This window comes from Erpetoichthys calabaricus, chromosome 11 (assembly GCF_900747795.2).
Source record: "Erpetoichthys calabaricus chromosome 11, fErpCal1.3, whole genome shotgun sequence".
Lineage (NCBI taxonomy): Eukaryota > Metazoa > Chordata > Cladistia > Polypteriformes > Polypteridae > Erpetoichthys > Erpetoichthys calabaricus.
The window spans coordinates 53,430,451-53,555,170 of NC_041404.2; the positions used below are offsets into that span (position 1 = coordinate 53,430,451).

At 41.8% G+C, this 124,720-nt stretch overlaps 1 protein-coding gene across 2 annotated transcripts; it reads left to right on the top strand.

Moving 5' to 3' along the window:
• The first annotated feature begins 15,743 nt into the window (after window positions 1–15,743).
• Window positions 15,744–107,671, top strand: lonrf1 (LON peptidase N-terminal domain and ring finger 1). 2 transcript variants are annotated; one of them, XR_007936306.1, is made up of 13 exons: window positions 15,744–16,420; window positions 34,632–34,750; window positions 39,336–39,458; window positions 41,553–41,717; window positions 43,763–43,829; window positions 49,260–49,350; window positions 59,378–59,492; window positions 72,049–72,170; window positions 74,819–74,977; window positions 80,050–80,212; window positions 89,661–89,810; window positions 100,216–101,304; window positions 102,927–107,671. XR_007936306.1 is itself a non-coding variant. In XM_028813091.2 (12 exons), exons 1-12 carry the CDS (start codon window positions 16,114–16,116, stop codon window positions 100,363–100,365), a joined length of 1,731 nt encoding a protein of 576 aa, XP_028668924.1. In that variant the 5' UTR covers window positions 15,744–16,113; the 3' UTR covers window positions 100,366–101,995. The 2 variants fall into 2 exon arrangements, 1 of the variants encoding a protein (XP_028668924.1); XM_028813091.2 differs by lacking the exon at window positions 102,927–107,671 and having other exon boundaries at window positions 100,216–101,995.
• Window positions 107,672–124,720: the final 17,049 nt, after the last annotated feature.

Below are 124,720 nucleotides of genomic sequence, written 5' to 3' on the forward strand. Positions count from 1 at the left end.
AATGCACACGTTTAATTGCACATGTGTTAATATGTATGGTTACACAGTGAAGAACGTGATTTACCTTTGTTCCCGCGTTTGATAAAAGGCGAGCTTTTAAGCCTGAGAAATCACCCCGTAAATGCACACGTTTAATTGCACGTGTTAATATGTATGCTTACACAGTATTAAAAGACACTCAAAAATTAACGTCATTTACCATCAGCCACGGTGCCTTCAGTGGTGAGAAGCAGATCATAGAATGATTGAAAATAGTTTTGCATTTACCTTTTTAGTAAAAGGCGAGCTTTTAAGCCTGAGAAATCACCCCGTAAATGCACACATTTAATTGCACATGTGTTAATATGTATGGTTACACAGTATTAAAAGACAGTCAAAAATTAACATCATTTACCTTCGTTCCCGCGTTTGACTCGTGCTTTAAATCTCTTCCTTGTTTTTAGTTCACGTGATTACGTAGGAGGCGTGATGACGCGATACGTGACTCCGCCTCCTCCATTAGAGTATATGGACAAAAAATATGTTCCAGTTATGACTATTACGTGTAGAATTTCGAAATGAAACCTGCCTAACTTTTGTAAGTAAAGCTGTAAGGAATGAGCCTGCCAAATTTCAGCCTTCCACCTACACGGGAAGTTCGAGAATTAGTGATGAGTCAGTCAGTCAGTCAGTCAGTCAGTCAGTGAGGGCTTTGCCTTTTATTAATATGTATAGATAACCAGTGAGAATATGCAAAACATCAATCCATTCATTCTGTATCCTGCTGTTCAAGACCCCATTGCCTAATTTGCTGTATTTCTTTACTTCCATTTGACTTTTGTTAACCTGAAATCCTTTTACTGAAATTACTTAAACCGTAACTGGGTTATGCAGAGGAAATGGGTTTCTCTGTGTGAGTGGACTGGAGGGGGAGACAGAGACCAATCCTGGGTGGAACACCAGTCCATTATAAGGGTTTACAGGGTCATTCATGTCACGTGCGTAAAGTGCAAGGAAATTCTTGTGACATGAAATAAAATCAGCACTCTGTGGTGGCGAAGTTGGTGAGTAGAAGAACCGCATCGTCTTCCTAGCCTGAAACATCTCAAAGCACAATTTAGGAAATGGGTAACAGTAATAATCATACTCATCATCATAATAATTCTTATGGATGGGGGCTGATTTGACTTGAATTTAGTTCTGTAAAATTTGACTTGTTTGTATGGAATGTTATTTGCTTTTAATAAATTCAAAAAAGTGCTAAAAAAATTATTATTATTATTATTATTATTAATATAATAATAATTCTCATGGGTGGGGGTTGATTTGACTGTAACTTAGTTCTGTAAAATTTGAATTGTTTGTATGGAATGTTATTTGCTTTTAATAAATTCAAAAAAGTGCTAAAAAATTATTATTATTATTAATATAATAATGTCATGGGTGGTGGTTGATTTGACTTAAACTTAATTCTGTAAAATTTGACTTGTTTGTATGGAATGTTATTTGCGTTTAATAAATTCATTAAAATGCTATAAATAAATAAATAAATAAATAATAATAATTCTTATGGATGGGGGCTGATTTGTCTTGAATTTAGTTCTGTAAAATTTTGACTTGTTTGTATGGAATGTTATTTGCTTTTAATAAATTCAATAAAATGGTAAATAATAATAATAATTAATAATTCTCATAGGTGGTGGTTGATTTGACTGTAACTTAGTTCTGTAAAATTTGAATTGTTTGTATGGAATGTTATTTGCTTTTAATAAATTCAAAAAAGTGCTAAAAAAATTATTATTATTATTAATATAATAATGTCATGGGTGGTGGTTGATTTGACTTAAACTTAATTCTGTAAAATTTGACTTGTTTGTATGGAATGTTATTTGCATTTAATAAATTCAATAAAATGCTATAAATAAATAAATAAATAAATAAATAATAATTCTTATGGATGGGGGCTGATTTGTCTTGAATTTAGTTCTGTAAAATTTTGACTTGTTTGTATGGAATGTTATTTGCTTTTAATAAATTCAATAAAATGGTAAATAATAATAATAATTAATAATTCTCATAGGTGGGGGTTGATTTGACTGGAACTTAGTTCTGTAAAATTTGAATTGTTTGTATGGAATGTTATTTGCTTTTAATAAATTCAATAACATGCTAAAAAAAAAAAAAATAATAATCATCATTCTTATGGATGGGGGCTGATTTGACTGGAACTTAGTTCTGTAAAATTTGAATTGTTTGTATGGAATGTTATTTGCTTTTAATAAATTCAATAAAATGCTATAAATAAATAAATAAATAAATAAATAATAATAATTCTTATGGATGGGGGCTGATTTGTCTTGAATTTAGTTCTGTAAAATTTTGACTTGTTTGTATGGAATATTATTTGCTTTTAATAAATTCAATAAAATGGTAAATAATAATAATAATTAATAATTCTCATAGGTGGGGGTTGATTTGACTGGAACTTAGTTCTGTAAAATTTGAATTGTTTGTATGGAATGTTATTTGCTTTTAATAAATTCAATAAAATGCTATAAATAAATAAATAAATAAATAATAATTCTTATGGATGGGGGCTGATTTGTCTTGAATTTAGTTCTGTAAAATTTTGACTTGTTTGTATGGAATGTTATTTGCTTTTAATAAATTCAATTAAATGGTTAAAAAAATTATTATTATTATTACATTTTATTTATACAGCACCTTTCCAATTAGCAAGTGTGCATGACTTTAGGATGTGGGATTAAATAAGAACATTTGGGGCAAACCCACGTAGACAGTCACGGTTGTCCGTCAATCCGATAAGGACACTGTCCATCCATTTGTCCCTTTCTGTCACTCTGAACACTGGTGGGAGAGCAGCCCAATTTGAGAAAGGCAGACCTGTGTGCACGACAGTAAAAATAATTGCCCCCTTGGGCACAGTAGGTTGGCATTGATGTCTTGCCGCTCTCTTTTCCACTCATTAATGGGTCCTATGTTGTTCAAAGTGATGGCGGTCTGTCTATTCAGTATGGAACCAGCCTTGATAGAATGCCTCAAGTGGTCCTTCCCGGCTAGGACCATCTCAATGTATGGACCACCATGGGCACTGGCCGGGGACCCCAGGATCATAGGGGGGCCCACGATGTTTCTGACGCCTAAGTATGCTTTCTAAACAAGGGAACCCCAGTGAACCACTTTTCCCGGGGGCCTATGATGCTGTTAAGATGGCCCTGCCTTCCAGGGTTTCTTCTGGCTGTCTGGAGGTCTGGATCATTTAGAGAATTCACCATTTAGGGGGCAGCCGACTCTCGGGTAACGTGCCCAGTCCAGTGTAAGACACAGCTGAGCAGCATGGACTCAATGCTAGTTGATGAGCAGCGTTCCATAGTTTTAGTTTGTGGGATCCTGTTCCTCAAAGTGATGCCCAGGGTCTTCTGGAGGCAGCAGATGCAGATTTACTTGACACAAGGAGAACATGTAGACACCACAAAGAGAGTCACCAGGCTGGGGATTGATATTATGGTTGTTATGCTGTTATGGTTCAGATGATATTTTTTTCCCTGTTTTATAGATCCTTCAGACCCCTTCGCCTTTAACACATTTTGTTATGTTGCAGCCCTTTGCTAAAATCATTTCATTTCATTTTTTACCCCACGCCAAGCAACTCTCAATGTCCCATACTGACAAAGTAAAAGCAGAATTTTCAAAATATCTGCAAATTTACTATAAATAAAAAAAAAAAAAACGTAAAACCTCACATTGATATACAGTAAGTATTTAGACCCTTTAGTCAGCACTTTGTTGAAGCCCCTCTGGCACTCTGGCAGTGACTCCAGTGCAGAGTCTTCTTGAGTCTGACACGACAAGCTTCACCCACCTGGATTTGGGGATTTCTGGCAATTCTTCTCTGCAGATCCTCATAAGCTCTGTCCAGTTGGACGGTGCCAATTTAGCATCGCCAATACACCCAACGTGCATATCTTTGAACGGTGGCAGGAAACCGGACCACCTGCAGGACACCCATGCAGTCTCTGCGCAGGGAGGACAGAGGACTTGAACCCTGGTTTTCTTACTGAGAGGCAACCAGATAAAAAGAAAAGCATTTAACAGAAGCGTTTAAGTAATGTGCCAGGGTGTGTTATTAATTCAAAGTATTTTTATTATAAACAGAGTCACACTTTGCAATCTATGCCTCGTTACACAATGGCCTGCCTGAAGGAGACACACCCGTGCTGAAGTAATTGTTTCGTAACGGCCTGCTGTTGTCAAAATAGGCTCTCTTTCTTTCTTTCTCTCTTTCTTTCTTTCTTTCTTTCTTTTGCAGGCAATTTAGGTGACTAATTCATCACCTTAAATTACGATTGTAGAATCCATCTTGTTTTTGTTTGTCTTGTTGTGGCATTTCTTGTGAGCCTCATGTTTGCTGGAGTTGAATCTTTTTAATTATTTTAAATTTTTACATTTTCCTTTTGGGGTGGCGCAGTGGGTAGCGCTGCTGCCTCGCAGTTGGGAGACCTGGGGACCTATATTCGCTTCCCAGGTCCTCCCTGCATGGAGTTTGCATGTTCTCCCCGTGTCTGCATGGTTTTCCTCCCACAGTCCAAAGACATGCAGGTTAGGTGGGTTGGCGATTCTAAATTGGCCTTGGTGTGTGGGTGTGCTTGTGTGTGTCCTGTGGTGGGTTGGCACCCTGCCCGGGATTGGTTCCTGCCTTGTGCCCTGTGTTGGCTGGGATTGGCTCCAGCAGATCCCCGTGACCCTCTGTTCGGATTCAGCAGGTTGGAAAATGGATGGATGGATTTTCCTTTTGGGCGGCACAGTGGTAGCGCTGTTGCCTCACAGTTAGGAGACCTGAGTTCGCTTCCCTGGTCCTCCCTGTGTGGAGTTTGCATGTTCTCCCCATACAGTATCTGCTTGGGTTTCCTCCCACAGTCCATCGGCGGTCCTAAATTGTCCCTAGTGTGTGTTTGGTGTGTGTGTGTGTGTGTGTGTGTGTGTGCCCTGTGGTGGGCTGGCGCTCTGCCCGGGGATTTGTTCCTGTCTTGTGCCCTGTGCTGGCTGGGATTGGCTCCAGCAGACCCCCATGACCCTGTGTTAGCATATAGCGGGTTGGGAAATGACTGACTGACTTATAAAGGGAGATTCTAATGGGACGGGCTCCGAGTTATGATGTGTTTACTCACTTAATAATGAAGCGATAGAAATGAAATAAATACACTGGATACCTTGATAGACATGTAAATGATCCAATCACATTCGGTATTGGAAATGGTCGCCTTCTTCTTGCAAACTCCATATTGCTCCATATTGGCAAAGGGGTATCCGCAGGCATTGTAGGGGGTGATGGCAGTAATTTCCTCTTCAGTGTTTCACAGTAATTGTTCCATTGTACGAGGTTTGTTCTTTTACGCTTTTCCTTTTGGCGCTACCCAAGGCAGCGTTTCTCAACCTTCAAGTATGTGAGGGATGGCCGGCCATTTACCCCGGCCAATACCCGCAGGCCGCTAGATGGAGTCATCCCTGTATCATGGAAGTGCCCCGAAGACCAGCAGGGAATTATGGACAATGGAGTTTTTATTCCCAACCCTGCTGGACACTGTGGGGCCCAAAAGAGGACGCTGCAGGGAGGCTCAAGGACTCTTACATGCCCTATAACCCGGAAGTGCGTCATGATCACATGACAAGAAGAAACAACGTGCTTCCGGGTTGAGGAAAAGGACTTTTACCCTGACCCGGAAGTCATAAGGACTTGTGGGATTGTTGGACAGGAACACCTCCGGGTCAGGGGGTATAAAAGGACGATGGGAAATCTCAGACGTTGAGCTGAGTTGGGAGGCAGGGTGGCTAAGCATCTGGGAGTGGAGGATTGAGTATTGTGATTATTGTATTGATTGGTTATTGAGTATAGTGGAGTGGTGGTGCTTTGTGCACATTATTATTATAATAAATTCAATATTTGGATTTTACCTGGTGTCTGACGTGTGGTCTGAGAGTTCAAGGGGTCACGGAGACCGTAAACTGTCACAAGTATTTGCGACTTGAGTTTTCATAACAGTTTTAATCGCGCCCCCCTAACGTTTTTTTGAAAGGAGCCCACTAATACCAATTTGTTCTTTTTTAATTAATGATATATCACAGATGCATATTTTATTATACCTACTTAACTTTTATCGACATTTATCTAACTCTATATTTATTTTTCTAGTATCAAAATGTAGTTTAAGTTAATTTGTTTTGGTTTCAATAGATGTATTTTTCATATTTTCGATTCTTGTTTTCTTTTTTTCACATCTTCACGCCCCCCCCTTTTTGTTACTTCGTGCCCCCCTAGGGGGGCCCGCCCCACAGTTTGAGAACCACTGACCCAAAGGAAGAAATCCAGAGGTGACAGGTCTGGGGACCGAGGTGGCCATAATCCCTTTGAAACGACCCGGCTGCCAAAAAACGATTCTGTAGCTGCGTTTACTCAAAATGACCAAAGTTCTGCAGCTTTAGTTTGCTTCGTGGGATTCTGGCAATAACCAGATGATTCCACACACGAAACGTTTTTAAAAGCTTTAGTAAAATTTCAAAGTAAAACAGTTCACACCAAAATAGAGAAAAACGTGATATTGCAAAGAAAAGAAAAAGTTATTGTTCAAGAAAGTTCTGTTTAAAGCTTATATATCTTATTTGTTTCTTTAAGTTTTCCAATACAGTTGAACCACTTCTAAGTGGTCAGAAAGCTGTCCCATTTAAAAACTGTAAAGGGATCTTTCAGTCCCCTGCTAGCAATGGGACTAATCCAGACACACCACCTCCTCCCGACTCGGGCTCCTCGATTGGAGTGCAGTGGCCCCTTTTATTTTATTTAATTATTTATTCATTATTTATTTATTTATTTTATTTAAGCCACAGGGGACTGTACTTTCTCCGGTCCTGTTCAGCCTATATACATTAGACTTCCAATACAACTCAGAGTCCTGCCACGTGCAAAAGTTCGCTGACAACACTGCTATCGTGGGCTGCATCAGGAGTGGGCAGGAGGAGGAGTATAGGGACCTAATCAAGGACTTTGTTAAATGGTGCGACTCAAACCAGCTACAACTGAACACCAGCAAAACCAAGGAGCTGGTGGTGGATTTTAGGAGGCCCAGGCCCTCATGGACCCTGTGATCATCAGAGGTGACTGTGTGCAGAGGGTGCAGACCTATAAATACCTGGGAGTGCAGCTGGATGATAAATTAGACTGGACTGCCAATACTGATGCTCTGTGCAAGAAAGGACAGAGCTGGCTATACTTCCTTAGAAGGCTGGCATCCTTCAACATCTGCAATAAGATGCTGCAGATGTTCTATCAGACGGTTGTGGCGAGCGCCCTCTTCTACGCGGTGGTGTGCTGGGGAGGCAGCATTAAGAAGAAAGACACCTCACGCCTGGACAAACTGGTGAGGAAGGCAGGCTCTATTGTTGGCATGGAGCTGGACAGTTTGACATCTGTGGCAGAGCGACGGGTGCTCAGCAGGCTCCTGTCAATCATGGAGAATCCACTGCATCCACTAAACAGGATCATCTCCAGACAGAAGAGCAGCTTCAGCGACAGACTGCTGTCCACTGTCCTGCTCCACTGACAGACTGAGGAGATCGTTCCTCCACCAAACTATGCGACTCTTCAATTCCACCCGGGGGGGGGGGGGGGGGGGGGGGGGGGGCAAAACGTTAACATTTAACATTATACAAAGTTATTGTCTGTTTTTTTACCTGCATTATTATCAATCTTTAAATTAATATTGTTTATCGTATCAGTATGCTGCTGCTGGAGAATGTGAATTTCCCCTTGGGATTAATAAAGTATCTATCTATCTATCTATCTATTTTGCTCCTGGGACTGCTTCAGGTGGCTCACTAGCATTACCTGGAATCACTCCCTGGGTGTGATGTAAGTTGCTAGGCACTGGTGGCCTCCGCACACGGAACCCAACAGGACTGCACCAAACTCCAACTCCCAGCATGCCCTGCGGGAACTCGTGGTGCCACAGCCACCCAGGAGTACTGCCCTCTAGCGTCCCCAGGGGAGGTAGCATTGTATTGTATTGTATTGTATTTGCCCCCTTTTTTTGACACCCACTGCACACCCAACCCACCTAGAAAGGGGTATCTCTTTGAACTGCTCTTCCCAAGGTTTCTTCCATTTTTTCCCTTTTTTTGGGAGTTTTTCCTTGTCTCCTTAGAGAGTCAAGGCTGGGGCGGGGGGGCTATCAAAAGGCAGGGCCTGTTAAAGCCCATTGCGGCTCTCCTTGTGTGATTTTGGGCTATACAAACATAAATTATATTGTATTGTATTCTGTGGTGGGCTGGCACCCTGCCTGGGGTTTGTTTCCTGCCTTGCACCCTGTGTTGGCTGGGATTAGCTCCAGCCGACCCCCGTGACCCTGTAGTTAGGATATAGCGGGTTGGATAATGGATGGATGGATGGATAGATGTATTGTATTGTAGTGCCATGCAGATGCTCTCTTCCCCCAGTCCTTCCATCCAGCCGGGACAATTGTCATGTCGTTAGTGTATAGAGACAGGGAGCCAACTACGTGGTAGGTGCACGGAAAAAGGAAGGGGGACTGGGGGCGGCCCTTGAGCGTTTCTGCCGTGAAATAAATCCTCTGTTAACGGAAATAAGGAATGAAATGCCCAAAAGGAGAGGTCAGTTCCGAAAGTTCCTTATGGCATAATGGTGAGAACCGCCAAAAAGAAGACGTTATTTTTGAAAGTTCGTTACGGGGCACAGCACGAAATGAAACATACTTAACGTTTGTAAGTACAGTGTAAAGGATGAGCATGAGAAATTTGGGCTTCCTACGTATATTGGAAGTCGCAAAATAGTGAGGAGGGGTTTCCCCTCTCTATATATACAGTTTAGGGGGTACACCCATTTCCCCCCCCCTTGGGTATTGCAATAGGACATGAACCATACCTAATTTTTGTAAGTACACTGCAAGGAATGAGCACGCGAAATTTCAGCTTCCCACGTTTATGGAAAGTGTGAGAATTAGTGATGAGTCAGTGAGGGCTTTGCCTTTTACATGTAGAGATACTGTCACACACGTGCGCATGGGAAGCAGTTGAAGGGTTCAACAGAAGGTAATTCCATGCCAAACGAGGGGGTGGCAGAGGGCACTAATCATTTTTCCTTTGTCCCTGCAGACCAAACACGGGAAATTCCACTTAAACGCAATGACGTAACTTCCGGTTCCGGGCCCGACAACATCACTTCCGGTTCCTGCCCAGATGACGTCTTTTCCCCTGTCCGACTATATTCCTTCTGCCGGTCAGTTCTGTTTTGGACTCGTGTGTGTAAAAGTCTTATTGCTTATTTTGGCGTTTTCCAGACAAACTTCAAGTATACGGGGTGGCTGCCCCGAACCTTTTTGTGGTGTCAAGGTGTTTCATTCTACAATACGATGTCAAACTGCTAAACTATAATGAAGAAAAATAAAGCAGGTGCAATCTGGTGCAACATACAGAAGATATTCTGCCACGCGCTCTTCTTTATCACTCAATTAAACTGTCATTTTCGTTGCTTTTGAAAAATTACTGTCATTCAACGACACTTGTATTATTTGGAAAAACAATGGGACGTGTCTCGTGTTAAGAATAAAGCACTTTTACGTGCCATAACACAGGGACGTGCCCACTAGTTATTCTATTTGTTTAAATTCCTTTATTATTTAACCAGCAAGCCCGTGATTCTCGAAAGAATCGCAAATCCAAGAATGGCAATGACCTCATGGAGGGTGGGTGCGTCCTGGGAAATGTCATTTAATTAAATAAACATATTTGTACTAAAGCGGTTTCTTTTTGGAGTTGTGACTCATGTGGTGGTGGTGTTTCAGAAGCACGTTGTAGGCGCCTTGTTTCCATCAGGACGTAAATGCATGACAATATTGCGGTGAAACGGAGGCCCACCGTCATCACTTTGAAACACAATTGTCACTTCGTTAACGATGGGAACATTGTATCGTCTCGGATCCTGTTTTGTCCTTTATTAGCACTAACCTGCTTTGTAAGATGAGGCCGACTACTTGTGTACTGGACCCCATCCCCACCACACTACTTAAATCCTGCCTTCATGCCATAATCCCGACTGTTACAACAATAATAAACTCATCCCTTGACACTGGCTCTGTGCCGCTCACTTTTAAAATTGCTTCTGTAACCCCAATGTTAAAAAAGTCTGGCCTTGTTGCTGACAATCTTAACAATTTCCGGCCTATTTCCCACTTACCCTTCCGGTCAAAAGTTGAGCGTGTTGTAGCTTCCCAACTCACCAATTACCTAACCTCTAATAATTTGATGGAACCCTTTCAGTCTGGTTTCAGGGCGCGGCACAGTGGACAAACCAGCATATTAATTCTGTTAGACCTCAGTGCAGCATTTGACACTGTCAGACATGACATCCTACTGTCCAGAATGGAGAACATGCTGGGTATCTCTGGCACTGCCCTCCAGTGGTTCAAGTCCTATCTGACTGATAGGCAAGAGTTTGTTAGTCTTGGCAACAGCAGATCCAGCTCAGCGCCAGTCACACAAGGAGTCCCTCAGGGCTCTGTCCTCGGTCCTCTGCTTTTCTGTATTTATATGCTTCCCCTTGGCCATATTAGCCGTAGTTATGGATTGGGTTATCATTTTTATGCAGATGATACTCAGCTCTACTTCAATGATAAAAGTGGAACTTCATCAGAGCTTTCTCAGCTCACAACCTGCCTTAGTGAAATTAAAACCTGGATGGAGCAGAACTCTTTAAAATTAAATTGCAATAAAACTGAACTCCTGCAAATTGGGACTAAAATGCAACTTAATAAAATGAGCTCCTTCCCAGTCCATCTTGGCGGTGATCTCATCAGACCTGCCTCTACTGTAAAAAATCTTGGTGTCATTTTTGATTCCTCCCTCACTTATTCCGCCCACATAAATCACATTAAGAAACTTTCTTACTTTCACCTCCGTAACATATCCCGTGTTCGCTCCTTCCTCTCCTTCTCTAATGCTGAGAAACTTGTCCATGCTTTTATCACATCCCGCATCGATTATTGTAATTCCCTACTGGCAGGTGCCCCTTCTAATCTTATATCACAGCTCCAGCTTATTCAAAACTCAGCTGCAAGAGTCCTTACTCGAACCAGCAGCAGCGAGCACATCACACCCATCCTGCTCCGTCTTCACTGGCTCCCTGTGTCGTACAGAATCGAATATAAAATCCTACTAATAACCTACAAAGCTTTAAATAACCTCACACCAAACTACATCAGTGACCTTCTCCATCACTATGTGCCTGCCCGCCCACTAAGGTCCTCTGTTTCTGGTAATCTTGTTGTGCCCCTCACTAATCTACACTCCATGGGTGACAGCAGGGCCTTCAGCTGTATAGCGCCCAGACTCTGGAGTGACCTACCAAAATTAATCAGGTCAGCTGACTCCATGAATTCTTTTAAAAAACAACTCAAAACTCATCTGTTCAGGAAGGCTTTTAGCTCTACTTGACTTTATTACCCTTCTCTCAGTTTACTTCTCTGTCAAGATGCCAATGTAACCTGTGTGTGTGTGTGTGCGAGAACATCAATTATGTTGTCTGTTTCTTTCAGAATTTACTGTCTTAATCTTCTTTATTTATTTATCTGGTTTGTACAATGCTATATACTGTATATTCTGCCGTTCTTTATTATATTCTGTAAGTGCCTTGAGCATGGGAAAGGCGCTATATAAATAAAATGTATTATTATTATTAAGGCAATTGTAGGTGGTGCCACACCGTCCGCCTCTGCTTTTGTATTGGCCTCTCTTTTAACCTCATGTAGCATTTTCCTAGAGTTTGCTAATGGGTGATTGTTTATGACTTCAGCCACGTTTCTCATTATTAGCTCTGTGGTCGATATACTGCGTCATCCAGATGTAACACGTACATTTGGGCACATTTGCGGTGGTGATTTGGCTCAGGGTGCACTGTTCCAATCCGATGCAATATTTGTCAAGACACGTGAAAGCAGTATGGGCCATTGCCAGGGGGGAAGCCGCTGCGTGATGAAATATCATGGAGGGTGGGTGCGTCCTGGGACAGTTCATTTCGACGCACTTCTGTTATTGTTTTTCTTCATGCAGTCTCGTTTTTCTTTGTTTATGGCTATGTCGTCGTATATGCGGTGGTGTGGGCGGTCGTGTCCGGACGGCTGTACAACCTGGCGTGCACGCTTTACCTCAGGTTTAGTTCACAGGTCGTAGGCATGGTAAAGTTTCCATTTAATTCAATAATCCCATTTGAACTAAAGCAGTTTCTTTGTGTGGGCACCTTCGTTCATTGTTTTTATCCATGTTTTTGGGCGCCACCTACTGACTCTGGGAAGCCGCCGCGTTGGGATTCCGTACTGTAATGCTGTAATGTGATTCACATATGCGCTTAATCGTTTCGTTTTTGTTTTCTCCGTGGCTGTGTCGTTAGCTATGGGCTCGGATTTGTATTTCCGTTAGTTGAGCTGTTTCGTTTTTGAGCTGTGACTCCTTTGCCTGGGAGCTGTTTCGTGGGCGTCATTTGTCGAGCGGGTGTGTTTTCTGTGGCTGTGTCGTTAGCTATGGGCGGGCTCGTTGCAGTGCGGCAGTGCGCGTGCGCTTCGATGCGCCCTGCGTCCATAACCTTCGGTTAGTAATATGGATTATAAAGGCAGCATGCGTCCCTTGTTTATGTCTAATTTTATGAAATTTCAAAAAGGACACCTGTTTATATTTTGTCACAAACAGCAGCCAACATTTAAAGATTTATGGGGTCATTATTGTCACAAGTACAGAGGATATAAAGTGTGCAGAAAGTGAAGGGGTCTGAATACTTTCTTTATCTATGGGGACTCCTTTATATACCAACAGCAATGGGCCTGCATAGCGCCTCACGAGGACTGGGATTGCCAAGTCGGAGGTTTTTCTTTTTAATTTTTTACATTTTTAGTCAGTTTGGTGTGTGTTCAGACCATAGTGTGTGCATACTGTATATATTTATCTATCTGTTGTCACGCACGTGCATTTGAGGATCACAGTCCCAGATCATTTGAGTCATGTAATGCCACGATGGGACGAGAAGGGGCGCTTCTCCTAACCATGTCATCTCCTTCACAATCCAGAGGAGACGCCCACTAAAGGAAACTGGCTCCGCCCCTTCTGGCCTAGGCTCCATAAAACCAGAATGCACCAGAAAGAGATGAAGTCAATGACAGAACTCCTTAAAATCGAAAAGCAGAGAACACGTTAGAACCAACAAGAACTCATTTTCCTGTTTTGAATTTGAATCTGTCTTATTGCTCCAGGTGCTTCTTTTATGTATTTAGTTTAAAAAGGGAATTAAACAGGGATGACTGGGTTGGCACCCCAATATTTACTTTGCAGTTTGACATCCGACGGGCACTGAGCAGACTCCTGTCAATAATGGAGAATCCACTGCATCCACTAAACAGTATCATCTCCAGACAGAGGAGCAGCTTCAGCGACAGACTGCTGTCACCGTCCTGCTCCACTGACAGACTGAGGAGATCATTCCTCCACCACACTATGCAACTCTTCAATTCCACCCGGGGGGTAAACGTTAACATTATACAAAGTTATTGTCTGTTTTTTTACCTGCATTATTATCAATCTTTAAATTAATATTGTTTATCGTATCAGTATGCTGCTGCTGGAGTATGTGAATTTCCCCTTGGGATTAATAAAGTCTCTATCTATCTATCTATCTATCTATCACATAGTGCCTTTTCATATACAGTGCATCTGGAAAGTATTCACAGCGCGTCACTTTTTCCACATTTTGTTATGTTACAGCCTTTTTCCAAAATGGATTAAATTCATTTTTTTCCTCAGAATTCTACACACAACACCCTATAATGACAGCATGAAAAAAGTTTACTTGAGGTTTTTGCAAATTTATTAAAAATAAAAAAATTGAGAAAGCACATGTCCATAAGTATTCACAGCCTTTGCCATGAAGTTCAAACTTGAGCTCGGGTGCATCCTGTTTCCCCTGATCATCCTTGAGATGTTTCTGCAGCTTCATTGGAGTCCACCTGTGGTAAATTCAGTTGACTGGACATGATTTGGAAAGGCACACACCTGTCTATATAAGGTCCCACAGTTGACAGTTCATGTCAGAGCACAAACCAAGCATGAAGTCAAAGGGATTGTCTGTAGACCTCCGAGACAGGATTGTCTCGAGGCACAAATCTGGGGAAGGTTACAGAAAAATTTCTGCTGCTTTGAAGGTCCTAATGAGCACAGTGGCCTCCATCATCCATAAGTGGAAGAAGTTCGAAACCACCAGGACTCTTCCTAGAGCTGGCCGGCCATCTAAACTGAGCGATCGGTGGAGAAGGGCCTTAGTCAGGAAGGTGACCAAGAACCCGATGGTCACTCTGTCAGAGCTCCAGAGGTCCTCTGTGGAGAGAGGAGAACCTTCCAGAAGGACAACCATCTCTGCAGCAATGCACCAATCAGGCCTGTATGGTAGAGTGGCCAGACGGAAGCCACTCCTTAGTAAAAGGCACATGGCAGCCCGCCTGGAGTTTGCCAAAAGGCACCTGAAGGACTCTCAGATCATGAGAAAGAAAATTCTCTGGTCTGATGAGACAAAGATTGAACTCTTTGATGTGAATGTCAGGCGTCACATTTGGGGGAAACCAGGCACCGCTCATCACCAGGCCAATACCATCCCTACAGTGAAGCATGGTGGTGGCAGCATCATGCTGTGGGGATGTTTTTCAGCGGCAGGGACTGGGAGACTAGTCAGGATAAAGGGAAAGATGACTGCAGCAATGTACAGAGACATCCTGGATGAAAACCTGCTCCAAAGCGCTCTTGACCTCAGACTGGGGTGACGGTTCATCTTTCAGCAGGACAACGACCCTAAGCACACAGCCAAGATATCAAAGGAGTGGCTTCAGGACAACTCTGTGAATGTCCTGGAGTGGCCCAGCCAGAGCCCAGACTTGAATCCGATTGAACATCTCTGGAGAGATCTTAAAATGGCTGTGCACCGACGCTTCCCATCCAACTTGATGGAGCTTGAGAGGTGCTGCAAAGAGGAATGGGCGAAACTGGCCAAGGATAGGTGTGCCAAGCTTGTGGCATCATATTCAACAAGACTTGAGGTTGGAATTGCTGCCAAAGGTGCATCGACAAAGTATTGAGCAAAGGCTGTGAATACTTATTTACATGGGATTTCTCGGTTTTTTTATTTTTAAGAAATTTGCAAAAACCTCAAGTAAACTTTTTTCACGTTGTCATTGTGGGGTGTTGTGTGTAGAATTCTGAGGAAAAAAATGAATTTAATTCATTTTGGAATAAGGCTGTAACATAACAAAATGTGGAAAAAGTGATGTGCTGTGAATACTTTCCGGATGCACTGTATATCTATCTATTATACAATGTCTAATAAATATATGTAAATGCTCGTCTTCCTCCTGTTGCATAAGTGTACCCAGCTGATTCCCTTGCTTTAAATTACTCAGATACCGCCATCTACACAAACATTTTCCAGGCTTCCAGTGTTGCTCGGTTATGAAACGAAATACGAGAGGCTTGGTTAACATTAGGACGGGAGAAATCGGTTTTTGGCCAATCATCGTGAAGCTTTCTTAACATAAGGGCGGGAGATTTATTTCTAACCAATGAAAAGACGGTTCCTATCGTCACATGCTAATTTTACATTTATATAACCTCGCTAAAAGGAGGGGGCGGGGCTATGTGGAGTGTGCCTTTTGTTTGAACATCGAGATGGACTTTTAACGATAGAGGCAGGTGATCGGTACAAGCGGGCGCTATATATATCTATATATATATATAGATATATATGAAACTATGCAATTACGAGAATGACAATAAACTGTATGTAGACGGAGGTTTGTAAACAGAAGAAGTCTGTAAGGGGCTTATTCGAAAACGAGTTGAAGAAAGGAGAAAAAAAAGTTACATGCTCATTTTCATTTCACCTTTCAGACCTACGATTCTTGGTGTAACTTTTTAGATATTACACTTTGGAGCAAAAAAAAAAGCTGACCGCGAACGTGCGATGATAACTTAGATATTTTTATTTTCAAATAGTTTGCTGGCCATACGAAGGACATAAAGATGGAACTGCTCCTGTGTCCCGCTTGTCGGTTCCGTTTGGGCGAGCCCGTAACGGTGTGCTGCGGTCACACTTTCTGTAAGCGCTGCACGGATAAGACGCTCCGGTCCAGGTGTCCAGTCTGCGCTGAGACCCTGACGTGGTGGGACGTGAGAAGCCCAAAAAACTGCGTGGTGCTCAGCGACATCCTGGAGAAATGTAGTCCAGAAGGACCTGACCTAAAAGAGAACAAGTGCCGAGCTGGGGACTGCCTGCAAAGGGGGGATTTTCAGAACACCCTGCTGTATACAGATAAAGGCTTGCGGCAAGGTAAGCTGACATTGGCATGGGTGGGGGGTACTTGTGTAACTAAAAGGTGTTACAGCACATTGGTATTAAAGAGATCTAGCAAGGGTCTGTTTGTTATGAGTAATCTGAGGAGAATGGGGGGTCCCTTGGTTATGCTAATGCTTATATGACACACATGCATTATTTTGTTAGTTATGAAAGAAAGAAATACTGGGTGAACACCACTAATGATATGTTTTATAGTGCGGTTTCTGTATTACTTACACAGGACAGTGTTATCTGGGACAGCCTTCCAATAATAATAATAATAATAATAATATACTGCGGTGGGCTGGTGCCCTGCCCATGGTTTGTCTCCTGCCTTGCACCCTGTGTTGGCTGGGATTGGCTCCAGCAGACCCCCATGACCCTGTAGTTAGGATATAGCGGGTTGGATAATGAATGTATGGATGGATAATAATATAGCATTTATTTATATAGCACCTTTTCCAAACTCAGATTTATAACAATTCAAAATGAACAACAAGGCACGTCCAAATAATATCCACATTAAACACTAACAAATATACTTGTATAACACTGTACACCTATCTGTGACACTAAGTAACAAAGGTATATCAATATCAGCATAAAACACTATGTAGAGATAAATAATAATAATAATAATAGTACATCTGCGGTGGGTTGGCACCCTGCCTAGGATTGTTTCCTGCCTTGTGCCCTGTGTTGGCTGGGATTGGCTCCATCAGACCCCCGTGACCCTGTGTTCGGATTCAGCGGGTTGGAAACTGGATGGATGGATGGATGGATAATAGTACATTTTATTTATACAAGGTGCTTTTCTAAGAATTCAAGGACATCCAACAAACAATACATAAAAAAAAACACATTATAAACAACTTAAAACATCAGAAAACACAAAAAATATAAAAAATAAAACCAAACAAAGCCAATGTAATCATAGAGAAAAAGCCATTTTGAACAGATGTATTTTAAGTTTACATTTGAAGGATGAGAATGATTCGATATTTCTAAGCTCAGTAGGTAGTGAGTTCCAGAACGGCTGAATGCTCCGCTCCCCATGGTGGTTAGACGGGCGAGATGGACGGTCAAGTGGATGGAGGAAGAGGATCTGAGGTTACGGGAGGGAATGGTAACATGAAGAAGGTCAGACAGATATGAATGCCCTTAAATGTTAATAGAAGAATTTTAAAATCAATTCAAAACTTAATCAGGAGCCAATGAAGCTGCTGCAAGACCGGAGTAATATGGTGAATAGATGGGGTTCGAGTAATGATGTGAGCAGCAGAATTCTGGACCAGCTGAAGCTTATGGAGAGATTTATTAGAGAGGCCAAAGAGGAGCGAATTGCAGTAGTTCAGACGAGAAGTAACAAGACTGTGAACAAGAGTGGCAGTGGTATGAGGAGTGATGAAGGGGCGGATGTGATTAACATTACGTAGGTGGAAGTAAGCAGACTGGGTGACGTTATTAATGTGAGGTTGGAAAGATAAAGTACTGTCGAGGATGACACCCAGACTCTTGACCTGAGGTGATGGGGAAATAACAGAGTTATCAATAATAAGAGAAAGATTATTGGTTTTGGATAATGATGATTTTGAACCAATGAGGAGAACCTCAGTTTTGTCACTGTTTAATTTAAGAAAATTCGAAGAAAACCAGGATTTAATTTCTGCAATGCCATCAATAAGGTGGAGAAGAAGAGGTGGGTTTACTAGTAAGGCAGAGCTGGGTGTCATCAGCATAACTGAAAACTAATGTTATATTTACAAAAGATATTGCTAAGGGGAAGAAGGTCAATAATAAAAAGAAGAGGCCTCGGGACAGCTTCCTACTTTCTCAGAAATCTCAGATCTTGTCTGTAAGTCAAAGCCATCCAACTGTCAGCTGGACTCCCTCCCTACAGTTCTGGTCAAAGCCTGCCTCCCCGCTCTGGTCCCCCTTTATTTCTGCTATAATCCACTCTTCTCTCACTACTGGTACTGTTCCTTCATCTTTTTAAAACTGCTGCAATAACCCCAATACTGAAAAAACCTGGTGCAGATTCGACTAACTTCAGTAATTTCCATCCTATTTCTAGTTTACCCTTCATTTCCAAAATTCTTGAAAAAATAGTGGCTATTCAACTTCATTCTCATTTATCTCAAAATAATCTGTATGAACAGTTCCAGTCTGGTTTTCGTCCCCTCCACAGTACAGAAACAGAACTTATAAAAATGACTAATGACCTCCTTATGGCGGCTGATTCTGGTTTAATTCCTATTCTCATCCTCCTTGATCGGAGTGCAGCCTTTGATACTATTTGTCACACTACTCTTCTCAATAGATTATCTTTGATTGGCATTACCCACACTCCACTAGACTGGTTCAGATCCTACCTCTCAGGCCGCACTCAGTTTGTTCATCTTAAATTCTCTTCAACTCTTCAATTCCACCCGGGGGTGTAAACATTAACATTTAACATTATACAAAGTTATTGTCTGTTTTTCACCTGCATTATTATCATTCTTTAATTTAATATTATTTATTGTATCATTATGCTGCTGCTGGAGAATGTGAATTTCCCATTGGGATTAATAAGGTATCTATCTATCTATCTTAAATCTTTCACATCCCAACCCACCGCTGTTACTTCAGGTGAGCTCTGTCCTGGGACCCCTCCTTTTCATTCTTTACCTCCTTCCCCTTGGTAATATCTTTCATAAATATAACATTAGCTTCCACTGTTATGCTGATGACCTCCAGCTCTATCATACTAGCAAACCTACTGCTTCCTTTCCACCCTCCTCGCTTATTGATTGCATAACAGAAATCAAATCCTGGTTTTCTTAAAAATTTCTTAAATTAAATAGTGACAAAACTGAGGTTCTCCTCATTGGTACAGAATCATCATTATCCAAAACTGATAATTTTTTCCTTTGTTATTGATAATTCCTCTGTCTCCCCTTCCCCACAGGTGTCATCCTTGACAGTACTTTATCCTTTCAGTCCCACATCAATAACATCTCCCAGTCTCCATATTTCCACTTGTGTAACTTTAATCGTATTCGCCCCTCCTTGACTCCCCACACCACTGCTATCCTTATTCATAGCCTTGTCACTTCTCTTCTGGATTATTGCAATTCCCTTTTCTTTGGTCTTTCTTGCAAATCTCTTTATAAGCTTCAACTGGTCCAGAATTCAGCTGCCTGCATCATTACTAGAACCCCCTCTATTCACCATAACACCCCCGTCTTGCAGCAGCTTCATTGGCTTCCAGTTAAGTTCCGCATTCAATTCAAAATTCTCCTGTTAACTTTTAAGTCTCTCCACAACCTCGCCCCTCCATATCTGTCTGACCTCCTCCATGTTGCCATTCTCTCCCGTACCCTGAGATCCTCTTCCTCCATCCACTTGACTGTCCCCTTCGTCTGTCTTACCACTACATTCAGTTGCTCTGCTCCCCAGCTTTGGAATTCACTACCATCTGAGCTTAGAAATATTGAATCATTTTCACTTTTCAAATCTAAACTTGAAACTCATTTGTTTAAGGCTGCTTTTTCTCTTTGATTACAATTGCTCTGTCTGATTTTAACTTTTGTATTTTAGTTTTGTTTATAATCTGTGTTTTATCTATTGTTCGGTGTCCTTGAGTATTTAGAAAGGCGCCTACAAATAAATAAAATGTACTAGCCAACCCGCGGCGTAACATACGCCGCATAATTATGTATTGATGGGTGAACACTTGCTGAACAACACAGTTGTCCAAATGGGGTGGGTTTGTGGATACCAGTGTGAGTGAATGAAAAGATGGACCTCTGGAGAGAACAACATACAATTGTCTGTGACTGAAAACGGGATCGTCTGTGACGATGGAGGCCACGCTGGTGAAAGTTACTCCCCAGCCCCCCCTCTCTCTCTCTCAGCAGCACGCGAGCCCCCTCCCCCTCTCTCAGCAGCACGTGAGCCTCCCCAGCCCCCCCTCTCTCTCTCTCTCAGCAGCACACGAGCCTCCCCAGCCCCCCCTCTCTCAGCAGCACGGGAGCCTCCCCAGCCCCCCCTCTCTCTCTCTCAGCAGCACGCGAGCCCCCTCCCCCTCTCTCAGCAGCACGGGAGCCTCCCCAGCCCCCCTCTCTCTCTCTCAGCAGCATGCGAGCCCCCTCCCCCTCTCTCAGCAGCACGGGAGCCTCCCCAGCCCCCCTCTCTCTCTCTCAGCAGCACGCGAGCCCCCTCCCCCTCTCTCAGCAGCACGGGAGCCTCCCCAGCCCCCCCTCTCTCTCTCTCTCAGCAGCACGCGAGCCCCCTCCCCCTCTCTCAGCAGCACGGGAGCCTCCCCAGCCCCCCCCTCTCTCTCTCTCAGCAGCACGCGAGCCCCCTCCCCCCTCTCTCAGCAGCACGGGAGCCTCCCCAGCCCCCCTCTCTCTCTCTCAGCAGCATGCGAGCCCCCTCCCCCTCTCTCAGCAGCACACGAGCCTCCCCAGCCCCCCCCCCTCTCTCAGCAGCACGTGAGCCTCCCCAGCCCCCCCCTCTCTCTCAGCAGCACGTAAGCCTCCCCAGCCCCCCCCTCTCTCTCTCTCAGCAGCAAGCGAGCCTCCCCAGCCCCCCCTTCTCTCTCTCAGCAGCACGCAGCCTCCCCAGCCCCCCCCCCTCTCTCGAGCCTCCCCAGCCCCCCCCCTCTCTCTCTCTCAGCAGCACGCAGCCTCCCCAGCCCCCCCCCCCCCTCTCTCTCTCAGCAGCACGGAGCCCCCACCCCCTCTGTCTCTCTGCTTCAGGCATTTCTCCCCTGTGCAGTGTGTGAGCAAGTGAGGAGAGAGAGAGAGCAAGCCGGTACGTTACAGTGAGCGAGAGCAGGCTCGAAGGCAATGTGTTCCTGTGGTATAGCGGGTCCATAGCTCCCCTTCAAAAGGCCATTTTTAATCAGGCGACTGACAGTAGTGGAGTCAGGCACAGAGAAGGTCAGCTGCAGAGAGAGCGTCTCGACTGTTGCAGGGCCTGAAGCAGGTGAGACGCTAATGAAAAAGAGGCACAGGGCTTATTGGTTTTTAAAGACTGCTTCCTTCATTGTGTTTTAACTTCAGTTTTAAAGGATTGCGCGGCTCTCTCTTGCGCTGCCTGTGTGTGCCTCTGTCGCTCTCTGGCGTTGCCTCTCTGTGTGTGTGCGCCCCTCTGTCTCTCTGTCTCTGACTGTGTGTGCGCGGCTCTCTCTATCGCGCTGCCTGTGTGTGCCTCTGTCACTCTCTGGCGCTGCCTCTGTGTGAACCAAGGTTCCACTGAGGTTGACTAATGAAAAGTCAACGTGGCTCAGAGCTGCAACTGTACTGTGGCACAGACAAACAGAAATGACGGCATGTTTCCCTTGGCTTCGCGTCCGAGTTGGTGGGCGTGGCTCTGTGATTCTTTCGTCGTATCCAATGGTTGGTGGGCGTGGCTCCTTCCTGCGTGCGCCATTGGCGTCTTACTTGTCGGCGGTTTAGTGAATCCACGCCCCTTCCGGCGTGCTTTCCATGGTCGGCTACTTGTCTTCTGGCTTAGTGAATTATATATATAGATAGATTATTATTAAAAAGCCCGGCATTTAGTATAACGAAGGGAAAAGAAGTCAATTAACAACAGAAATTGGTCAGTGATTAAGCAGGCAGTGTGGCTCAGTGGATAAGACTTGGGACTTTAATCCCGAACATTGGGGGGTCCTAATCCTGCCACTGACACTTTGTGACCCTGAGCAAGTCACTTCACCTGTCTGTGTTCCAAAAGGAAAAAAGAAATGTAACCGATTGTACCTCAAAAGTTGTAAGTCGCTTTGGATAAAGGCAAAGTCCAAATTAATATATGTTAAATGTTAATAACGACAATTATAAACAAACCTAGGCAAACAACACTGAATTGTGAAAAGCTGCAATTCTTTTAACGTCAGACCCACTAATTTGTAAGTAAAGGATTCATTAAACTAGGGGTCCTCAATCACGGTCCTGGAGGGCCGCAGTGGCTACGGGTTTTCATTCCAGCCGGTGTCCTAATTAGAACTCTGTCCTTGCTGATAATGAAAGTTGGTGTTTAATTCTATGCCTTGTTCGTGCTGTTATTCATTAAAGACGAATTTGAGTTACTTTGTAGATCAGAGGTCCTCAATTACAGTCCTGGAGGTCTGCTACGGCCGCAGGTTTTCACTTTAACCAATTTCTTAATTAGAACCCTTTTATTTACTACTAAAGCAATACATATTTTGGGCTTAATTTTAGTTCTCCTGCCTGCAACCATTCAGAACCCTTAATTGCCTATATTCGATTTTAGCAGCTGCATTTAAGTTTTAATTGTTGCCTGTTTTCTTAATCAGACATTAGTTAATAATGAGATGTAGATCACCCATTAACCAGCAGCTCTCCAGCTCACGTGCTTACCATGAAATATCTGTGATACAAAATGTTTAGAAATGAATGAGAGGGGAATTGGAAGGACCATTAAGTTTACCGTATATACTCAAGTATAAGTTGGGTCTTGAAACCCGAAAAATCGATCATAAAATCAGACCCCGACTTATACGCCCGTTCAAAAATGCGACACTGAATTTTTTTTTGAACATCTTTTTGCCTCCTCCAATCTCACATCAGTTTCTCAGACGCATCGAATTTTATTGCAGCAGCAATTTCTTTCGCTACTTCAACGACGTTTAATTGAAAACCAGCTTCATATTTTCTTCTGATCGAAAGCTCCATCGTAGATAAGGGATGCTCTTACGATAAAAGTGTTTGATGGTGTGAGACACACAAAACACAAAACAATGCAAACGTCGCTTCACAAAGGGAATCTCAAAAATAAGAAAAAGAAAGTGGTTTTGAAATTAAATAACTAGTTGCTTCAACTTGTTGCAGGTTAAGGTAACAAATAACACCAGAGTAACTTGTTATTTGTTTCTCTCGATTTTGTATCATACTGGAACCCTTGAACTGTCCCATTATGAGGAGAAAATGGAATTTAGTGAGAGACAGTAAAATTGTATGGAATAAGTTAACAGGTACAACATGAATGATGAACAGTTTGACAACTACCGTATATACTCACGTATTAGTCGGGTCTTGAAACCCGAAAAATCGATCATAAAATCAAACCCCGACTTGTACACCCGTTCAAAAATCCATCCATCCATCCATTTTCTAACCCGCTGAATCCGAACACAGGGTCACAGGGGTCTGCTGGAGCCAATCCCAGCCAACACAGGGCACAAGGCAGGAACCAATCCTGGGCATGGTGCCAACCCACCGCAGGACACACACAAACACACCTACCCACACATCAAGCACACACTAGGGCCAGTTTAGAATCGCCAGTCCACCTAACCTGCATGTCTTTGGACTGTGGGAGGAAACTGGAGCGCCCAGAGAAAACCCACGCAGACACGGGGAGAACATGCAAACTCCACGCTGGGAGGACCCGGGAAGCGAACCCAGGTCCCCAGGTCTCCCAAGCTGCAAGGCAGCAGCGCTACCCACTGCGCCACCGTGCCGCCCCCGTTCAAAAATGCGACAGTTAATTTTTTTTTAACATCTTCTTGCCTCTTCCAATGTTGCATCAGTTTCTCAGATGCATTGAATTTTGTTGCAGCAGCGCAGTTACCAATTTCGTTCGCTACTTCAACAACATTTAATTTGAAACCAGCTTTGTATTTTCTTCTGATCGAACGCTCCATCGTAGATAAGGGATGCTCTTACAGTTAAGGTGTATGAGGGTGTGAGATACAAAAAACACAAATCAGTGCAAACATCGCTTCGGAATTGTTCGGGTATTACCGTGTGGTCACGTAGGCATGAGAGAGAAAGAGAGGTTAGGAGCACACGCTGATACAGCGCATTGCCGCACCCACATGGAAGAAAATGGCAGTGTGCTCCTTGGTTACTCTCTCAGGTGGGTGTTAGCGTATCATAATCCCTTGGACTAATAGTGTGAGTTTTCTGTATTCGACTTATACGACCAACATTATAAAATACCAAAAATTATACAGGAAAATCAAGTCCCGACTTATCCGCGGGAGAACTTATCCATGAGTATATACGTTAAATCTATTCTGGTCCACAAAACACTTGGATAATATTCTTACAGAAGGAAACTCTACAGTGCAATTAAAATTGCTCTTGGATGAATGCAAGCATTAAGAAGTTAATAGTTCAATACCAAGTTTCGTTATGAGCATGGACTGCTTTCTAATTAGGAAACTAGTTGGAATAAAACCTGCAGCCCTCCAGGACTGTGATTGAAGACCCCTGCATTAAAGCATTAGAACACCTGGAAAAATAGAATGAACATCAAGGTGAATATATCTCTCTATTATAATAAAAAAATCTTGGGAAGAGAGACAAGACGTGATTTTCTCAGAGAGACACTTTCACGTCCCGCGAGACGAGACTTTACTGTATGTCAAGAGATTTAACCAGGCCCGGGGCTGGAAATAAAAGACAAAGAGTAGATGACAAAGTACAGTAGAACATCGTAAAGAATTCAAAAACGTTGGCGCGATACACATGTAGAGCAGGTTAGAGATAACGGAAGTACGAAAAATTTGAAAGTCTCATAAAAATGATAGTAAAGATCGCATTAGTGCTAACAAATGGAAATTATTAGTTGGTGAAATAATGGAACAGCGAAAAGAGATCGAATATATTGTTCGGATTTAAACTTTAAGTCGGAGACTAATTCGTGGTGCCATCAGGGAAAAGTAGTGTTTCTTCCCAAAAAAGAGAATGAAAAGATTTGTTGTTTGCTTGAACGTGAAATCCCGCGAGAGAAAATTTCAAACCCCGCGAGACAAGACTTTATGCAGAGAGATTTGGAAAAGTCCCGCCCACATCTAAAACATTTACAGCCATGCACACGCTTCAATCATTTCTCTATTGTATGAATGCTATTGTCAGACGCAGTTTGTGCAGAGAGAAAGAAATGATATTCACTCACGGGCAGTTATACGTTGCACTGTCACAATGTAATTCCAAACACGGAGTCAAAATTCAATGCGATATTGACGAAAAGGTAAAAGCGGAAAGAGATCGAATATATGGACATAGGTGATATGTCAGAAGTAAGTAGATTTTGTTTGGCTTTAAACTTTAAGTCGGAGACTTCTAGATCGTCTAATTCGTGTTGCCATCAGGGAAAAGTAGTGTTTCTTCCCAACGAAGAGGTGTATCCGCGAGAATTAAAATTTTTGTTGTTTGGTGAAAGTGATATCTACAAACGTGAGCAGCAGAGACACGTCTGTTTATTGTTTTGATCCTCGATTAGCACGTTTGAGCTTTCAGTCTGAGTTAGGATTGTTTTTTGGCTTTGGTCTCAGGCTTGATTTATTTTTACATTTACAATCTTGTTGCTCAGTCTCTCGAGCGCCCCGATCAGAGCCTCCATTGACTCTGCAAAGATCACAGCATCGTCAGCAAAGTCAAGATCCGTGAACCTTTCTTCACCAACAGATGCTCCCTAACCGCTGGATCCCATGACCTTGCCCAACACCCAGTCCATGCAAGCATTGAACAGAGTAGGAGTAAAAACACACCGCTGACAAACCCCAGAATCAACTGGGAAAAACGCAGAGGTCCTGCCTCCAGTCTGCACAGCACTCACAGTACCAGTGTACAGGCCAGCCATGATATCCAGCAACCTCGAGGGGATCCCGAGAATCTTCAGGAGGCTCTGATCAGAGCTCTCGAGAGACTGAGCAAGTAGTCCGAGTGTCTGGGCTTCTGAGGGTCCTGATAAAAACCAACATCCAAGCCTTTAATGACCTCTTGGGCCCGGCCATCAGCACTGTGTCTGTCTGTAGAGAGAGTGTTGACCTCGTCGAGAGGTTTACTTACCTCGGCAGTGACATTCATGTCTCTGGTGACTCTTCTTGTGAAGTCAGTAGACGGGTTGGGGGGTCATGAGGTCGCTGGAAAGGGGTGTGTGGCATTCCCGATATCTATGCAAAAGGACGAAGGTCCAAGTCTTTAGAGTCCTGGTGCTTCCTTTCTTGCTATATGGTTATGAGACATGGATGCTATCCAGTGACCTGAGATGAAGAGTGGACTCTTTTGGTACTGTGTCTCTTTGGATAATCCTTTGGTACCGTTGGTTTGACTTTGTGTTGCTCATGGAGTCCCAAATGAGGCACATTACCTGTACTGTGAGGGAGCGTCAGTTACGGCACTACGGCCATGTGGTGCGTTTCCCCGAGGGTGATCCAGCTCGTAAGATCCTCATTTTTAGGGACCCGAGTGGCTGGACCAGACGAAGGGGTTGCCCCCGTAACACCTGGCTGTGGCAGATAGAGGGTAATTTCTGGAGGTTGGGACTGGACCGCGTGTCTGCCTGGGGGGGTTGCAAACAGGGATCCCGAGTTGTTTTGTTGTGTAGTGGGTGCGGCAACACACTGTACATGCTCCCCAACTTGACTTGACTTGACTTGAATCTTTTTGGTTTCATGACTCCCATCTTACTCCTGGTTCCTTATCTTTTTGGATTTGTGCCAGTTTCACCTCAGTCACACTATATATATTTTTTTTGTTCTTTATTTCGCCTTATACAATTTTTCGTATTAGGAATTTGTTCGTTTTCGCATACCCCTTAGGGTCAGAGCGCAGGGTCAGCCATTGTATAGCGCCCCTGGAGCAATTAAAGGTTAAGGGCCTTGCTCAAGTGCCCAGCAGAGTAGGATCTCTTTTGGCAGTGACAGGGATTCGAACCGGCAAACCTTCAGGATACCAGCGCAGATCCTTAGCCTCAGAGCCACCACACCACATCACTATCACCCCTCTGATGATATCCCTCCATTGTTATTTGCAGAGGATCACTACAGTCGCAACTGCTGGTTTGAGTCTGTGCTTTGCCAGCTCATGTTTGATGTGCTTTAGCCAAATTTTCATTAATGCCACACTCTGTATTTTCCATTCAACTGAGCATGATGTACAAGCAGTTGGTATGGAAAATACTGTGGGATCCATGTGGCAGACATTAGAACAATCTGGATAAGAGCAGGCCATTCAGCTCAACAAAGCTCTAAAGCAAACATCAAGTTGAGTTCCAAAGGTCCCTAAAGTCCTCCTGTCTACCACGCTACTTGGTCACTTATTCTAAGTGTCTGTGGTTCTCTGTGTAAAGAAAAACTTCTTGACGTTTGTACGCAGCTTCCCCTTAACAAGTTTCCAACTGTGTCCCTGTGTTCTTGATGAACTCATTTTAAAGTCACTGTCTCAATCCACTGGACTAATTCCCTTCCTAATTTTAAACACTTCACTCAGGTCTCCTCTTAATCTTCTTTTGTTTAAACTGTAAAGGCTCAGCTCTTTTACTCTTTCCTCATAACTCATCCCCTGTAGCCCTGGAATCAGCCGAGTCGCTCTTCTCTGGACCTTTTCTAGTTCTGCTATGTCCTTTTTATAGACCTAAGCTGCACCCAGTACTGCAGATGAGGCCTCATCAGTGTGTTATAAAGCTTGAGCAGAAGCTCCTGTGACTTGTACTCCACACATCAAGGCGCTATATAACCTAACATTCTGTTAGCTATCTTAATGGCTTCTGAACACAGGCTGGCAGATGACAGTGTAGAATCCACTTCTTCTTCTTTCGGCTGCTTCCATTAGGGGTTGCCACAGCTGATTGTCTTTTATCATGATAGTGTTGAGTCCACTATGACTCCTAAATCCTTCTCATAAAGTGGACTTTTGATTTTCAGATCCCCCATTGTGTATTCAAACATCACATTTTTCCTTCCTACATGCAACACTTCACATTTATATACAGTAATCCCTCGCTATATCGCGCTTCGCCTTTCGCAGCTTCACTCTATCGCGGATTTTATATGTAAGCATATTTAAATATATATCGCGGATTTTTTGCTGGTTCGCGGATTTCTGCGGACAATGGGTCTTTTAATTTCTGGTACATGCTTCCTCAGTTGGTTTGCCCAGTTGATTTCATACAAGGGACGCTATTGGCAGATGGCTGAGAAGCTACCCAACTTACTTTTCTCTCTCTCTCTCGCGCTGACTTTCTCTGATCCTGACGTAGGGGGACTGAGCAGGGGGGCTGTTCGCACACCTAGACGATACGGACGCTCGTCAAAAAATGCTGAAAGATTATCTTCACGTTGCTCCCTTCTGTGCAGCTGCTTCGTGAAGCGACATGCTGCACGGTGCTTCGCATACTTAAAAGCACGAAGGGCACGTATTGATTTTTGGTTGTTTGTTTTTATCTCTCTCTCTCTCTCTCTTTCTCTGCTCCTGACGGAGGGGGTGTGAGCTGCCACCTTCAACTGCTTTGTGCCATGGTGCTTCGCATACTTAAAAGCCAAACAGCACTATTGATTTGTTTGCTTTTCTCTATCTCTCTGACATTATCTGCTCCTGAAGCGCACTCCTTTGAAGAGGAAGATATGTTTGCATTCTTTTAATTGTGAGACGGAACTGTCATCTCTGTCTTGTCATGGAGCACAGTTTAAACTTTTGAAAAAGAGACAAATGTTTGTTTGCAGTGTTTGAATAACGTTCCTGTCTCTCTACAACCTCCTGTGTTTCTGTGCAAATCTGTGACCCAAGCATGACAATATAAAAATAACCATATAAACATATGGTTTCTACTTCCCGGATTTTCACCTTTCGCGGGGGGGTCTGGAACGCAACCCCCGCGATGGAGGAGGGATTACTGTACATTAAATTTCATCTGCCACATATCTACCTTAGCCTGTCTGCTGTCCAACTCCCTCTGTGATGATTTAATGGATTCCAAATTATCTGCCAAACCACCTTTCTTGGTATCATCTGCAAACTTAACCAGCTTGTTGCTTATATCCATCCATCCATCCATTTTCCAACCCGCTGAATCCGAACACAGGGTCATGGGGGTCTGCTGGAGCCAATCCCAGCCAACACAGGGCACAAGGCAGGAACCAATCCCGGGCAGGGTGCCAACCCACCGCAGTTGTTGCTTATATTCCTATCCAAATCATTTAGTAGTGAGACCAGCTATTTTATATGGACTGGAGACGGTGGCACTGACCAGAAAGCAGGAGACAGAGCTGGAGGTGGCAGAGTTAAAGATGCTTAGATTTGCATTGGGTGTGACGAGGATGGACAGGATTAGAAATGAGGACGTTAGAGGGTCAGCTCAAGATGGACGATTGGGAGACAAAGTCAGAGAGTCGAGATTGCGTTGGTTTGGACATGTGCAGAGGAGAGATGAGGGGTATACTGAGAGAAGGGTGCTAAGGATAGAGCTGCCAGGGGAGAGGAAAAGAGGAAGGCCTAAGAGAAGGTTTATGGATGTGGTGAGAGAGGACATGCTGGAGATGAGTGTGACAGAGCAAGATGGAGAGGACAGGATGATATGGAAAATCTGCTGTGGCAACCCATAATGGGAGCACCCAAAAGAAGAAGAAGAAGAAGAAGAAAACAGCAGCCACAGCACTGACCTCTGCTGGTCACCACTCATAACATCACCCAGTTCTGATCAGGTTCCTCACACCATCGCCCTCTGCTTTCTGTGTCTGTGCCAATCCTGCACCCACCTACAAACATGACCCTAAACTGCCACTTCTTTTAGTTTGATGCCCAACCTCTCATGTGACACCCAGGCCCGGTCTTAGGTATTATGGGGCCCTAGGCGAAAGGGGGGTCCAGGGGCCCCCTGAGGGGGGCGGAGCCCCCCTGGAAGCTCTGTGAAATGCGTGAAAATTAGACCAAGGAGTCGATCCGGGGCCCCCCGGACGCCGGGGCCCTAGGCGGTCGCCTACTTCGCCTATGCCTAAGGCCGGGCCTGATTGGGACAAATAATGCTGTAGTATATTTAAGTATATATGACAATTGCTCACTCGGACAATTTGTTTTGGGGGCCCCCCAAGAAGGCGGGGGGCCCTAAGCTATAGCTTGTGTAGCTTATACGTAAATCCTGCACTGGTGACACCTCATCATATTGTAGCGGTCCGGTGCCGCTAAGATTCACACCGTCAAGGTGACGGTGATTTATTTATTTTTTATAGAGGATCCCAGGGACTCTCCCAGCCTTGGCCCGCCCGCACACGCTCAAAAACAGAGACAAAATAATGCACACTGAGGAATAACAACAATTAAAGAATATCCATCCATCCATTATCCAATCCGCTATATCCTAACTACAGGGTCATGGGAGTCTGCTGGAGCCAATCCCAGCCAACACAGGGTGTAAGGCAGGAAACAAACCCCGGGCAGGACACCAGCCCACCACAGGGCACACACACACTAAGCACACACTAGGGACAAATTAGAATCGCCAGTCCACCTAACCTGCATGTCTTTGGACTGTGGGAGGAAACCGGAATACCCGGAGGGGTCCCACGCAGACACGGGGAGAACATGCAAACTCCACGCAGTGAGAACCCAGGAAGCGAACCCAGGTCTCCTAACTGCGAAGCAGCAGCGCTACCACTGTGCTACTGTGCCTCCCATTAAAGAATATAATGAAATTAAATAATATAAATCATACCACCCCAGTACCCCTACAGCGATATTACATTAAAATATAAACACAAACACCACACAGCAAAGTCCATGGAATACCACACTGAATGTAATGAGAGATGACGATAGTGAGTCCAGAGATCTGTATGTTGTAAGGGAATGAAAAAACAGTCCTACCAGTAGACACTGTAAGGGTGAAGACAGATGGATGGATGGTTCAGGAGCGCTCCTATACTTGCGGGAAAGCCATGAATCCACAAACAGTCCTCAGCACACAGGTAGACAGACGATCCAGACCCCAACAACAAATACAATCCAGGACACAGCGACTAAATATGGACTAATTAGCAGAAGGCAGTCCGACAGGTAAATGCAACACAAAATACAACAACAAAAACACTTTTTTTTTCCTTTGGAAACCTGCCCTCCTTTTAAACCCCTCTGACCACCTTTGACCCCATCAGCCCCTGCAGGGACTGCTGGGAGATGCAGTTTTAACTGATAGTAGCACTGCTACAATATTGCATTCTGATAGTCCAGATAAATGATATCATAAGCTCCACTTTGATCGTATCCTTTTGTTGCTTCCTCATAGGATTCCAGCATGTTGGTAAAACACGACCACACAGCCAACATTTCTGGATATCCTCATCTCTGGCTGGCTGATTGCAGCACTGTTGCCTGATGGTACAAGTAAGCCCGCGATTCTCTAGAGAATTGTAAATCCAAGAATGGCAATCACTTTCTGTTCCGTCCGATATTTGGATGGATGAAATATCATGGAGGGTGGGTGCGTCTGGGGAAATGTCATTTAATTAAATAAGCATATCTGTACTAAAGCGGTTTCGTTTTGTGGAGACGTGATTCCGTTGCCTTTGCTGACACCGACTGCTGGCAGAGTGGAGCACAGCAAGTTTAGTTTACAGGTTGTGGTGTTTGTGTGCCAGCCACTGAGTCTGGGAAGCCGCTGGGTTTGAGTCTGTGACCGTTACGTGATCTATATTACTGGCACAGTGGATTAGAGCAAGTGTAGTATACAGGTTGTGTTGTTTGGGCGCCACCTACTGACTCTGGGAAGCCGCTGCGTTTGACTCTGGGGCGCCACGGCTGGTGAATTCTTTGCTTCTGGTGTTTGTGAAGCGTGTTGTAGGAGCCTCCGTTTATTGTTTTAATCCATGGGGTCTCAGAAGCCGCTGCGTTGTTTGTGAAGCACGTTGTAGGAGCCTCCGTTTATTGTTTTTATCCACTGACCCTGGTGCGCATGCGCTTTGGTGCGTCCGCCGCGTCCGCTGTGCATAAATTAACTGTGGTTTAGTAATATAGATCATTCCATATTCTGTCTCAAAATACAGAACGTTAAATATCATCAAAAGCAATGCATTTTGGAATACCTCAAGCTTTTTGCAATCCATAACTTTGCACCATACTGTGGCACTGGTAGGACTAGTAACCAAATGTCTTGTTAGGTATGCCGTTGTTACCTGTCAGCGCTCCAAAGAGTTTGCAGCCTGGCCAATTCAGCTGCTGACCATATGACCCTTCACAGCTACATCTTCCTCCTGGTAAATTGAGCCATTGGGCAGCACGGCGGCACACTGGTAGCACTGCCACCTCGCAGTAAGAAGACCAGGGTTTATGTCCTGAGTCCTCTCTGTGTGGAGTTTGTATGTTCTGCATGTGACTGCATGGGTTTCCTCCCACAGTCCAAAAGACATGCAGGTTAGATGAATCGGCGTCACGCAATTAGATTAGATCAACTTTATTAATCCCATAGTGTGTGCTTGGTGTGTGATGGACTGGCACCTCGGCCAGGGTTTGTTCTTGCCTTGTGCCCTATATCAGCTAGGATAGGCTCCAGCACCCCTTGTGACCCTGATCTGGATGAAGCAGGTTAGAACATGATACGACTTTGTAACGGTTGCTGTCTATATGTGTGTGGAGTGTTGTTGGCAGGTTGTACCTTTCCCTAGTCCTGTTAATAACGGAATGGCTGGATTTCATGTGGAAGGGAGCACCTGGCTTGGACGCCCAAATAAACTGTAAGGGGAGGAGCTGACCATACTTAAAATGCTGTGGCGGGAGAAAGGTAAAGAAGAAGGGAAGGGAGCGCCAGATCAAAAGGAGAAGTCAGACTTCAAAAAATAAAAGAAGAGGGAAAGCTCCACTATCTGCTGGAAGAATGTCAAGGGAACCCGGGTTCATTTTGGGAAGAATTGTTTTCCTTTTCTTCTGTGTGTGGTGAAATTATTTGGGAGAGGACCTGACGGGCCAGCTTAAGGGGCGGTATATGATAAGAGTTTCCCAGGACATGAAGTACGGCTCGGCACATCCTTCACAATAACAGACAGTAGAGGATAATTGATGACTGTGGATATTTTAAGGACTCTTGTTTTCATTGACTCTTTTCTTACAATTGTTATTTGTGCATTAATGGTTTATTTTGTTGGGTGATGTATTCCGTGTTTTGTGGGGGGGGGGGGGGGGGGGGGAGTGCTGCAGCACAGTATTATGTATACTGTTGTTTTGTTTGTTTTGTATCTTTTCTTATTTATAGTGTAGTAACATTTCTCATTTAACTTAACATTTGCTTCAGTTGGTGTGCTTCTGTGCTTGTTGTGGTCTAGTAGGAAAGTAGTGCTGGTCGTTTGCGCCCCGGATCACTTCTTTATTTTTCCCTGTCTTTGCTGCCGCACTAGATTGGCAGCACATATTACAATCATGCCAGCTCGGGGAATGGTACAACTTGACATTGTACTTGAAGCCTTGCGCTTGCTGCAGCTGCCCACCATCAAGGATTACAATTGCTGAGGAACTGTCGGATGTGAGCACCTTAGTCTTAATTAGTGTTGATGGACAAACTGTATGGATGTGTAGCAAACTTAATTTCCTCAAGGATTTCTGAAGCTTTCTTTGTGCTTTCTGTGAGAGCGAGTTGTGCTGCCTGTCTAAGATGGAACAAAATCTAAATAATTCACATAGACTGCAGCGTTAACATCTGCAGGGCACTGTACAAAACATATGTCTCTGTTATATGCCGTTTGGTATGGGATCTGTAAAGGCAGTGCTAATGTTTGTGATGTGGCATCTGTTGGAATGACAAATGCAATGCATATATCTCTGTTATATGCTGTTTGGTATGGGATTTGTAAAAGCAACGCTAATGTTTGTGATGCGGTATCTGTTGGAATGACAAATGCAATGCATATATCTCTGTTATATGCTGTTTGGTATGGGATTTGTAAAAGCAGCACTAATGTTTGTGATGCGCCATCTGTTGGAATGACTAATTCAATGCATATATCTCTGTTATATGCCATTTGGTATGGGATTTGTAAAAGCAGTGTTAATGTTTGTGGTAGTACATCTGTTGGAATGACAAATGCAATGAATTTTATAAAAACGTTTTTGATGCGCCATCTTTTGGTATGACAGAGATGTAGCAACAGGATGATACACAGACACATATCCATTTATTAAGGCGAACTGTGCTGTCACTTGAAACTTCAAGTCCCTGATAATCCTTCACTGGACAATAACCTTCAAGTATATTTTTTACTTCAAATACAAGTTTCTCTGTCATTAAAGCATGTCATCGTTAGTTGGGACATTGTACACCAAGTCATGACTGTATCCAGCTAAGTTTGCCATCATTCTCCTTTCTTACTCCTATTTCCAGGTTTGAGATTAGAGGTTTTGAAAATTGTAAACTTTTATATTATGTTTGTAAATAATTTAAAAATGTATGTTGCTAACTGGCCTAAAATAATTTTATCCAATAGCACCTTACGATGCCAGTCTGTGGATATTAAAGGGTGAGGCCTACATGGGCAAGCAGCTATATTCCAAAGCACTGGAACTCTTCACTTCTCTTTTAACTGGAAGACCTTTGTGGATGGAGGTATGTAAAGTCTATAATGTTCTAGCTAAGCAGTTGATGTGGTATTCATTTCCAGTGCACGGTTATTGTTACGCTTGCCTTCAGAAAGCGTTCAGACCCCTTCACTTTTAACACATTTTACAATGTTCTAAAATCATGGAAATCAGTCTTTTTCTGAGTTTTAAGTACTCTTTTTAGTTTTATTCAGTTTTTGATTTCATTTTCTTATTTTTATTATTTAGTTATTAAATCTTACTTTATATTTAGTTTTCCATTTTGTAGTTTTTTTGTAGTTTTAGTTTTGTACCATCCATCCATCCATCCATCCATCCATCCATCCATCCATCCATTATCCAACCTGCTATATCCTAACTACAGGGTCATGGGGGTCTGCTGGAGCCAATCCCAGCCAACACAGGGCGTAAGGCAGGAAACAAACCCCGGGCAGGGTGCCAGCCACTGCAGGGCGCACACATACACACACACACGCACACACACACACACACACACACACACACACACACACACACACACAAACACACACACACCAAGTACAATCCATGCATTATCCAACCCGCTACATCCTAACCACAGGGCCATGGGGGTCTTCTGGAGCCAATCCCAGCCAGTACAGGGCGCAAGGCAGGAAACAAACCCCGGGCAGGGCGCCAGCCCACCGCAGGGCACACACACACACCAAGCACAATTTAGGATCGCCAATGCACCTAACCTGCATGTCTTTGGACTGTGGGAGGAAACCCACGCAGACACGGGGAGAACATGCAAACTCCACTCTGGGAAGCAAACCCAGGTCTCCTTACTGTGAGACAGCAGTGCTACCACTGTGCCACCATGCCACCCCTAGTTTTGTACCATTTTTTTAATTTTAGTTTTTATTTAGTTTTTCATTTTTTTGTTTTTATGTAGTTTTACTGTGGTGGGTTGGCACCCTGCCCGGGATTGGTTCCTGCCTTGTGCCCTGTGTTGGCTGGGATTGGCTCCAGCAGACCCCCGTGACCCTGTGTTTGGATTCAGCGGGTTGGAAAATGGATGGATGGATGTAGTTTTAGTTTTGTATCATTTTTTAATATGAGATTTTATTTAGTTTTTTTATTCTTCCTTTCAGTTTTTGTTTAGCTTTAGTTTTCCACCATTTGTTTTTATTTTATTTTTTATTTAGTTCTTCATTTTTTAGTTCTAATTTTTTGCCATTTTTTACTTTTAGTTTTTTGTTCATTTTTTTGTTTTTATTTTTGTTTTTCAGCAATTAACTTTTAATTTTTGTTACATTTTTTACGTTTTGTATTATTCTCCAAAAATGTCCACACAGACACAGTTTTGTGAGCATCAAACACAGTTTTCTTTATACCGTTTATACTCTCGGAAAAGTTCTCCTTCTAAATCGGTTTCCTTTTTGATCTGAACAGCAGAACCAGCAGAAACATTTTCTTTTATCAGGGAGCAGCATAAACAGTCGATGTTTAGTAGCAACTCTTTGAGGGCTCATATTTTGTCCAAAAAAGCGCACAAAGCAATGGTTTCACACATAAATCAACATTAAATGTCTGCTGCTGTCTGTTGTGCCTGATGTCGGCACCTGTTAGCAGTTTGCGGCAGTGGCGGCTCAACGGCCAGCAGGAATGCACGGTAGTCTGGCTGCCTGGCTGTCATTATGAGACGGGTGCGCGGGTATGGCAGTTGCAGTGAGACGCAATATAGTTTGTACCTCCTGTCATCATAAGTGTCTGTCCTCCCACGTGGACGTTGCCATCGGTGCATCAGCTACACCAACGTGTTCAGCACCACGATCAGCTGATGCCAGTACCTCACTTTCGTTTTTGACCTCCATCTCCAGATCACATGCATCAAAATCGGAATCCGACAAATCAGAGTCAGATGCAATATAATATGAAAAACGTTTTGCTTTGAGCGTTCACTTTGGTGTCTCTCCACATGCCAGTTTAGAAGCTGTTCGCGTGCGTGAGAAGTGAAGAGCAAAGGGATTTGAGGTCAAATCAACAAAGCTAACTTTCCTTCTAACAAAAGCGTATTGAAAAATGATGTAACAAGAAAATCACTGATCTCTATCAATCGCTAGTGAGACCAAGGCTTTCAAAATAATAATAATAATAACAAAAACTGCGTTAACCTGTGATAAAATAATTGTCTGTGTTAATTACTTAATGCGTTAGAGCGATAATAACACATTAACTTGCCCAGCCCTAATACATATATATACTAGCCATCCCCTGCAGCTTCGCCCACATATTAGTGAAAAAGGACAGCGAGGATGGCCCCGCCCAGCTCTCTACTCCTGATGTCACTCTTCCCCCACCCACCCAATATACAGTACTAATATGCAGGGTAGCTTTAAACCTAAGTTTCAGCTTGCCTAGGTTAGCCATTTTCTTAAGAGGATAATCCTGTAGGCAGATAAAGACTATTGTTAGAAAAGTTGCCTCAGGTGCTAGAAAAAAAACAGAAAACAAAACAAAGCATGCCTAGGTTGAGATGTCCTGCCTGTCAAAATAGACAGTCCCCAGTCCATCTTATTCAGATACACAGAAATGGTATACCTATTAGAAGCCCACCCATATGTCTTATTCAAACTGGGAATCTTCACTAAGCCTGGAACTGAATTTAGGATTTTAGCAACAGCATACAGTCATATGAAAAAGTTTGAGAACCCCTCTTAGCCTGCATAATAGTTGACTCTCCTTTCAACAAAAAAGATAACAGTGGTCTGTCTTTCATTTCCTAGGAACATCTGAATACTGCGGTGTTTTCCAAACAAAGATTTTTAGTGAAGCAGTATTTAGTTGTATTAAATTAGTAATACTTTTGCTGATTTGAATGCCTGACACTGCTCAATGCTGATTACTTGGTGTGATGAGCTCATTAAGCCTTGAACTTCATAGACAGGTGTGTCCCATCATGAGATATAAAGGTATTTAAGGCGGTCAATTGCAAGTTGTGCTTCCTTCCCTTTGACTCTCCTGTGAAGAGTGACAGCATGGGATCCTCAAAGCAACTCTAAAAAGATCTGAAAACAAAGATTGTTGAGTCTCCTGGTTTAGGGGAAGGCTACAAAAAGCCATCTCAGAGGTTTAAACTGTCAGTTTCAACTGTAAGGAATGGAATCAGGAAATGGAAGGCCACAGGCACAGTTGCTGTTAAACCCAGCAGGTCTGGCAGGCCAAGAAATTTACAGGAGCAGCATATGAGCAGGATTGTGAGAATGGTGACAGACAACACACAGATCACCACCAAAGCCCTACAAGAACATCTTGCTGCAGATGGCGTATCTGTACATCGTTCTACAATTCAGAGCAATTTGCACAAAGAACATCTGTATGGCAGGGTGATGAGAAAGAAGCCCTTTCTGCACTCACGCCACAAACAGAGTCACTTGTTGTATGCCAATGCTCATTTAGACAAGCCAGATTCATTTTGGAACAAAGTGCTTTGGACTGATGAGACAAAAATGGAGTTATTTGGTCAAAACAAAAAGTGCTTTGCATAGCGGAAGAAGAACACTGCATTCCAAGAAAAACACCTGCTACCTACTGTCACATTTGGTGGAGGTTCCATCATGCTGTGGGGCTGTGTGGCTAGTTCAGGGACTGCGGCCCTTGTTAAAGTCGAGGGTCGTATGAATTCAACCCAATATCAACAAATTCTTCAGGATAATTTTCAGGCATCAGTCACAAAGTTGAAGTTACGCAAGGGTTGGATATTCAAGACAAGACAATGACCCAAAACACACGAAATCTGGGAGAAGTACAATGTTCTGGAATGGCCGTCACAATCCCCTGACTTAAATATCATTGAAAATCTATGGGATGATTTGAAGCAGGCTGTCCATGCCATCAAATTGACCTGAACTGGAGAGATTTTGTATGAAGAATGGTCAGAAATACCTCCATCCAGAATCCAGACACTCATCAAAGGCTATAGGAGGACAGCGTCTAGAGGCTGTTAGATTAGCAAAAGGAGGCTCAACTAAGTATTGATGTCATATCTCTGTTGGGGTGCCTACATTTATGCACCTGTCTAATTTTGTTATGATGCATATTGCATATTTTCTAATCCAATAAACTTAATGTCACTGCTGAAATACTACTGTTTCCATAAGGCATGTCAGATATTAAAAGGAAGTTGCTACTTTGAAAGCTCAGCCAAAGATAAACAAAAATCCAAAGAATTAAGAGGGGTTCCCAAACTTTTTCATATGACTGTATAAATGTAACGATTTCTCTGCATTTTCATTGTGCTGTGTTTTCTGTGATACGCTGATTGTTTTGTGTTTGCCTAAAATTGGATCTTATTAGCCAATTGAACATTTTTCCAGCTGACTTTGGAGTCTCCTATGTGTGTGATTTTATTTTTTTTTCTTGCAGTGGTTTTCTCTTTGCCACTCTCCTATAAAACTATGAATGGTGAACCAACTCTGCCAGTACATCTGTGTTCAGGGTTAGCATAATTAACAAAATTAAGCAAAGAGAATACCACATTTTCAAAGTAAAAGCAGTTGCGTTATGCATTAGAGACTGGTTGAGATGGGTTCAACTGCCAAGTAGTTTTAATTTTCTACTCCTTCATTTAGGGATTTTTTGAAAAAGGGAAAATCTTTTGGCAAATTGGACAGAATGTAGATGCTTTGCTTCAGTATCGTCATTGTCTGATGTTGGACCCTGAATATCAACCTGTAAAGGAGGAGATTCATAAAGTAAGTGTGTTTAGTTTTTTTTTTTGTCTGGTACTGTTTAATCTTTCTATGAAATGCAAAATAGTTCTATTTCTATGCAGTAGATTCAAAAAGTATTCAAATCCTTTCACTTTCTACATACTTTGTGTTGTACATTTAATTTTAAATGGAGAAATCCACCATTTTTGTCCATTAATCTACTCTCAATAACCCATAATGACAAAGTGAAAACATGTTTTAAGCAGACAAAAGCTGAAAACTCTCATTTCTGTAAGTATTCAGACCCTTTGCTGTGGCAATCCAAACTGTGGTGAGATGCATCCTGTTTGCTTTAATTCTTCTTGAGATGTGTCCAGAACGTGATTGGAGTCCACCTGTGCCAAACTGAATTGACTGGAAATAATTCAGAAAGACGCACGTCTAACTGTGCATAGAAGGTCCCATAATTTGCACAGCATGTCAGGACAAAAAAAAAACCCAGTGAACTCTCAGCAGACCACACAATCAAATTGTCAAGGGGATAAAAAAACATTTGAAGTGTGGCATGATGGTAGAATGCACAAGGTAGGCCATGTTAGAACAAAACCCAATCCGTGAAGTCGTGCAGTCAAATCCCGTTATTGCCAGAACTTATCCTACTCAGTTAGGCCCTTGAGTTAGGCCCTTAACCTAAAAATTGCTCTAGGGGCACCGTATAATGGTTGACCCTGCTCTCTGACCTCGAAACGTTCATGTGAAAAGACAGTTTCCCCTCAGGGATTGATAAAGTACAGTATATCAAATCCAAAAAAATAAAAATAAAATGATCAAGAGTGCAAAGCTTGTAGAGACTTTCCCAATAAGACTCAAAACTGTAATTGCTGGCAGAGGGGCTTCTACAAAACACTGAATTAAGAATCTGAATACTACTATGAATGAGAGATTTCAGTTTTTGATTTTAAACAAACTTGCATACCTTTCGGAAAGCATGTTTACACTTTGTCATTATGGGTTGGGGGCGGCACAGTGGCGCAGTGGGTAGCGCAGCTGCCTCGCAGTTAGAAGACCCGGGTTCACCTGTGTGGAGTTTGCATGTTCTCCCTGTGTCTGTGTGGGTTTCCACTGGGTGCTCCGGTTTCCTCCCACAGTCCAAAGACATGCAGGTTAGGTGCATTGGTGATTCTAAATTGTCCCTAGTGTGTGCTTGGTGTGTGGGTGTGTTTGTGTGTGTCCTGCGGTGTGCTGGCACCCTGCCCGGGGTTTGTTTACAATACAATACAATACAATACAATTTATTTTTGTATAGCCCAAAATCACACAAGAAGTGCCGCAATGGGCTTTAACAGGCCCTGCCTCTTGACAGCCCCCCAGCCTTGACTCTCTAAGAAGACAGGGAAAAACTCCCAAAAAAAACCTTGTAGGGAAAAATGGGAGAAACCTCGGGAAAGGCAGTTCAAAGAGAGACCCCTTTCCAGGTAGGGTGGGCGTGCAGTGGGTGTCAAAAAGAAGGGGGTCAATACAATACAATACACAGAACAGAACAAATCCTCAACACAGTATAAAAATAAAAATTTTAGAAGTATGGAGCAGAATTTAACAGTAGATGATATCACATAAGAAGATTTGGATATATTTAGAGTCCTGGAGACCTCATCCATCAAGCTGCCTCCCCCATTTGGCCATTCCATGGCTGAAACAGCATTGGGCCAGCCAATCCGATGAAAGGACCCCTCCTTCCCATGATTCCTGCGATCCTCCATCAGGGATGACTTTACCTTAGGCAGACAAAACAACTTGACAGGTGGGCCGTGGCACCAAGTGCCACATTTGAGTACACGTTTCCTGCCTTGCGCCCTGTGTTGGCTGAGATTGGCTCCAGCAGACCCCCCGTGACCCTGAAGTTAGGATATAGCGGGTTGGATAATGGATGGACGGATCATGGGTTGGTGAATGTAGACTGATGAGCACAATTGGCAAATTTATCCATTTAAAAGGAAATCCACACCAAGAGCAGAGAACGAAGGAGTGTGAGCACTTTCTATATACACTATATGTTTTTTTTGCTTGTTGGTTATATTTAAAATGCACAACTCTGGCCTTCTCCATTAATAGTTCAGTCATTTTTTATGTTTTTAGATTTTGCACAATGAGATGTCTCCTTTTCCTGAAAACAATGAAGAGCTGCTCAGAGTCCTATCTGTGTACATAAGAAAATTTCACTCCGAAACTGAGGCTTCCACCAGTGGAAACAAGTCTTGTTTTTCTAAGCCCTTGGGTGCAGAGCAGAAGCACCAATTACAGGTACCCAACAACACAAATGTGTTCAAGATGAAAGGCTATGTTTCCAGTTTGGCCAGAACAAGATCAAAATCTTACTAATGTAAAGCTCATGAGAAGGGGCCTGAGCTGCCTCGAAAATTCTTGCATATTATAATCTCTTTAGTTAGCCAATAAAAAGTGTCATTTTGCTTCTCATTGCATCCATAATGGCTAACACGGTACAACACCCTACTATTAAAATTATATAAATGTGAAAAGTTATGTACTTGTGAATAGCCTTGATGTTGCATTAGCTATAAAATGAAGTATATACAGGTCTGCACAAAAGTCATAAGCCATTTAAGAAAATTCTCTCATAAGCTAGCGATCAGGGCAGCAAGTGTTCATTTGCTCACGAGAACTCTTTACACTGATGAGCCCAACATTATGAGCACTCCTGTATGACGGAAGGGTGTCAACTGTCTCATAACAATGGCGCTTATCAAGCTCAGGGCTACTCCATTACATCCAGGGAGGCTGCGGTGGCTGCACATTTTTTTATTTAACCAATTTCTTAATTCAAACCTGTTTATTTACTGCTAAAGTAATATTTCTGTAGGGTTAGCTTTAGTTATCCCACTTGTTACCATTCAGCACCCCTAATTTAGATTAGACTGAATTAAAACTTTATCGTTATATACACTGTGAGAGTGTAGTGAAGTTTTTGTGCCACAGTTGTGAGGAAAATGGGGGGCAGTGAAGCATATACAGGCAATAAGACAATAAGATGATAGACAAATTTGCTCTATCTATCTATCTATCTATCTATCTATCTATCTATCTATCTATCTATCTATCTATCTATCTATCTATCTATCTATCTATCTATCTATCTATCTATCTATCTATCTATCTATCTATCTATCTATCTATCTATCTATCTATCTATCTATCTATCTATCTATCTATCTATCTATCTATCTATCTATCGATAGACCTTTATTTGTCCCCAGGGCATTTGAAGCTCTTTAAATCAACAAATACATCAGAATGATTACAAAGGAAAATTTAAGAAGAAAGAAAGAGCTTCTGACTTGGCAGTCATAGTAACAGTGAGGCACTATACAGGCATATTGCTTTTGGTATAAAGGAGCCCCAGTTGCTTATCCTGACACACTTCTGTTACACAATTCATTGACTGAAAGTCCTCAGTGTTGGTGTGTCAGAGAGAAGATGTGCAGCATTGTTCATAATGGCACTCTCCTTCTCTATGACTTCCAGAGTGTCCAGAGTGTGTCGTATAACTAAGCCAACCCTTTTAATTAGTTTGTTAATTTGTGGTCCTCTCTTAAAGGTGATGTTGCCAGCGCAGTACACCACAGCATAGAAAATTGCACTGACCATCACATAGTTGTAGAAGATGTGAAGGATGTCATTTCCTACATTGGTGGAACGCAGTCTCCTAAGAAATAAGAACCTGTACTCCCATTTCTTGTGTATCTCCTCCTTGTTATGAGACGAGTCCCACCTGTCATTGATGTGGACCCCAAAGTACTTGTTGGAGTGGAGTGGACCACCTCTACATTCACTCCTTGAATTGTGACCGGACATGGAATCTTTTTGCTGTGGCGAAAGTCAATAAGCAGTTCCTTGGTTTTACAAATGTTAAGATGGCGACAGTTCTCTTTGCACCGAGAAACAAAGTTATCTTTGCTCTCTAAATCAATAAATACATACATCCATCCATCCATGTTCCAACCCGCTGAATCCTAACTACAGGGCCACGGGGGTCTGCTGGAGCCAATCCCAGCCAACACAGGGCACAAGGCAGGAACCAATCCTGGGCAGGGTGCCAACCCACCGCAGTAAATACATACATACATTGATAAATAAAAAAAAAAAAAAAAAATATATATATATATATATATATATATATATATATATATATATATATATATGTATATATATATATATATATATATATATATATATATATATATATATATATATATATAATATATTCAGTGTTTAATTACCTAGTTTTACAATTATTATTAAAGCTTAATGTCATTTTCTTTTTTCATCAGCTTTCATTCTCACAAAATGAGGTGGCAGAAGAGGGGGATATACAACATGTGCCACTGGAGAGCTTTGGTAAGAGAGATTACTCTACATATATACTTGTGATTTGGAATATGATTGTTATGATTTGAAGTCCATGGCGAAAAGGGGGTGAGACCTCAAAAAGTTGGCCATCCCTAGTCTACTCAGAATAAACATCACCTCAGGCAGCTTGACCCCAAACTCTACTGGCCTGCTTCGGCCTACACAGGCCTAAAAAATGGGTTTGGCTTCCACTTTAAATACTTTAAATGTACCAAAATATCCCGAGGTGCCTCTCTAGGGGTAGGAAAACCATATAAAAGCTTTTGGTTTGAGAAACAGTCCACAGAAGGAATCTTTATAAATGATTATTCATTTATATCAATGATTATTGATTCAAAAAATAGAAACAATGACAAAAATCTCAAAAAGGCAGTCTAACAATCATTGCAAATTTACAATCCAATAAACAAAGCATAAAGAAGATCAAAAACCAGTAAATCCTGTGCAAAAACAATACTCTATAACCATATACTGTACTATCTCTCTATTATAATAAAAGAATCTTGGGATGAGACGTGACTTTATCAGAGAGATACTTTCAAGTCTTGCGAGACGAGACTTTGTGTCAAGAGATTTAACCAGGCCCATGGCCGGAAATAAAAGACAAAGAGTAGATGACAAAGTAGAACGTCATAAAGAATTCAGAAACGTTGGCGCGATACACATGCAGAGCAGGATAGAGATATTGAAAGTACTAAAATTCGAAAGTCTCAAAAAAATGATAGTAAAAATGTAATTTGCCCAGACAAGCGGAAATTATTGGTCGATGAAATAATGGAACAGCAAAAAGAGATTGATTATATTGTTCGGATTTAAACTTTACGTCACAGACTTGTAGATCATCTAATTCGTGTTGCCATCAGGGAAAAGTAGTGTTTCTTCCCAATGAAGAGGCGTATCTGTAAGAATTAAAAGATTTGTTGTTTGGTAAAAGTGAAATCCACATACACGAGCGGCAGAGAGGCGAATTGGCTGGCACCTTGCGCAGGCCAGGGGGGTTGGCGAGTGAAGCAAGCAGGGAGCGAAGCCCCCTAGTATCTATATATATAATTCACTAAGCCAGAAGACAAGTAGCCGACCATGGAAAGCATGCCGGAAGGGGCGTGGATTCACTAAACCGCCGACAAGTAAGACGCCAATGGCGCACGCAGGAAGGAGCCACGCCCACCGACTCTTAGACCATTGGATACGACGAAAAAATCACAGTCACGCCCACCAACTCGGACGCGACGCCTCGAAAAACATGCCGTCATTTCTGTTTGTCTGTGCCACAGTCCACTTGCAGCTCTGAGCCACGTTGACTTTTCATTAGTCAACCTCAGTGGAATCTTGGTTCACACAGAGGCAGCGCCAGAGAGACAGAGGCACACACAGGCAGCGCAAGAGAGAGCCGCGCAATCCTTTAAAACTGAAGTTAAAACACAATGAAGGAAGCAGTCTTTAAAAACCAATAAGCCCTGTGCCTCTTTTTCATTAGCGTCTCACCTGCTTCAGGCCCTGCAACAGTCGAGACGCTCTCTCTGCAGCTGACCTTCTCTGTGCCTGACTCCACTACTGTGAGTCGCCTGATTAAAAATGGCCTTTTGAAGGTGAGCTATGGACCCGCTATACCACACGAACACATTGCCTTCGAGCCTGCTCTCGCTCACTCTTAACGTACCGGCTTTCTCTCTCTCCCCTCACTCGCTCGCTCACACACTGCACAGGGGAGAAATGCCCGAAGCACGAGTCTACCCTGAAACCGTTTCAGCCACACTTCCACGCCCCTCGCTACACCGTGAGTGCGATGATTATTTATTTAAAAATGGGCTTTTGAAGGGGAGCTGTGGACCCGCTATACCACAGGATCACCTATGACATTGCCTTCACATTGTTTTCCTTTTATTTATAATCCTGTTGAGCAGATCAGACACTCAGGCAAACAACACTGAATAATCAATAGCTCCAACTACTTTGCCTGCCCCCACTCCTCACCTGAGTCGGTTTCGTCTCTGTTCAGCAGTGTTTGCCAAACTCGGTCCTGGTGAACCCCTGTGGCTGCAGGGTTTTGTTCCAACCAGATTCCTAATCATTAATGCCGGTGAAATTCATCCGGGATAAGTCGCTTTTTCAAACACAGCCGTGTAGCAGATTAGTCTAGCAAGATGTAATAATCCGAGATGAATGCGCGCCCTCGCGCTGAGTGAAAAGCCAATATATATTGAGTCTACAAAACATGATCAGCAAGTCTTTGATAGGCTGCAACAAAATGATGAAAGAACGGGTGCATTTTTTTCACACAAGCTGAGTGGGTGGGTATTAGTTAGTTAATTAGCAACTCGAAGGATTTCAAGATATAATATACACAAGAGGTAACACTGCAAAAGCGGCCCAAACCAGAAAAGACAGCTGGCAAAAAGTGGATGACAAATTAAATGCGTGTGCATTGTACTTACTGAAAGCAGCGTTACGGATTTTCCAAATGTTCATTTTTTTCCCTCTGCTTAAAAAACATTGAAAAAGCGGCGCGGATTGGTTTGCAGTGTGTAAAACAGTTTGTTTGTCGCGGATAATTTGCTATCCACACAGGGAGGAACCGGGAAGCGAACCCACAATCTTCCACTGTCTCCTTACTGCAAAGCAGCCGTACTACTACAGCGCCACAAGGCAGTTAAAGAATGCACCGGGCCACATGTTCATTTTTTCCCCTGTGCTTAAAAGACATTAAAAAACTGTTTCTCAACTGTGACTCCCGAACAACTCAGTATGCGAAAAGCGGCCAGAATCGCAAACAACAATGAAAACTCTACGTGACTCACAGGTAGTGATGGGCTGCTTGATACTAAGGTTTCGACACTGTGTCGAGCTTTCGAAGCACTGCAAATTTTAATACTTGATTGAATAATGACATCTGTGATTTAAGGATTTCACATTTTCTTTCTTAAATGTGCTTACCTATATCATGGCAAAGTACAGGGATAATCCTTTATTTTCTGTCTACTCCGTTTTAATTAAGACAGACCAAAGAAAACATTTAAGGCTATTAAATGTGATCTCAAGAAAAGATCAGGGTTAATTATAATACCAATAACAGGAGCGATTCAACACATCAAGTGACTCCGTGAAAAACCTGAACTACAAACAGGACTATTTCATTTATGTTAGGTAGAATGCCCAGAGGGGACTGGGTGGTCTCGTGGCCTGGAACCCCTACAGATTTTATTTTTTTCTCCAGCCTTCTGGAGTTTTTTTTTGTTTTTTCTGTCCACCCTGGCCATCAGACCTTACTCCTTTCTATGTTAACTAATGTTGTCTTATTTTAATTTCTTATTTTGTCTTTTATTTTTCTTCTCTTCATTATGTAAAGCACTTTGAGCTACTTTTTGTATGAAAATGTGCTATATAAATAAATGTTGTTGTTGTTGTTGATTATAATGATACAGTGCAAAAGTAAATACTAATTGAAAGAGCCGGGAATGCATGAGGTGAGGCGTCTTATTTTGTTTAACTCTTGCTATCGTATAGTGCATTCTGCCTGTCAGCATTAGTTATATTTATATTTTTTAGACATCAGACACTAGAAGCTGCTGACGGACCCTTCTTTTCGTTGTCAGTCTGTAGCTACGAAAAAATAAAAGCAATACGACTTTTAACAGACGTCATTGAAGTGTATCATAAGTTTCTGTAACGTTAATGAAAATGGCCAGAAGGTGTCACGAGAGAGGTGAGTGTCAAATGCTTCGAAGCTTCGATACGATTTCCGACACAATTGCTTCAAACGTGTTGATGCTTCGCGAGGCTTCACCCCGCCCATCACTACTCACAGGTTACTGAACGAGAAATCAGCAGACTAGCATGATGGATGGGGCGTAATGGGCGTCCTTCCCCTCTCCTCCGGATTTTTCAAATGTTAATTTTTTCCCTGTGCTTAAAAATCATTAAAAAAGCGGCCTGATTATGCGGCGTATGGTACGCCGCGGGTTGGCTAGTACTGTAATAATACTCTATAACCTTCAGGATACCACTTCTGAGTTCCTCTTCTCTGTCTCTTAAATAGCCAAATGGAGGTACCTGGAATGGTGAAACATCCCTGCATCTTGGGGCACCACCCACAGAACATTCACATTTAGCCATATAATACACAATTAGTAAAAAAAAGAACAGTAATAACATGAAGATGTGATAAATAATAATTCAAATTGAATAAAAACTACAATAAAACTCAAAATAAATCTAGGCCAGGGAATAAACCCTGGCTGTAATATAACATTGATAAGGGCATAAATATTCTGAAAAGATGTGGTAGTTTTTGTCTGACTACATGCTGTCAAAAGGAGCTCGAGTCTTTATGGACGGGGTCAGATGTGAGGCAGGACCAAACTGTAGGTGGGGTGCCAGTCTGTCGCAGGGGACTCCTACTTATACACCCAACAATCCACTTACTCACTTACAGTACGCTGGGCTAATTTATAGATGTCAGTAAACCACACATTTTATATGCCAGAAGGCCAATTATCTGGTCATGCAAACATAGTGTAGATACTTAAATGTTGATGTTTTATTAACATAGTATGGGATGTAAGTGTATTACTGGCTTTTTTATATATCCAGGACCTTAAAACACTCGAGACTTTCTCGTGTGGCCCTTTGCAAGAAAAGTTTGGACATCCCTGCACTAGGGGGTAGGGGATACTAGGGGATAATCAACAGCATTCTCAATGTCACTTTCTTCTGTTCCTTCTGCCAGCTCTAGATCCGTATCTGACTGTATAGAATTTGCATCATCAACAATATGCAAAAAGTTGCTTGCAGATTGTTTCTTTTGATAATAGCGGCGGCCAGTTATTGATGCCATACTGTAAAGACAAAGGAGGCTTTGAAATACCCAACACTCAGTTCATGTCATGTTGTGGATAAAATCAAACATTTCAACCAACATGCGTCAGCACTTATGCAATAGCAGGTGGAAACATTGTTAATATCAAAAGCAGCCTTGAAAGTGTCAAGGTAGACCTTAGTCTGGTTAGTAAGGTTAGTAATTATAAGAACATACTTGTACTATTGTTACGATGGGAAACATTGTTTAAGAATACAGCTCTTTCATTTTTGAATAAATTCCTTGCACCTTTACACAAACATCACATGTTTCAAAAACCATGATTTATCAGACTAGTACTAGTCCAGCTAATTAGTTAGCAAAATAATTTATAGTTCCAACCTTTGTATATGTTTTTTTAACAATTTCATCACAATTTTGTTCAGGACCAGACTCCTGTTATTAATAGTGACGTAAGTGTATGCGAAGCTGCAACTGGTCTTTCTACTATAATTTAATATTTGTGTTTTTTTAATATACATATCATTTGTTTAAAGCTACATGTTTTTCAGTGTTTCTGGTACTGACGGTAATTTAACGTCTAAATCTCCAAATTACCGTAGATACGAATGATCAAGAGGTTTTCAAACAGATGGAGGATTCTCTTCTTAGAAGTATAATTCTATCAGATTTGGAATGCCCCCTCTGTATAAGGTAAGATTTTATATCACCTTGCAAAATTGTGTTGTGCAGTAATTAAGGCTTTGGATGTCAAACCCTGAGGTTGTGGGTTCAAGTCCTGCTACTTGACACTGTGTGACCACGCGCAAGTCACTTGACATGCCACTGCTGCAATTGCAAAACCAGCCACTACTGGCTTTAAGAGGAAAGAAAAAGGAGATGGTGGAGTGTGCATGTTTTCTTACATACCGCTTAGTTTTGTCCAGTGCTATTTACAATTTCCATTAATAAATTTGTTGTCATCTGAGCATCTTTGTGGTCATGGAAAGAGGAAGGATAGAGTACAGGTACCTGTATCACCTCACTTCTACCACCTGCATCTCCTTGAAATTCACTATGTTAAATATGCGGCTCCACATTTGCATTTTTCGCGTAGGTAGGAAAAATTCTGCACACAGCTTATGGCGAAAACTTGATGCATGCAAACCATGCGAAGGAGCTTGTCTCAACGTTAATGCTGCGCCATACACAGCCTTAATAAAAGAAAGGAAGCTTCACAGATGGGATTCAGCCTTGGGCTGAGCTCCAACCTTGCGCACATCCGACTACACATCATTCTAAAATAAAATGTATTTACTTAATATTTCAGAAATTTAAGACAGACATTCATTAATGTTTAGAAGCACATGGCAAATCTCTGTAATCATAGGGCATGTAAGCGCGTAATCTCGGACCCACAATTAGCACAGCTACTGAACTGGTGCTCTAACACATTGAAGGCTGAGCCATTTATTAGCAGGACACTGTAGTGTAGGTCTCTGCATAAATGTTAAATAGTGAACTCTGTCAAAACTCGTGAAAAATATCAAAAGAAATGTACAGTAAAACCTCAGTTATATGTCAGGGTTTGGTGACTGAGGCCATGACGGATAAGAGAAAAGACGGATAAGAGAATAGCTACTTTAAAAATGATACACAATAGATTAGTTTAGCAAATAGGTGTATTTATTTACAAAAAAAACTATACTAAAAAATACAGTATTAACAAAATTAACGGATGCATTCAAGGTGGAGGTGGGATTACATCAGGGATCAGCTCTGAGCCCTTTCTTATTTGCAATGGTGATGGACAAGGTGACAGACGAGATTAGACAGGAGTCCCCGTGGACTGTGATGTTTGCTGATGACATTGTGATCTGTAGTGAGAGTAGGGAGCAGGTTGAGGAGACCCTGGAGAGGTGGATATATGCTCTAGAGAGGAATGAAGGTCAGTTGGAACAAGACAGAATACATGTGTGTGAATGAGAGGGAGGTCAGTGGAATGGTGAAGATGCAGGGAGTAGAGTTAGTGAAGGTAGAGGAGTTTAAATACTTGGGATCAACAGTACAGAGTAATGGGGATTGTGGAAGAGAAGTGAAAAAGAGAGTGCAGGCAGCATGGAGTGGGTGGAGAAGAGTATCAGGAGTAATTTGTGACAGACGGGTATCAGCAAGAGTGAAAGGGAAGGTCTACAGGACGGTAGTGAGACCAGCTATGTTATGTACGTTGGAGACGGTGGCACTGACCAGAAAGCAGGAGACAGAGATGGAGGTGGCAGAACTAAAGATGCTAGGTATGACGAGGATGGACAGGATTAGAAATGAGGACATTAGATGGTCAGCTCAGGTGGAACGGTTGGGAGACAAAGTCAAAGAGGCGAGATTGCGTTGGTTTGGACATGTGCAGAGGAGAGATGCTGGGTGTATTGGGAGAAGGATGATAAGGATAGAGCTGCCAGGGAAGAGGAAAAGAGGAAGGCCTAAGAGAAGGTTTATGGATGTGGTGAGAGAGGACATGCAGGTGATGGGTGTAACAGAGCAAGATACAGAGGACAGAAAGATATGGAAGAAGATGATCCGCTGTGGCAACCCTTAATGGGAGCAGCCGAAAGAAGAAGAAGTATATACTCGCATTTAAGTTCTCCCGCAGATTAGTTGGGGCTTGATTTTACCATATCATTTCTGGTATTTTATAATGTCAGTCGTATAAGTCGAATGCGGAAGACTCACGCTATTGGTACAGGAGATTACGATATGCTAACGCCCACCTGAGAGAGTAACCACGGAGCACACAGCCTTTTTTTTTCCTATGTATTGTGCCCACATTACCACATGGTAATACCCAAACTATTCTGAAGCGACGTTTGCGCTGATTTGTGTTTTTTTGTATCTCAAACCCTCATACACCTTTATCGTAAGAGCATCCTTTATCTACGATGGAGCATTCAATCAGAAGAAAATATGAAGCTGGTTTTAAATTAAGAGTTGTTGAAGTGGCAAAAAAAATTGGATTTGTCTGAGAAAAAGTCGGGGTCTGATTTTATGATCGATTTTTCAGGTTTCAAGACCCGACTTGTACGCGAGTATATACGGTATATAATATTGTAATGACCAGCGTAATAAGCAAATACAACTGAGAGGTAGTAGGTATTCATTTTGTTGCTTTTTTTTCTTTCTAAATATGACTTATCTAAACCAGCCATCCAGTTTCCAACCCGCTGAATCCGAACACAGGGTCACGGGGGTCTGCTGGAGCCAATCCCAGCCAACACAGGGCACAAGGCAGGAACCAATCCCGGGCAGGGTGCCAACACAAACACATCCACACATCAAGCACACACTAGGGCCAAATTAGAATCGCCAATCCACCTAACCTGCATGTCTTTGGACTGTGGGAGGAAACCGGAGCGCCCGGAGGAAACCCACGCAGACACGGGGAGAACATGCAAACTCCACGCAGGGAGGGCCCCGGAAGCGAACCCAGGTCACCAGGTCTCTCAACTGTGAGGCAGCAGCGCTACCCACTGCGCCACTGTGCCACCCCTTATCTAAACCTGTTTAGGTAAACAATATGTTAATATCTTTTGAGTTTACTCTGACAGCAGCCTATTGATAGATAGGCACATCTTTTTGAGAACCTTTCCTGCCTGTTGAGGGACAGCAGCGCTACCACTGTGCCTCCGTGCCACCCGTTTTTCTTTCTAAATGGAAGTAATTGTAGCAAAGTCTTATTTAGGCAGCTGAAATGTTAACATCTTTTGAGTTTAAATTCACAGCAGGCTGTTGATGGATAGGCATATTTTTTTGAGAACTCTCCTTGCTCATAGTTCACATTTCTGTTGTCTTTATTGTGAAAGGTATGTTATGGAAAAAATAAGCAGGAACCCTTCTAGCAAGTCTGTTGTTCATGATGTTTATCAGCTCGTGCTAGGTTTTCCACAGAAACTGCAAAATAATACTAGGCATAAAAGGGGGTCATAATTTTAACTTTACGTGTGTGTGACAAGTAGCTTCTTTAGCATTACGTTTACCCTCAGAAAAATGAGCCAAAAACATGAAAAAGTTTCTTGGCAAGAATAAATGTTATTAATACCAAAAGGTCAGTATAGAAACTGTAGAAAAGGTAGGTACAGTACTGACACAGATTTAGTTTTGAAACAGTCAATACACAGCCCAGTATGCAGTCAAGACTGTAGAAATGTGTTTCTTTGTACCCTTTTCTTATGTTTCTTTTCTGTTGCTTAAACATGACAGGGTAGAATATCAGTGCCTGATCCACTCGATCGACACACCCATTGTGTTATTGTAGGCTACCATAGTGCAAGGCTTAGTGTCTCCTACATTTCTTCTGACATGAACATTAACTTTAACCCACACAAGTGCCATATGAATAATGGATGCACAGTCCATCTTTCTCTAGTACTTCAAGAGGCTTACTTACCATTGGCACAGACAATGTACAATGTCTTAGATATACAGTATCTCAGACCTAAATATTACTTTGATCTCCCAGAGTATATTTAAACATACAAAGGTCTACCTCCTTGGCTATAGGCCATTTATAAACCCCTGATGTCTTACTTTAATGCACTATTCAGTTTTGGACAGAGCTTGTTGTCCTCAGCCAATAAACCTCACAGTTTGGATCATATGGCGCTTCCTTACTGCTCCAGGTTCTTTAAATTTTTACCTTATTACTTCAATCACTTTGGATATAAAGACGAAGTATAGAAAGTTAAAAGAAACTTGGTATTTATTGAAGAAAAATAGTAATAGTAGATGATAGTATTAAAGAAAATATAGGTAGTAAAATCTGGATATATAAATATTCTTTAGAAAAAGCTTACAAAAAGAGTCAAAGATGAATGTCCTCAGATGGCTTTTGATCTAGCAGTTGGTGAAATGCATCCTCCAACGTTAAGATGAAATGGTCACACGTGTCTTGGTCTCTTCTGCTGACGTTGCCTTTTTGTTATGTGTTTCTTCTTCTGGTGTTGCTCTCGGACAAGGCATATTTATTTTAAGATTCCACGTGGGATTCCGGAACATGTGATGTGACACACATATGATTGGCCTTATGATAAATGACTTTGCTTACAGTCTTTGATCTTTTAAGTATGTCCGAATTGCTTCCTTTCCCAAGCTGTAAACCAATTTGGCAATTCTTAGTCCTAGGGGCGCCCATCTGTTCACAGTTTATAAAGTAATCAGTTCAGCCTGGGGCATCATCCTGGTCTTTTACTTTGTTTGCACAGATGTTTTAGAAATGAGGTTCAATTAAGGAAGAGGAGATGCTATGATTTTAAATACAATGGTACCTTGAGATACGAGTGCCCCAACATACAAGTTTTTTGAGATACGAGCCGTCACTAGGTTGATTTTTTGCCTTGAGTCACGAGCCAAAATTCAAGATACGAGCCATCAAAGAGCTTGTCGCCACACATTCTGAGGATCTGACGATGGAGGAGTTGACAGAACTACAGGCGTAGCAACATACGGAGGTTCTGCTTGAGACTGGTATCACAGAGGAGACAGAGGCGGAGGAGGTTATCTCTTCAAGTGAGATAAAGGAAGTGTTGGCAATGTGGGAAAAAGTTTCGGACTTGATTGAAAAGGTCGTGTAACGGTGCAATTTAATGACGCTTGCCTAACTCATTTCAGAAACATTCTAAAAGGGAGGAAGAAACGAAGCTCCTTGGACAGCGTGGCAAAAAAGAAAAAAAAAACTAGTGAAGAAGAAAATTAAGTTAGGCAAAAGTGAAGTGAAAGAAAAAAATAATACAATACGCTAACTGGCTCTGCCAACATCTGTTTATTTCTTTATATTCTCATTTATGTATTAAGTTTTGTTTTGTTTGTATACAATATTTGTTCATTATAAATACATTTTTCTTATGTTGAAAACATTTAATAAAAAATTGGGGTGGTTTTTTGGGGGCTGGCACGAATTAATCTCATTTCAATTAATTTCAATGGGGAAAATTGATTTGAGATACAAGCATTTTGAATTATGAGCTCGGTCACGGAATGAATTAAACTCGTGTCTCAAGGTACCACTGTACCTCCTTTTAAAATTAAGTTAACCTTTGTTTGTGTGGGCAAAAAAAATGTAAAACATAAAAATTTTAAATCCGCATTACAATCAGTATCACTATCCGTGTCAATGTCTGATGGCCCATTCCATTGTTATCAGCATCGCTTAATTCAGCTAATGGTTCAGTTTCAGTTTGTTCTAAAACTGGATTTACTGCTTTTTCTTTACACACCATTGTGTGTTTTGTGTGAACGAGCCCCGGACACAGACAGGCAGACATGTTAGTTGCACCAGCACATGTTTATTTACACTATTTACAAAGTTCCGTGCCACACAAACAAACACCAAGGCTCCCCCCAAAGTCCAGGCTTCTCTCTCTCAGCCTTCTCTCACACGTCTCGGGCCTCTCCTTTGCCTCCTCCCAGACCTCGTCCTTCTCCTCACCCGACTCCAGTCCTTAATGAGGGGAGGCAGCTCCTTATATAGGCAGGTGGTTGATGACCACGCCCTGCCACCTGCCACATTTGGTTAAAGGCTCCACCCCATTCTTGAACATTGATGAATTACCTAAAGTGGCAAAATGCAATTCAAGTTTTTTTTTAATGATAGCATGTTATTTATCTAATGGATGGCAGGAGATTTACTATCCCGAGCGTTATTCAGACTTCATGCTGTACATTTTTATTCTAGCCCTAGAGATGCTTGGAGTTAATATTGCTATACCTTAGCCAGAGTTACTTCCCTGGCTGGGGTTCAAATTCATGTTTAATATCATCACTGATTCTTTTGTATGTATTAATTTTATTTATACAGTGATACCTTGAGATACTAGTTTAATTCGATCCGTGACCGAGCTCTTAAGTCAAAATGCTTGTATCTCAAATTAATTTTCCCCATTGAAATTAATTGAAATGAGATTAATTCGTGCAAGCCCCCAAAAAACCACCCCAATTTTTTGTTAAATGTTTTCAACATAAGAAAAATGTATTTATAATGAACAAATATTGTATACAAACAAATGCATAAAAGAGAATCTAAAGAAATAAACAGACGTTGGCAAAGCCGATTAGCATATTGTAATGTTTTTTTTCTTTCACTTCACTTTTGCTTAACTTAATTTTCTTTTTCACTAGTTTTTTTCTTTTTTGCCACGCTTTCATCACTTTCATTCGCATGGCATTTCAATAGAAACCTGTCCAAGGAGCTTTGTTTAGTCCTCCCCTTTAGAATGTTTCTGAAATGAGTTAGGCAAGTGTCATTGAATAGCGGCGCTGCAACTTCAGTTTCATTTCAGTAAAGCCAGTCGTTAGGCAAGTGTCATTGAATAGCGGCGCTGCAACTTCAGTTTCATTTCAGTAAAGCCAGTCGTTAGGCAAGTGTCATTGAATAGCGGCGCTGCAACTTCAGTTTCATTTCAGTAAAGTCAGGCGTTAGGCAAGTGTCATTAAATAGCGCCACTGTATGATCAGTTGTAATTTTTTCAGGGTGTTTCTTTTCTTTAAAGTTCGAAACTTTTTCCCACATTGCAAACACTTCCTTTATCTCACTTTAAGAGATAAACTCCTCCACGATACCGATCTCCTGCAGAACCTCCGTATGTTGCTGCGTATGTAGTTCCGTCAACTCCTCTGTCGTCAGTTCCTCGGAATGTGCGGGGAGAAGCTCTTTGATGGCTCGTATTTCGAATTTTGGCTCGTAACTCAAGACAAAAAATCGACCTAGTGACGGCTTGTATCTCAAAAAACTCGTCCATTGGGGCACTCATATCTCAAGGTATCACTGTATTTATTTATTATTGATTGTGTTCATGTTTCACACCTCGGCAATGTTCCCTCTATATTATCAGTGTTTTCCCAAGTGGCAGAAACACAAGCCAATCACTGCCAGGAACTGCCCTCCGCCTATAACTCTGGAGGGTCTTCTACTGTTCCTGGCAGCTGTTAGTGAATGCGCTTCAGAGTCGTGAGTTCTTGTGTTTTGATTTTACTTAATAATTTTCTGGATTTTTTGACCTATTTCTCTGTTTTTCAAGCATTCTTGGGATTTCATATTGGAACTCCTGCTTGATTTTGGATTTACATTTAACAGAAATGTTATGCTTTTTGTCCACTTCAGAGCTCTTTTTCTTGTGACAAATATTTTTATTTACAAAGATTATTCTTTTCTCTTATTCTAGCTGTCTTCTGGTGGAATACCCGCTTCTAGGGGGCATTTTTAAGTGTGCTTTTGGAACTTGTTAGTTCCTGGGACTCCCAGATCACGTCAGATGCCAAAGAAAGGGATTTGTTGCCTGTACTCCATAAGTGGAATAGAATTTTAAATTCTATTATCCCATCCATCCATCCATTTTCCAACCCGCTGAATCCGAACACAGGGTCACGGGTAAATTCTATTAGACATATATAAACAAAAGACCTGTGTGTGTGTATAGGGCAGTCTGCTCTGCTCATGCTCAACCACAGCCACTAGAAGACGTAAGCATGCTCTTTTAATTTTTTTCGGTGCTTCATGCTCCTCACTTCTCACTATGAAAAACCTGTGTGCAGCAAACGCTACCGCGCAACAACAACGTCGTGCTGATGATGCAGATAAAGAGCCACAGCGTCGAAAGGAAGCAAATGGTGCAGCTCAAAAACGTGCAGGTGAAACAACTCAGCAACAGTGGGCAAGGCTTGAAGTTTTCCCTAAAAACATTGTCTTTCTGGAGGTATTTTCTCGAGACAAAGATTAATAGGACTCATATGCCGGCCATACGACTAAGATATGGCATCGACAGTGGGGCAGCAAACACAGGGTGTGGGTCCACGTCCTCTGCCCTTGGTAATTCTTAAGAGTTACCTGACGCCTCTCCGAGTTCATGAATATAGTAAAACTGATAGGAAGTGTTAATGTTGTTTTTGTCCCAAAGACCACACACAGCTAGTATTTTGTAAATCTCAGGCCGTCGGTGTAACAGGAATTGCTCAAACTAGTTAATGCACGGAGTAATTTTTTTTCATACAGGGTGAGCCAAAATGAAGTACCACATTTCTCAAGGTCATTGTGCAAGGTAGAGACTGCCGGGTGGGTTGGGGTGGGGGGTCCTTTAATAGGCGATCCCTTGTAGTTTTCAGTCAGCAACATGACTTGGTCCGGTGCAGACCGTGCTTTCGCTGTCAAAGCATTCCTTCAGAAACAACGAATCCATCATCACTACGCACCGCGCCTTCGGAACGCACTTCAGCATTGCTCCTAAAGGTGACATCCCAAATCGGAAAACAATTCTTCAGCGGATGGCTAAATTTAGACAGATGGGTACAACACTGAACAGAAAATCTCCAGGCCATCCTTGGACTGTACGAACGCCTGAAAACATCCAAGCTGTAAGGGCATCGATTTTGCAGCACATCCCGTTTTTTAGTTATGATGTTGGACAACTAGGGTGACTGGACAGTAAAGGTGGATAACCATTTTTATTCTGTAAATGAACAAGCACCCCCTGCTGAATACACATGGACAATGTACCAAAGTCACAAATATTGTACTTTTAGCCTTGACCGTACCAAGTGAACAGTTAAGGAGCTGGTGACTGTGGGAATGTGGGTATAACTCACTCACCCCTCCACATCTGCACCCAACAGCTATTTGTCATGTCAGTGTGTCGTCAGCGTTGCCTGTGTACACATACTCTACTGTTTCATTCACCTTAGGATTTTTCTTTTCATACATTTCAGGGCGCTATAATGATCTACCTATTGAAACTAAGAACCCACATTCTCTTGGTTAGATGGGGGGCTTTGCAGCGTGAGCTGCATGGAGACCTCCATTCGTCAGCCGTGCAGAGCCTTTGTCCGACCACTGCAAGCGCTGCACTTCCCTGGTGACGTCAGCTGACCTCTCTTCCTCTCTGTGTCAGCCCCCACTGTCTCTGCGCAGCGTCACTACTACATTCCACCTGTCCACAGTGCAAATCCCACCCTTACCGGCAATTGATTTGCCGTGGACTTGCATCACGAAACATCTTAGTATGAAGATTTGTGCTGTGGTGAAATATCGGTTGTGAGTTGGGAAACTGCATCTTCTGGCTCAGAGGCATTAAATGGTTTGCGGCATGAACTGCATAGAGAGCTCCATGCGTCAGCCACACAGAGACCATCTCTGACCACTGTGTGCAAAGCGCTTTCCTGATGACATCAGTTGATATCTCTCTCTCTCTCTCTCTGTGTCAGGGCCCACCTGCTGTGTACAGCAACGCCACTACACTCCACCTGTCCACAGTGCACATCCCATCCTTATCACCAATTGAATCACTGAGGACTCATACTATGAAGCATCTCAGTTCAAAGATGTGCGTTGCGATTTAACTACCGGTGGTGAGCTGCGAGACCGCGTCAGCTGGCTCAGAAGCGAGTGCTTTAAAGCGTGAACTAAATGGAGACCTCCGTCTGTTATCTGTGCAGGGCCCATCTCTGTTCTTCCCTGATGATGTCTCTCTGTCTGCGTCAGGCCCCATCTTCTGTGTACAGCATCGCCAATAAAGCGACCATCTGTTTCATCTGAGTTTTCAGCTCTTCAAGGTAGCATCAGTCCACATTACCGCGGATAACTGGGGTTCTACTGTGTTGTATATTGAAAGTGCCCACAAACACCTGGCAGGAAAAATGTGTGTATGAAGTGCGACAATAATAGTCTGTAGTATTTTTAACAAATTTTGTTTTTTTTTCTTAGGTTGTTTTATGAGCCGGTCACGACTCCCTGTGGACACACATTCTGTAAGAGCTGCATTGAGCGAAGCTTGGACCATAATGTGCGCTGCCCACTTTGTAAACAGAACCTCAGAGAGGTATGATAATAGTGAAGCTCTTTTATTTTTTGTTTTATATTCCTCTTTAGTTTCCTAGCCTGTGCCGTATGTACTGTATGTGTTTCAAACATTTTCAAATTTTTGAACACCCTTTGTAAGAGCCATTTTCCTTGTTCAATAAGATTCATGAATATTTCTTAGATGACAATGCATAAATAACGGGAGGTTCCTATAACCCCCGTAAATAGAATCGTAGTGGTATATTCTTACCATTTCTAACAGCTTGGAGAAAACATTATTCTTCAGTTAGTTAGTGACAGCCTTGCCTTGTATAAGGTGTAGAGGCATACGGTTTTTAACCGTGATCGCACGTCACCGTGCCTGGACACTTGCCTATGTGCCAACCGGCTTACGAGCCTTTTGAGTGTGTGAAGTAAATATGCACTTAACAGTATTTAATGTATGTGTTGTACCGTACGTAAAGCGTACAGAAGAAGAAGCTAAGAACCTTTAAGTAGAGAAAACGAAATTAAGAACCTTTAAGTAGAGAAGAAGAAACGTGACCGCACGTAACAGTGCTTGATGACCTACGGGCTCTTTGAATGTGAGAAATAACAAGTAAAGAAAACTTGTTTACTTAAGTACCGCACCGTACGCTAAGGCGTACAGAAGAAGAAATTAAGAACCTTAAGGTATAGAAATAACTAAAGTCTTTCAAGAAAAGCTAAGTTTAAAGAAGATATTTTTTTCCCCTTTTTTGCCTATTATTCTACGTGTGTAACTATTTTTTCTTTTATTCTTGTGTGGATTATTTGCTTTTAACTTTCACTAAATATCTTTAAAACGAACTCTTGGACTCTGAGAAATCTTTTGACACGCGTCTTACCCGTGCCTGATGACACCTTATATTTTAGCAGCTACACCCTTTTATATTATGACAGTTTCAAATCTTATTAATCCAAAACAGGATCTTGAAGGGCTATTGCTTGCCTTGGCAGCACTACGCCAGGACAAGTTTAATGTTGGTAATTGTAATTATGTCGGTAAAAGTAATTATACATAGGAAGTAAAATTGTGAGGTTTGAATACACAGTAGGGGGTCTGAAAAATCAAAAGTATGCTTTGTGAGTAGGATTTAGGAGTCATATGGACTCAACACTATCAACTGCCAGTCAGTGTTCAGAAGCCATTAAGAAAGCTAACAGAATGTCAGGTTATATAGCGCCTTGATGTGTGGAATACAAGTCCAAGAAGGTTCTGCTCAAGCTTTATATATAACTTTTTACTGGGAAGGCCTTATAATAGCTTTTTACTGGGGAGACCTCATGTGGAGTGCTGGGTGCAGTTTTTGCTACAAAAAAAAGCAATAGAAAAAGTCCAGAGAAGAGTGAGGAGACTGATTCAAGGTCTACAGGAGATGAGTTATGAAGAACGGTTCAAAACCTTTTCAGTGTAAGCAAAAGACAATTAAGTGGACACCTGATTGAAGTGTTCAAAATTATGAAAGGAATTAGTCCAGTGGATTGAGACAGTGACTTCAAAATGAGTTCATCAAGAACACGGGGACACAGTTGGAAATTTAAGGGTAAGTTTCACACAAACATTAGGAAGTTTTTTCTTTACAAAGAGACCCACAGACACATGGAATAAATGACCAAGTAGAACTTCAGGGACCTTCAAAACTCGACTTGATGTTATTTTGTAATAATTAAGTGGACAGGACTGGTGAGCTTTGTTAGGCTGATTGTCCTGTCCTTGTTGAGATTGTTCAAATGTTAGGTCACCTGTAGTTACTTATGTAGTGTCCTCCATGAATTTTGGAAGATAGAGGCCAAAATTATTTTTTTTTTCCGTATACACAAGTAGTGCTGGGCGGTATGACCAAAATTCTATATCACGGTATTTTTCAAAATGATACCGGTTTCACGGTATTCGACGGTATTTTTTTCCTGTGCATGAGTGGATGTTAACCACATTTTCCAGTGCAATTACTGCAGTAGACTGGCTAAGAATAACCTATTCTACTGTCATGAGAATTGTACATTCTACAAAAAAACATTTTAATGTGCACACTAAGGTTGGGTGGTATCCAAATTTTGATACCGTCAAACCTCCTCCCTATTTTACCTCGGTATACGGTATTACCGTGAATAATAAAAAAAATGTGACGTAAGGCTCAGACAGCGTCACCAAACTGTTGGCTTGTGCCTAAACCGTTCAGAAACTGAATATCAAACACTAATACTGAAACAATAACAAAATAACATGCAGAACAATATTAACAACTTTTATTAGCAACAAATAGCAGTTTATAAAAAAGTGCAAATACAACAGTCAAACAGAATTAAATTAACATAAACATCCAGAACAGTTTTCGCGTGGAGACGCGCACACAAATCAATTAAATTAAATCACACCTCCTGAACAACTTTTAATAACAAAGAAGAGCAGCTTATAAAAAAGTGCAAATAGACCCACAACAGTCAACCAGAGTTGAATTAACATAAACATCATCCATATTATAAAACGTATTGCAAAGCAATAGTCCTAAACAAAAACTTCTTTCCAGTCTTCTTTCCAATATTGTTTTTAACGTAAACCAAATAAAAATACCTGAATCAATTAAATAAATAAAAATAAACACAGTGCGAATAGGAACGAATGGCAAGTGGCATCAATCTAGTCAAGATTTTTCGCTAGAAAAACCAGCATGTTTACTTTGTCCGGCTTTAACAGGGCACGTTGTGGACCAACAACTTTACCTGCGGTGCTGAAAACCCGCTCCGATGGTGTGCTTGTGGCACAGACGCACAGGTACTTTCGTGCCACTCGCGACATCTGGGGAAAACGCCCGGCAGCATTTTTCCACCAGAGAAGTGGGTCCTCGTCTCCTTGAGTAACTGGCTCCAAACAGTAGGCTGTTATTTCAGCTCCGACTCAGTCCTCTACGGTGCCAACGGGACCTGCCATTGCATCAGATTTTTTTTGCAACATACTTCCCAGAGTCATCTTTTTTCGTGAGGGTGCAGGTTGCGCCTCTCCCTCTTCCACTCTGATGGCCACTGGACCTGCTGCCTCTAAGCTCACGATCTCAGCCTGTAATTCAGCCTTGGTCTTAGCCAATGCGTTGTCATCCGTCTCATATCCTCCACGGTAACGATGGTCGAGGAAAGTGCATTTTCGCAATATTTTGCGCACTGAATTGGATTCATACTTGGCCTCCAGCTTTGTTAGAATTCCAGTTTTGATTGACTTTGTTAGCTGGAGGTCATTTTCTGATGCAGCCAACACATTGTCCCTGCAGAGCTGTAGTATGGGGAGGATACAGGAACTGGTCACATAATTTTCTCCTGACAAAATATCAGTGAAGTCACCGACTGGTTTTAGTGCTTCGTGAACAGCTTTCAAGACGTCCATGTCCTGCCAGGTCAGGGACAGGCTGCTCCTTCTGTCATCAGACAGGACGTGTCTGATCGCTTGAGCCTGCTCGAGGATGCGCTCCACCATTGCCAGTTTGGAGCCCCAGCGAGTTGCGCAGTCCTGCCGACAGATGGATGGATGAATTAATTAATGAATGATGAATAAACGATTAAATGAATGAATAGGACTAAATAAACAAATAAATGAATAAATAGGCATAAATAAACGAATGAATGAATAAATAGGCCTAAATAAACAAATGAATGAATAAATAAGTAAGTCTATTAATGTATATTATTCCATTTGGTCAAATTTGCATGCACATTTATTTTAGGCTAAATAAGTCCCTTATGCGCATCAAGCCTGCATTTATTTGATAAAAAATACAGGAAAAAAATTACAATTTAAAAAATGGTTTTCTATTTTAATATAGCCTACTTTTCAATATAATTTATTTATGTGATGCAAAGCATATATATTATATATAAATAAAATATATATATGCCCCTTTTTTTATATTTGAGCCCCTGCCCCTGAGGAACTCTCTGCACGTTTTATGCTTACCGTTATGAGACTATGTTTTGGGAGTCCCAAGTCCACTTGCTTCTTGTGGAGTTCATGCTTACGTTGCCAGCTGTGTGAAAAGGCCCCGACAATATTACGGCATAGTCCGAGGGCGCGCTCGGTTTTTTGCCTCTGGTCATGCAATCCATTTGTGACAGCCAAGTTTAGATTGTGACTGAAGCAGTATAGCCACGGCCAATGCAGGGACCTGATTGCGGCATGAATATTGGCAGCGTTGTCAGTGGTTATGGCTGAAAGTTTTTTCTCGTCAAGTTGCCATTCCTGAAGTGCAGCTCTGAGCGCAGCAGCAAGATTGTCCGCTGTATGACTCTCAGGAAAATACGTAGTTTGGAGGCATTTGGATTCAAGTTTCCAGTCAGGTGTAATAGTATGGACAGTCAGAGACATATATAGTGTCATGTTAACTGACGACCACATGTCAGTTGTTAAGGAATAACTGTCTGCCGCTGACAGCAGCACTTGAACATTGTCTCTAACTTTACTATATAAATGTGGGACGGCTGTTTGTGAGAAATATTTCCGTCCAGGCAGCTCGTACTGGGCATCTAGGACCTTTACCATGTCCGTAAAGGACTTTTTTTCCACTGTGTGGAAAGAGACCATTTCCTTCGCCAAGTATTTTGTCACTGCATCAGTACAGGTTTTCCAACGGACACTGTCCCTTTTGTACTTTGTTGCTTTCCCGAAGGCCCCCATTATCGTCGGCTGCGTACTGGCGGTGGACCTAGATGTTGTTGGTCCTGCATCGGGAGGCGTTGAAACTGTTGCACTGAGTGAACTCGGGTCCATCCTCGCAGCAGTGAGTGGATGGTGGTTTCGTATATGCGACCTTAGGTTCGAGGTATTTCCATCTCTCGCGATCACCTTTTTGTTGCACAATTTGCAAATTGCCTCGTCCGTATTTACCGCCTCTCCCTTCTCGTTCGGTCGAAACCCGAAATACTGCCAAACTGCAGAAGTTGTGTTCTTTTTCGAGACCAGGTCACTTGGTGCACGACTCGCCATCTTTCCCCACCTCTCTCTTTCTCCTCCACGCTGTCACGTGATGACAACCATACATACGCATTTTTAGGCATTAAATAAATTATATTTAATATTTAATCCTTGTCTCCCATATAAGTGCATTGTTTTTATGACAGTATAACGGTATTGAAACTGATACCATTGCTATTTTTAGATCCCGCGGGATACCATATTACCGTATTACCGCCCAAGCCTAGTGCACACACATATTAATACAGGTTTGCATGGCCCCATAAAGTGATAATTTTCAATGGGGGTGGCACTAATGAAGAGAAGGAATCACATTGCATGACAGCTGCAGTCAAAATATAGAACTTTTTTTATTGAACAAATTTTGCAAACAACTTAAACTATAATTTTGACAACATATTTTCAACCATCCAAAGAGGCATTTAGATATCCAGAGGTGCTTGTCAAAAGTTGTATTGCACTGAACATGTCTTAGAATAAGTAATAAATAGTCAATAGTTTTTGTAAACCAACTACACTTTCTGTTAATGATACCAATCTCTGTCCACTGACACATTAGCTATATGGATTGTAATGGCGTTGGTTATCTCAATCCACCACTTGCTTTTTTTGTTGTAGTCAGTACTTTTGGCAAACACGTCTGACTCAAGTGTCCTCTCGCTTTTTCAGTTTTACCTGAGGACATGGAAGGTACCAATCTTAGTTCCATACATTCACGGTACAACAAAGCATGTTTGCGGCTAAGGTGGTGCAACAAATTGCTCGTGTTGCCGCCTCTGGCGACAACTTTAGCTCGAAACATTTGCAGAAAATAGTTGTTTGGTCTATATCCGACCTTTTAAAACCAAAGTATCTCCAGACAACAGACACGGCTCCTTTTTTCGGCAAAAGTTCTTCTGTGTCATCACGTTCAACTTTATCATCTGCAACAGCTTCAGTTTCTGAATGTCCTCTGTCGATTTTCATCGCTCAATACCTCCACTAACGCATGTACTCCGTTGCCTGCGTGTTTAGCGGTGTAGCAGTGAAAAAGGTCCCCCCTTAAACAGTTTTCCGCTGCGCCACGTTCCGAACATTGTTTAAGTTATTTAAACCAGTATTGCGGTATAAGAAAAATCCATATCATAACAAAAATAAAAAACGGTTTTCGGCAGGAACTGGTATACCTCCCAGCATTATACACAAGTAATTCAGATTTGAAATGAAACCAGCAGCGATATGAAGCCAAAAAAATGGTGTTGCTTTAAAACCAGTTTGCGCTTTTAAAGTTTAGAATGGTACCCGATATTTCATTTTACTTCCATCTCCCCAATCTCAGGAGAGCCATTACTCATGGCAGTTAGACATTACTGTTATGGCCTAAATTGCCTCGTACTGGCACAAAATGGTTATGCTTTAGTGATTCTTTACCAAGCCTTTGCTGCAGCCATTTTCATTTACTTGTTTTTCAGGATTTATTATTACAGTCTAGTATTATCAACAAGTCAGATGCATGCTGTAAATTTTCTCCTTGAACTTCTTAAGTGTGCTGGTAGTATGTCACGCAGAAGTGATGGCCCAGTGGAGGCTGTAGGGAGAGTAGAGAATTTTAGTCTTGTCAATTATTTATCATTTTTGCATTTGGCAATGCTGTGATGAGAGAGGTTTGTGGGGTTTGTATTTTAAAATAAATAAATAAATTGAGAGTCCCGGAGCATGCAGGATCTGAGCAGGTGCATGTCCCACTCTGAGGTTGATTGGGGTGCTTGGCTGATCACGCATTCAGGTACAAATTGGAGCATGTCAGTCAAGTGCCTCGTTCACAGTAGGTAGAGGATGGCATTGGCACCCCATCAGAGCTATTTAGGGGTCCTGCATGGCAGAGAGGGGAAAAAACCAAAAGATCAGAAAGGGTCAAGAAAAGAAACAAGGAGGAGAGAACAGAGGGTATGGGTTAAGAAAGAGGCAGGAGAGCCTGTATGGTAAGAAGTGGAGGTAAGGTGGTCGGGAGTATGTCCATCAGAACTGAATTATTGTTGAATTATTGTTCTTCATTTGAATTTGGGTGTCCATTTGGGAGGCTTCATGTCTGACGGAGTCTGCAAAGATGTCAATTCATCTCAAATTTACACCTTTGTTATCAAATGATGTGCACAGCTGACCAGTTACCCAAGTCAATTTTCTTTTGATTTTATTTATTTTATTAAAATCAAATAACATTCCATACAAATAAATCAAGATTTACAAAAATAGGCTTGAAACAAATCAACCCCCACCACTGAGAAAGAGAGCTAGGTCAGCAGAGTAAAACTTTAAGCTAGTAAAATTGGCGATTCTAAATTGACCCTAGTGTGTGCTTGGTGTGTGTGTGTGTGTTTCTGTGTGTCCTGTGGTGGGTTGGCACCCTGCCCGGTATTGGTTCCTGCCTTGTGCCCAGTGTTGGCTGGGATTGGCTCCAGCAGACTCCCGTGACCCTGTGTTCGGATTCAGCGGGTTGGAAAATGGATGGATGGATGAAATAAGTAAATAGATTAATTAATAAATGAATAAAGATAACTCGAGTAAAAGAGGGGAGAGAACCTGCTTCCTCAATTTAAATGCTTATTCTAAAATGTTACTGATTAGATCCTGCCAGGTTTTGAAAAAGATTTGCACAGATCCTTTAAGTGGGAATTTGATTTTTTCCATTTTCAAATAGTATACAACATTAGTTACCCACAGACTTAAAAGAGGTGAGTTAGGATTCTTCCAGTCGACCAAGATAAGTCTATGTGCTAATAGTGAGGTAAAGGCAATTACAGTTTGTTTGTCCTTCTCCATTTTAAGCCCCTTTGTGAGACCACCAGGCACAGCTGTTAGGGGATTAGGAGGGATTGGGACACCAAGGCTGTCTGATAGGCATTTACAGATTTTGGTCCAGAATGGGCCCACAATATGTGGCCCAGTGAGGCTGGAGCTCGATTGCAACCTTCGCAGGTTGGATCTTGCCCTGGAAACATTTTGGACAATTTTCCAATAAATTATATGCTGTGGGCGGCACGGTGGTACAATGGTAGTGCTGCTGCCTCGCAGTTAGGAGACCTGGGTTCGCTTCCCAGGTCCTCCCTGCGTGGAGTTTGCATGTTCTCCCCGTGTCTGCGTGGGTTTCCTCTGGGCGCTCCGGTTTCCTTCCACAGTCCTACGTAATACATGCAGGTTAATAATAATACATTTTATTTATATAGCGCCTTTCCCATGCTCAAGGCACTTACAGAATAAATAAAGAATGGCAGAATATACAGTATATAGCATTGTACAAACCAGATAAATAAATAAAGAAGATTAAGACAGTAAATTCTGAGAAAAAAACAAGACAACATAATTGATGATCTAGCACACACACACACAGGTTACATTAGCAACTTGACAGAGAGGTAAACTGAGAGAAGGGTAATAAAGTCAAGTAGAGCTAAAAGCCTTCCTGAACAGATGAGTTTTGAGTTGTTTTTTAAAAGAATTCATGGAGTCAGCTGACCTGATTAATTTTGGTAGGTCATTCCAGAGCCTGGGCGCTATACAGCTGAAGGCCCTGTCACCCATGGAGTGTAGATTAGTGAGGGGCACAACAAGATTACCAGAAACCGAGGACCTTATTGGGCGGGCAGGCACATAGTGATGGAGAAGGTCACTGATGTAGTTTGGTGTGAGGTTATTTAAAGCTTTGTAGGTTATTAGTAGGATTTTATATTCGATTCTGTACGACACAGGGAGCCAGTGAAGACGGAGCAGGATGGGTGTGATGTGCTCGCTGCTGCTGGTTCGAGTAAGGACTCTTGCAGCTGAGTTTTGAATAAGCTGGAGCTGTGATATAAGATTAGAAGGGGCACCTGCCAGTAGGGAATTACAATAATCGATGCGGGATGTGATAAAAGCATGGACAAGTTTCTCAGCATTAGAGAAGGAGAGGAAAGAGCGAACACGGGATATGTTACGGAGGTGAAAGTAAGAAAGTTTCTTAATGTGATTTATGTGGGCGGAATAAGTGAGGGAGGAATCAAAAATGACACCCAAGATTTTTTACAGTAGAGGCAGGTCTGATGAGATCACCGCCAAGATGGACTGGGAAGGAGCTCATTTTATTAAGTTGCATTTTAGTCCCAATTTGCAGGAGTTCAGTTTTATTGCAATTTAATTTTAAAGAGTTCTGCTCCATCCAGGTTTTAATTTCACTAAGGCAGGTTGTGAGCTGAGAAAGCTCTGATGAAGTTCCACTTTTAACATTGAAGTAGAGCTGAGTATCATCTGCATAAAAATGATAACCCAATCCATTACTACGGCTAATATGGCCAAGGGGAAGCATATAAATACAGAAAAGCAGAGGACCGAGGACAGAGCCCTGAGGGACTCCTTGTGTGACTGGCGCTGAGCTGGATCTGCTGTTGCCAAGACTAACAAACTCTTGCCTATCAGTCAGATAGGACTTGAACCACTGGAGGGCAGTGCCAGAGATACCCAGCATGTTCTCCATTCTGGACAGTAGGATGTCATGTCTAACAGTGTCAAATGCTGCACTGAGGTCTAACAGAATTAATATGCTAGTTTGTCCAGAGTCTGCTGCCATAAGCAAATCATTGGTTACCCGTAGCAGAGCAGTTTCACAGCTGTGCCGCGCCCTGAAACCAGACTGAAAGGGTTCCATCAAATTATTAGAGGTTAGGTAATTGGTGAGTTGGGAAGCTACAACACGCTCAAGAACTTTTGACAGGAAAGGTAAGTGGGAAATAGGCCGGAAATTGTTAAGATTGTCAGCATCAAGGCCAGACTTTTTTAACATTGGGGTTACAGAAGCAATTTTAAAAGTGAGCGGCACAGAGCCAGTGTCAAGGGATGAGTTTATTATTGTTGTAATAGTCAGGATTATGGCATGAAGGCAGGATTTAAGTAGTGTGGTGGGGATGGGGTCCAGTACACAAGTAGTCGGCCTCATCTTACAAAGCAGGTTATTAACAAACGCAGAAGTGACTGGTGAGAACTTAGAGAAGGAGCTGGATGGAGTGGGAAAACAGGGAGAGATATAAACAGATGATGTATTTATGTTAGTTGAATTATTTAGATCTTTAATTTTGTTACGGAAAAAGTGGAGGAATTCCTCACAGACTTCAGTAGAAGAGGTAGTTGGACCAGATGCGGGTTCGAGTAGTTTATTAACTACAGAGAACAAAACCCTTGGGTTATCATGGCCACTTTCTATTATTCTGCCATAATGGGTGTTCTTGGCAGAAGTTAGTGCTTCTCTGTAAGCTCTTTGGTGGTCAGAGAAAGCCTGGATGTGCACGGTGAGGCCAGACTTACATGACATTCTCTCAAGGCGTCGGCCAGCTGCTTTCATAGATCTCAATTCTGAGTTATACCAAGGAGCTGAGCATTTAAAGGAAACCTCCTTATGTTTTAAAGGAGCTGTTTTATCTAATGCTGAGTGAAGGGCTGTGTTATAGTGGTGAACAAAACTATCTAGTGTTGATGGAATAGGTGCAGACAGTAAAAGATCAGAAATGGATCCAGAAAGGATAGAGGGACAGATATTTTTAAGGTTTCTGTAAGAAATTTGTCGTTTACAGGTAAGAGGTGGGAGAGGTAATGAGACAGTGAAAAATACTGCCTTATGGTCAGAGAGTCCCAAATCAGTGCTGTAAATGTTGGCAACAGATAGTCCAGAAGTGCAGATCAGGTCCAATATATGACCGCCAGAATGCGTTGGAAAATCAACATGTTGTGTCAAGTCAAAACAGTCATTGCATTGCATTGGCGATCCTAAATTGTCCCTAGTGTGTGCTTGGTGTGTTGGTGTGTTTGTGTGTGTGTGTATGCCCTGCAGGTGGGCTGGCACCGTGCCCGGAGCTTTATTCCTGCCTTGCGCCCTGTGCTGGCTGGGATTGGCTCCAGCAGACCCCCGTGACCCTATGTTAGGATATAACGGGTTGGAAGATGACTGATAATTGTATACTTTGTACATATGGAGCTCGAGTGAATTTTGTGCATGGCTGTCTTCCACTCCTTTTCTGAGATGTTGAGTGACAGATCCTTTTCCCACTGCACCCTTGGATCTTTGAAAAGGAGGGACTGTAAAATGGTTTTACATATTACGGAAATGCTGTCCAAGTCCTCAAGACTGATCAATAATTTTTCCGGCATGGAGGTAGTTGGGAGGTGAAGGAAATCTGGTAGGTTCTTAAGCCAGGAATTCAGGTTGGAACGGGCTTTGCATGCTACTAACATCTAGCAGAATTGGCAGTGCCCAATTTGTCCAACAAGGCTTTTTTTTTTTATTATTTTTAGGTGGGAAGTTGTTCTCCATATACCTGAAGTCAATCTACTCTCACAATCATTAGCCATATGGTCAGTAAAGATGAGCCTGCCAATTATAGAACTGGAAATGTATATTGAAATGGCGGCTCTCCCGTCATTCCTGCAGAGAAACTGTTGACATTTGTTTTTTTTCATCTCATTTTCACTTCCCATTGTTCATCTTGAGATTTATCTTTGTGTCTGTGTGCATATTGTGTTTTATTTATCTTTGTCACATCTGTCAATATCTGGAGCTCCCCTTGCTTATTATTATGTTTTTAACCAAATTCTAAAATTTGTCTTTCTGTTTTAGGTGCTTAGGAGTGGTTACAAACTTACTTGCACTATAGTTTTTATACTTCCTCTTTTTATACTTCAAGCAGTAATTTCTTGCGAGAGATTGGCGACAGAGTCTTAAATATGATGACTTTAATAGACCTGCTGTTGCTGTGTGCCAGACATTATGGGGGTATCGCCGTTGTGTGTGTTCAGGGTTTTGTGTAGAAAAAGAATTGTTTGACCTTAAATGAAAGTCTGCAAAGTGAACTTTAATCTCGTCTGAATTGTTTGAGTTGTAATTTTAAACTGTAGAGCGGACGTGCAAATCAAGGAAAAATGTGTCTTTGTCTCAAACATTATGGAGGGCACTGTAGTTGGCAAGATAAAAACTTATTAAAGGTACATTTTGCACAAATGTTAGGAAATATTTGTTCATGCTAAGAATTATAAATTTGCAGAAAATGTATTACCATTGGGCGGCATGGTGGCGCTGTGGTAGCGCTGCTGCCTCGCAGTAAGGAGACCTGGGTTCGCTTCCCAGGTCCTCCCTGTGTGGAGTTTGCATGTTGTCTCCATGTCTGCATGGGTTTCCTCCCACAGTCCAAAGACATCCAGATTAGGTGCATTGGCGATCCTAAATTGTCCCTAGTGTGTGCTTGGTTTGTGGGTGTGTGTGCCCTGCGGTGGGCTGGCGCCCTGCCTGGGGTTTGTTCCTGCCTTGCACCCTGTGTTGGCTGGGATTGGCTCCAGCAGACCCCCGTGACCCTGTTTTAGGATATAGCGAGTTGGATAATGGATGGATGTATTACCATTAGTGTTTTAACTTGCCATAAGAAGTCTTTTTGAGACATTGTAAACTGCTCTTTAATCAGTATTTTATAGAAGAATTACAATACATATGGTTTTAAATGTTACCTTTTTTTTTGGGTTCTCTTAGCTATGTTCTCATGCAGTGGATAAACATACGGTCTGCAGACTCTGACACACTGTTTTTTTTTTTTCTACCAAATTACAGTACCTCAAAAACAGGAAATATAACCGCACCCTTTTACTAGAGGAAATAATGTCCAGAAGCTTCCCATTGCAGCTGGAAGAGAGGAGGCAGGTGCATGAAGCAGAAATTGCTGAACTTTCAAAGTAAGTAGGTCTGCTTATGTAAAGCTAGTAAAGCCCATAACATTTATATAAAATAAACAACAAGACCAAGAAACATTTTATATAATGTTTAATATTTTTTAGATATTTTCTTACAAGAAGGGTGCATACCAATTCTCTGCACCAAATCTTTGCCAAAAGGCTGCGATGTTGAACCCTCATCTGAGTTCACCTCTGTTATAGCACGTCTTTATTTGAAAACAGCAGTGTCAGATTGGGGGGACCATGAACGTGACTGAGAGAAAAAAACTGAATATAAAAGAAAAAAAAACGCTAACCTTTAAAAGTGTAAGAGCCATTTCCTAGTTACCGTATATACAAGAATATAAGCCGAGTTTTCAGCACCCAGAATGTGCTGAAAACGTCACCCTCGGCTTATATTCGAGTCAGGTCCCGCTGCCCCCGCCAACCCGAACAGAAAGCTGGAGTGTATAGTACACACACACACGCGAGAGAGACACACACACACACACACACTCGCGAGAGAGATACCATATTGTTTTTGTTGACCCTCTTCTCCACTTACAGAGCTAGTTTACTGTTTTTCTTTGAAATAAATACTCAAAAACATTTAACCTACTGATGCTTCAATTGATGTACAGTAATTTTATTGGTATTTATTTTGATTATTAAAACTTACCAGTAGCTGCTGCATTTCCCACCCTAGGCTTATACTCGAGTCAATAAGTTTTTCCAGTTTTTGTAGGTAAAATTAGGTACCTCGGCTTATATTCGGGTCGGCTTATACTCGAGTATATACGGTACATAAGATTCATAAATATTTTACTAGATGACAATGCATAAGTTAAAATTGGTATATTCTAGTTATATCTATCTGCTTTAACTAAACATTATTCTTCAGTTAGTGACCAGCCTTGCCATGTGTAAGATGTAGAAGGCACATGGTTTTAAACTGGGCCTACGGGCCTTTTGAGTGTGTGAAGTAACTCTTAAGAAAATGCGCTTATTTAAGTGCAAAGCCATACGCTTAAGGCATACAGAAGAAGAAATTAAGAACTTTTAAGTACAGAAATAACTAAAGTTTCTCAAGAAAAGCTAAGTTTAGAGAAGATATATTTTTCCTTGTTTTTGCCTTTTATTCTACGTGTGTAACTACTTTTTTCTTTATTCTTGTGCGGATTATTTGCTTTTAATTTTCACTAAATATGTTTAAAACGAACTTTTGGACTGAGAGATTTCTTTCGGCACGCGTTTTACCCATGCTTGATCTTGCCTTATACTTCGGCGGCTACACTAAAGTTTAAAACCATGTTCCCTCTACATCTTACACATGGCAAGGCTGGTCACTAACTGAAGAATAATGTTTAGTTAAAGCAGATAGATATAACTAGAATATACCAATTTTACTCAATTTATGGGGGCTTTAGGAACCTCCCATAGATTATGCATTGTCATCTAGTAAAATATTTATGAATCTTATGTAACTAGGAAATGGCTCTTACAAATAGTACGATAAATTTACAGACTCAAATAAATCAAATGTATGTTTTTATTGTATAATAGTAACAATAAGAGCAGCTCACTACTCAAAACGGTATTTCTAGGGAGCGCCCGAAATCAAACCGGCAACCTCTTGATTATGAGTCAGCAGTTCTTACCGTAGCACCACCCAATCTGTCGAGTCAGCGTCGTACCCTAACTCGATTTCTTTTTCTTCGGATATTTTCCTGAATAAAAGCGCACTTGTCTTGTTGCAGTATATGTGTACCTTTTGTGAAAGTGTTTATTTGATATTTGCACTTCAGTCTTCACACGTTATACAGTTCATGTCAAAATTTTATCATTAGTACTACAACATGAAAAACGTTTCTGTTTTAGGTATGTGTTCAACATTTCTTGCATTTCTCGCATTTCCTGTCATCCTACACTTACATAGATTGTTGTAGACACGGAACACACATGAAATGCATGTGTTCCAAATAACAATATATTATTTATCCTCTACAACTCCAGGCACCTCACACCCACGTAAACAGACTTTTTGCCCAAGTTGAGCTGCGTCGGTGGGGGTGATGGGATAGCAGGCTGCTTGCTGCTTATGCTGATTGAGACATTTACAAAATAAAAGACGCTAATGGAGAGGTGCAAAGGAATTTAAGGTGTCCCAGGATTACAAGTTTTTTCGTAGGCTTCAGGGATTCTAGTGTTAAAGAAATTACTTTCACGTAGAACATCAGAAGGGAAAAGCATGTATTTTTTTCATAGCACTTTTTAAATATGGTTTTTATGCACAATTTATGTACCACACATTTCTACAGGTTATTCATTTTCAGAAAGCTGCTAAACATTTATAGCTCCCTTTAGGATGGTGCTTGACATAGCGCAGCTTGTTAAGAAAGGATTCCACAGAATCTGTAGGCCCTGTAGGTTTATAAAAACCTCTGAATAAACTGAGAAATGCCAGGTGTGGGTAAATTGAATTATCAAGGGGCCTGTACCTACTTGTAGGGTTTTGTTGAAGATATAAACACTGTAAATTTATTTAAAGCATATTTCTAGTTCCATAACCCTGTGTGTAATTCTTATATTGTTTCTATACCTAGATGAAAAGATTATTTAAATAAGAGCTTATTTAACACATTTTTTCCAATTATTGTGTTTGCATGTAGTTTAACAAAGAATATTCCAATCTTTGTGTGCACTATGGCCTACCCTGGAATCCCCTGCCCTCTTCATATATTTGAGCCTCGATACCGCTTAATGATGCGCAGATGTATGGAAACTGGGACAAAACGGTTTGGGATGTGCACGTATCAGCACGGAAAAGGGTGAGTGATTTCCAGTTGTGAATGGTTATACCAAATTTCCAAATTGTTGCATTAGGGTACTATTCCATGTTAGCCATTATGAATGTAGTGAGAAGCCAAGCAAAATGACACCTTTTATTGGCTAACTAAAAACATTACATTATGCCAGCTTTCGAGGCAACTCAGGCCCCTTCTTCAGGAAAAATGTGCCTGAGTTGCCTCAAAAGCTTGCATATTGTAATCTTTTTAGTTAGCCAATAAAAGGTGCCATTTTGCTTGACTTCTCACTACAAATTGTTACATTAAATGAACTTGTCATTCATTCATTCATTCTCGATACCCATTTTGTCAGTTTCATATTTATAAGAGGTGGAGTTTATCTCTTTAGCTTTAGCTTGGACAGTATGCCAGCCCTTCACAGGGCATACTCTCACTCACACACATACACACACACCCACAATCACTAATTCCAGACCAATTATTCTTTGAATTATCAGCTTCAGTTTTAAAATATATAGAAATATCTGTATGCATATATAAAACTCATCACATGCTAAAGTGTTGGTTTTTGTTAAAACATTTCTTAAAGTTAAGTTATCTGATACTACTGTGTATTGCTAGTTGGCTGCTTGCAACTTGTTGCTTTTAAAATTACTGAATGATAAAATACAGGCATATGAAAAAGTTTGGGAACCCCTGTCAGCCTGCATAATAATTGACTGTCCTTTCAACAATAAAGATAACAGTGGTATGTCATCTATGAACATCTGAATACTGCAGTGTTTTCCGAACAAAGATTTTTAGTGAAGCAGTATTTAGTTGTATGAAATTAAATCAAATTTGAAAAACTGGCTGTGCACAAATGTGGGTCCCCTTGTCATTGTGCTGATTTGAATGCCTGTCGCTGCTCAATGCTGATTACTTATAACACCAAATTGGTTGGATGAGCTCGTTAAGCCTTGAACTTCATAGACAGGTGTGTCCCATCATGAGATATAAAGGTATTTAAGGTGGTCAATTCCAAGTTGTGCTTCCTTCCCTTTGACTCTCCTCTGAAGAGTGACAGCATGGGATCCTCAAAGCAACTCTCAAAATATCTGAAAACAAAGATTATTGAGTCTCCTGGTTTAGGGGAAGGCTACAAAAAGCCATCTCAGAGGTTTAAACTGTCAGTTTCAACTGTAAGGAATGGAATCAGGAAATGGAAGGCCACAGGCACAGTTGCTGTTAAACCCATCAGGTCTGGCAGGCCAAGAAAAATACAGGAGCGGCATTTGTGCAGGCAGGATGGTGAGAATGGTTACAGACAACCCACAGATCACCTCCAAAGACCTGCAAGAACATCTTGCTGCAGATGGTGTATCTGTACATCATTCTACAATTCAGCGCAATTTGCACAAAGAACATCTGTATGACAGGGCGATGAGAAAGAAGCCCTTTCTGCACTCACGCCACAAACAGAGTCGCTTGTTGTATGCCAATGCTCATTTAGACAAACCAGATTAATTTTGGAACAAAGTGCTTTGAACTGATGAGACAAAAATTGAGTTATTTGGTCAAAACAAAAACCGCTTTGCATGGCGGAAGAAGAACACCGCATTCCAAGAAAAACACCTGCTACCTACTGTCAAATTTGGTGGAGGTTCCATCATGCTGTGGGGCTGTGTGGCTAGTTCAGGGACTGGGGCCCTTGTTAAAGTCGAGGGTCAGATGAATTCAACCCATTTATCAACAAATTCTTCAGGATAATGTTCAAGCATCAGTCACAAAGTTGAAGTTACGCAGGGGTTGGATATTCCAACAAGACAATGACCCAAAACACAGTTGGAAATCTACAAAGGCATTCATGCAGAGAGAGAAGTACAATGTTCTGGAATGGCCGTCACAGTCCTCTGATGATTTGAAGCAGGCTGTCCATACTCGGCAGCCATCAAATTGAACTGAACTAGAGAGATTTTGTATGAAGAATGGTCAAAAATACCTAGAGGCTGTTAGATTAGCAAAAGGAGGCTCAACTAAGTATTGATGTCATATCTGTGTTGGGGTGCCCACATTTATGCACCTGTCTAATTTTGTTATGATGCATATTGAATATTTTCTGTTAATCCAATGAACTTAATGTCACTTCTGAGATACTACTGTTTCCATAAGGCATGCCAGATATTAAAAGGAAGTTGCTACTTTGAAAGCTCAGCCAATGAGAAACAAAAATCCAAAGAATTAAGAGGGGTTCCCAAGATTTTTCATATGATTGTATATAAGCTTTGGAAAGCTGTGTCATTGTCATAATTCTGTGAGATGACCAGTAATGTAGATAAAATAAATATCACCTTTATGAGTAGTAATACAAGTTGAGTATCCCTAATGCCCGGTGTAAAACACCAGCCCAGCTACAGACAGACACTGAAGCACAACGATCTCCAAAAGCACACACTTTTTATTGTCACCTTCTTCTTCGTACAACACACTGTGCACGAACCACCACAATAAACTCAGCTCAGTCTTTTCTTTGCCTTTTCCTTCTTCTCTATTGTCCTCACTCCTCCTCTCTCAAGCTCTGTCTTCTTCCTCCTGACTCCGGCCCCTTTTATAATGCCTCGGATGTGCTCCAGTTGCTTCGCGATGATCTTCCGGCGGCACTTTCTGGTGTGGCGGAAGTACCACATGAGCACCTGGAAGGAAGCACTCCGGGTGTGCCTGGAATTTCTTCCCATAGCACTTCCAGTTGTGGCAGAAGTGCTGCAGTCCAGGGCTCCATAATCCTCTGGTTACTCCCTGGCGGTGTCCACGTGCCCCAAAAGGGTTGAGCTTCTAAGCTCTGATCCCATGGCCCCAATGCAGACCAGGGTGGCTGCCTTCTTGTGGTCCAGGAGAGGTATTGTCCCTCTTCCGCTCCTTCCAGGCATCCAGGCTGGGCAGGATTCCCAGCTGTCTGCTGCACTGACTAGCTCAGTCGGTAGACCATGAGACTTAATCTCATGGCTCAAACCCACGACCATATGTTGGGCAAGTTGCGTTTTTTTGCCATACAACCACACCACATGCACTTCAGAAGAGATTGTCAACGTGAAGCTAGGTATGTTTGGGCCCAGCCAGTACCTGGATGGGAGACCATTTAGGAAAAGCTTGGGGTGCTGCTGGAAGAGGTGTTGGTGTGGCCAGCAGGGGGTGCTTACCCTGTGGTCTGAATGAGGATTCCAAAGCCACCAGTGCAGTGATGGGGACACTGTGCTGTAAAAATAGTGCCATCCTTCAGATAAGATAGAAAACTGAGGTCTTGACTCTCTGTGGTAATAAAAAATCCCTGGGCATCCTTTGTAAAGAGTAAGGGTGTATCGTGATGTCCTGGCTGAATTGCCCACCACGGCCAAGTCATTCTGAGCCCTAATCATCCCATGTCTCTAACAGGCTAACTATCTCTCACCTCTTCACCACCTAATAGTTAATGTGTGGTGAGTGTACTGCTGCAAAAATGGCTACCGTCGCATTATCCGGTACACATTAATGGTGCTTGAAGTGGCACCCCGCTTCCTAAAGTGCTTTAAGTAGTGAGAAAGTGCAATGTAAATGTAAAGAATTATTATTAATCCAATATTTTTTTTGAGTGTCAACATGATGTCACCTATATTCCCTCTAATTTTTTATTTTTATTAACTGCTGATCAGCCAACTCCAAATGGATTTCTTCATTTTGAGGAGGGATGAGGGGAGCGGTGTCAGGTCCACTGGGACGCATCAAGCGCCACGAAACACCACCACTTGAGTGACTGTCTTTGTGAACTGCGGCAAGACAGACAGAGCCAGGTCAACCTGTTAAGCATCCTTGACTTGATTACATCTTGCCTGAAGAAGGGTCCTTAGCTGCCTCGAAAGCTTACATATTATAATCTGTTCAGTTAGCCAGTAAAAGGTGTCATTTTGCTTGACTTCTACAAAAGAAAGAAAAGTTCTGAATTGGCTGTCCCGGTCTCAGTAAGACATTATGCAGTGTGACCACAAGTGGGTGCCAGAGAGCCCTAAACCACAGTCCCAGCTATTTACCACACGTGTAATAGAATAAAATAAAAGACTTATTATCCTTTTTTACAGGCACCTTCTCACAATCCTCTTGTCAAATTACAATAATAATAATAATAATAATAACAACAAGTCACCAACTATCCAATAAATGATCTTTTGGGTCTTCTTATCCTTCCTCCTTCATCACCTTCGCTAAGTACTGCTTGCTGCCTCCCGACTCCAACTTGTCGGACCCAGGATTGCATCTGGTATCATTCTGTCCCGGACTCCATTTCCCTAGCACACCTGCAGGTGTCCCAACTGGGCTCTGACACGAGGACCACTGCCACCTAGCGTATGGGGGACGGACCCACTTCCAATTTACAGCTTCCTCTGGTCCCTCCATTATTTTATACCGGCTGGGCACGATATAATATTTCCACCCAGTTAGCCACTGATGTTTCTCTCAGGCCTCCCGTCCAGGTAATCATTCATGCTCTCTGCTGACCGGGATGCCCATTTGTATGCCACAGCAGACATATTGCTGTCTGGTCTCCAGGTTACAAAAAGAACATAGCAGTGTTAGAAAAGTCCAGAGAAGAGCGACTAGGCTGATTTCAGCGACCCTGTGGACGAGTTATGAAGCAAGATTAAAAGAGCTGAGCCTTTTCAGTTTGAGCAAAAGAAGATTAAGAGGAGATCTAACTGAAGTGTTTAGGATTATTAAGGGAACTATAACAGTGGACTGAGTCTGGGGCATTAAGAGTTCATCAAGAACACAAGGACTTTAGGGATTTTTAAAACTCGAGTTGATGCTATTTTAGAAGAATGAAGTGGATAGGACTGGCGAGCTTTTTTGGGTTGAATGGCCTGTTCTCGTCTAGATTGTTCTAATGTTGGTATTAAAGAACCCCAGAAGCTCAAGGGTATCACAAAGATATCTCATTATGTATATGCAAATATTCCCAAATCTGATACTCAACCTGTACTATTACTTGATGAAAACAGTATATTGATCTTTTTTGTCACTTTTTAGCAATCTTTCATTACTAGTTTAAAAGCTGTCACATTCTACAGCTATTATCGATTTTGTAGGTTTGCCGAATATGGATGCATGTTGGAGATTCAAAGTTTTAATGTGCTCCCTGATGGGAGATCCTATGTGGATACAGTAGGAGGGAGTCGTTTCCGTGTGCTTCGCCGAGGACAGAGGGATGGATATCACACGGCTGATGTAGAATATCTGGAAGATCAAAAAGTAAGTTGATGTGAAATTCTTAACAAAAAAGGAAAATGTTGTAATAGATTGACCTGTTTTAGTGATTTATCAGATAACCTCTCATTATTGTTTTTGAAAGCCCCCAGCGTTATTTGATTTTTTAAAGACTTATTTTCATTTTACTTCTTTCTGGTCTGCATAGGGACTTGTCTTGTGCAGTTGCTTTGGCTTCCTTTACTGCGCAGGTGGAGAACAACCCATTTTGCTTTTCAGGTGAAGACATGTTCCCTCCAGTGAAGTTCTTTAGGTGATATTGTACAAAATAAGAAGGGGGATGAGCAACTCCATGTCCATTGGGTTTAACTCTTTTAGGGCTAATCTTTTTTTGTTTCTTTTCTCCCAGGGCTGAATATTTTTCCAGAAACTAACTTTTTTTATAAAAGAACACAAAGCAATTGTTTAACATATCAAATCAGCACAAAATATTTACTTTTGACAAATGTTACTGTCTTGCATGTTGTATGAGCCTGCATACTTGTGAAATTTGTGAATTTCCCCTTGGGATTAATAAAGTATCTATCTATCTATCTATCTATCTATCTATCTATCTATCTATCTATCTATCTATCTATCTATCTATCTATCTATCTATCTATCTATCTATCTATCTATCTATCTATCTATCTATCTATCTATCTATCTATCTATCTATCTATCTATCTATCTATCTATGATTTCACATACACGTTACACAGCAAAGTCCTGAAAAGTATGATCTCGCTCAAAGCAGCCAATTTGCATGCATTGCCATATTGTACTGCTTACAATACGTGTTGCACTGGTGCCTCCTTTTCAATTGTCTGTTGCTGCTATTTCTCATATATATTGTCAGTGTGTACTGTAGGGAGACAAGTCACCCGTTTGACATCATGCCATGCCAATGCCACCAAGTTTTCTGCCCGCATGAAATCTGTATTGTCACCTCTTTTCCTCTTCAGTCTGTCTGGCTTCAACTGTGAAGGCCTGTGTCTCCTGTTCACTCTCACTGTGCCACAAGCTCCAATTCCCCTGCTCTGTAGCTCCATGAACAATTTTGGGCATGTATAAAAATTGTCCATGTACACAACATGACCCAAATGTTCATAGCCCTGAAGCAGCTCCAGCACAACCCGACTTGTCATGGGACAGTTCTCTCTTTGAAAGAAATACTTTTCTGTTGTGATAAGGATGCAATATAGCACCCGACCCGGCACAGACTTACACAGAGGCACGTGTAAAACTCAACAAAACTTTTATTTTCTTCACCTGTGGGGCACGTCTTCCCTGTGAACCCCACAGGCAATACACAGTCCCAAAAGCACTTAAACCACAGAACAAATACTCTTCCTCTGGCACCACCTTTCCTCCCAGGTAACCTCGTCCTCTTCCTCCCGATTCTGGATCATAAGTGGTGAATGCTGGCCCTTTTTTTAGCCCGCCCGGAAGTGCTCCAGGTGCTTGATCACCTGTTTCTAATTGCACTTCCGGGAGGGGCTGTATAGTTGTCTGGGCCACCTCAGGGACTTATGCAGCAGCCCCTGGCGGCCACACCAAATCCCAGCAGGGCTGTGGAGAACTCCATCTCCCATGGAGCCATGCGGGAAACTGAGGCACCCACGTCAGCCAGGGAGGCTGCCACCAAGCGTCCCAGGGGAGGTACTGAGACGCCCATGGTTGCTCCCCGGGCATTTGCCCTGGCCACCCGCCACACTGTATATGTAATTACTTTCAGGCAGAAACCAGTGTTTGCTTCTGCCAATACAAAATCCTTTATGCCGTACTTTATGGGCTTGTCCGGCAAAGAAAAAAAGGCGTCCCTTGTCTTTTATCATAGATTAATGCACAGACAAATCACGGCCAGGCTGATAAAATTGTTTATATGTTGGTTCCACAATGTCAAGCAGGGGCTGAACTTTATACCTGGGGTTATAGCCCGGCACACCCCTTGAGATTTGCTTCTGGTTATCACAGAAGTGAATAAAACTTTGCAGCAGCACGTACCTATCATCACGCGGCATAACCTGTCCAAAGCCACCAGGGAACAAAGCACATTTGGACCAATGCTCCCTGAAGCTATATCACCAGTCTAGTCCCATCTCTATTTGTAATATCACAAAGCCCTTCATCTTGTCTTTTGTTGTGGGTTTCCACTTTGAAAAACGAGAATGCAGCGTAAGAGCAGCCCGCGATTCAAAAAATTGCTCTGCATACCCGTTTGTCTCGTCTGACAGTAGCTGAAAAGCAGCATCAGGAGAGAGCAGCCTGAAGTAGTCCAGCGACTGGTAATCTGTAGTGTCCAACAGCAAGCCATGCTGTCTTGTGAAGTCTGGTAGCCAGTTTGGCTCCCACGGATCAATGTCTGGGTATTCCTCCCACACGAACCTTGCCGTAGGTGCGTTGGCTGCGTGAATGCGCTCAGCTAGCAGCCGATCACCTGGGGCGGCATCGGCTGGTGTCCGATCAGCTGATGCCAGTTCCTCGCTCTCTTGCTCGATCTCCTGATCACTGTCAACAAAATCAGATTCTGAAAAAATCAGAGTCCGACTCAGCGATAATGTGCTAAACATCGTCTGCTGAGTATTTTTTTTTCTGCACTCGCTTCGCTCCCTTGTGAGATGTCGATGCCATATTGCTTTTGTTTACATTTGTTTACATTTCGTAACTCACACACACGCAAGGATTAGATGCCGAGTCAATGAGTCTAACATTCCTCCGAGCAGAGAGGGAATGCCTGTGACGTAACAGTGAGTTTTGTCGCTATTAACAGCTGATTGTCGCCCTCTACCCCTGGATGTCGATTGCCCTGAACCCCTCCTGTCGACAAAAGTCGACATCCGTCCTAAAAGAGTTTATTAGATAGCACTTTATTTGTCCTCTGGGATAAATTTGGCTTTTTACACAAGTTAAACAAATAAATACAATAAATAATATTATATTATGTCAAACAACAAACCCCTGTTGAATACACACCAGAATGACTAAAAAGAAACAAAACTTCTGACTTGGCAGTCCCAGTGACACAGTGAGGCTCTATACAGACATACTGGTGTTGGTATGAAGGACCCTCTGTCGCATTTCTTGACACACTTCTGCTGAATAATTTGTTGGCTGAAAATCCTCAGGGTTGGTTTGTCACAGAGAGAATGTTCAGCATTGTTCATAATGACACCCTGTTTTGTCTTCATTCTCTCCTCTACTAACCCCAGAGGGTCCAGAGAGTGTCCCATAACTGAGCCTATTCTTTTTAATTAGCTTGTTGATTCAGTGGGCCTCTCTTGAAGTGATGGTCCCGGCCCAGCGCACTACAATGAAGAAAATCTCAATGGCCATCACTGAATCATAGAACATGTAAAGGATGTCACTTGTCACATTAAAGGTGTGTGGTCTCCTAAGAAAAAAGATCCTGCTGTGCCCTTTTATTTCCCACAGTTCCTCTGTGTTACAAGACCAGTCTAGCTTTTCATTGAGGTGGACCCCAAATACACGTAGCTATGCACCACTTCCACACCCACTCACTATTTGTGCTCTGTCAATGAACCGGCAGATAAACTTTTTTGAGCAGAAACCAGGAGATGTAAATAACAAAATAAAGCAAATAAAAAATAAAAATCAGCAGTGGTCACCTAGACCATCAAGGGGGCTGGACCCAGAAGTGGTGTCATTAGGCCCAGCACCGGAAGTGACTGTAACTGGTCTGCAGAGAAGTGAGATAAAGAGTCAGTGCACTACGCCACCCCCAGTCTGGTGCGGAATTACTCTTATTCAGGCCCTTTAGCTGCCTTCCATGTGCACGTGTGTGACAATAGGCATTTTCAACTATAGAAAGGTAAGAGATAAGAAAAGAAATGGCTGCGCTGCTTATCGGAAACAGCAAGCCCTTGAAATGGCCGCTATCACCGATAGCGGACTTCAATCCGGAGAGAGACAGTGCAGAAGGATACGTCTAGAGACAGATAATGAGGAGGAAAATGAAGGTGAAGTTGGCAAGCAACTGCAGCAGCTGCACAGAGTGAAACAGCATAAACCATGTCACCTGAAACCGCTTTTTCCAAAAGCAAAAATGGACAAGGAAAAAAACCCAGAGAAGGTGTCATTACAGCTGTGTTTTTATTGCTTTGCTCATTATTTAGGTATTTATGAGTTTAGAGAGATAAGCAAAGAAGGGCAGCTGACACCTGTCAGCATAGGAAGACCCTGAAAGAATGCTGTCATTGATGGCAGATGACGAGTCAAAGAGAAAGCAAAAAGCATGCAGCAAGGAGACAAACGATAAACAACAAAGTAAGGTAGTGCAGAGTGATGCTACGTGTGATATTTGGTGTGGTGTATTTTAATTGTAGGTTTTATTCAGTGGTCTCAGAAACCCGGCTGCCCGGATGGAGGATTCTTTTTTGACCTGAGTGATATGCAAGATGGAGCTCCTATCAGACAGACCCTGAATGTGCGGCTAAAGCAGATAATTTGGAATTCGTTAAACCATTACAGAAAGACTTGGACAGCATACAGGCTTGGGCAGATTTGTGGCACATGAAATGTAATGTCACTAAACATAAAGTATTACACATAGGAAGTAAAAATGTGAGGTTTGAATACACAATGGGAGGTCTGAAAATTGAGAGAAGGATTTAGAAGTCATAGTGGGCTCGACACTATCAACTGACAGACAGTGTTCAGATGCCATTAAGAAGGCAAACAGAATGTCATGTTATATAGCGCCTTGATGTGTGGAGTGCAAGTCACAGGAGGTTCTACTGAAGCTTTATAACACACTGGTGAGGCCTCATCTACAGTACTGGGTGCAATTTTGGTGTACAAAAAGGACATAGCAGCACTAGAGACAGTCCAGAGAAGAGCAACTAAACTGATTCCAGGGCTACAGCACATGATGAGTTATGAGGAAAAATTAAAAGAGCTGAGCCTTTACAGTTTAAGGAAGAGAAGATGAAGAGGAGACCTGACTGAAGTGTTTAAAATTATGAAGGGAATTAGTCCAGTGGATCGAGACGGTTATTGTAAAATGAGTTCAGCAAGAACACTGGGACACAGTTGGAAACTTGTTAAGGGGAAATTTCCATACAAACATTAGGAATTATTTCTTTACACAGAGAACCACAGACACCTGGAATAAGTGACCGAGGAGCTTGGCAGACACTAACACTTTCATGACTTTCAAAACTCGACTTGATGTATTTTTAGAAGAATTAAGTGGACAGGACTGGCAAGCTTTGTTGGGCTGTATGGCCTGTTCTCGTCTAGATTCTAATAGATTCTAGTATTCTAATATTCTAATGATTCATAAATGTTTAGTATTTGGCCACAAATCTGTGGTTTTATATCTTTCATTCTCTTTGCTAATACTTTTCTAAATGAATTATAAAATAATTGAAATGCTCATCCTTACTACAAGTTTCTGCTAACGTACAATAGTTATAGTGTTAATAATCAAGTCACAGCCGGTAACACATGCCATTCGAGTCTGAGATGGAAAGCTGGTTACAAAGCAAAATGTATGTACAGTGTTTTGAAGAGTTAAAGAGTCTAATGCAGGGGTGTCGAACTCCAGGCCTGGACGGCCGCAGTGGCTGCAAGTTTTCATTCTAACCCTTTTCCTAATCAGTGACCAGTTTTCACTGCTAATTAAATTCTTTTCCCTTTATTTTAATTGCCCTGTTTTTAAGGATTCAGTCCTCTGAATTGATTCTTTTCGTCATTAAATGACAGCCAAAAAGAAATGAGACATGAAATGAGCCAACAAATGACCAGCTAAATCGGGGCTTCAAACTCCAACCAATTTTACTCCCAACAATCTCTTAATGAGAAGCCGATTCTTGCTGTTAATTAAGCCCGTTATTTAATTCCATGGCCTATTGCTGCTCTCATTCTGCCACAGCAAACGTTTCCAAAACTGATTTTCTGTTTTCTTTAAAGAACACACTCACAATGTTTTGAGAGATCAACCTTACTGAGACCTTCACCTTTCTTTATTTTCAGATATTTTGTGATGGGCACAGTTGAGCTGGTCATATGGATTCTTGTTTTGTGTCTCATTATTGTTTGGCTGCTAACTAAGGGACCTGAGTCAAGCTGATTAATAATAAGGCAAAAGAAAGTTAATTAGCGGCAAAAATTGGTCACTAATTAAGAAGATGTTTAGAATGGAATCCTGCAGCCACTGTAGCCCTCCAGGACCGGAGTTCGACACCTGTGGTCTAATGGTTCTGGGGATGAAAGATCTTTTGTATCTCTCTGTATTGCAGTTCTGTGATAGCAGCCTATCACTAAACAAACTCCTCTGCTTAATTATGGTGGTGCATAATGGGTGATGTTCATTGTCCATAATAGATAACAGCTTGCATAGTGTCCTCCTTTCTGCAGCCGTCACCAGAGACTCCCATTTCTATACCAACCACAGATCCTGCTTACCCGATCAACTTGTCAATACACTCAGCATCTCTCTTCTTCAAGCTACCCACCACAGCACACCACAGTGTAGAAGAGAGTACTGGCAACCACTGACTGATAGAACATCCGCAGGAGTTTCTTACATATGTTATAGGAGCCCAGCCTCCTCAGAAAATAGAGCCAGCTTTGCCCCTTCCTGAACAGAAACTTTGTGTTCTCTGATCACTCCAGCCTGTCATCCAACTGCACTCCAATGTATTTATAGGTCTTGACCCATTCTACATCAACCCCTTCAATGAAGGCAGGTCTCAGTGGTGGTCTAGTCCCACAGTAGCCCATGACCATCTCCTTGGTTTTGGAAATGTTGAACAGCAGTTGGCTTGACCGACACCATCCCTCAAAGTCATTCACCAGACCCCTGCACTCCTCATCCTGTCCTCCCCTGTCATCTGAGAACTTCTGCATATGGCATGTCCCTGAGTTGTAACTAAAGTCCAATCTGTACAGGGTGAAGACAAAAGAGAAAACAGTCAGTGATGTCCAGGTGCCCAGTCTGACAAACTGACGTCTTCCAGTGATATAATCTGTAATCCATTTCACCAGTTGCGAGTCCACTCCAATCCTTTACAGCTTGTCCCTCAGTAGGACCGGCTAGATGATGTTGAAGGGGCTGGAAAAGTCAAAGAACATGATCCTCACAACGTCCATGCTCAGAGTGAAGTGTGACGGTGGCAGCATCATGCTGTGGGAGACAGGAAAACTGGTCAGGATTGAAGAAAAGATGAATGGCACTAAATAAAGGGCAACTATTGAGGAAAGCCTGTTTCAGTCTGCCAGAGATTTGAGACGGAGAGAAAGGTTCACCTTCCAGCAGGACAATGAACATACTGCTAAAGTGACACTGGAATGGTTTAAAGGGAAACATTGAAATGTCTTGGAATGGCTGAGTCAAAGCCCAGACCTCAATCCAATGGAGAATCTGTGGTATGAATTGAAGATTGCTGGACACCAATGTAACTCATCAGACTTGAAGTAGTTGGAGCATTGTGTCCTTGAATGGGCGACAATCCCAGTGGTGAGGTGTTCTAAGATAATGGAGACTTCCAGCTGAATGTTGCAGCAAAAGGGGACTCTACAAAGCATGGACTTTGGGGGGTGAATACCTATGCACACTCAGGCTTTCTGTTTTTTTATAATCTTAATTATTGTTATATATTTTGCACCTTCAAAGTGGTAGACTGGTTGTGTAAATCAGATGGTGCTAACCCCCCCCCCCCCCCCAAAAAATTCATTTTAATTCCAGGTTATAATACGACAAAAGAGGACAAACACTGAGGGGGATGAATACGTTTGCAAGGCAATGTATGTTAATCAATGATAACACAAAACGTTTGAACAATGACTAAAAAATGTGTGAAAATAATTAGAATATTAGAACAATCTAGATGAGAACAGGGCATTCAGCCCAACAAAGCTCACCAATCCTATCCACTTATTTCTTCCAAAAAAACATCAAGTCGAGTTTTGAAAGTCCCTAAAGTCTTAATGTCTACCACACTACTTGGTCGCTTATTCCAAGTGTGTATCGTTCTTTGTGTAAAGAGAAATTTACCCTTCACAAGTTTTCAACTGTGTCCCCATGTTCTTGATGAACTCATTTTAAAGTCACAGTGTCGATCCACTGGACTAATTCCCTTCATAATTTTAAACACTTCATTCAGGTCTCCTCTTAATCTTCTTTTGCTTAAACTGTAAAGGCTCAGCTCTTTTAATCTTTCCTCATAATGTATCCCCTGTAGCCCTGGAATCAGCCTAGTTGTTCTTCTCTGGACCTTTTCTAGTGCTGCTATGTCCTTTTTGTAGCCTGGAAACTAAAACTGCACCAAGTACTCCAGATGAGGTCTCACCAGTGCGTTATAAAGCTTGAGCAGAACCTCCTTGGATTTGTACTCCACACACCAAGGCGATATATAAGCTGACATTCTGTTAGCCATCTTAGTGGCTTCTGAACACTGTCGGGAAGTCGATAGCTTAGAGTCCACTATGACTCCTAAATCCTTCTCATAAGGTGGACTCTCGATTTTCAGACCTCCCATTGTGTATTCAAACCTCACATTTTTACTTCCTATGTGTCATTCTTTACATTTACTGACATTAAATTTCATCTGCCCAAGCCTGTCTGCTGCCCGTTTCCTTCTGTAATGATATAACGGATTCCAAATTATCTGCTAATCTACCTGTCTTGGTATCATCTGCAAATTTAACTAACTTGTTACTTATATTCCTATTTAAATCATTTATATATATATTAAAAATAATGGTCCCAGCAGTGACCCCTGCTGGACACCACTCTTAACATCGGCCAATTCTGATAAGGTTCCTCGCACCATCACCCTCTGCTTCCTGTGTCTGAGCCAATTCTTCACCCATCTAAAAAATCACCCTGAACTCCCACTTCTTTTAGTTTGATGCCCAACCTCATCAAATGCTTTCTAAAAGTCAAGATAAATAATCTCATCTGCTCCACTTTGATCGTATCCTTGGTTGTCTCCTCATAGAATTCCAGCATGTTAGTAAAACATGATCTCCCTTTTCTGAACCCATGCAGACTGTTCAGTCAAACTCCTGTTCTTACCACATGTTGCTCATCTTATCCTTTATCATTCATTCCATTAATTTTCCAGTGATGCATGTGAAGCCTACTGGCCTATAGTTGCTTGGATCTGCCCTGTCACCCTTTTTATATAATGGGATGATATTTGCCCTTTTCCAGTTCTTTGGAATCACTCCAGTGCGCAGTGACTTCCTAAAAGTATTTGTCAAGGGTTTATATCTGCACTCACAAGCCTTCTTAAGACCTCGAGGGTAAATATTGTCCGGTCCTGGTGATTTGTTTGATTTCAATCTGAGCTGCACTTCTCCTTCTACAATTTCCAAATCCCTCAATAACTCCTTAGTTATTGTTCCCTTTAAGAATTTCCAACAGTTTTTTGAGTACAACATTTTTACTTTGAGTTTGGCCCCTGCAACTATCTGTTTCCTGTAGGTGGAAGGAGAGGATCTAGCAGATTTGCAGTCCATTCATGATGAAGTCTACCATCAGGCACAGGAGTGGTACAGCAGTCTGCCTGGTCGGATCCAAAGCCAGATTATTCTTCAACAAGGACAGATGCCTGAAACAGAGGAGGACATACAAGTGAGTTCTTCTTCTTTTTGTACTTTTATGTTGGGTCAACCCAACCCAGCCATAGGGGATGCACAAACCAGTGTGCTTCTTCGTGCCGGTCCCAAGTCCGGATAAATGGGGAGGGTTACATCAGGAAGGGCATCCGGTGTAAAATTTTGCCAAATCAATATGCGAACAACAATACACATTTCCATACCAGATCGGTCGAGCCCCGAGTTAACAACGACCGCCACCAGTACTGTTAGTCAACAGGGTGCGGGTGGAAATTGGGCTACTGTTGGCTGAAGAAGAAGAGGGGGGAGACGTGTCTGGAGGCAGGAGGAGAGAAGGAAGGTAAAGAGAGTGGAACTGAGGGTAGGAACTTTGAATGTTGACAGTATGACTGGTAAGGGGAGAGAGTTAGCCGATATAATGGAGAGACAGAAGGTTGAAATATCGTCTCTGAGCCCTTTCTTATTTGCAGTGGTGATGGACAGGTTGACAGACGAGATTAGACAGGAGTCCCCATGGACTGTGATGTTTGCTGATGACATTGTGATCTGTAGCGAGAGTAGGGAGCAGGTTGAGGAGACCCTGGAGAGGTGGAGATATGTTCTGGAGAGGAGAGGAATGAAGGTCAGTAGGAACAAGACAGAATACATGTGTGTAAATGAGAGGGAGGTCAGTGGAATGGTGAGGATGCAGGGAGTAGAGTTGGTGAAGGTGGATGAGTTTAAATACTTGGGATCAACAGTACAGAGTAATGGGGATTGTGGAAGAGAGGTGAAAAAGAAAGTGCAGGAAGGGTGGAATTGGTGGAGAAGAGTGTTATGAGTGATTTGTGACAGATGGGTATCAGCAAGAGTGAAAGGGAAGGTCTACAGGACGGTAGTGAGACCAGCTATGTTATATGGGCTGGAGACGGTGGCACAGGAGACAGAGCTAGAGGTGGCTGAGTGAAAGACACTAAGATTTGCTTTGGGTGTGACGAGGATGGACAGGATTAGAAATGAGGACATCAGAGGGTCAGCTCAGGTTAGACGGTTAGGAGACAAAGTCAGAGAGGCGAGATTGCGTTGGTTTGGACATGTGCAGAGGAGAGATGCTGGGTATATTGGGAGAAGGGTGCTAAGGATAGAGCTGCCAGGTTAGAGGAAAAGAGGAAGGCCTAAGAGAAGGTTTATGGATGTGGTGAGAGAGGACATGCAGGTGATGGGTGTGACAGAGCAAGATGGAGAGGACAGAAAGATATGGAAGAAGATGATCCGCTGGTTCAACCCCTAACGTTAGCAGCCGAAAGAAGAAGTTGTTGGGTCAATGCTTAACTGTATGTATGGTCTAAAATTCTGTCTCCAAGAAATTGCTTTTTGGGAGTAGTGTTAGATCGAAATTAAAATTTTGACTTTGGTATCAAAGCCAGCTTTCACAAATCAGTACCAGTACCAAAATGATACCAAAGCAAATAATGTGTCACTCCCCCAACCCCAGCTCCCAACTGCTTCATTGATATAGACAGGCCTAAAATGGAGAACTGGTTTATCCCTTAAACCGCCGGAACCAGCTATAGTCGGTTCCCAATGCATTTTGCCAGCATGCCGGAGCCGAGTATATTTGGTGACTTGCATTCATTGAACGCCGCAACCGGCTATAGTTGGTTCCCAGTGCAATTTACCAGCACGCCGGAGCTGATCAGTCAGTGCCGTACATTCATTGAGCAGCCAGTTCATGACCACTGGCACCCCCAGCAGCACTGCAGCATCACTGTCCCTAGGATTCAGACTAGACTAGCCTGCAGTCATCAGCGTTGGCCTCTGTGTGCTCGCGTGCAGCCAGTTCGAGTGCAGTTGGCTCGATGATTTACTGAATTTCGTCAATGGTGTCAGGTGCGCCTTGTACATATAATAATAGATTGTTGCTGTATTTTTTTTTTTATAGTTTTTACAGTTCATTGGCAGTGTGTAAAATGATCAGTGTTGTAGTAATTGTGATGCTTTTTGCATGAAAAAAAAAACGTGTTCCATTAAAATTTCACTGTTTTTGGTGAATTGTGACATTTCCTTAAAAAGTGCAGCAAAAAAGTATTTGGTGTCCGGGGGTGCATTAACCAAGTATGTGGCAGTTTAAGTGTTACTAAATTACAAAAAAAAAAAAAAAAAGACTTTCACAGAAATCTATCAAAATGCCCTTCAAGGATGAGTATGACTGTAAATGTCTACCTGATGAACAAAAGGGCAATGAAGTATCTTTATAAAAATGGAGATTTAACAATATAACAAAATACTGAGAAGGGTAAATGGGATCAGTCTTTGGGACTGAATGTGTGTCAGCGGGTACTGGGCGCCAACATTCTAGCGCAGGTCTTTTGACTGGGTTTGTTGTCCAGCTTTATATCTTTACAGCAACAGAATGAGTGAAATAGTTTCTGTGTATAGTGTTTTAAAGTCAAGTTTTTGTATAGAGGGACAATTAGCAGTGAGCTAACATTTTTGTATATTTTTTATATATAGTTTTTTTTTTGTTTTTCAGAATTCTTTTTTTTTCCCTTAAACAGCAATTTTTTTCTTTGTGAGGAAGGAGAAGTTGAGAATTGTCTTATCTAAATGTGGCAAATAATTTTTCTTTTATTGTGTGTCATCTGGACTTTGATTATTAATTGGATGACATGTCACTGTCTTTTAATTTTAAGTATTGTTTGTGCACTTGTGTATAAGGAGCTGCAGTTTCTCACTTTTAATAATTTTTTTTGTCCATGTCTCATATTCTCTACATCACTGATACATTCCGTTCTGAACTACAAGATGCTCAGAGTGTAGGTTGGTGCCAGTTCTCACCAGGAGTAACATGCTGCCATTAGGCCCTCATTATCACAATGTCCCTCCCTTCACTCCACCTAGAAGCTATAGGAAGATGGTACAGACTTTGTTAAACTACAGTTATTTTAACATAGTACAGTGGAACCTCGGTTCACGACCATAATTCGTTCCAAAACTCTGGTCGTAACCTGATTTGGTCGTTAACCAAAGTAATTTCCCCCATAGGATTGTATGTAAATACAATTAATCCATTCCAGACCGTACGAACTGTATGTAAATATTTTTTTTTTAAGTTTTTAAGCACAAATATAGTTAATTAAACCATAGAATGCACAGCGTAATAGTAAACTAAATGTAAAAACATTGAATAACACTGAGAAAACCTTGAACAACAGAGAAAACTAACACTGCAATAGTTCGTGCTATAGCGCTACCAACCGCTGGCTAAAAACACTTTTTTTTAATGAGTTTCAAGCACAGGGAAAAAAATGAACATTTGAAAAAATCCGTAATTTAATAAACCACCAAGAAAAGTAACATTGCAACAATGCACGCTACGAACCGATTGCTGTAAACTGAAGTGAAAACAAAAACAAGCCCAGTGCATTCTTTAACTGCCTTCTCTACCTTATGCATCCAGCTCTCTCTCGCGCTGCCTGTGTGTGTGTGTGTCTCTTTCTCTCTCGCGCTGCCTTTGTGTGTGTGTGTCTCTCTCACGCTGCCTGTGTGTGCGTCTCTCTCTCTCTCGTGTGTGTGTGTGTGTCGCGCTGTCTCGCTCTCACTCTCTTGCTCGCTGCACAGGAAATGCACAGGGTTAGGCTGAACACGTACAAACCGAAAGGGAAACTGGCTTGTGTGTGTGGTCGTGAACAGATGCAAAAGTTTGGCGAACTTTTTGGTCGTAAACCGATTTGTATGTGTTCCGAGACGTTTGTGAACCAAGGTTCCACTGTATTTGTGTTTTTTATTTTATTCTGTTTTCTTGGGGGGGTTGAGTGAGAAGGAAAGTAGAGTGATTCCCAAAATAGTTGGGTTGCCAAACACGTAAAACCTTATTTAATTTCAAACAAAACAAAATAAAGCAAATTTATCAGGGGCACGATGGCACCAACAAGCAACACACCAATGGCCTCTTATCACTCTCTAGTAGCATTTTCTGGGTATTGCAGGTTTGGAATTATTCCTGATAGTTGGGCTCTCAAGTCAAAATAAGACAACACCTTTCAGGGACAGCTCTCTTTTATATCGGCCGGACCGGATAGGGTGGGGCTTCTCTGTCTCCTTTGCCCCCAAGGGGCAGTTTTATGGTACTGTGAAGGGAAAAGAAGACAAGACTGTTAGCGATGGCATCTATCTTGTCCCAGGGTGATGCCACATACCTTATGTGAGCCTGGAAGGCGACCCTCTGACGTGTATGTGTGACATGTTTTATTTTTCCCTACAAGATTTTTTTGGGAGTTTTTCCCTGACTTCTTAGAGAGTCAAGGCTGGTGGTCTGTCAAGAGGCAGGCCCTGTTAAAGCCCATTGCGGCACTTCTTGTGTGATTTTGGGCTATACAAAAATAAATTGTATTGTATTGTATTGTATATTGTATTTTGAGTTGGTATCTGGGTATTTGGGTATTTTATGTTTTTGCTGTGGTATGCATTTGAATTTTCCCTTGGTGATTAACACATTGACTGTTGGACCTTTTATTACCAGGACACTGCAGTATAGGTCTATGCATACATGATAAATAATGAACTCTATCTAAACAAGAACAAAATGTAAAGAAATGTATTACTAAGCAACTATTTTATTATCAACAATATCTCTGTCAAAACTCCAAAAATGTAAATTAATCCCATGAAAAATGTAAAGAAAAAACTAATTACTTTATTTCCACTACAACAACAACATTTATTTCTATAGCACATTTTCATATAAATGATGTAGCTCAAAGTGCTTTACAAGATGAAGAAAAAAAAAAAGAAAAATATAAAAATAATATTAGGCAATACTAATTAATCTATACTAATAAAAGGCAAAGCCCTCACTGACTCACTCACTCACTGACTGACTCACTCATCACTAATTCTCCAACTTCCCGTGTAGGTGGAAGGCTGAAATTTGGCAGGCTCATTCCTTACAGCTTACTTACAAAAGTTAGGCAGGTTTCATTTCGAAATTCAAACCGTAATGGTCATAACTGGAACATATTTTTTGTCCATACACTGTAATGGAGGAGGCGGAGTCACGTATCGCGTCATCACGCCTCCTACGTAATCACGTGAACTAAAAACAAGGAAGAGATTTACAGCACGAGTCACACGCGGGAACGAAGGTAAATGACGTTAATTTTTGACTGTCTTTTAATACTGTGTAAGCATACATATTAACACATGTGCAATTAAACGTGTGCATTTATGGGGTGATTTCTCAGGCTTTAAAGCTCACCTTTTATCAAACGCGGGAACAAAGGTAACTGACGTTGTTCACTGTCTTTTAATACTGTGTAACCATACATATTAACACATGTGCAATTAAACGTGTGCATTTACGGGGTGATTTCTCAGGCTTAAAAGCTCGCCTTTTACTAAAAAGGTAAATGCAAAACTATTTTCAATCAGTTTATTGAAACGCTCCCGTTAAGGATTGCAATAACATATTCGCGAGATAAAAGAACGAAGTAGGGGGAAATGGAGGAACAGCCGCAAACAGCGAAGAGCAAAAAATTAATTAAACAATTGAGAACGGAGCGAGTGAAGCATACAAGCATGTTCATAAGGGAAACAAAGCACGGTGTAAAACGTAAGTTTAAATTAAGTTTATAGAAACGCTCCCGCTGCGGATTGCAATAACATATTCGCGAGATAAAAGTTTAATGAGAAGACACGAGGTATAAACGAACCACACGCCGTGGCGCAACGTTAGGGGCAACAGTTTCAACCATTCTATGATCTGCTTCTCGCAACTGAAAGACGGCACATGGCGGATGTTAGCCGACTTGCTGACCGCAACGTTAGGGGCTTCAACTATGGCGCTGACGCCACATCTCAGTGCCAACACTTTGCAGACTCTACTTAAAAGACATGCCCTCCTCACTGGACAGTTAAAAAGACCAATCAAACTAACGATGACATCAAGTATTACCCAATCAAAAGTAGGAAAGGAGGCATCTTCATAAAATGCGTGTGGGATGATTTGCATGACACGCTGCTTTAAAAAAAAAATGATAAAAAAAATACGGGATAAATCCCGTCCAGTATTGATTCAAAACGGGACGCGCAATTTCATTCTCAAACGCGGCACGATTCCGTATTTTAAAGGACGGGTGGCAACCCTACAGTGCCAGGTAACCACCCATACAATCAGATTGTGATTCAGACTAGGAATGCAATGAATGTAATTACCCCGATCTACATACAAGGCGAAAGTCTTGCAACATTCAAAGATGATGGTTTGGGATAATTAGTACTTATTAAGTACAGCATGGAACATAAAAGAGCTTATGAAGCCTTGAACCGAAAAAAGCAAGATCTCAGAGATCGTAAAAAAAAAAAAAGGAGGTAATGTCGTTTTACTCGCTGTAGATTTTAGTCAAACATTACCAGTTATTCCACGAGGGAGACCAGCAGATGAACTCAACGCGTGTTTAAAATCCATGCTTCTCCCACGGTCGGTTATATGTCGCGTGTTCTCGGGTAGGTACACCAAAAAATGTATACATTTAAGCATGTAATGGGCAAAGAAAAAATTAGGTATACCCGAAGGCACTGCAGTAGTACTCAATGTAACTTTACTTCTTAAATGTTAATGTTTTACTGTTTAATAATTTATACGCTTCTTATATATTGTTCAAATTCTTTTATCAAAATACCAGTGACAGCGCAATGCACGATAACATGGAGTGAATACACCATACGCATCTGCCCACGGCCGCCCTGGTGTGCGCAGATAGGAGTTGATTCTAAAATAAAATAAACATAAAAAGAGTAATACAATCATCACCCATAAAGCGGATAGCAGACGTGACGTATTATATGTGTACCACATTTCAAGTCAATAGGTGAAACGGTTTGCAAGCTACAGGTGATTTAAAATCCTGGACAGACCAACGAAAAGCCACGGTAGCAAATTATAGAAGAAGATTTTACTGTTTAATAATTTATATTTATATGAAATGTGCTTCTTATATATTACTTCATATTCTCATATGATAATGATGTTAATGTTGTTTATATTGATTTCTATGTTATTGTAAGTGCATCTATGTGTGTATATGTATGTATGTATGTATGTATGTATATATATATATATATATATATATATATAAAATATATATATAAAAAATATATGTGTATATGTATATATAATATATCTGTATATGTGTGTATATGTGTGTGTATATGTGTATATGTATATATATATGACAGCAACACTCATAACAATGACAACACAATTACATTGACAATCATGTTACGTTATTTTTAAAATGTTTCCTTTACTTTTTCATAACCTCTTTAACACACTACTTCTCCGCTACGAAGCACGGGTATTTTGCTAGTATAGAATAAAAGTAAGGTCCGATGGCCAGGGAGGACAGAAAAACCAAAAAAAAAAAAAAACTCCAGACAGCTGGAGAAAAAAAAAACAAAATCTGCAGGGGTCCCAAGTCCATGAGACCACTATTTCCTCCAGGGGTCACTAGCTCCCTAATTGGAATAAGTTCTTTTGCAGTTGCGGCGTTTTAAGTAACCCGAAACTATATAGATATAATATTAAAAGGCGATGTCGCTCCCATAGTGATATGGCGGTAAGAAATCACATAAGAGAAAATAACATAGTTTTCTTTAATGACGATTTACGCAGCATTACAGACGAAGGAAGCCATAGCAAGACAATTACCAAGGTGGGATCTTGATGTATACAGTCTGCCATTTTTCGTCGCTCCGCTGGAAGGATTCTCAGTACGGATGACGTTATCACCCATCCGTCCGTCAGCTTATAGGTGTTTGGCTGCTGTCCAAGTCTTTTATACTGTTTTCTCCATGTGCAGGCCCTTACTTATGTTCCAAACAAGGCAAGGAGAGGATTCAATTTCATCTCTAACAAACAGAAATAGTACAATGCCCATTTTCATAGTTGTCCCCTTCTCTCTTCAAATGCTTGCCTAGCAGTTCTAAATGCTGAGAGCCCTTCTGTGTGCTAAATCTGGCCTGTACATGTGAGTGGATTTATAAAATAATTTTTGTACAGAGCACAGTGACATTAAACTTATATTCTGATTACACCACCCAGACAGATCCCACTGGGAATTCTACCTAACATAAATTATCAAAATCAGTCCTCATGGTTTTCAGGCTTCACATGAATTAGACAATGATGGTCATGTGGACCTCTGGCCTTCAATCCACCAATGTAGGGACATCATGGTGCCCTGATCAGGTGGTGGTGGCGATATGCCGGAAAAAGAAACCGGAAACAGAAAAGCAGAGAAAGTAGGGGTTAGTATGGATTGTGGAGCCATGATAAAAAATGATAATTAAATGCTTATACGGAAAGCTATGTTAAAGTAATGGGCTTTTAGCAGTTTTTTTAAAGTGCTCCACTGTATTAGCCTGGTGAATTTCAGCTATTCCAGATTTTAGGTGCATAACATCAGAAGGCCGCCTCACCACTTCTTTTAAGTTTAGCTCTTGGAATTATAAGCAGACATTCATTTGAGGATCTGAGGTTACGATTTGGAGTGTAAGGTGAGAGGCATTCCGAGATATAGGCTGGAGCAGATTATATAAGGCTTTATAAACCATAACCAGTATTTTAAAGTAAATTCTAAATGGCACGGGTAACCAGTTTAGTGACATGAAAACTGGAGAGATGTGTATGTATTTTCTTTTCCTAGTTAAGATTCTGGCAGCTGCATTCTCCACTCGTTGCAATCGATTGATGTTTTTTTTTGGGTGGTCCTGAAAGGAGTGTGTTACAGTAATCTAGTCAACTAAAAACAAAAGTGTGAACTCATTTTTCAGAATCTTATAAAAGTTATAAGGGATCTAACTTTTGCTATATTTCTTAGGTGAAAATTTGCTGTCTTAGTGATCTGATTAATATGTGATTTAAAATTCAGGTCAGAGTCAATAGTTACCCCTAAATTCTTTACCTCTGTCTTGACTTTTTAGCCTAATGCATCAAGTTTATTTCTAATACCCTCATTATATCCATTTTTGCCAATTACTAAGATTTCTGATTTCTCCTTATTTAGTTTAAGAAAATTACTACTCATCCACTCAGAAACACAAGTAAGACACTGTGTCAGTGAAACAAGAGAGTCGGGGTCATCAGGCGCTATTGATAAATACAGTAGTACTAGCAGCTTGACTAAAGATCTCCAGTTGAATGAGAGTCCTAGATGAATGGCACCACTCAGAATGGGGGCTTAGAAGCAATGCATTTCTTTGCACCGTTCACTCTTGTTGCACACAACACATTTGATAAGTTACCGACTGTTTGGGCTCATAGAATTTCACTGTAGTGCTGTCCGGTCAGTCATGACAAGTTGGAAAGCATGTAATGAAAAAACGCCTTTGGGCCAGCTATCCACATCAGCATACCAATCTGTCATTATCATCATAATATTCATCTTACAATAAATTTAGTTGTTTGAAAACATCCACAGCATTGTACCTTTTTTTTTGATGACATAACTACTTATTGTCAATTTATAACACTGTTTTCAGCAAGCTCCTGCCACCAAAAAAAAAATTCTATGGCTGTCCACTAGTTGGCAGCACTGTAGTAGGTAAGCAGTGATCGCCAGCACACTGGCAATATGCTGAGAGCCGTGACTGCGGAAGTCCAAAAACACTTTTAAAAATTGCCCATTAGAGGGAGGCGGGTGGACCATCAAAAACCCTGACTAGAAACCCAAAGGTCTGAGAAAAATCTCGATGAAAATAAAAGGTTTACCATAACAAAAGGTCCTGCAACGCATGAACTCCTAAGAGCACAAAAGAATTGCCAGAAAACGCAAGACTATACAAGGTAATCAAAGTGTCAAAACAGAATCCAAAAATTGTTGTCTAGACAGAGCCGTGGTTCAAAAATCAATAAACACAGTTCCAACACAGACACAGGGTCGAAAATCTGGGAAATCACAAAGCAAGGAAAAGTCACAGGAAACACAAGAAACTCTTCACTCCCTAGTGCGTTTGAAATGAACCACCAGGAACTATGGAAGGCTCACCCATAAATAGGGCCGTCCCTGGTGATGATTGGCAGCTGGATCCACCCCTTGGGGAACCACCCACAAAAATCCATGGGACATAAACTTGACCTAATCCACTTACACATAAACACAAAGAAAAACATACATAGTAAACAAAAGAAATATCAGTACAAATAAATACATAAAATTAGACACAATAGACCAGAAACATGACTTTGAACCCAAGCCAATGGGAAAATGCTAGCTGAAACATGACACTAAGGTACAAGTTATCTCTTACATCGCACCTCTCCCGTCTCAATGACATATAAGTTGACTCCTACCTCGCATTCAGTGTTAAAAGAGGGACGTGCAATCTAATATTATAACCTACTCTGCCTTCATTTGACCTTTTTTAAATTTTTCTTCCCACAGGCATCTTCAAACGGTCCACTGTGGTGCTGGTGGCTCCTTTCAGTTCTGCAACTAGAACCAGCTTATCAAATCAAAGTTCTGTCATTGACATCCTTGAAAGACAGACTCTGCCACCTGCGTGCCATCCTGGAGATTCTCTCAAAGAACTGATTTTTTATGAGGTTCTATGAAAGGAGTTTGTGTATAAGGAGTGTTGCATCTGTAGCCAAGTTTATGTATGATATGACTGTTACCAGATTTTTATTAGTTTTAGACAATATGCTGATGGCATCATTTTTCAGTCATGCATAAATGAGTACTCCTTTCTGCAAAATTTTGAGCAAATCTGCTGTCCCTTAAATTTACACTCAAAAATATTTATCTGATTAAGAACGTATGATATAATTGTCAATTATCATGTACTCTTCATTGTTTGTCATTATATTGTTAAACATTTAATGTTACTGGTTAAACATTCATATTTGTTGTCCGAAATAATTTGTTTTTTGAACTTGTCTTTTTCATTTCTGAAATACCATAGTGTTGTACCGCGTTAGCCATTATGAATGTAGTGAGAAGTCAAGCAAAATGAAGAAGGGGCCTCAGTTGCCTCGAAATCTTGCATATTGTAATCTTTTTAGTTAGCCAATAAAAGGTGTCATTTTGCTTAACTTTTCACTACATTCACGTCTGAAATAACATCCGTCTTTGAAAGCCAATGAAAAAGTATCATATTTGTAAATTTACAAGCAATTAGGCACTCGAGTAGAAATCATTCAGGTCCAGCAGGTCTAAACTTGAGAAAACGTGTCACCTGGGTTTGAATCATCAGTAACGCGTAGTCGTTTTGACCTCTATGAATGTGTTATGGTGTAAATTCCAGAAGCTTTCTGTCTCCTTTCAGCAGAATTACTGAATACGTCTTAAGTGAAGGTTTCTTGAGGGCTCAAATCTTTTGAAGAAATATCTACTTAAAAGTACTGCTTCAGACTAAGTGGCACATTAAGGAGCTTTGAAAGGGATTACACTTTACAGTGATATGCAAGTGCAGAAAATGATACCGCTTTAACCTCTTTTAAAAAGATTTATTCTACAGAAAGGGGAATTCAGGTAAGGTAACATCTTCAGAATTGAGGCTACCTAAGTTAAATTCATTTCAATGTGTTTTTTATCGTGCTGTTCAATCAGTGCATGCTCTATGGAAGTGTATTAGGGACACAGTGAAGAAAAAACAGGTATATTTTGTGATTCAATTTGAAATTTCCACTTTAATTTAAGTTTATTTTGTCATTAAAGATGAAATTTCCACTTTAATCTCAGAATTTCCACTTTAATCTCGTAGCTTATGTCGTCATTAAAGTAGAACGTCATAAACTTCATCTTTAAATCAATGTTTAATTGTATTAAGAGTTTTTCAATCCCACCCGTAACTAAAGTAGTACTTTAAATGCTTTGTAGTCTAAGTGATCCCCAAACCAGTTGTGAATTTCCCATTGGGATTAATAAAGTATCTATCTATCTATCTATCTATCTATCTATCTATCTATCTATCTATCTATCTATCTATCTATCTATCTATCTATCTATCTATCTATCTATCTATCTATCTATCTATCTATCTATCTATCTATCTAACAGCTACGGGCTTCTTAAACAGGCTTCCTCTTGGAGCCACAGGCAGCGATCGCCACACAGAATACATTCAATTCATAATGTTACAGCTCTCTGAATATTTAGAATCTTAAGATTTATTCTTAATACTATTTACATGATGAAATGCATTAAAGCATCTATAATATTACATTTTACAGATACATTGTTAACTTCATTTAAATAATTTATACTGTGTAAGAAAGGTGCTATATTGTGCCCAACCCGGCACAGACTTGACACAGGAGGCACGTATCAAACAAAAAGATTTTTATTTTTCTTCAGCTGGAGGGCACGTCTTCCCCGTAATCCCTCCAGCCATAACACAATCCCAAGCACTGAGGCACCACACTCCTCTCTCTTTCTTTCACCACCACTCCTCCACAGCTTTGTCCTCCTTCCACCCGACACTGGCCCTCGAGTGGTGGTCGCTGGCTCCCTTTTATTGGGTACCCGGAAGTGCTCCAGGTGGTTGATTAGTTACATCCGGCTGCACTTCCGGGTAAGGTGATACCAGTGCCCAAAAGGGCCCAGCCGCTCCTGTAGAAGCACTCCCTGGCGGTGCCTGCGGAACCCCACAGAGCTGCACAGAACTCCAATCCCCATGAAGCCCTGGGGGAGTCAGAGGCACGGCTGCAATCCAGGGAGGCTGCCATCTAGCGTCCAGGGGGAGATACTGGGCTTCCCACCCTTTTCCCCCTGGCAGATGTGGTGAAGAGGGGTCCTGGCCATCTGTCACAACTGTTAATAATTAAACATGTGATAGACATGGTGGCGCAGTGCAAGCGCTGCTGCCTCACAGTAAGGAGGTCACGTCTCTTGTGTTCCCTGCCTGGGGTGCTCCGGTTTCCTTCCAAAGACATGCAGGTTAGAGGATTTGGTGAGGCTAAATTGCCGCTACTAGTGCATGTGTGTGAAAACACAGTTCTGATTGGTTTGTGTTTTTCATGGGCCTTTCCTGATTGGGTCCTGCTCATCACATTTTCTTAGCTTCCTTGCCCGCGTTATACTTTTGTGTTGCTCTCAGTAAACATCTCACCTCATCATCCAGTCCATACAAAACAATCTGCTTTGTTTGTCAGGTATGCCATTACTGTTCTCCATGTGAAAACGCAAGCAGCAAATGAATGTCTAGCGGGGAGGATTCATCTTCTTCCTGTCTCTGCTGATGCGCTCAATATCCATTGTGGACAAATGGCACATCAAATGTGCATTTGGTCATTTTATTTGTAGCAGAGGTACTTTCAGAAACAAATTGAAAACACTACTGTGGTTGGAAATCATTTTCATTTAAAAATGCTATTTTTCAAATAAAAATGTACTATTGTGGGCATAGCCTTTGTGACTGATTGTATGAGGCTCTTACCAAAGTTCTGTCATTTTTGGTTTTCGATGGCACCTTTCCAACCTGTCATCTAGGTGCCTTAAATAGTAAACAAGAATGTGATATATAAGCAATACAAAATAAATTAAATGGTAGTCTGAGGTGTCACTAACAAATACGTAAATTTTGCATCAAAGGCAGCAAGCTGACCGAAGTCCTGTATTGACTGTTTCTTTCTTGAATATACAGCTGCTGTAGTTTGGATTTCACCATGTTTTAAGGTAAACTTTAATGTTAATTCTGATAGAAATCATTTTGACAATTTTTTAACAAGTAAATACTATTGCGTATATAGTTTTATATCTCTCTTCCCGATGTTAGATTTATAGTCAGATCAGTTTAAACATTAGTGCGTTTACATGCACACACATAAGCGCGGGGTAAAGTGAATAATCCGGTTAAGGGAGAAACCTGATTTCTTCATAACTTGTGTTTACATGTCTTCTGGAGTTCTCCTTTGTCAAAACGTTCCAACGTCATCAAACTGCACAAAAAGAGTAAAATGCCATCATTGACTTCCGTGATTCCAAACATCAGCAAGTGATAATTTTCTTGTGTTTTATAGATGTGTTTAGTCAGATAGGCCTTTTATTTACAAGTTTCTGTTACCAGATTGCACAAAGCAAACTTGTTTCTGCTCGGCTGTGTGATTGAGCCCTGCAAAGGACCAGGGGCCTCATGTATAATGGCGTGCGTAGAACTCACACTATAACATGGCGTAAGCACAAAAGCGGAAATGTGTGTACGCACAAAAAAATCCAGATGCATAAATCTGTGTGAATGCCAACTTCCACGTTCTTCCGCTCCATAAATCCTGATCAGCATGAAAAGTATCTCACGTGCACACGCCTACTGTCCCGCCCCAACTCCTCCCAGAATTACGCCTCTTTGAATATGCAAATCAATATAAATAGCCCTTAAGCGCAGCCTTCTGTGAAAAGACAATAGCAAAAGTACGAGGGAAAATAGAAGAATTTCAGCGAATACCAAATGGAGGCAAAGAAAAACATACTATTTGTTGGTTTAAACAGTGGTATAAACAACAAAAGGAAGTGACATAGCGTGTCAGAGAAACTCGAAAGCTCAACTTTACAAAGTCGCACAGAGCCCGAAATAAAAAAGAAGTTGTCACATATCAAAGTCGCCATGAAAAGGCGAGTCGTAGCCCACCGTCTGAGTGTCATATGAAAGTTTATTAGGGTACAGAGAAAAAAAAAAGGCACACAGTGGGAAAAAAGCACGAAATGTCAACTTTAATCTCGAAATTTCCACTTTAATCACGTAGTTTATTTTGTCATTAAAGCAGAACATCATAAACTTCATCTTAAAATCGTTTAGTTACGATGGGATTTGAGAAACTATTAAATTAATGTAGCACGTTAAATGCTATGTTTTGTATTTGATCTTCTCTGTACTCTATGTGCGTGGATCACTATGTGCTTCCGGGCTTTCTCTTCCTCCGACAGGACACAGAATCCATTACATTCATAATATTCCAGCTCTGTGAATAATTAAAATGCTGAAAAGTATGCGTGATATCATTTTCATGATGATAGGAGTTAAAGCATGTTATTAAACATGGGAACACGGTGGCGCAGTGATTTTTCATGTCTCACGCATGATGCTTGCTGCGCCGTGCGCGACCTTCGATGAAATACTTTATTACAGAAATACTGTCTCTTTCAAATGTACTAACCCCCAATTCCTGTCCTTACTTTTGTTTCTCCAAATACCAAAGTCCCCACACAATCAGCTCTGTAATAGACGTTAAGCCATCTGTAAGCTTAGAATGCTGATTCTTCAAAACTTTTAAGGAACATTGAAATATCTTCGTAATGTTTAATTATTCTATCCATCTATCCTTCCAGTGTTGCGCCAGCCACAGCAAGAATACAACGCGAGGCAGGAACAATCCGTGAACAAAGCTCCAGCTCCTTGCTAGCGCTGCGGCACCATGTAGTTAAAGTTAAAGTTTTATCTAATAAACATATTTTCAGCATTTCATCTTAATAATGATATCGTCATCATATGTAAATACGCGCTTTATAAAGTGGCTCAGGTTGTGCAATATTATAACTGTATCGCAAGTTTACAGTGAGGTAATTGTACTTACAAGTACAAACAGTTCTATAAGGAGCACTTGATGGACTGAATGAGTGTGTTTATATCTCTTGGGATGGAACTGTTTCTGAAGCACGAGGTCCGCACAGGATAGGTTCTGAAGCGTTTGTCGGATGAGAGCAGTTCAAATAGCGAATGGCTGAGGCAGCGTGTGCTTGATGCTGTATACCGATAATTCTCTTTCCGATCAGCTGCTGTACAGCTGTGATTCACACTCAGATACAGTGATATAAATACTCCGAGTGGTGCAGTGAGAGTAATATGGAAAAAGATGATCCGCTGTGGCAGCCACTAATGGGAGAAGCAGAAAGAAGAAGAAGAAGGTGCAGTGAGAGTAACAATGCTAAAGCAGTTATGGTATTTGGAATAGTTTGACCATTCTGTGGACCATTATGTTGTTACAGGTTAATTACAATCAGATGCATTAAACTTATAAACAATATGCGGTTAATTTCAGTGTATTTATAAAGCCGCGTCAGGGATGTGGATGTAAAACAAGAAAGGGAAACCACAAAGGAGCAGTAGCACTGCTTTGATGCTGGGTGCTGCCAGTCTGCAAAACCGAACGAAGAACTTGCGTACGCCAGGGTATGAACTACCGTGGAAATGTGTGTGGCTTTAAGCCAAGTTTGGGTTTTATACATCGCGATTTGACCGTGGAAACATTTGTACGCAACATTTCTGTGCATACGCACCATTTATACATGAGGCCCCAGGATATCTTCTTGCCTTACAACCCAGTACTGCCGGAATAACAACAGGTATTTTTACTTCGATAAGAGAAGTATTGCAGTAGGTTGCTCGTTACTTTCAAAAGTAATCGGACTATGCAGCGCACATTACTTTTAACGTGTCACCCTACTGCTCTCAAGATTATGTTGCAGAGTTTAGCACTGTACATTCATCTCATCAACATAAATTGAGAAATTTTTGATTTATTGAGACAGATTGTTTCAGCCAGGAAAAGGAATTGTGCGATCACCTGAACATTTTCCTCTGGAAAAGCATTTTGTGGACACTTCTATGTGTTGATGCTTGATGAATGTGTGAAGCAAATACACGTGCAGGCAGACAGAGAGAAACAGACATGTGCAGACTACAAAATCCTTAATGGAAACCCAGTTAAGGGTTTACATGGCCGCATGATCGAGGTAATTATGGAGAAATCTACCTCTGTTAACCCCACTTCTCTAACCAGAATAAGGGTTTCTGTGAATAACCTAATTAGTTATCGGAACACATTTAAATGTGCTAAGTGATGTATTTCTCCCCATCCAGAATTAATTCATGTTTTTGTGCCTAGCACTTCTGGAATAGGGATCAGCTTGCACTGACCTCGAACTGGACAGTTCTTTAGAAAAACAACTGGAAATTTTAAAGGGATTAATACACCTTAGATCTTCTCACTAACAGACAGAGGTACAGTTGCCTGTTTTTAAACCTTATGTTGCCAGAAATTGTTAATAAGAGTTGCCTAAGCCTTATCATAATGAGATCATTTTCAAACTGTTTTTCCCTTATATTTTAGCTGATCATGTGTATTACCTGCCGTGTTTATGTAATTAAGTATTTAAAAATTAGGAAATATTGCATATGGAAGGAAGCAGGTTAGTTCTTCACACTTGCCTGGTTAGTCAGTAGTAGTTTCATGAATGTAGTAGTTTAGCTGACCAATTGTGTCATCAAAATGTATGTGGTGTGGGTTTTTTTTATTATTGTTATTATTTTTTAAATCAATCAGGATTTCTGTTTCAACTACATGCCTTAATGGCCTTGTCCTAATTACTACAGATCTTTGTACATGTAAGTGCTTCCTCATTCGTGATGTTCTTTCCATTACCATAATTACTACTGACTTCCTCGAGTTCATGCAGGAGCCTTCTGCCTTGGTGTAAAATACTTTTTTACACAGTGACAGACTGTGTTAAATGATCTAGGAGTACCGCAGTTGTTTATAATGTTTTAAAGGAGAATTGAATTAGCTGTTTTGAGTCCTCATTTGAATAAATTCACTATGTGCTGCTCTTTTATTTTATTCTCTAATGCATTAACCCTCATTGTTCGTTTGTCTCAGTAATGCTAAATATATATTTTTTTCTCATTTGTGCAATTTTTAAAAACTTTTGTTTTTAAAGTGGTATGTCTCTGTTCCTTGACCCCCACAGCTGTCTTAACTTGGTTATTTAGTGCAAAAATTGTAATTCAGATTTTCAAAGCAATAGTAGAGACATGTATTTGCTAAAATACCATGTTTTGACTTGTAAAGGGTTAACTGTAAAAAAATAAATTATATATACAAGATATCCATCCATCCATCCATTTTCCAACCCGCTGAATCCGAACACAGGGTCACGGGGGTCTGCTGGAGCCAATCCCAGCCAACACAGGGCACAAGGCAGGAACCAATCCCGGGCAGGGTGCCAACCCACCGCAGTATACAAGATATGGTAATATAAAATACACAGCATATGGGAGCATATGAAATAAAGGGAGTAATGTAACTGGTGATTAACAAGAATATCAGTTTTTGTATTTAATTCTGCGTCAAATTCATGCATTCAGTCGAACGCCTGGGGCCTCTTGTATAACGCCGTGTGTAGAATTCACACTAAAAATTCCAGATGCACAAAACCGTGCTTAAGCCAACTTCCACGCACTTCAGCTCTATAAATCCCAGTCAATGTAAAAAGTAATGCACGTGCACGCACCTGTCGCCCCACCTCAACTCCTCCCAGAATTTTGCATATTTTAATATGCAAATCCATATAAATTGCACCTTCCGTTCAGTGTTTGGTTAAAAGATGACAGCAAAAGCATGTGAGTAAAGAGGAATTGCAGCAAATGCAAAGTGGAGGCAAGGAAAAATATACTATTTGTTGGCTTAAGCAGTGGTATAAGAAAGAAAAATGTGGTGGAAACACTCATAAGTTCAAGTTCAGAAAGTCACACAGGGCCCGAAATAAAAAAAGAAGCGGTCAGATATCACAGTGAATAGACGAGTCACAGCCCAGTCTCTGTTTGTTCTGTTTCAGACATTATTACAAAAGCTAACCCCCCCCGTGCTGATGACATGATGGTGCTGTTTGTCTTAGGATGCTGGCTGCATTCAAACCTGTCTCGGAAACCGCTGGAAGACCGGCCAGCTGGCTGCATGCTGACGGACTCTTCTGAGTCAAAAAATGCATTAGTGGATCCTGTAGGAGATGTGGTCAATGAACTAAGGAATATAAAGGTGTACTGTGTGATACTAACCAAAAATTAAATTGATTGGTTAAAAAAGAAATGCATGCTGTTTTTACATTCTGCTAATTATATTCAAATGAAGTTGTAAAGCTGTCTGATTTGGCTGATCATTTGGTGGGTCAGGGTCAAGTTCATCATAGCACATCTCTTCAGGTACAGACAAGCCACGATTGTGTGCCACATTATGCAGGACACTACATGCTTGCACAATGCAACACACTTTCTGTGGACTATATAGCAACACATTTTTAGAGTGGAAATGCATTTTATATACATAAGCAAATTTATACTCTGAAAGCACCTTTATAGTGTAGCATCTGCACCGAGCGACACAGTGGATCGATTCTCTTCTCTTCACATGGCTATTTGAGGTGACTCGCTATCTTTGAAAGGACTGCTTGCCTTTGGCCACACTAGTTCAACTGTACGGAGCTGCCATTTTCATTGGATCCCCACCTGTATATGATGCAATGCCAGCTCATTCTTTTGGCGATTCGTCTCTGGCTGATTTAACTAGTCCAGCGCTGTTGCAATAGCAATGTACATGCAACTGACCACTCTGATTACATTTGGAAAACTGGATTTTGCTGCAAATTGCGCTTTGATGTTTCACAGTTCAAGCACAGTGTAAGGAAATCTGGACGACAAGTAGATAATACCATCCTATACAGCTGACATGGCACAACTTGGGGATGTCTGTGAAATACCAGATTGGTCAGCAAGTTCACATTGAGAAGCTCCTGTGGTTCAAAACCTGAGAGTGGACAGAACTTCCAGAGGAGCAGGTAGAGCACAATTCCTCCAGGAGGGTAGCTCTTGGAAATCGAAATCAACTTAGAAGCTAGTCATCATCTCTTCTAATTCTTCCATTTGCGATGTCTTCTAACAACACTAAAGCAGCTATGGTAGTTGGAATAATTTGGCCATTCCATGCACCATTATATTGTTACAGAATTATTCCAATCAAGCGAATTAAATTTGTAAACGATATGCAATTAATTTCGGTGTGTGTGTGAGAAGTCCCACGTCATTGATGTGAATATGAAAAAGAAAGGTAAATGACACAGAAATAGTAGCACTGCTTTGACGCTGGGTGCTATCAATTTTTGGCCGACACTCGATGGGGCAGAAGGAAATGGTCGCTCCAGCTGAGCGATCATGGAGCTAAAGTGACCGGAGAAGAAGGACGGGTGGCTGCATAAGACCGTGAAGGCAGCGGGAGTCGGGAGGCTTGGTTGGTGAAGTCCCTGACATGAGCGTCCTGGTCGTCAAGGAAACCAAGTCTCAGTCTGGAGACTGTGTGACCGAAGCCAGGGATTGGGAGGCCTCCAGACCAGAATGAAGAAGGAAGGACAGCTGCAGGTAGGGTGGCTCCCCTGTTGTGAAGCCTGTATAGGGAGAAGCAGGGGGGGGGGGGGGGTCACCAGTTAAAGAAGACATTGTGCTTTGTGTTGTTAAGGATTGCTTCCAGCATTGTTTAAACCTCATTTTTAAAGGACTGTTTTTCTATTTATTAGTTTTAACCTCCACTTGGCACTTGTTTTTATGGATTGTTTCTTTAATGAAGATTTTTGAGTGCACTGCACTTTTATTTGGACACATTGTTTTGTTTTATTGATTTATAATAAAAGCACTTTTGCACCTTTTTTTTTTTTTTTTTTTTTTTTTTTTTACACCATCCCCTTGCTCTATTGTTGTGCCTCAACTGCCGAGCTCATTGGTGACATTACCGACGGTGTTGGGTTCAAGGGCTCCCTGACGGACGATGGGAGCATGCAGCAAACCCGCATCGTCACAGTGCAAGGAAACGTGCTTTTGCAAACATTTTTGGGCGTACACAGCATAAGAATTAATAAGAGGAATAACAGTTAAAAAGACAAGAAGAGAGAAAATAATAACAAACCGAATAGTAAAAGTACTTTACAAAATATACAAATTGCACTTGTTGACTTAAGGTCTATATTGCACATTGGTAGAATGATATGGAGCAGTTTTATTCTGAGTTCTGGGCCATGAGTAGGATGGGCGAATTTTCTGTTTCCCAATTTTTCATTTTGTCTGAATGTATCAGCTCTTAATGTGACTGCTGAGAATTACGGGGGGGGGGGTCAAGATAAAGTTAGAAAGTGGGATTTAGCAGAAAATGAATCGAAGCTTAACAAAACAGATGCTGTCATTTCTCAAATGTAGTCTCCACCCTTTTCAATACCCTTGCGCCACTTGCCTGGATTCCAGCAGAAGAAAAGGTTTTGTCTTGTCCTCGCCACCACTCATGCACCACTTTCTTCACGTCATCATCTGTTCTTAAATCAACGACCACCCAGATGTTTTATTTTTTTGTGGTCCAAAAAGGTGGAAACCAAATCTGGCGAATAAGGAAGATGTGGCAATACCTCACTCTTCAGTTTTTCCAGACAAGCCTTGGTGTTCTTAGCAGTGTGGTTGTTATTATCTTGCAGCCCACAAAAGGACTCCTTGAGGCAGCAGTCCCCACCGCTTGGATCGAATAGCAGGCTTCACATTGGGTCTTCAGCAAGTCACAGTAACTTGCACTAGTGAATGGAGTACCCCTCGGCATGAAGTGATCGATAATAACTCGGGTGCACGAGTGGTGATGAGGACAAGACAGAACCTTTTCTTCTGCTGGAATCCAGGCAAGTGGCGCAAGTGCATTGAGAAGAGTGGAGACGACCTTGAGAAATGACAGCATCAGGTTTGTTAAGCTTAGTTTCATTTTCTGATAAATCCCATTTTCTAACTTTAGCTTGACTTCCCCTCGTATAATGACAGAAACTTGACTTCTTTCTTTCTATTTTTTTAAACATTTGATTGGATTTATTAAAATCGAATAACATTCCATATAAGCAAGTCAAATTTAACAAAACTAGGTTTGAATCAAATCAACCCCCACCCATAAGAGAGAGAGCTAGGCCAACAGAGTAAAATTTTAATAGTTGGAAAAATAAATAAATAGAATAAAAAAAGGGAAGAGAATCCGCTTCTTCAATTTAAATGCTTATCCTAAAATGTTATTTATTTGATCCTGCTGGGTTTTAAAAAAAGTTTCACACAGATCCTCTAAGTGAGAATTTGACTTTTTCCAATCTTCTTTAATAATACGCTACTGTGGCTGTTCGTTTGTCTGTCCAGGATTTTAAATCACCTGTAGCTCGCAATCCATTTCACCTATTGACTTGAAATTTTGTACACATATACTACGTGACGTCTACTATCCGCTTTTCGGGGTGATGATTTTATTACTCTTTTTATTTTTATTTTATTTTATTGTAGAATCAACTCTCAGCAGTGCGCAGCAGGGCGGCCGTGCGGCGCATGCATACGGGCGCCGTTCTCATTCCCTACCACCTTCGCTAATCATTGTTGAGGCAGATTGAAGACTGAAGTGCCAGATTAAGTGAAAAATTTAAGAAAACGTACTAAGTAATTGCAACACAAAAACTAACTTAATCAGTTTAACGTGAAAAGATGCCGACGAAAGAAGAGAAGAAGCGGGCCGCTAGGGTGGTGAAAAGAAGATCTGCTCAGGAAGCAGCAAGGGCATCAACCTCTGAGCAAATGAATGATAAACGTACAGAGAAAGAAAATGAAAACTAGGAATGCTCAAGTCAAGCCGTTACTGGTCTTTATATATACAGTAATCCCTCGCTACTTCGCGGTTCACTTTTCGCGGATTCACGACTTTGCGGATTTTATATGTAAGCATATCTAAATACATAACGCGGATTTTTCGCTGCTTCGCAGGTTTCTGCGGACAATGGGTCTGTTTACTTGCTTCCTCAGTTGGTTTGCCCAGTTGATTTCATACAAGAGATGCTATTGGCGGATGGCTGAGAAGCTACCCAATCAGAGCACGCAGTTAAGTTCCTGTGTGCTGCTGATTGACTCAGCGACGGAGTGTTGCATTAACCAGGAATTCTCATCTCACTCATTCATCATTAACGTGCTAATGCTTCAGGGGCCGTGTCCAAGCACCAACAGAAGATGCAAATGATTGCAGAAAAGGTAAAAGTTTTGGATATGTTGAAGGAAGGGAACAGCTACACCGCTGCAGGACATCGATTCTCTTTATTTAAAAAGGAGGAAAAGCATATAAGATCTATGGCCGCTGTGTCCTTTAATCAGGGTGCAAAACGAGTTGCAAGTGGACGTGATAAGGCAGTAGTCTGGATGGAATCTGCTTAGGAATCTTTGCAACAAGGTCGACGACGTCATGACCGCCTACAAGCTGCTACGTGTACTTCGCTATACAGTAAGTGTAAACTTATCTACCGATTTCATATTGCTTAGCAGTTGTACCTGTTTTTAATAGAGTAAATGGTGGGTTGTAAACAATACAGGGAGGGTTTAAAAAAGTCCAAATACACGTTAAATAATAAAATAAATATGGTGTCCCTACTTCGCGGAAATTCAGTTATCGCGGTCGGCCTTGGAACCTATCTCCCGCGATAAATGAGGGATTACTGTAATACGCTACTGTGGCTGTTCGTTTGTCTGTCCAGGATTTTAAATCACCTGTAGCTCGCAAACCGTTTAACCTATTGACTTGAAATTTGGTACACATATACTACGTGATGTCTACTATCCGCTTTCGGGGTGATGATTTTATTACTCTTTTTATTTTTATTTTATTGTAGAATCAGCTCTCGGCAGCGTGCAGCAGGGCAGCCATGTGGTGCATGCGTATGGGCGCCGTTCTCATTCCCTACCACCTTCGCTAATCATTCTTGAGGCAGATTGAAGACTTAAGTGCCAGATTAAGTGAAAAATTAAAGAAAACGTTCTAAGTAATTGCAACACAAAAACTAACTTAATCAGTTTTAACGTGAAAAGATGCTGACGAAAGAAGAGAAGAAGCGGGCCGCTAGGATGGTGAAAAGAAGAGCTGCTCAGGAAGCAGCAAGCGCATCAACCTCTGAGCAAACGAATGATAAACGTACAGAGAAAGAAAATGAAAACTAGGAATGCTCAAGTCAAGCCGTTACTGGTCTTTATATATAATACGCTACCATGGCTGTTCATTTGTCTGTCCAGGATTTTAAATCGGCTGTAGCTCGCAAACCGTTTGACCTATTGACCTGAAATTTGCTACACATATACTACGTGACGTCTACTAGCTTTCGGGGTGATGATTGACCTCCGAGGTTATTCCTCTTTTTATTTTCATTTTATCTTATTGTAGAATCAACTCTTGGCAGCGGCACGTGTGTAAGGGTGCCGTTCTCATCTCTACCGCCTTTGCTGTCACTTCCCCTACCTCTTCATATCTTAAGTCATTCTTGAGGCAGATTGAAGACTTAAGTGCCAGCTTAAGTGAAAAATTAAGGAAAACATACTAAGTAATTGCAACACAAACACTGACGTGATCAATTTTAACATGAAAAGATGCCGATGAAAGAAGAGAAGAAGCGGGCTGCTAGAGTGGAGTAAAGAAGAGCTGCTCAGGAAGCAGCAAGCGCATCAACCTCTGAGCCAATGAATGATAAACGTACAGAGAAAGAGGAGGAAAACTAGGAATGCTTAAGTCGTGCCGTTACTGGTATGTATATATAATACGCTACCGTGGCTGTTCATTTGTCTGTCCAGGATTTTAAATCACCTGTAGCTCGCAAACCGTTTGACCTATTGACCTGAAATTTGGTACACATATACTACGTGACGTCTACTATCCGCTTTCGGGGTGATGATTGACCTCCGAGGTTATTCCTCTTTTTTTTTCATTTTATCTTATTGTAGAATCAACTGTCGGCAGCGGCACGTGTGTAAGGGTGCCGTTCTCATCTCTACCGCCTTTGCCGTCACTTCCCCTACCTCTTCATATCTTAAGTCATTCTTGAGGCAGATTGAAGACTTAAGTGCCAGCTTAAGTGAAAAATTAAGGAAAACATACTAAGTAATTGCAACACAAACACTGACTTGATCAGTTTTAACGTGAAAAGATACCGATGAAAGAAGAGAAGAAGCGGGCCGCTAGGGTGGAGTAAAGAAGAGCTGCTCAGGAAGCAGCAAGCGCATCAACCTCTGAGCAAACAAATGGTAAACGTACAGAGAAAGAGAATGAAAACTAGGAACGCTCAAATCAAGTGTATTCGCTGCACGTTATTGTGCAGTGCGCCATTGCTGGTTTCAAATAATATATAACATCAGTTAACCACTGACTTAAAAGAGGTGAGTTAGGATTCTGTGCTTTCTAAAAGATTTATTTTGGCTTTATCATTTTGCAATACCACTTAAACTTGTAGCGGTCCGGTGCCGCTAAGATTCACACCGTTGAAATACGTGATTTATTTTTTTATTTATTTTTGGTGGAGATTCCAGGGATGCAGCCAGCCTTGGTCTGACCCGCACACACTCACAACCGGAGACAAAAAATAACAGGCAATAAAATAATTAAAGAATGTATTGAACACTAATAAACAAAATATAACTACATGCTAAATAATCCCACCCCAGTCCCCTTACGGCAATGTACAATAAACGCAAACAAACCACAACAATAAACACTCGCAACAATGCCCTTAAACAGTCCAATACAGCAAAAGCAGGTGAAATGATACGGTGTGAAGAATCCCGAGAACAGCTTCCTTAAAAAATGAATGAAACAGTCCTACCGGTAGTCATGAGCGGCGAGGGGTGAGATTTGCAGGAACGCTCCTCCTGAAGATGCACAACAATTAATCCACCACTACAACATTACAGTCAGGAATGACAAACTTGAAAAACACACTTGAACTCAACCTTGGCTCACAAACGACTGACGGGATCAAATACGTTCTAGGCTCTTGGATGGACATGTCACAACGTTGCATTGAATTGTTTTGCGTTGCTCTTGGATGGTGCTCTCCATCAACATTCACCGTACTTTTTGATCACACCTCGTACTTGCATTTATGTGGACCTTCGTAAAGAATGATTTCTTTCTTGCTCCCATCCAGCAGAGGCACCTTCACTCCAGTTTCAGCCAAAGAGCACTGCAGACTCCTGAGAGACACGATTTGATTTTTAGCCACCGTCCTGCTCTCTGATGTTTAGTTTGGAGTAGCGGCCTGTTCTAGTAAGAGTGTGTGAGCTGTGATGAACCTTCTACTTTCTGATGATGGAGCCAACGGTGCTTAACAAGACATTCAAACTCTTTTTTTTTTACAGCCATTTCCTGCCTTGTGCATTTTAATGACTTTGTTTCTCACATCAGCAGGATGCTCCTTGGTCTTCATTTTTGTCCAGCAAAGACTATGGCCTCACAAAGTGGGCTTTTTAAATCCACGAATATAGAAAGGACTCTTAACTAGGACCTCGTTATGTTTAATTATGACTTTCAAATGACTGTCACCTTTTTGTTGCTTGTGATTCATTTGTCATTTGTGTAATTCTGGAGCTTCCAAAGCACAGAAGTTTAAAAACTTAGGCAGACACTAACTTTGGAGTTTTTCTTCTTTAGTTTGTAGCGGGGCTACATAGTAGTAATAGTGTTGTCAGTGTTAGTCTGAGTGCGTCTTGTTTCCATCGTCCCGTTTGCTGTTCATGTGTGTGTCAGTGAATGTCGTCCCTGTAAAGGGGGACGGATGATGGAAAGAAACCGCAGTCCCAAATGGTAAAACACCTTTTACGAGCGTAACTATCAATCAATTACATCCGGCACAGGACTATGCGCCGAGAATTCACGGTGATGTTGCTCCATTTGCTGGGAAATTCAAACAAATCATTTATCTCTCGTACAGTCTTCCGTATTCAGGACAGTTTTTATACCCGGACTCTAATTCTCAATCATCAGCATTTCCGTATCCATTTATTTGTATTCGTGTTTTGTGTTGTTATATGTTACTAGGACAAAGGAGGGTTTTGGTACTGTATATATGGTGATGTCGCTTTATTAGTTTGGTGGTGGACATACAGTGCATCCGGAAAGTATTCATAGTGCATCACTTTTTCCACATTTTGTTATGTTACAGCCTTATTCCAAAATGAATTAAATTAATTTTTTTCCTCAGAATTCTACACACAACATCCCATAATGACAACGTGAAAAAAGTTTACTTGAGGTTTTTGCAAATTTATTAAAAATAAAAAAACTGAGAAATCCCATGTCCATAAGTATTCACAGCCTTTGCTCAATACTTTGTCGATGCACCTTTGGCAGCAATTACAGCCTCAAGTCTTGTTGAATATGCTGCCACAAGCTTGGCACACCTATCCTTGGCCAGTTTCGCCCATTCCTCTTTGCAGCACCTCTCAAGCACAATCAGGTTGGATGGGAAGCGTCGGTGCACAGCCATTTTAAGATCTCTCCAGAGATGTTCAATCAGATTCAAGTCTGGGCTCTGGCTGGGCCACTCAAGGACATTCACAGAGTTGTCCTCAAGCCACTCCTTTGATATCTTGGCTGTGTGCTTAGGGTCGTTGTCCTGCTGAAAGATGAACCGTCACCCCAGTCTGAGGTCAAGAGCGCTCTGGAGCAGGTTTTCATCCAGGATGTCTCTGTACATTGCTGCAGTCATCTTTCCTTTTATCCTGACTAGTCTGCGCTGAATTGTAGAACGATGTACAGATACACCATCTGCAGCAAGATGTTCTTGCAGGTCTTTGGAGGTGATCTGTGGTTGTCTGTAACCATTCTCACAATCCTGCTCATATGACGCTCCTGTATTTTTCTTGGCCTGTCAGACCTGCTGAGTTTAACAGCAACTGTGCCTGTGGCCTTCCATTTCCTGATTCCATTCCTTACAGTTGAAACTGACAGTTTAAACCTCTGAGATGGCTTTTTGTAGCCTTCCCCTAAACCAGGAGACTCAACAATCTTTGTTTTCAGATCTTTTGAGAGTTGCTTTGAGGATCCCATGCTGTCCCTCTTCAGAGGAGAGTCAAAGGGAAGGAAGCCCAACTTGTAATTGACCACCTTAAATACCTTTATATCTCATGACTGTACACACCTGTCTATGAAGTTCAAGGCGTAATGAGCTCATCACACCAAGTAATCAGCATTGAGCAGTGACAGGCATTCAAATCAGCACAATGACAAGGGGACCCACATTTGTGCACAGCCAGTTTTTCACATTTGATTTAATTTCTTACAACTAAATACTGCGTCACTAAAAAACACCGCAGTACTCAGATGTTCCTAGGAAATGAAAGACAGACCACTGTTATCTTTATTGTTGAAAGGAGAGTCAATTATTATGCAGGCTGAGAGGGGTCCCCAAACTTTTCCATATGACTGTATATGTGTGTCAGCGCTCATAATTTTGAAGGTGCTCTTCATGCTGCTTAGTTTTAGCCTTCTCCTGAGACGGATAAAAATATAACAAGTAAAATTGTGTTGGAGAATAAATTTGCACATACGAAGTGTCTCTAACACTAAGTAACAGTATTTGTTTGGTAGCACTTCTAGAAAAAGAATTCAAACTTTGAAATTGTCTTGTGATAGTTTTCAAATGATCTTCATTTGTGGCATTACATTTTACTGTCTATAAGCTCCTGTAATTTAATTCAGGGACCAGAGTGAAGTTGACAATATCAGCCAAGGCAGGAGCCAAGGTGGTCCTCTCAGTCCAAAATGCAGATTCTTGCAGGGGTATTTGAAGCTGGTCTTTAAACATCTCTTCTATTTTGAATGTCACACCAGCAGGCGTGAGCTCAGGTCTTGGAACTGTGACATGTGTCAACGGTGCCACCTCGACAAGGTGCCAGTCCATTAAGGGCGCACACCTTTCTCCCGTAGGGTCAATTCAATGTCACCAGTTTACTTAACCAAAAAATATGTGAGTGATTTATGTGAGTTGTCCATCTGGATGACATGTAGATTCCACAAACACAGCAGCCATATTGGGATTTGAACCCGGGACTCCAGTACTGTGAGGCCTTTTCCTAAAGTGAAATTGTGCTATTGTCACTAATGAGAAAGAGAATCTGATTAAACAAATAGCACATAAAAATTGATAGGGAAGGACCTCAACTGCCAACTGTTTAGTGTTGGATTGATGCTAAAATGTTGACTTTGGTATTGATACTAACGTTCGTTCCTCAGTACCGGGACCAAAAAAGTTCCAAAGCAAGTTATGGATGACTCTAAATCTGCCTCACCGTAGTCCACCAGTTGCTCTCCTCCCTGGTGTTGAAAGGAATCAATTCCTCTTGAAACTGTGAAGTCCCAAATGTGACGAAGCAATAAGAGGGAGTCCCCTCCAGTCACTCTTATCCCTTTCCTTTTGGCCTGTCAATTTCCATCTTTTCTGCAAATTTACAATTTTTTGCAAATTTATTAAAAATAAAAAAAGCTGAAATGTCACATTAGCACAGAAATTTAGAACATGTACGCATTACTTTGATGGCGATTACAGCCCAGAGTCTTCTTGGGTGTTTGACACGACAAGTTTTGCACTCCTGCATTTTGAGATTTTCTGCTATTTGTCATCTGCAGATCCTCTCTGGCTCTGTCGGGTTTAAATGGAGAGCGTCAGTGGGCAGCCATTGTCGGGTCACTCCAGAGATGTTTGATTTTGTTCAAGACTGGGCACTGGCTTGTCCACTCAAAGGTTTCGGAGATTTTCTGCCATTCTTCTCTACAGATGTTCTCAAGCTTTGTTAGGTTTGATAGAGATCATCGGTGGACAGTTATTTTCAATTCTCTCCAGAGATGATCGATGGGATTCAGGTCCAAGTCCAGCACCCAGAGTCTTACTAGAACAGCCCGTCCCTCAAAACTGAACATCGGAGGAAGATGCCGAGTGGTGAGGGAGGCGACTAAAAATCCAACTGTCACCCTCAGAAGTCTGCAAAGCTTTTTGGCTGAAACAGGAGTGAAGGTGCAAGGGGTCCACAATTACAAGAACTCTCCATAAAACAGGCCACTGTGAGACATAAAGAACAAAGAAGCCATTCTTTATGAAGGTCCACATAAAAGCATGTATGGCATTTGCTACAAACCATGAAAAAGACCCCAGTTAAGATGTGGAAAAAGGTTTGATGGTCAGATGAGACCAAAACAGAGCTTTTTGGCCACACTTCAAAGAGGTATGTGTGGCGTAAAACTAACACTGGCCAGGCCTCAAGAAACACCAAACCTACGCTGACATATGGTGGTGGCAGCATCAGGCTAATAGGATGCTCTTCATGTGCTGGGACTGGGAATCTCGTCAGAGTTGAAGGGATAATTAATGGACACAAATACCTTACACTATTGCAAGAGAACTTGTTCCAGTTTACTGTGAACTTACAGCTCAGGAGAACATTCATCTTTCAACATGATGATGACCCTAAGCAGAAGGCCAAAGTGACACTGGAATGGCTCAGAAACAAAAAGGCGAATGTTTTGGAATGGCCGAGTCAAAGCTCTAATCTTTACCTTACTGAGAATCTGTGGCACTATTTAAAAACTGCTGTCCAAAGGTGCCATCCCACTGACTGTGAAATTCTGCCAAGAAGATTGGGTAAGTATTCCTCGTGAACAACGTGCAAAACTGAGACATACTTACATACCACAAAAGAACGAAGACAGTTACTGCAGCAAAAGGGTCCTCGACAAAATAAGAATGTGTAGGCCTTGAATACTTTGGCAGACACTAACTATGGAGTTGTTCTTCTTTAGTTCAATATCTACAGAAAATGATTCATTTTGACTTAGGAAATGTGTTGCTACAGCAGAAGACAATACTAGATGGATAAATATGGGCACAAATCTTTGGTTGTGTGGAGAATTAGGATGACTTTCAAGAGGACTGAATGCTTTTGCGCACCACTGTTGTACTGAGCTTGGCTGAACACAAATTCATAGCATTTGCACTCAACATGACGTAGGACGGATTGTACTGGGTGTGCATTGCAGATGACTTTTTTGCACTTGATACATGCAAACTGTGGCTTCCTGTCCTGTCGCGTCCACAAACACCTCAGCGTTTCCTTTTGCTGCTGCTGGCGGCAAACTACAAGGATGAAGAGGCTCGTTAGTTCTAAGAGTTGACTAAAACATCTCTAAGTATCACTAATCCTCAGACAAACATTTTATATATATAAAGGACAGCACAGTGGCGCAGTGGGTAGTGCTGCTACCTCGCAGTTAGGGGACCCAGGTTCGCTTCCTGGGTCCTCCCTGCATGGAGTTTGCATGTTCTCCCCGTGTCTGCATGGGTTTCCTCCCACAGTCCAAAGACATGCAGGTTAGGTACATTGGCGATCCTAAATTGTCCCTACTGTGTGTATGTGCCCTGCGGTGGGCTGGTGCCCTGCCCAGGGTTTGTTTCTTGCCTTGCGCCCTGTGTTGGCTGGGATTGGCTCCAGCAGACCCCCATGACCCTGTAGTTAGGATATAGCTGTTTGGATAATGGATGGATATATACATATATATAAAATACATTGCATCCGGAAAGTATTCCCAGCGCATCACTTTTTCCACATTTTGTTATGTTACAGCCTTATTCCAAAATGGATTGAATTCATTTTTTTTCCTCAGAATTCTACACACAACACCCCATAATGACAACGTGAAAAAAGTTTACTTGAGATTTTTGCAAATTTATTAAAAATAAAAAAACGGAGAAATCCCATGTCCATAAGTATTCACAGCCTTTGCCATGAAGCTCAAAATTGAGCTCAGGTGCATCCTGTTTCCCCTGATCATCCTTGAGATGTTTCTGCAGCTTCATTGGAGTCCACCTGTGGTAAATTCAGTTGACTGGACATGATTTGGAAAGGCACACACCTGTCTATATAAGGTCCCACAGTTGACAGTTCATGTCAGAGCACAAACCAAGCATGAAGTCAAAGGAATTGTCTGTAGACCTCCGGGACAGGATTGTCTCGAGGCACAAATCTGGGGAAGGTTACAGAAAAATGTCTGCTGCTTTGAAGGTCCCAATGAGCACAGTGGCCTCCATCATCCGTAAGTGGATGAAGTTCGAAACCACCAGGACTCTTCCTAGAGCTGGCCAGCCATCTAAACTGAGCGATCGGGGGAGAAGGGCCTTAGTCAGAGAGGTGACCAAAAACCCAATGGTCACTCTGTCAGAGCTCCAGAGGTCCTCTGTGGAGAGAGGAGAACCTTCCAGAAGGACAACCATCTCTGCAGCAATCCACCAATCAGGCGTGTATGGTAGAGTGGCCAGACGGAAGCCACTCCTTAGTAAAAGGCACATGGCAGCCCGCCTGGAGTTTGCCAAAAGGCACCTGAAGAAAATTCTCTGGTCTGATGAGACAAAGATTGAACTCTTTGGTGTGAATGCCAGGCGTCACGTTTGGAGGAAACCAGGCACCGCTCATCACCAGGCCAATACCATCCCTACAGTGAAGCATGGTGGTGGCAGCATCATGCTGTGGGGATGTTTTTCAGCGGCAGGGACTGGGAGACTAGTCAGGATAAAGGGAAAGATGACTGCAGCAATGTACAGAGACATCCTGGATGAAAACCTGCTCCAGAGCGCTCTTGACCTCAGACTGGGGTGACGGTTCATCTTTCAGCAGGACAACGACCCTAAGCACACAGCCAAGATATCAAAGGAGTGGCTTCAGGACAACTCTGTGAATGTCCTTGAGTGGCCCAGCCAGAGCCCAGACTTGAATCCAATTGAACATCTCTGGAGAGATCTTAAAATGGCTGTGCATCGACGCTTCCCATCCAACTTGATGGAGCTTGAGAGGTGCTGCAAAGAGGAATGGGCGAAACTGGCCAAGGATAGGTGTGCCAAGCTGGTGGCATCATATTCAACAAGACTTGAGGCTGTAATTGCTGCCAAAGGTGCATCGACAAAGTATTGAGCAAAGGCTGTGAATACTTATGTGCATGGGATTTCTCTGTTTTTTTATTTTTAATAAATTTGCAAAAATCTCAAGTAAACTTTTTTCACGTTGTCATCATGGGGTGTTGTGTGTAGAATTCTGAGGAAAAAAATGAATTTAATCCATTTTGGAATAAGGCTGTAACATAACAAAATGTGGAAAAAGTGATGCGCTGTGAATACTTTCCGGCTGCACTGTATATACTGTATATATATATATATATATATATATATATATATATATATATATATATATATATATATATATATATATAATATGTATTATATATATTGTGATAGTGGACACTTTATAGCGCCCAACCCGGCACAGACTCAGACAAATACACATGTAAAACACAAGAAGACTTTTATTTTTCTTCACCTGTGGGGCACGTCTTCCCCATGAACCCCACAGACAATACGCAGACCCAAAAGCACTCTCGAACCACCACTCCTCCCTGGCAACCTCGTCCTTTTCCTCCCGATTCTGGCTCCTGAGTGGTGGTTGCTGGCCCTTTTTATAGCCCACCCGGAAGTGCTCCAGGTGCTTGTTCACCTGTTTCTAATTGCACTTCCGGGCGGGGCTGTAGAGTTGTCCAGTCCGGCTCAGGGACCCATGCAGCACCCCCTGGTGCCCACTCCAGATCCCAACAGGGCTGTGGAGAACTCCATCTCCCATGGAGTCCCGTGGGAAACTGAGGCACCATCATCAGCCAGGGAGGCTGCCACCAAGTGTACTGAGATGGCCATGGTTGCTCCCCCGAACCATGTGTAGAAGGATCATCCTGGCCGGACATGGGAGCCGGCCACCCGCCACAATATATATATATATACATACAGTATATATAAAATCCAACGTCTCTCTGTGTTTGTATGTCTGTCTGCTTTTCACGAGAGAACCACTTAATGGATTTAGATCGGGTTTTTTTCTATAATTTGCTTGAACAATCCAGTTGATTTTGCGATTTCTCTCATCGCGCTAAGTATAAGTATCATAGTACCGATTTATTTGCGCAAATCCAAGAGAGACACAGCGGGCCGAGGGGAGGAGGAGGAGGAGAACGAGAGCATCATGCTGGTTAGTGAGGTTACGCTGACGTCTCAGGGATTTGAATTCAAGACCCTCTACAGCCATCCTGTGTGGAATTTACATTCTCCCCGTGAGGCCGTGGGCTTTCTTCTGGTCCCCCGTTTTTTCCCCTGAAAGATGCACTCACCTCCGTTTGAGTTGCTTTACCTCTCGCCACGTGTTGGAGTGCACCTGGCCTCTGTTTAGCTAGGCATACCTGTTTGTTCAGCAGACATTATCATCTACGGATTGTTAAGGAGTAATGTTTAATGCTTTTGAGGGAGACATCACAGCTTCCGTGTGTTTTAGAGGGTAGCTGAAGATTGGCAGAGACGTTACGGCCATGTGCTTTTCTCCCATTGTGGGGGACGCTCTCCCATCCGAGCTAAACACGATGAGATGTAGTGGCAAGCTTTGATATTGGAGCGTACTGACCTTCTGCTTGGCAAGAATTACATTTTTTTTTTAATTGCTTTTTAAAGTCTGCCCTGTTTCACTACTATGTAGGGGGAGCCGCAGGGGACAGCTAATATATATATATATATATATATATATATATATATATATATATTGGCCAACCACAAGCGTTACCTGGTAGGTAACCACCCATATAATCAGATTGTGACACAGACTACGAATGCCGTGAATGTAATTACCCCGATCTACATGCTGTCAAATAAACGAACCACACGCCGTGGCGCAACGTTAGGGGCATCGCCTCTGGCGCTGACGTCCGAGGTTCGATTCCGGAGAGGGAGTGCAGTGGAGTGTGTACACCTGATGAGCCCAGAATTAGGGCGAAACACGTGTCGCGTACTCTTTGCATTATTTGACAGTAAACTATTTCAACCATATATATATATATATATATATACTAGGGGGCTTTGCCCCCTGCTCGCTTTGCTCGCCCACCCCCATTATCCCCAGTGCGCCAGCCAGTTCGCGTCTCTATCGCTTGCGTTGTGAAAGGGGGTGCTGAACGCATGCTGAGGAGATGCGGTCTGATCAGCTGCTGGCCTTCTGATGCTGCTGCCGAGGTGCGTGTTCTGCTTGTCACGCTGTGCGTCAATCTTTTAAAAGCCTGTGCAGCAGCTGTCCTTTTGTCTCACTGACTTGTCTCACGTAACATTGAAGTGTCTTCCAAGAAGATCACATATCGACCCAAGACTTTTTTATTATAATAAAATATATATACAGGTACTGTATGTAAAATATATACAGTATATGTATGTGTGTGTATTGTAGCAGATATGCCCTTTGTCCACCTCTCGGACCCTC

What these genes read in the sequence shown, in the direction of transcription:
- lonrf1 (XM_028813091.2), top strand. Translation starts at nt 16,114, where the DNA reads ATGGAACTGCTCCTGTGTCCCGCTTGTCGGTTCCGTTTGGGCGAGCCC. An exon ending in GAAGACCTTTGTGGATGGAG is followed by an intron (nt 34,751 to 39,335) that starts GTATGTAAAGTC and finishes TCCTTCATTTAG; the next exon opens with GGATTTTTTGAAAAAGGGAA. An exon ending in GAAATTGCTGAACTTTCAAA is followed by an intron (nt 72,171 to 74,818) that starts GTAAGTAGGTCT and finishes GTTTGCATGTAG; the next exon opens with TTTAACAAAGAATATTCCAA.